We start from the raw sequence: 144,179 nt of genomic DNA on the forward strand, positions 1-144,179 counted from the left end.
ACAACCGGAACCGACGGCTTAACGTGCTCTTCGGGGCACGGTGGGGAGACCGACAAGGACTGCACAAACACCCAGACCACGGCAAACACCTGTATGGCCAATACAAATGTTTGTCATGAGCGGGGATCGAACCCGCAACCGCCGACGCAACAGGTACAGTCCATAGCTGTAAACGTTGTGCCAATGCGGCGTCTGTAGGACGTCGGTGTCAGCGTCGCGGATATAAGTTTAACGCTACACGTGAAAGAAGATTCAGTCAAGAAAATACATTTGTTTGTTCAAAGTATACTAATGAACAACAAACCGAAGCTTGACGTCACGCAAAATACTTTCAACAAGAGAGTATTTATTTACAAACTTTTTGAAGAGTTGAATTCTAACCCCGCAGGTGAGTTTGAAGCGATTTTCTTTTACCATAAAAATAGATAAAATTGGAGTGTCTGTTTGTAATATTAAAATAACCGCTTTTTACAAAATGCATATAGATGTATACACGGCACATATACCAAAATAACATTTTTTACAATTCTTGTCTGTATGCCTGTTTGTTCCAGCTAATCTTTGAAATGGCTGGACCGATTTTGACGGGACTTTCACTAGCAGATAGCTGATATATTAAGGGGTAACTTAGGCTACTTTTACATTTCAATTTTTTTTTTTTTTTTGTATAATTCTGCCAACTGAACAATACCTTTTTTGCTAAATTCCACGCGGACGAAGTCATAATTATAAATATTTCTGTTAAATCTCCCTAAGAAACAAAAACAAACATATATAACCAAGAAATTTATAATAATATAATAATAATAATAATAATTTTATTTCAGACAAAGTCCATACAATTAAACAGCAGAATACAAACATAATTAAGAAACAGAGAAAAAACCAAAATAAACATAGGAAAATAATAAAACATAGGATAATTATATCAAAATACACACAAATATACAATATTTAGTAATCGATTAAATAGAATTCATGTCAATAATTTATTAATGTCAATAATAAGCAAAGTCAACCTATTAAATTAAATAATTAATTAACAAACAAAAAATAATAATAATAATAATTCTTAATACATTCAGAAATTATTTAAAACACAATACAATGTCAAATACATAAAAGAACAAGAAGTCACCCTTTTCCTATTACTACGCACATCAACCTATGTTGGATCGGACAATCCGTGCGTGAAGCAATCATCTTGAGGATGCCATTGCTGCTGTCTCTCAACCGTCTTAATAATGACCCAACCTTTTTACGAATTAGAATATATAAAGAACTGTTAATATTATAAAGAACTGTTAACTAAAGATTTTCTTGGGGTGTGATAGAAAAAAAATCTATATGTTAATACGTATACTGATTCTAAAGATTTGAAATCTATTATACTAGCAAAATGGTTACCTTACAATAAAATCGTATAAATCTTAGCTAGAAAGTTATTGTTATTTCTACTTAACTTTCTACGTAACTGTAGAAAGAGTCACACCAACAGTTCTCGTTGTACTTGGCTAACTGTGCCCACCTTCAAGCCTTGTCAGGATCCTGGTACATTCTTCGGGGGTTAACGACATGGTAACATCAGAATAATAAAATGTATAAAACAGAGGCATCAAATTTATAACTTTTTTTATTGAAAAAGTAAAACAAACGCGAAACAGTTTATTTGAAATTTATTGTGCTAAATTCCAACGACCAACCAGTGTAGACGTATGGGATACAGTTCTGGGGAAGTGCCAGTAACTCAAATATTGCTATGATATAAATATCACAAAATATCATCTTGCGCACCATTTCCAATGTTTCTTGGTTCACCAGGAACGGTAAAATCCATGCAACCTTGCAAATGAACACAGTGAAGGAGGAAATTAGAGCTGCCTCAAAAATATACCAACAAAGACTTGCCCTACACCCTTATCAATTAGCAACCCAGCTGCAAAGCCAAAAACATCTTAGGCGCCTAAAGAGGCATGATGTACTACAGCTGCACGAGAGGGTGTAGCACCCTCATAATCCGAGAAGTGCTCTCAATGGAGGGCTCTCTCATTACGCCAGTTATCGCACCAGCCATCCGCTTATAATCCAAGGACTGATTGCAGATGAAAACACAACGAAAAAAAATCCAACGACTATTTTCTTACATTTTCAGTTTTTTTAAACGTTTATCAAAAACAAATAAAAATGTATTATATGTTATTTTATGTGACATTAAATATTCTTTAATTGAATATTAATTTCATGAAGCAAAGTCAGGTAGTTTTGAAGATATTAAAGATTTTGTAACCGACTCTTTTTCTTTGCAGTCCAGTTTGTATACCTACGCGAGAAAAGCCACTGTAAACAACTTCTAATGAAAATAATATAATCGTGTTTTCTTTTAAGTCATCGGTGTCACCTTTCAAAGTTTATTTATAAATTCCCCAACTCTTATCACATTTATTTATGAGATGATAAAAAAACTATGCAAATATTACAAAATATGTAGGAACAATTTTTGTTGGACTGAGAAAAATATTTACAGACAAGGATGCGTAATAAATAACATTCGTAAAGTCTTCGTTGTTTTGAAATGTTACTATAATATGTTTTTGTAATTATGATAAAAAAAATATACATAAAATAATGGGTCAAATTATGTAAATGCACGCAACAATTTGTCCAGGTAAACCTCTCTAAGATTTTCATGCCATTCTGTCTTGCTAATCGCTTATAAATTAAATCGATACAAATAAATAAATTGTTGTCGTAAGAGGCGACTAAGAGATAACACAGTTCCACTACCACCTTGGAACTTAAAAAGCTGACCGATGGCGGGATCACCATCCAACTGGCTTTGAAATATGCAGGTCGAAGACGGGCAGCAGCATCTTCGGTGCGACAAAGCCAGCCCTGCGCCACGCCTTACGCCACTTTTGGCGCGATATTGTGGAGGCCTGTGTCCAGCAGTGTGGACTGCGATAGGCTGAAGTGAAATAAAATTGGAGTGTCTGTTTGTAATATTAAAATAACCGCTTTTTACTAAATGTACATACACGGTACATATACTAAAATAACATTTTATACGATTTTTGTCTCTTTGTCTATCTGTCTGTCTGTTTGTTCCTGCTAATCTCTGAAACGGCTCGACTGATTTTGATGGGACTTTCACTGGCAGATAGCTGATGTAATAAGGGGTAACTTAGGCTAATTTAATTTTAGGTTTTTCTTTGTAACTGCGAACTAAACGATATTTTTTTTAATTCCACGCGGACGAAGTTGTGAGCACAGCTAGTAAAAAATAATAACAATAGTTAGGTACTAAGTATCTTAAATTGTTTTATTAATTATTAGTTTTCCTATCAAACATAACAATAAAAACTTTTACTCGTTAACGTTATCTAATATACAAATTTCCTGCGTGTCAATACTGATATCCGCTTAAAATAGCTCTTTCATAGTTCATTAGCAGACAACAATGAAAATTATTTTATTTACAGTAGCGCTTAAGTCTATGTTCAATATCACACAGATCTTATCACTAATGAATGCTTAAAAGATGAATTACAGAAATAGTTAAAATCTTATATTTTTCACCATAAGGTTCAATTTAATTATAAAATTACTACAGACAAACAAGAGAGTGGAAACAATAAATAGACAAAGATCAACATAACTATCTTATAAATCAATTTCCCCTTTTATATAAAGCCCGTGGAGATGCTAAGATCTTCAAAACCGTCTCGGATAGCTTAAAGATGGAGTGCAGTGCAAAAAATATTACAAATATTCAAGATATTTTAAATGAGAAACAATTGGAACATATTTTGAGTAAAGTAGCTAAACCGGGAGCTAAAATTGTTGGCTATGATCTGAAATCAGCTTCGGCGGGTCTTGTTGGATTCCTTGGGGACCATTTAAGACTTAAGCTTTACGTCAAGGAGGACTTAATTAAGGAGATACATTTGTTTATAAAAAGTTTACCAATGAATAACCAACCGAAGGCTGACTTTATTACACAAAATAGTTTTAACAAGAGAGAGGCTTTACTTTATAAGATCTTTGAAGAGATAGATGATGAGACATGTGGTAAGTTTGTGATGCTTCCTTTTTAAAAATTTACTGTTACAAAAGTGTTGCATTGTGATGTGAAGATATTTCTTAGGTTAATAAGAAATAATTTGGTTTAGGTTAATAAGAATGAATTGGGACGTGAGAACATGACCAGAAATTTTTAGAAATGCCACGTAATATCAATAATTTCTACTAGTTTTTTGTTAATGTACTGTATATTGTTCTGAGATTGTTATCTTATATATAAAAATGAATCGTAAAATATAAAAATGAATTGTAAAATGTGTTCGTAAGCGTATAACTCAACAACGCCTGGACCAATTTTAGCAATTCTTTTTTTAAAATGTTCGTTGAAGTCCAAGGGTGGTTTTTACGGCGAGAAAAATACGAATAATTTCCGTGAAAATCCTAAAAACAGCCCTTTTCTTTTTCCCATAGAAACGTTTTCTAACTAAAATGTAAATTCAATTGCTATTCAATCAATTTCATGTTAAATAATATATTAGGGCGCATTTTACGTAAGTTATTAATGATTAAATTGATTTTATTCGTAGACCGCATTTTAATTTAATTTACATACAGTAAAAATGGTATTAACTAGCTATTTCACATTACCTAGTATATTGTTGTGGGGCTTTAACAATGGAAAATTCCTGTTTTTAAACTATCGACTCAAAATTTGGTACGAATCTCTTGTATGTGATGTAGAAATGGTCGATGAGCGCATTTTAGGATAACTCATGACCAATAAGGATTGCGGGGGTGGGCGTTAACAATGACAATTTTAAATGTATGTAATTCCGAAATTACTGAACAAATTTTTATCAAATTTTTTAAGCATATGTAATTTGGTTTACCTTGGGAGATAGGGTAGTTTTTATCTCAATTGGACCCGACAGGTGGCGCTGCTATTGGTATCTAACTCCGAAACTACTGAACCAATTTTTATCAAATTTTGTTCGCATCTATAATTTGGTCCAACTTGGGAGATAGGGTAGTTTTTATCTCAATCGGACCTGGTAGGTGGCGCTGATATCGGTATGTAACTCTGAAACTACTGAACAAATTTTTATCAAATTTTATAAGCGTCTGTAATTTAGTTTAACTTGGGCGATAGGGTAGTTTTTATCTCAATTGGACCCGGTAGGTGACGCTGCTATCGGTATGTAAGCAATCAAATTTGGTAGCTGTTTTCCGGGCAGGACAACGTCTGCCGGGTCCGCTAGTTATAAATAAATGAGTGTTTTCAACTATGTTTATATAAAAATATAGATAGGTACTCTCGGTAGGAAAATTGTTAATGGCTAAAGTCTTCTAACAAACATAAAGATATAAACTGCTCTGTACAAAAGTTATTTGCACTTTACATATTAACATTCTAAATACATAATTTCTAATTTTCAGATTCAAACCCTTGGAGACCGAAAGCTTATATTTATACGGATAATATTTTGGTGATGCCTGACCTCGGCGCAGAAGGATACAAATCTTACCCTTCTTCGAAATATCTTGACAAAAATCATGTTATGGTTACTGCAACATCCATTGCTCGCTTCCACGCGGCCTTCGCCAACTATGAGACGAAGAAAACCGTTCTTGAAAATAAGCCTTATAATTTTTTCGACGAATATGGTCATGTCATGACTGAACCAGTATTTTACGATACGCCATGGTTAAGAGCCGCTGCTAAATTAACTAGCAATTTGCTAAAGGAATTTTCCACAAATTCTAAATGTTATCCAAGTGATTTAGAAGAGAGGTTAGTTGACTTGTATATCAGGGCCTGTGATGATATAAAATATTACGAAGGTACTTTAAATGTACTTATTCATAAGGATTTGTGGTTCAATAACATTTTGTTTCGTTATTCTGGAGACGTAGCCACTAACGCCGTGCTAATAGACTTTCAATGCATGCGGTTTGCTCCACCAGCCTTCGACATGATGCTGTTTCTGCATTTAACAACTACTAGAAGTTTTCGAGAGCGTCACGAAAGCGAAGTGCTCCGTCATTATTATACAGTTTTCTCAGAATCGTTGGATGATGATACGAAGCGAAGAATGGTTTCACTGAATTATGATCTTGAAAATTTTTTGGCCTGGTGTGAGAAAGCTCGGCTGTTTGGGATGCTATTAGCAGCGGCAATATTCCCGTACTCATTAATGGATCCAGTAACAGCTAAGAAGACGTTTGATGATCCGGAAACATTTACGTATCTTTTGGAAGTAGATCGATCCGTGCCAGTAATAGAACACGCCAAAGAAAGCAACGTGTATAGAATCAAACAGTTGGAACTATCCGAAGAAATAGTCGAAAAATATTTGTTAAGACGTTAAGGAGCAGCCAAGTTGCTGGCTAGTTGAATTTATTTTAGTTTTAAATTGCCATATATGTAGTAGCAAAAATTGAAGAGTCGTTTATTACAGTCGAATTGTATCTGTTATATAAAGTACTAAGGGATAACACAGTTCCACTACCATCTTGGAACTTATAAAATCGATCAACGGCGGGATAACCATCCAACAAAATTTGAAATACACAGGCCGAAGACGGGCAGCAGCGTCTTCGGTGCGACAAAGCCAGCCCTGCAGTCACCAACCCGCCTGCCCAGCGTGGTGACTATGGGCAAAACACATGAGTTCGCGCTATTTTTGGGTGAACTTGTGGAGGCCTGTGTCCAACAGTGGACTGGGATAGGCTAAAATGATGATGATGGTGATATAAAGTACATTTTCATTTTCTATTTCTGACAAAAATACTTTTTACTGAACGTTTTTTTAACTTTTTTATGACCTTTTTTTATGATTATAAATTCTGACACATAAGTGTCTAAGCTGTAAGTGTAACAATTGTAAAATAACAAGTACCTATGGATGTACATATTATATGTATATCCATAATATAATATCCAATTTTTCGTGTTTGATAGTAAGACTTTTTATTGCAAATTTTTTTGTAAATGTGTTGATGACCAAATAAATCAGACTCAGAAGTGTCTCGGTTTTCTTTAACTGTCACACGCAACGCACGCACGCAATGATGTTTTCTTGTTCCGACCGCTATTTGTTTGACAAACACGTGTGAACAAAAACGTGTGTGAAAATGTCAAACAAAGTGAATTTGAGCAATTTATTGAGTAAGCTTATAATAATTTTATTGATAAACCAAACTAATATGTTAATGTAGGAATTTAGTTCTATAATAGATAATCAAGATATTCATATACTTTAAGTAAATAATTGTATATATATTCATAATTATTTTATATTTTAAGCTTGTCTTTGTAGAGTAATTTAACTGAGGTAGGGCACAGCATGAAATTTCCTGCTTAAAATATGGAGACCCGACTGGGGCAGTACCTCGACTTACAGAAGATCACAGCTAAATAATACTGCTTTCAAGCGGTGTTGTTCCTGTGGTGAGTGAGGTGACCAGAGCTCCTGAAGGAAATTGGGGATAGGGTAGGCATCGCCGCTTGCGATGCTTCTGGTGTTGCAGACGTCTATAAGCTACGGTAATCGCTTACCATCAGGTGAGCCGTGCGCTTGTCTTTAAAGTGTAAAAATATTTGTTGTTTGTAGTTCTTAAATGAATAGAGACTTAGTTTTTTTGGATGAGTAAGTCTATTGTGTCGAACAAGGTTACTAAAATACAATGATATTAATTTTTGATTGTTGTAATTCCATATTCACGTTAAATATTATATTATTTTAGTAATAAAAAAGACAAGAATGACACCATAAAATTTAATTTTGTTGACATATAACTTGTTTTACTTGAAGTCGGCCGTGTAAGCTTAAAACCATTTTTGGTGCTACACCTTGCAATAATGTTAATGAATTACACGCAAAAAATGTATATAAATACCTAAAAAATATTTATAAGTCTATGTTTAAGAATAATTAGGTCAATGTTGTTAAAACAGTATTTACAAAGTTAGTAAATAAGTTTGATAAGTGTTGGATAGTTTTAATACGTAAACCCGATCGCAGAAAATGATTCATTCGGTTAAGATGAGAAAATAGGATACAAAATTAGTCATTAAAAACTATGCTAAAACCAAAAACATGATAAATAGTCCTTTTACTGTACAGAAGCTTCTTCTATGAAGGATAATGATGACACCGCTCTACAAAAAATATGAATATATAAGTGTTTATAAAATTACTAGCTTTTACCCGCGGCTTCGTTCGCATTATTTTTTTATTTTTATAAAAAGTAGCCTGTGTTACTTCTCATACCGCCAAGAATATGTGTACAAAGTTTCATAATGATCAGTTAAGTATTTTTCGCGTGAAAACGTAACAAACAAACTTACATTCACATTTATAATATTAGTAGGGATTAGCTGACCCCGCAAATATTGTTTTGTTATATATGTTATTAAACCCCTTGACCCCTCCCCCCTTTATAACTTAGGGGTATAAAAAATTGATGTTGGCTTATTCTCAGACCAACCCGATATGCACACAAAATTTCATACAAATCTGTCAAACCGTTTTGGAAGGAGTATGGTAACTAATATTGTGACACGAGAATTTTATATGAAAAAAATTACAGAAATGTCTAAGACATTACATAGACATAAACATTCGCTGAATAAGTGAATTCCTATACCTGCTCATTTTATCCGGTGTTTTCTTCAACACTATAATCTTAGCTTTTAAAATGAGAGGGTAGCCCGGACTTTTAAGTCATGCCCGTCTGTACTAGACCATCTTGAATCTCTATTAAGAGATAATCCATTTTATTGCGCAACAACTTTTTGACGTACTTATTTAACTCGGCGTTATACAAAAGCGATTACATATGTATATTGCATATGGCATGCTTTCAACTCATTTTGGTTTAATGAGTTTCAATTGTATTCTATTTCGCTTGTTGTGATTGATCGCTGCAGTCGATGGTACAGATGGTCGCTAAATTTATTTACAAAAGGGAGTATGTACAATTGTATATACCAATATAATAAACGTATTTCACATCAGCATATTACAGCCCACTGCTGGACTTAGGCTTCCAATAGAATAGAAGAAAGAAATAGGCGCCAAAAATGGTGTGAACTCATGTGTGTTGCCCAGAGTCACCACGCTGGGCAGGCGGGTTGGTGACCGCAGGGCTGGCTTTGTCGCACCGAAGACGCTGTTGCCCGTCTTAGACTTGTGTATTTCAAAGCTAGCAGTTAGATGGTTATCCCGCCATCGGTCGGCTTTTTAAGTTCCAAGGTGGTAGTGGAACTGTGTTATCCTTAAATCACCTCTTACGACACCCACGGGAAGAGAGGGGGTGGCTATATTCTCACTGCTGTAACCACACAGCGTAAGTTAGTAAGTATAGTCTCATTTATATAAAGGCTATGTGAAACCAAAATATAAGCGTGTGTTTGACCATCTGTTGCTCGGATCTGTGTCGCGGACAAGTCACGACGGGTACCATATCAGGCGGCATCTCGCCAATCTCGCGACATTTAACTTTATCTGATTTTTAGGGACCGACTAACCTTCGGAAATAGTTAATTTATTGGCTCATGTAACTGTTTATGACTCGGTATTGATGGATGTTTATCTTGTATATTTTTTATATATAAAATTAGGTCGGCACACAAGCGTACGGCTCACCTAATGGTAAGCGATTACCGTAGCTTATAAACGCCTGCAACACAAGAAGCATCGCCGGGGGTTGTTTACTCCAGCCACAATACACCCCAGAAGCTCTGGTCACCTTACCCACCAGAGAAATACAACTCTGCTTGAAAGACTACTTTTGACTAGGTATTGTATTTTGACAGTGTTGTAGATATATTGTAATTTCTACATATGATTTTCTTAACCAAATTATTGATATTTATTTCTTTTAATATCATCCACTGAGAGTAATTTATTTTTATTGACATCGTAAATTTTAATTATTGTATTTTGATAAGATTGTATATTTCTAATTCTACATTTATCATTATTTTCTTCGTTTGTCATACCTGTGTTTTTCCGGTTTTTTATTTTGATTGACTTACTTGTGTCTGGAGGAAAGCTTTGTAAGCTTGTATGTATGAAATAAATAAATAAATAAAGCAGTACTATTTAGCTGACATTTTCTGCAAGGCCGAGGTACTTCCCAAGTCGGGCTGTTCCAGATTTTCCTCTTTCAGTTAATGATGTCAATGATAAGTTGATGGATGTCCATCTTGAGAAATATTTTTAATTTACCGGTTGTTGGTAAAATTATTCTCGCTCATACTCACACTGATAGACTATTAGAGATCTTTATCAAAAGGCCATAAGGCGAATAGTTACCGTATACAGATGTAATGTAGCTTAATGACAAAAGAGAAAAAACAAATTTGAAACATTTAACTATTGGATAACTTTATATGTCATATATAATATACTTTTCTACTGCTTCAGAAATTTTCAGACATTGTAATCTTGAACATAGGTCCAAACAGCTAGAAGCCCAGAATTTACAGAAATGGTAGTGAATGTACAGAAATGTACGGTCTTTGGCGGGAGTTCAAAATAACCTTAGTCTTTTTGTTAATTTGATATATACATATACAAAATGGCGACCCATTCCCACATATACAACTTATTGAGGGACTGGTAAGGCCGTTAGAGACAGTGTTCATAGAACCTAAAATCATAAAAACTTATTCTTAAAAAGAAAACAATCGCAAACAAATTCGCAAGTAAAGCTACTGTACAATATTTACATAATGTTTATGTACCTTAACACATAAATAAAATTAAAACAACCAAAGTTGTTACGTTTCGAACTCTAAAACTGCGATGAACAAGCAATAAATAGTAGACTTTTCCAAAATATTTAGCATTTTCTTATAATTGTAACGCAAGCGCCAAGATGCGGTCAATGCAGTTAGGGAGCCAGCGATCCTTGAAGGCTGTCCACGGAACCTGTTAGCTGTTCACCTGCTGTGACGTCGCACGCTTGACACTTACTTGTTATTACATACGTTTGCGAGAACAACCTTATGATGATTTTTTTATGTAATTGTTATGTAATCTTTTATTGATATTGGAGGTTAGGGCAAATAAAATTGAGTATCTTGGAGAGTGACTTGGTATTCAGAATAGAATTTGATGCACCGAAAAATACTACGTATGAAATTTTAGTACAAAAAAAATCAATGTTTAGATTTAAACTAAAAACACAAAATGAAACAAAAACAGTCAACCACTTTAATAATAAATGTCTAATAATGTATTATTTACCAAAAGACGATGTCAATCTATTAAATCACAATTTTATTTATACAAAATATTATACATATTTACAATTCACAACTTAAGAACTAAATATTTACAGATAGTTTTGGTATAAATTATGTTCGCGCGGAATTGTGCCAAGAATGCTGGCAGCATTTCCCCGTTGAATCGCTATGCCGATTCTCTGGGCAAAAAATGCATCAGCCCTCTTGTCACCAGTGGAGGCAATAAGGCGAGGTGTTATTTCATTTAAAAAAGTTTTTAGCACTGCTACTCCAAGGTCCAAGTGTTTCGACTGCAAACGGCACAAAGATGTAATTTGGAATTAGTGACGAATATTTGTGCCGTTTTTTTTTTTTCGTTTTTTTTTTATTATTTTTTCTATTAAACCAGTTGACAATCCAACACTTGAAATTATTGTAACGTAATTTTTCGTGCCTAGTAAAAGTAAGTTATCTAAGTTATCTACAACATATGATTTTTGTTTGACGATTAATGTGAATTCTTTCAACGGAAGACTGCTATGTTATCACTGAGTGACATTAGGTTTGTTTTTTTGTGTAGTCCATTTAAACGAAGGCACGGTGGAAATCTAGTGACTAATGTGATATTACTAACTATTATTGATTTGTTAAATTTTTTTTGAGCCCTTTTAATTAAATTAAATTAAATAAATTTATTCAAATAAGCTTCAAATGCACTTTCGCATCGTCATTTTACAAATTACAATTTTAAAAGTGGTTATTATTTTAAAAAATGAAGCTACCATTCGGAATGTAGATTCTGCAGAGAAGAATTGGCAAGAAACTCCGCAGTTACTGTTTTAAAAATAATATATCAACTGTGTTTTAGTATAGCCACCCCTTCTCTTTCTGTGGGTGTCGTAAGAGGTGACTAAGGGATAACACTCCACTACCACCTTGGAACTTAAAAATCCGACCGATGGCGGGATAACCATCTAACTGCTGGCTTTGAAATACACAGGTCGAAGACACGCAGCAGCGTCTTCGGTGCGACAAAGCCAGCCTTGCGGTCACCAACCTACCTGCCCAGCGTGGTGACTATAGGCAACACACATGAGTTCATACCGTTTTTGGCATGAACTTGTGGAGGCCTATGTCCAGCCGTGGACTGCAATAAGCTGAAATGATAATGATGAATAATGCAAAATCAGCACAGGTGATTAAACCAGTGTCAATTAGAATGAAAATATACGATAAACGACTGTAATGATGCCTACAATCAATACAATCAAAATATTATGGTTAAAGGGCGCCTTACTGATTTTAAATGCAATATCATAATACAATACAATAATCACATAATACAATCACATCACCATTTCTCGTCAGCCTTTTGCAGTTCACTGTTGCTTAAATACCTCAAGTTAAAACCAAATATTCTGTTTTTCCGCAATCTCCATCCTTCCTCCATCGGCGATCTTGCGTAGATCGTTGGTCCAGCGAGCCGGAGGACGTCCCACAATGCGTTTGCCAACACTCGGTCTCCACTCCAGGACACGTTTGCTCCAGCGGCCTTCGGTTCTGCGATAGAGGTGACAAGCCATATTCTGTTATTGTTTAAACGGTTCAATAATTTATCAGTTTATCTATTACCAAGAAAGTAAAAAGTCAAATCTATTCTTATTAATAGTATAGATATATAAATAAAGAGATCTGCATTTATTTTTTAAGTAAAACTTCTTTACGGACGCTTGACTTGGGGAGTAAGCTGGTTAATGACGAGAGCGTTACGAAAAGTAAGATCAAGCGAGGCGAACGGAAGTTGAGAGGGAGATATAAGCCAGTGAAGATAGAAAGAGAGAGAGTTACGTTATATAGTTACTGTACTAATGTAAATAATCTGCGTAAGGCGACAGTAAAAAAATATGTAAAATCAAATCAGCAATGAAAGGCAACAAGCGCTCATCCGACCTTTACCGTGCCGTCTATAAGGAATAATTGTCATTTTAAAAATGCGGGAATGCGGTGCAGGGCTGTACGTGATATGTCAACATGCTTATATGAAGATAATTTTTTTTTATTTGTGTTATTTAACGATACAAAACATATAATTACCGTATTAAATAAAGAAAGAGATTTACAAATTTCACGAAGAATGAAGTAAACATGAAGAAGATTAGAGGATGCAGTCGAGATTTTAACCACAATAGAATTATGACGTCCGTTAGCGCAGTGGTCACAACGCTGGCTGTTGCGCTAACGGTCGCGGGTTCGATCCCCGTTCACGACAGCGATTTGTATTGGCCATATAGATGTTGCATTAGGCATATGTGTGTGCAAACTCAAGGAAAGATAAATGATATATATTCATATGTAATTTATTCGTAGTTCATATAATACATAAATAAAAAGAAATATCTTTCTAAAAATTGGGATCAGTCCCACTCTAGAAGTGCCTTAACCTTACAGAAGATCACAGCTGAATAATACTGCTTTCAAGCAGGTTGTGTTCCTGTGGTAAGGGAGCCATAACTCTGAGGGAGAATACAATACAATACAATCGCTACGCTACGGTATCCGCTCACTATCAGAGGAACTGTACGTTTGTTTGCCATCTTTGAAGTAAAAAAATAAAATAAATAATAGGTGAGTCTCATCTTGCTCAGCCCTACGCTCACCCCGCAGTGGGACAAGGGCGGCGAGTCTCGCACGAGGACACCGCACACATGTTCCTGACTCACAGCCCAAAATATTTAACATTGTACCGCGATCGTTATGGTTTAAGGAAAATAATTATATATAAGTACATTCTACCTTTACAGTATTTTGAAAAAAAATTCTATTTATCACATAACCGTCAACTAATACTGTTTTTGATCTATTGACTCGTTTTTTCTTTTTTTTTCTTTATTTTTTTTTAATTGTAAGCACAATTTAATGCGTACGCGTAAAAAGTTTGCGAATTTCAAGATAATTTTATGGCACTAGAATGAAAACAAGCGTTATTACGCATTATGGTAATACACACAGACATCTGCAGGTATTCTCAGGCTACAGGTAACAATCACCTTTTCGTGTAGTATAATCAACCTGTTGCGGACCTTACACCTCGCTGTCAACAACGTACTTCCCTATGAGCTTAGGCTACATTTACTCACCACGTAAATACAACTTGTTAACCGTTTCTATCTTATATAAATGATTAACCTAGTATTTTCAAGGGACAACTTAGATTTTTTTTAATACGTTGATCTAATACTAATATTATAAAGAGGAAAGATTTGTTTGTTTGCATTGAATAGACTCCGAAAAACTGAACAGATTTAAAAAAAAATTACACTGTTGCGAAGCTACGCTATCCGTGAGTGACATAGGCTATATTATAATTTCAAAAAAAAATTCTAGATGTAAATACTCGTCCTTGAAAAATAACAAGGTTTTTGTTAAGCCGTCGGTCCTTAACGGGCTGTTTCAGAACCGAAACATTATAAATTAAACATATAGTGAAAGATATGCAAGAAAGCGTTCTCGATATTTCTATAATAAATTTAACGTAAAGGTAGGTAATTAGCAGAAATTAAGAGATTCCAAATAAAAAAAAAATGGTTATTAAATAGCTACATTTCATAATTTACGAAACAAAACAGATTTTGGCAGAAAATAATTATATATACATTTGCTAAAGAAACAAAAATACCTAAATAACACAATTTTTTACAACGGTATCTAATTAACATTTAGTAAAAGGCTAATTAAAGAAACATGGCGTTAAACAGCAGTTTCCATGCTAATCGAGTGAACCAAAGTTTTCTTATCGACGTTGACATTTAAAATACCACAACACATATTACATGCAGCATAAAATCACTTGATACTAATACAGACTCCTAAATGAAGTTATCTTACATTGAAATTTCATAAATTCATTTGTATGAAAAGTGATTGCTTATTTGTTTGCAATGTATTAAACTTTTTCAATGTAATTAACAGGCGTGAATATCAAAACGATAAAACTAAAAACGTCGAAATTAACCCATTCCAAATTTGAACATCATTTCAATTCTCAAAGACAATGTTTTTTTTTTGTATGTAACTAGTAACTAGGTCGGCAAACAAGCGAACGGTTCAGTTGATGGTAAGCGATTATAAAAGGACAAAAACTTTTTTTTTTTATTTCGGTGTGACAAGACATAGGAGGATAAATCAGAACGACCTTAAAGCAAAAAAATCGTGTTTTTTTTTTATTTATAGATGTCGCATCAAAGAATTTTAGACTCATTTATAAAAATAGTCTGTCGTATAAGGTGAGGCGTGGGATCGGAATCGCGACGTTTAAGCATAGATTTTAGAGCTTTTAAGACAAATAGATAGATTTGATTTATATGAAATACTATATTTAAGTTTTGATGTATTAGTGGCATTAAAGTTGACACTACTACTAAAAAAACACTTGGAGGCAGTAAAAAATAACTTTATATTTAAGAATCAAAAATAATGTTCAAATTAACTGATTTAGGCTGTGCAGCAAGAGGTATCCTGCTCAAATCTTGGAGCAGCCCGACTGGGGAAGTACCTCGACCTTAGAGAAGATCACAGATAAATAATACTGCTCTCAAATAACGTTCCGTTTCTGTGGTTAGTAAGGTGACCAGAGCTCCTGAGAAGTGTCCGGGGTAGGGTAGCTTGTGATATTTTTGGTATTGTAGGCGTCCACGGCTACGGTTATCGCTTACCATCAGGTGTCACTTACACTTTAAACAAGTGTTTGGTACAAAAGATTTGAAAAGTTTAATTTTTTTTAAATAGTAAATATATGTTTATGTACCTATATTTGTTATACCATTTACTATTAACGTTTGTTTAGAAATTTTATAAAAATTTCAAATAATACGAGACTACCGACAGTGATTATTATTCTGAAATTCCCGATATTTCGGTAACCTTGCCATTGTTACAGGCGATAATATCATAAAATTAATGCATAAAGATGGGTAAAACTGCGAGTTCTAACCACTACTTAAATATAATTAATTTCGTACTCTTGTGTTGATGAGTAGAAGAATTGACACATAAACTACGTGTCAGCCGCGTCCCATATTTGGTTCTTCGTAGTAGGCTTCGAGGAAAACGTTTCTAAATAGTAAATAACATGATGTCAGACACCCTGACCTATATGTGATGTTATTTCATAATAAATCCCGAGCACTGTCTACAGTTACGTTTAGTTAGTACATTTTTTTTTATACATTATTGAATAATATTAATTTGTCTTTTTACAGACATGTAAAATATCCTTGTATATCTTTTTAACCGACTTCAAAAAAGGAGGAGGTTACTCAATTCGACTGTATATATAATTATATTTTTAATGTTTGTTCGCGGATAACTTCGTCGTTTATGAACTGATTTTAATGATTCTTTTTTTTTGGAAAGGAGATATGCCAAGGGTGGTACCATGATAAGGAAACCAGGATCTGATGATGGCATCCCAGAGAAATCGAGGCGAACATTCGAAAATTGGAGAGAACGGTGTGTTACTTGACGATGTATAATCGGAGTCAGTGTTAGTTGACGATTTAATCGAAGTCGGTTTTTTTCGTTTGCTAGCAAACACAATTATTAAATTAGTAAGTTATGGTCCTATTAGAACATATCTTGATAGTTCATTACCGATAGAATTTTAGTACATTTATGTAAAAGTAATTTTTGATTTTTAGTGGTTTACTTAATGACACATCAATTAAAGTACTTCAAAATATATTTTAAATGCTAAACCAGGCTTTACAGGCATAATCATGATAAATTTCTCTATAAATAAATAATTTTTAATTTACACGAACTGTTTCATACACCATACCGTATTTACTAGTGGTCATAATTAATTTAAATTATTATATTTGAACATTAAACAAAAGAGTACCTATATGTATATGCGTGTGTGGTTCAAATATATGGTAGTGTGTGTAATGTTTTTTTCTTGCATAATTAAAAAAAAATAAGCATTCTGCATTTCCTCTCTATATGGGTACAAAGTTTAAACTTCACGTATAAATATATAGATATATCAACAATACGCTGTAAAGTTTGTTGCAAAGAAAATAAAACATACTTTTAGTTTGAAAAAACCAGATCCTTTTAAAGAGATGACCATATCTGTAGATTTGTATAGGCCGAGATTGCGCAAGCGTCGTGCGGGTGTCGCAAGCAGTGTTGTGTTCCGATTGCAATCTGTAACGTTATACTGACCGCACTGCATCGATATCGAAATATGATTAGCTACAGCTGGCACCGAATATTCGTTTATTCGAGACTTTGTCAGTGATAGAAAAGTTTTTATTTATAGTAGCTGACCCCGCAAACGTTGTTTTGCCATATATGTTATAAAGCCCCTTAATCCCCCCCACCCCCCCCTTATAGCTTAGGGGTATGAAAAATAGATGTTGTTCGATTCTCAGACCTACCCAATATGCACACGAAATTTCACGAGAATCGGTCAAACCTTTTTTTTTTTTTTTTTGATATCTTAGGGTAACCCATTTACGGGTGATATCCAGGATGCCCGGGTAGGCATTCCCAGACCGTATGTCGGCTTAGCACTTGGGGGTGCACTACCGACAAAAACTGCGGGAGCCTTCAGCCGCTTTAATTGGAGGGTCCCGGAACTGCAGGCAACAGGATCCCTCCAGCGACAGGCTTTTTTTTTTTTTTTTTTAACAAGTCTTATACATCCACGGGCTTATGAACCCATGTCCTTTTTTACTCTAATACATGCAAATTTTTATTTTTATTTTTTTCTCTATTTCAAGGTAGGCGTTAGTCAACAACATCGCTGTTCAAGTCAGACTATGTTTGTTTTTAATGTCTCCAAAAGAGACGTGAGTCCACCGACCGGTTCTTAATCTAATCTATGGTACAACATTTTTTTTTTTTTTTTTTTTTTTTTTTTTTTTTTTTTTTTTTTTTTTTTTTTTTTTTTTTTTTTTTTTGTATTATTATTATTTCCTTATAATACTATACTTATATCTAGCTAAATCTTACATTATTTACATGCGTAATAATCGTTTTCTTAGAAATATATTTTTTAATATTGTCTATATTACTACCAAACTTACTCCTCCCAAGCAAAGCAACCTATTCGAATTTTATTTTGACATCTCGAGAATACTCTCAACGACGGCGGTGTCTCTATTATGAATCGCCATCTTGAGACTATGCTCGAGGATGTCTTTTTCCGTAGCCTCCGCCGCCCTCCCGACGAAACGACAGATCGCGTCATCTCTGTAGTCGGTGTAGTAGACACAGGCCTTGGTGTGTCTAGTCACCGCGACTATCGCGTGCGAAACGCTGTCATGTATTCGCAGCCTCCCACTCCTCGTCTGGATGACGATGACACTCTCACTCGTCTGGCCCTGCGCCTCGTGGATAGTCAAGACACGCGACCCCTCCCCTTTCCCGTATCCCCGGTCCACCAGCAACTTCTTCTCTTCCTGCGTGAAGACCAGGTATAGGGTCCAGTTCTGTTTTGCAGAGATTTGCGCGCCCGTGAAGCTTTCCACGCGCAGGGAACGGATTATTGGGCTTGAGCTATAAATATCTTTGTAGACCTCGCTGATGGCGAAGGCGACATCCTTGGGGTTTCGGTGCGTACAAGACAGCTCCCACGATATGCCTGTTATCAGGGTTGGTCTGCTGTACCGCATCTTGAACAGGTTTTCCCTGTCGATGTACGGCAGCTGGTTAATATCTCCGATGAGGACCACCTTCTTAGCCCCTGATAGTCGGGCTGCCATCACTATGGCCCCGAAGTGGTTCATGAGGGCTTCATCTACCGTAAGACGGCTGATTTTTGCGCCCCCTCGAAAACCATTGACCAGTACGGAGGCCATAGTGCGCACCTTAGATTTGGCTTTAACGCCATAGCGGCGTGCCAGCTTCTCCTTAAGTTCTTTGGCAGCCTCGACTGTGGTCGTAATGACGACTTCCTCGTCCTCATCGAATTCCCCGACTATGCGAGTTGTCTTGCCACATCCTGGAACCCCATTTATCCATTCCAGTGAAGGTAGCCCCCAGACCACGGAAGAATCATCGGCGTCACGGTCCCCCGTGATGGTTTGAGCCATCCGGAGTATCCGATCATCCAGCATTACTCTCGTGCATCTGGCCACTACCACCACCGGGTCCCCTGGTGGTGTATTGAACATCTGAGGCTCTTGTTCCTGCCCCTCAGACTCGACCGCGCTCACGAAGCCTGCTGTGATGTTATATGCAGCCATATACCTCCCCGACATATTTCCTTTGAGTATCTGTCGAGTGTCGTTGTTGTAAATGGCTGCTTCGGCTTCTTCGAGTTCCACCTCCAGTAACTTTAGGTTGTTGTACTGGTAGGTCTGCATGATCTTATTGCATGTGGCCAGGTTCACCTCTCGGTTTGCCTTTGTTATGGCCAGGAACTCGGTAAGGGCATTTTGCGCGTGTTCAGACGGTGTGGACGCTGGTCGAAGTTTTGGTGGTGTTACTTGCCCCATATCGGCTCTTGTTCGAACAGTTGGTGGCGCCTCCGGGTGCTTCGAACTTTCGTCCTCGGTGAACCTTTCCAACGCCTTAATTTGCCGCTCTCTTGTATCGACCTGATTGGGGGACAAGTGGGGCGGTTTTTTGCCTCGTTTTGGGGAGATCGTCGATTGGATAAACTTCGCCATCGACATCAGGCTCGGTTTCGGTGTGGCTTTTGTCCGATTGCTTAACTCAGCCTTTTGGGCCTCGACCTGTTTCTGTAGGCGCTCCGATCCGCTGGGTGTGGGCTCTTCAAGAGCCGGCGATGCGGGGGGTTTAGATGTCCTGATCTTGGGTTTTAGGTAGCCTAGATCCTCCCCCCTGTCTTCGTATATAATGACCTCGTTGTTCAGTGAGGCCTTTAGACACCCGTACCTGTCTGATACGTTGCCTTTGTCATATCCGACTCTCATTGAGTCCACACTGATCCTTCCGGGGGCCCCACCGGAGGCCTCGTCCAGCCACTGTAGCCACAAACTTGACTGCGCGAAGGCAGACCTTTCTCCTTCCTCGAAAAGCACGATTGTTTTATTTTTCAACCGCACCAGACGGTAAATTAAGTCGTCCTTCGGTTTTTGCGCAAGCGCCTCGATCTTAGAGCGCTTTATGCTTGTGTTTTGCGTGCTACCTGTCATCAGCAGGGCAAGCCCCGGCGAGACCACCAGACGATCCTGACCTTCGGAGCGACAAAAACTCATTCCGACTCTCTCCGCTTCGCTGTCCATAAACAGAGCCACGCATCTGGTCTTTATTCCCACTTCACCGCTTCCTTTCCATTCTTTGAACAAGGCCACTGGTGTTTTACTGTGAGTAGGTTGCGGAGGTACGTTTTTATTGGCTCTCTTCTGGAACAAACTCTGCAGAGAAGACGGTGTGGTCTGTGTTATTTGGCCACGCAGCGTTTGGGTATTCAGGGGCTGAGAAGCAGTTGCCCCAGGCTGGTAAACGGTATATGGGACACGGACCTGAACGTGTGTCGGTGTCTGTGTAATTGTGTTTGTGTTTGTGTTGGTAGTTGTTGTGACGGTACTGGCACTATGTGGTATGAGTGCAGCCTGTGGTAGAGCGGTCGTGCTATTTCTTTTTGCAGCCAAGGAAGCGGCTTTTCTCGCAAATGTCAGGAAAGACGTTCTGCCCGGTTCATTTTCCAAGATGGTGCGGAGCGAGGTCTGGTCTAGTTTTGTCTGGAGTTTGAGTTCCAGAGCCAGCCTTTCTCTGCCGAACCTCGGACATTCCAGCAGAATGTGCAGAACTGTCTCCTGACAGTTTGAGTCGCAGATACACGAAGGGCTGTCCCTAAGGTGGAATCTGTGTAGATACGCCGCAAATCCTCCGTGACCGGTCAGTACTTGTGTGTCGACAGGTGTTAGTGCCGATTTTCTTACCAGCTTGTAAGCGGTCTTTACGTCTGGTAGAAAGATTTTCGTGACCGAGCCAGTTACCGAAGAATTGTATCTTTCTTGCCACAACTCGACAGTCTCTTCACGTATCCGCCTTCTGACATACGACACTGGAACTTTGTCGTAGTCGGGTGCCGTCTTTTTCGTTAGGGCCGCCTTTTTAGCCAGTTCGTCCGCTCTTTCATTTCCCGGTGTACCTACGTGGGCCTTCAACCAAAAGAACCGCACCGTTCTATTGTCTTCTCGGATTTGCCTGATGCGACTCTTCATCTCAATGGCCAGAGGGTGGGTTACCGAAGGACTCCTTAGTAAATCAAGTGACGATCTAGAGTCGCTCAAGATGTTAATAGAGCTTTTTTTCGATTTCCTCGCCATGTCCACGGCTCGGAAGAGTGCGTACATCTCCGATTGGAAAACGGTGTTATGCGGTTCAAGCCGGAACGTGGAGTATCTTACTTCCTTGCCTTGATCCCACCACGTTAGGGCTGCTCCTACTTTGCCCTCTATTTTGCTACCGTCGGTGTAGATGTATGAGCCGACGATGTGGTGTTTTTCGAGGTCTTCAGGGTTCAGACTCTCCAAGCGCTCATACTCAGTTGGCATGAGTAGAGATGGATGGGGGTTTTGCATCGGACCCACCTTGCGCTCCAGCTCTCTGCCCGGTGGCAGAAGGTCCTCGCAGTGGCCTTTCTTAATTTTAAACAGCATGGCCGCTTCTCGGATCCGAAGGTCGAGTGGGAGCAGGCCTGAGAGGACGAGTGCCGATGTCAGAGACACCGTTCTGTACGCTTTGCATATTTTCTGTGCGAAGCCTCTTTGCAGTGAGTCTAGTTGCTTTCTTACAGACAACTTCTCTGCTGCTGAGGACCACGCGCTTGCCGCATACAGGACGATGGGCTCTATCACCGCCACGTATATGGTTCGGACTATTTCTCCGTTTAGACCCCAAGACACCTTCGCCGCGCGCGCTAAATGTTTATAAATGTTAGCCGCTTTCTTGCATACGGCGGCCACATGCACATTGAATGTGAACTTTGAGTCCAAAATGAGCCCCAGCAGTTTTATTTCTTCTACAAGCCTCAACTGAGTGCCGGACATGTGGACTATGGGGGTATCGTATTTTAGCTTCTTGGTCATTACCATCGCATTGGTTTTATGCGGTGCGAAGTTCAATTTATTACGTTTACCCCAGTCCTGTACGGCCGCTAAGGTGGTTTCAGCCGAAGCTTGCAGGTTGCTGGTTTTCTGGCTCGAGAAAACGAGGACCACATCGTCCGCAAAGGCTTGGCAGTACACTCCCATGCTTTGTACCTCTCTCAGAAGCGAATCCAGGATAAGGTTCCAGAAGGTCGGTCCACCTATGGATCCCTGGACACATCCCTTCGTGGTTTCCCTCTCACAGGATGCTCTGGCATAGTTTACTATGACTCTTCGGTCCTTCAGATATGAGTCGACCAAGGCGTATAGGTTCCTCGGGCAATGTTTTTCTACTAGCTGTTTCTTGAGAGCTGGCCACCATGCGTTGTCGAAGGCGCCCTCTATATCGAGCGATACCAGAAGTACTATCTTTTTTAATTTAATTTCCCTCCTGATATGCCCGACTAAGTCGTAGAGGGCGTCCTCCGTTCCCTTTTGTGGCATGAATCCATACTGGCTGCGGTGCAGCGTAGGGAATAGTCTCCACTGAAGTCTACCTATTAACATTTTCTCGACTGTCTTTCCGAGTATCGACAGGAGTCCAATAGGTCTGTAGGACTTCGGGTGGGTGTAGTCTTCCTTGGCTGGTTTGCGGAGAATGCATACGTGGGCGACTTTCCACTGCTTGGGGAAGTGAGACAGCGATAGACATTTATTTGCCAATGCTAAAAACAACCCCACATCGCAGTTTATTGCCACCCTGCATATGTCAGATGTTAGTCCATCCGGACCTGGAGCTTTCTTTGGATTTTGGTTCAAGAGAACTTGTTCCAGCTCGGCAGCTGTAAAAGGTGGATCATCATCTGAAAGGTCTTGTAGCTCCGCAGGAGTTCTGTATTCTACGGCCTCTCTGACCTGTTTGTGATAGGCAGTTTCGGTTGTCACAGAGTCCATCGGGTAGAACGTGTTTGCTAGGAGTTCAGCCGATTGATCCGGTGAAAGTGTTTCGCCGACCTCGCTCCTTAGCAATGTGTCTTCGTTTCTGCGAGATGTTTTCCTGATGACTCTGTAAATACCGTCCCATACGCTTTCACGGTCTTGTGCCGTACAGAACTCCTTCCAGCTTTGGGTGGCTGCTTCGCTTGCCGCTAGTTTGTATTTATCCCTAGCCAGTATGTATTCTTCTACAACGTAAGCCCTTCGGCTGGGTGCAGCATTTTTTATGCGACGTTTGTATTTTTTTGCTTCCCTTTTCAGGGAGTTAAGCTCAGCAGACCACCATGGTGGTCTGGGGTCGCCTTTCCACGGCTTTATCTTCGGGATAGTTTTCTCGCAAGTGCGATGGATCGCGGAGACATAGTTATTGATGATATCCTCCAGTTCTTCTTTGTCCAGGACCTTAGAGACGCAACTCTGAGTTATGTTTTCTTCTGCAAGCTCGGACTTCAAGTTTGTGGTGAAATCTGTCCATCTCGCCTTACTGGTGTTGTATCTGCGAGTCGAGATTGGTTCTAGCGGTTTTAGAGGTCCCTCGGTACGCAGGTTGAACGTGATGGCGTTGTGATCAGACGTAATCAGATCTCTTTCCACCCTCCAGTTCTCCATTGCTGCAAGAAGGGACTGACTGGTCAGAGTCACGTCCACACAGCTCGAGTAAAGCTTGCCGCCTCTATAGGTCTCGAATGTAGGGATATTGCCTACATTGTGAATATGGAGGTCCATCTCGGTTATAAATCCGTGGAATTGTGCTCCTCGATGATTTTCGGAGCTGCTGCCCCACCAGTGACTCCAGGCATTCACGTCACCTGCCACTATAAGATGGTGAGTGGAGATTTTTGTGGTTGCCGCTCTCAGCTGCTGTAGATAGGTTTCCATATCTTGGTCCCCTTCAAAGTACACGGACAGTAACCCGAGCTCGAGCTTGCCGGCCTTTACAAAGACCGCTACAAGGTTTTCGGTGACGATCTGGGGGTCGTGAATGACTTCCACATTGTCACCGAAGACGACGATTGCTGCCTTAACTGGTTTCTGGCGGCCCAGGGTGCACTGGATAATTTTCGCACCCGGGTATTGTCTCATTTCACCCGTTCTACCGATGTACGGTTCTTGGACTAAGGCGAAAGATATTCTCCTTTCTGCGGCCACCTGACGCAGCTCATCCGTAGCCAGTTTCGAGCGCTGCAGGTTTACCTGTATAAAGCGTAAGGCGCAGCCTGTTTTGTCCGCATCTTCGTTGGGAACCACCACTTTGGCCTCCAGGTCACCCTCAGCAATATTGGACCCTCGATCTAGCTATGTTGTCCCATTTTTGTCGTTCCTGGCACTCTGTGCTGTATGCAGTGTGAGCTAGGTCAGCGCCTGCCCTTTTGGCCCTGGAGCAGTTCACGCATCTAGGTTGTTCGTTCTTAGCCCTCGATGGACAGTTCCCCCCCGTATGCTCGCCGCCGCAGTAGCTGCAAACATCTTTTTCCTGCTTGCAGAGTGCCCTGGTATGACCGTAGCTTAGGCACTTCATGCATTGCACGAGAGGGGACTGGTCATCGACTTGGCATCGTCCGAATCCTACATAAATTTTTCCCTTCTCCGTGAATCTCCTCCAGACCTCGGGGGAGAGCTCCAGGACAGGATGGCACTCGTGCGGGTTTCGGGCACGTTTTCTGAAGCGCACCTTCATTTTCAGCGCTGCCTTGTCCACTCCGTCGAGGATATGGCCATTTTGGGCCTTAATGTGGTCAATTATCTCCTCGTCAGAGTAGCACGACAACACACCCCTTACGCAAACTAGAGGGTTCTGATTAGAGGGCTCCCGTACCGTCAGTTCTTTGTTGTTTTGAACCTGGCCCCTGATCTTGTTCATGTCTTCTTTTGACGCGCATCTCACTACAACCTTTTGGTCGCGCGCTTTCCTGACTCTTTCCACCCTTGCTCCGGACTTCTTTAAGTCCAGCGATGTTCTTATTTTATTTAGGACGTTTTCGCTGGTTTCCTTAGGATTCCGGGATGCAATTATTAGGGTGTGATTCGGTCTGTGCTCGATGGTGTCGCTCTTAGGTTTGGCGGCGGCCTGGGCGTAAGTGGTTGGCGTCAGTGGAGCTAACTTTGTGACCCCTTCTTTGATTGAGTCGAGGGTCATCTTGACCTCTTGGACCGCGAGCTCGGTCTCAAGAGACGGTTTCTTGGGGGACGCTGTGGTCTTGTTCGCGTCCCGCATAGTGCGTAGCTCGGAGGACAGGATCTCGATTTTCTCGTCTAACGTTTCCAAAGCAGGGGTCAGGTCCTTTTGTGTTTGTGTTTGTTCTTTATGTGTATACCATTGTAAGTTGTCTATTTTATCGATTATGGTGTGTAAGTGTGTTGTCAAGTCCGTGTCATCCTTGAGTTTGTCAGGTTGTTCATCTGAGACGAGTGGGATGTTTTCTAGTTTCTCAGCTAGGTAAGCTCTAGTCTCAACCAGCTCGCTGGACAACTGTTCCAGTCTACCGGAGAATGAGACCATTTTGCTCCCCACCATTTTTAATGACTCCTGGATTTTCCCTTCAGTCTGTGGAGTCACCTCGCTCGGTTCTCTGGATGTCAACATTTTCTGTATACTGCGTGTCCTCTCCTCTATCTCTATTTGAGCCTCCCGGAGGTCGCGGATCTGCTGGAAAGGCTCCACGGTTTCATACCCCAGCCAGGAGCGTACGGCCCGGGTCTCCCTCAGCGTCTCCGCTATGTCGGCATGCGCCGACTGCAGCCCAGAAAGGAGCGAATTTTTGATGTCTTGGAGCTCCTTGTTGTGGGCTCTTTCTACCTGCACGAGCTCTTTAGCGTGACGGGCTCGCTCCTTCTCCAGGCTGCATTTATGCCGGTTTCTCGAGTCCGAGAGTGACAGGACCGTCTCATATAAGCCCTGCAAACTCTCGTAGACGGTGTTTTTCGTGTCCTTCTTCATGTTTCCGGCACTCTCCAGGGCTTCTTTACCACGCTGCAGAAGGTCATTTGCCACTCCAGTAACCATATCCATCTCCACTCCTGTTCCTCTTCTCGGTGTAGTATACAGGAGGGAGGTTCTTCCGCTGTGTGCAGATGTTGCTGAACACACTGACGAGGACTCCACCTCCTCCAGTTCGGACATGGGGGGCTCCGATGCTGTGTCCGTGTGGACGATGGTAATCTCTGCGATGTTTTTCTTTTTTTGCAGCTGTAATTCTGGGCAGATCCGTGTCTCGCCGACAGATAACGGCGAAGTGGCGGATGTTGTTGCCGCGATGGTTGAGGTGATTTTTTTTAAAACTCTTTTTCTGAGTGACGCTGACGACTTCGATGCCACCGATGTAGTGTCGGTTGCCTTTCTTGGTTTTGATGACATTGTTGTAGTACTTTTTTAGGTTTTATTTATTACTCCAACTGTACAATACTTACAGCTTATACTATTTGACTATATATACACTTAAAGCTAGCTACAAATATATGTACACTTAGGGCTAATTACAATGTACACTTAGTCTATTGTTAGGTGTTAGATTTTATAACTAATTGGTCGGTTGGACTCACGCGGCGCTGGTGTCGTCGCGCTGATGTTGATGTTATTGAGTACGCCTAGCTTGTGTTGCGCGTCGGATCCCGCTTTTTAACGCAGGATCTCGCGTGTTGAAGTGGCAACGGTGTAGGCAAGCCTTGCCCGTACTTCTGTGCAGCGTTGGTTGATCTTGTATTTTTTTTTTCACAGCTTCCCGATATTGGTTTTGGAGAATCTGTTGGAGCCAAAGTATTCTTCTCCTCTTCCTGGTTCAAATGAGCTCAAGCACGGTAGGGCCAACGCCTGTGGTTTACGAGATATGGCTTGCGGGGGTGAGGTAACCCAGGCTCGGGCGGGGTTCAGTCTATTACTTCCCTCTTGATGTAGTCCTCTTTAGTGCTGGTCACTGAAAGGTGGGGCAGAATCCTCGGCGAAGTTGTTGCCGATATCGGAGCACTGTTTACGTCAGTCGGTAGGTAGTACGTGACGTGCCTGTCGTCGTCTCGATGCAACTCGGTTTCTAGGTCGCAACGGCGCCGGTCTGTCTCGCACTCGGTGTTATGTGGCGGCTCGCTATGATGTCGTGTCTTTATTACGTATTTTTGGGACTTAAAAATTCGGTTTCCACAAGTGTCCCGGAGACGTGCGAGGTGTCATACGACAGGTCTTACCAGTGCCTTTCTAGTGGTGTAATTTTTAACTCTCTCAGCACTTCACGGGTCCGCTGGCAGTTGTCCAAAGCTTGCGCGCTCCTGTTCGGGAGCCGGGACTTCTAAAGGCTTCACAAACACTTACACAGGCAGACTGCACTACTATGAATCACGTTTACCACTTTTTGTACGCGCACGGCTCAAAAAACCTATTTTTAGGATTTTTTATCGCGGAGCCGATGTATTCAGTGTGCGTATTAGGCTTGCTCTTCCAGCGACAGGCTGGCCTCGGCGAAAAGACCAGACTTCTCCTCCATGGGACTGTCCGGCTCACCTCTGAACAATCCCGACGACGCCATGTCTAGCAGGACCGGGTTCCCATCCCGGCCCGACATGGGCACAGGGGCGTTACTGGAGACGCATTAAGTAGCGCCTCCTACGCACCCCCGTTCGTCGCCTGCGGACGGAGGCCTCGTCGGCGGCCCCCTCTCTCATCCGCTCGTCGTTCTCCTTCTGGGACATTACTGTCTCGCAGAAGGAGATCATCGCCTTCCAGGACTCGTCGTCACCGAGCATCGCGGTGATAACGCTCGGCAGTGACAAGTCCCCTCCGAGGACTGTCGTCAGATCGCGACGTAGCGCCGCCCATCTCGGGCACACCTCGAGGGTGTGCTGGGCAGAGTCCACCGCCGCGCCATGAATCGGTCAAACCGTTTCGGAGAAGTTTAACAACAAACACCACGACACGAGAATTTTATATATTAGATAAAGATGGCAAGCGAGTGTGAGTACTGGCCGCTTGATGGTAATTGGAAAACGTAGCATATGGACGCCTGGAACATAAGGAACATTGCAAGAGCATTGTTGACTCTAACTCGTTACTCTTCCCTCGGAGCTTCGGCTGCATTATTCCACATAGGAAAAGAACACTACTTGGAAGGGGTATTGTTGAGGTGTGTGCCTTCTATAAGATAGACGTACTTGTACAGTCAGGCTGCTCAAAATTTTAAGCAAGGTATTGCTTGCTTTGCCCCACCTACCTCAATAAGCCTACCTAAATAAGTTGATTTTGTTAAGCAAATGAGTTTTGGAAGACATTCAGGTGCACAGATTAATATAAAATCCCTCAAAAAGTTGGAAACAGTTTTAGGTCATTTAAAGTCTGAACTATGAATATCCCTCTGTTGGTCCCATGACCAATGTCACTTGTGTCACAGTGTCCAATATCACAGTGACCCATGTCACTTTTTCGTAGGGAAATGGTTGGAACTTAATCCGATATTGCTAGCTTGTGGGATGGCGGATTTACCATTAGTGAAATTTCATCCCCAACTATACTAAAAGACATTTTCAATAAAATTCTATTAATAAAACTAGACCATCTATTTAGTTTTATTTTTAATGCTATAGCTCATTTAATACATACATTTTTAATGTTAATTTTAATAACCACTTATATATTTATTAGCCTACTTTATCAAACATATTGACGTATACGATATATCCTTAATTTTGTTTACATTGAACGAGTTAACTTCTTATCGGGGTTTATTTTGGGTCATGATCCATAATAAGGCTGTTTTTCTGTCAGCATAATATTAATAATATCTCCAAAGAAAGACACTGGATATTTGTTGAAAAGAATTTTAAATTGAATTTTCGTCTGCAAAACCAAAAACCAGAACTTGGTTAAGATAGGGAATAAAAGAAATATCCTGCTCAAAATCTAAAGCAGCCCAACTAGGGAAGTACCTCGACCTTACAGAAAGATCACACTTAAATTATTTTTATTTTTATTTTCTTAATGTTCTGTTTTTTGTCCACTAACACGATTTTTGAATTTTTTGAATATTTTGATTTTTGATTTTACTTTTACTTTACTCATTTTTATTTTTATTATTATTATTTTTAGTTATTGACTTTTTAATTTAATTTTGTTTTGTTGTACTATCCCAACTTTAAAATTTAGTCTGAAATAAAGTTTTATTATTATTATTATTATAAATAATACTGCCTTCAAATAGTGTTTTGCGTTTCTGTGCGAGTAAGGTGACCATAGCTCCTCTGGGGGATTGGGTTAGGGTTCGCAACGCTCTTGCGCTGCTTCTGGTGTTGCAGGCGTCTGTAAGTTACGATAATCGCTTACCATCAGATGAGATTAAAGTAGTTCTAGAATAGACCTTCTTAACGTTTTATATAGTGGAGATTTAAATGTGTTTATTGTATCGGTATGTACTATGTACATACATTTGGCTTAAAAGATAACACAAACAAGAGGAACGAGTCCAAAACAAGATATCACGACGTTTGTGACTAATTAGAATTTTATTTACAATTTTATTTATTGCTTTGGCGTCGATCACTTTGCTTTTATACTTGTTTATCTTAAAAATCATTAAATGAATACCAGAACACAATGATTGAAGATATACCAGCAGCACAATGGATGATTCTAACTGCATCCATCATCGGAGATCAATTAGTAGGAGTCGTAACATGCCTTCGCGAATATTATCTAAATGTTAGATTTATGAACGAGGTATGAGGTGCAAGTATGTTGTGCAACTTTCACAATAAAGAAACAAACGGATAAATGTATTGAAAAGTATGAGCTCTCTTTCAAGCAGTATTGTGTTCCTGTTGGTGAATAAGGTGACCAGAGCTCTTGAGGTAACTAATTGGTTTAGGGTCGGCAACACGCTTGCGATGCTTCTGGTGTTACAGACGTCTATAAGCTACGGTAATCGCTTACCATCAGGTGAGCGGTACGCTTTTTTACCGACCTAGTTATATAAAAACAAAGATGTATGTATTGCATGTTTGTTTTCGCTCACAATCCTTCTAACAATGGAAGCAATGCGCCATTTTTTTCAAACACAATGAGTGACGTCTGTGCGCATTTGTATTCTCTGTCATTACTAATAAACACAAATATTATATATATTTCATCGATTTATTTATTCATTAATATTTATTATTTTAATTTGTTTGCTTACCAACAAAAAAAAACTGACTTCAATTTTATGAACCAGTAATAAAACGCAAGTAGACTATAATTGTGTTTGCTGGCAAATGAAAAAAAAACCGACTTCAACTACATCGACATGTAATACAACGTAAGTAGACGAAAAAATAGTCAAGTAAATACGCATTATCAAAGATTACTCCAAAAGTTGTGATCAGATCTCGATGAAATTGAAATGTGATCACGTGATAAACATCGGCTTTCGATTAAATTAAGAATCGTCAAAATAATATACTATTAATATGGGGTATAATAACAGACGGAATGATTTCATAATTGTGTTTGCAGGCAAACGAAGAAAAACCGACTTCAATTATATCGTAATACAACGTAGATCGACGAAAAAATAGTCAAGTAACTACGCGTTATCAAAGATTACTCAAAAAGTAGTTATCAGATCTCAATAAAATTTATATGTGACTACATGACAAACATCAGCTTTCGATTAAATTAAAAATTATTAAAATCGGTACACCCAGTAAAAAGTTATTGCGGATTTTCGAGAGTTTCCCTCGATTTCTCTGGGATCCCATCATCAGATCCTGGTTTTCTTATCACGGTACCAAACTAGGGATATCTCCTTTCCAACAAAAAAAGAATTATCAAAATCGGTACATCCAGTACAAAGTTATGCGGTATAATACAACGTAGGTCGACGAAAAAAGCGTCAAGTAAAAACGCATTATTAGATATAACTCGAAAATTAGTTGTTAGATCTCAAATAAATTTAAATGGGACCAATAGGCACACACCACCTTTCGATTAAAAAAAAATTTGTCGAAATCGGTCCACACGGTCAAAAGTTCTGATGTAACATACATAAAAAAAAATACAGTCGAATTGAGAACCTCCTCCTTTTTTGGAAGTCGGTTAAAAAGTACTTTTGAAGCCTAACTGAAAAATAAAAATAAGAAATCCAGTAACGTATTCCAGTAACGTATTTGATTCTGATGATTTGCGACCTTGATTCCCGTTAAGCGAGATAAAATCTTCAGCTATATAAATTATATATAACACTGGTAGCTCAGGTATACCTACGCTTGATAATTTTACTGACGGACGATAATTACTGAGTGAGAGCCCTTATAAGGCGCGCGGTGGTCGCTGACGTCAGGCGCGCCCACGCACGCGACTCAGCTTAAGATTGCCTCAACTTGATATTGAACCTGAGCGCACGAAAGATATAACTAATAATGGGTGTATTGATAATGGATTATTAAGTCTATATAAATAAAAACTAATACACGAAATGTGTGTACACGCATATCTTCCAAACGGCTGTGTCGAATTGGACCTTCTTTATATTCTATGTACCTATATCTTTTGTGTTCGTTATTGGCAACATTGTAAAAAAAAAAAAAAATTAACTTCTGTTTCTGTTTCGTGTCTCCAAAGGTTGTCTTGAAGAGATCACTTTTTCAGCGATAAGACGCCTTTGTGCATCTTTCATTTTGTGTTATTATTTTGTTGTTACTTTTAATGGTGTACAATAAAGAGTGTTATTATTATTATTATTTACGTAAAAAATAGTAAAAACTCCGAATCGCAATCCCTACTAATATTATAAATGTGAATTTAAGTTTTTTTGTTACGCTTTCACGCGAAAAATACTTAACTGATCATTATGAAACTTTGTACACATATTCTTAGAGATATTACAAGTAACATAGGATACTTTTTAGTAAAAAAAAACTTCAATGCGAGCGAAGCCGCGGGTAAAAGCTCGTACATATAAAAAAATGTAACGGATCGCTGTCTGTACATGGAAGATATATGAGAAAAAATATTATTGGGACATTTATCAACGCAAATAGCACCCAAAACAATACCAGAAAAATGCTATGTAGCCTCTTGAGTCACATAGAAAATAACCGGAACCTGACCGAAACTACAGGCGTTAATATATTTTTTTAATTTAATTTTTGGAACGAAGTTCCTTACGGCAGGCTTGACTGGACTTAGCTGGGCGACCGAACTGAGAAAAATGTGAGACTAAAACCGTAAGAAAAATATATAACGGCAGTGACGTAATATCAGTCACACGACTGTACAATATGGCGTATGTAAAACCGAACTCATTTAACATTAACGCTATAAATGTTTGGCGTTTTTTGGCAAAATAATGAATTAAAATGGCTATCGTTGGGGTGTAGTGTCAATTTGTATATTCATTTTTTTTAGAAGTCTCCTAAATGGTAAACAAATATGGCGTAAGTACGGAAGTCGACCGCAGAAAATTAGATAGTGTTATTACACTAAAGTGAAGTGACACAAAGAGAAAATGAATGAACAATACTAATAAGCCATAGATGAGAGTAAGATTCATTTTATATTCAAATATTGTTGAAATTATTTCAAAACATGATAATATACTACTATAAAAAACCAAACAACAAAATTAAAAAAAAAAAAACAAGAACTAGAAAATATATGTAAAATCAAACAATTTTTTTTGTTGATAAAATAAGAAAAATATTATCATACAACCTGTATATAAATATTTGATACAATTAATCCCATTAAGTAAGGACCGTATTTCAATGTAACAAATTATTTGAGATAAAGAAATGAATAACTAATGCTTTCATCGCACACGAAATACGTGAATCGAATCAACACGATTTCCAATTCAGATTGGCGACATCAATTCTTTAAGTGCTTCTTGTGTTCATTTGTATTTGAATTTTTAATTTATTGGTGTGAAACATCTATAGGCGAGGGTAACCCTGATTATTGGCGTGACGATACAGGCCGTGGCAAGAATATGTGTACTATATTATACTATATAATAATAAAGTTGTCGCGATTTTAAAGAACTTTTTGATTTAAAAAAAATTGTATATAAGGAAAATAAATGTTATTAAATGTTTCACATCTGCTACCTATCACGTGACGGCTCACGTATTTTATGTTTAATATTAGTTATTTAATCGCAATAATAATAATAATAATAAATACTCTTTATTGTACACTACAAAGAAATGTTACAAAAAGGGATACATACGAAGAAAGATGTACAAAGGCGGTCTTATCGCTAAGAGCGATTTCTTCCAGACAACCTCTGGGTAATAGGACAGGGCATATAAAATGAGAAGCGGTAGGGAAGATGAGAAGCGGTAGGGAAGGTCTCGCTCTCGCAACGTCTATCGTTGTCACAAAGAGCTTTCAATAATCTTGATCACAAGCCCCGGAGGGCTAAAAATCTCTAATTCGGTCCTTGCCTTAAGTCATGGCGTGGGTTTACATGGTCTATTACCAAAAAAAAAAATATGCAGAGCTATTTGCAAGTCATCGTATCTAATTGACACTGCCTATTTTGATTGTATGTATCACTCACCATCATCACTTCAGACTACTGCAGTCCACTGCTGGACATAGGCCTCCACAAGTTCCCGCCAGACATTATGGCGCGAACTCATGGGTTTTGTCCATAATCACCACGCTGGGCAGGCGGGTTGGTGATCGCAGGGCTGGCTTTATCGCACCGAAGACGCTGCTGCCCGTCTTCGACCTGCGTATTTCAAAGCCAGCAGTTGGATGGTTATCCCGCTATCGTTCGGATTTATAATTTCCAAGGTGGTAGTGGAACTGTGTTATCCCTTAGTCGCCTTTTACGTCACCCACGGGAAGAGGAGGGGTGGCTATATTCTTTAATGTCGTAGCCACACAGCCTATTTTATATATCTAATATGTAAAATTCTCGTGTCATGGTGTTAGACATTGAACTCCTCCGAAACGGCTCGACCGATTTTAATAAAATTTTGTGGGCATATCAGTTAGGTCTGAGAATCGGCCAACATCTATTTTTCATACCCTTAAGTTATAAGGGGGGGGGAGATTAAGCGGGTTAATAACATATATGGCAAAGAAACGTTTGCGGGGTCAGCTAGTTGTATGTATATAAATATGTTTATGTACCAAGCAGAAACTCTAATAATATATATTTTTTTATTACTAGCAACTCATCTGCTTACCTTATTCATACTTGTTTTTCCTAAATCTCCTTCAAACCCAAGTCGTTAGGATTGAAACAAAAATATTTTACAAACCCTTCTGATATCTTTAAAAGTTTGTAGTTTCAAACTAACACACATTTCAGTTTATAATAACGTCATTAATAACAGAATTTCTCCGAGCAGTCCGGCACAAAGTGGAAAGGATACAACTTGTCTAAAGAAGTACTATATGTCGCGTAACATACAATAATATTCAGAATTTTAACATGCATATTTTATATTATCAATATATATTTTACAATTATACACGTATATTAATACTATTTTGATTATTTATGTATGGATATTTGTACTTGTATGTGTATGTGTATGAATTAAGGAATCTATTATACACTATTTTTTTTTTTCTATTCATCCTTATGGATATTGTACACTTCCTATCCGTCACTACTATATCATGTCCTGTGCCCAAAGGTTATCTGGAAGAAATCGCTCTTCAGCGATAAGATCGCCTTTGTACATCTTTTTGTTGTAATTACTACTGTTTGTTTATATTTTGGTGTACAATAAAGTATATTATTATTATTATTATTATTGTCCAAACTTACGTCTAACTCTAACATGAGTTATATCTGATCCGGCGATAAGCCTTCGTCCTCACGAGCTCGCTCAGGTTCCTGACTTCTAAGTGCATTTCTATGTTACCTAAGTTCGAAGGTCCAACAAACAGTTAGTTTTAATGGAATTGAAACTGTGTAAAGTTATATAGGTCTAAATATTTTTCTGAAAGGTTATAAAATAAGTTTTTCTAATATTCTCATTATGGTGCTTATACATTTAAAATAAAGATCATATTTCTGTAATAAACTCTATATTGTCTTTTAGAGATTTGAAGGATTTTGAGTCATTAAGTTATCTAATATAAGTATTTAAGATATATATACTTATATTAGGACACATATAAGTTCACGCCATTTTTGGCGCGAAGTTGTGGAGGCCTATGTCCAGCAGTGGACTGTAATAGGGTGTAGTGATGAAGTTATCTAAATTTACATTAATTATTATGTTATTTAATGACACTTTCAAGAGTACCTAATACCTGTACAGTCACACTATTTCAAAAATATATTATCTAGTTCAGAATTGTTATTAAACTTAGTTCTTGTTGTTTGTGAAAGAGTTCAAGTTTACAAACTTAATTTAATTTTTGGGTTTGTAGTAGTATTACGTATTTTGTTGTTAACATAATGTTTATATGGTTCCTTCAACCTATAAAAATGATATAACCTACGTCTGCAGTTATACCTTTAGTTATAGACACATATATCTATTCAAAATCAAAAATCAAGAATAACTATTTTAATAAATACAATATTTTATAAGATACTAGCGGACCCGGCAGACTTTATTCTGCCCGGAAAACAGCTACCAAATTTGATTGCTTACATACCGATAGCAGCGCCACCTATCGGATCCAACTGAGATAAAAACTACCCTATCTCCCAAGTTGGACCAAATTACAGATGCTTACAAAATTTGATAAAAATCGGTTCAATAGTCTCGGAGTCTATCGCTAACATACATCGTGACACGATTTTTTTATATGTATAAGATTTATATTTATATATTTATTTATAAAGGACTCAGCATCTGAATCTCGTTACTTACTGACAGACAGAGAAATCGAAAGGATCGTGTACATCAATGATTAAATGCCCTCGCTAAATTGTGTTAGCAATGGCCCGCGCCTGTTTCAACACTATATCTTCACATAATAATCATTACAACCTATACAGTCCACTGCTGGACATAGGCCTCCACAAGTTCGCGCCAAAAATAACGCGAACTCATGTGTTTTGCCCATAGTCACCACGCTGGGCAGGCGGGTTGGTGACCGCAGTACTGGCTTTGTCGCACCGAAGACGCTGCTGCCCGTCTTCGGCCTGTGTATTTCAAAGCCAGCAGTTGGATGGTTATCCCGCCATCGGTCGGCTTCTTAAGTTCCAAGGTGGTTGTGGAACCTTGTTATCCCTTAGTCGCCTCTTACGACACCCACGGGAAGAGAGGGGGTGGCTAAATTCTTTAGTGCCGTAGCCACACAGCACCCGTAGCCACACAGCACATAATAATCACGACTCGAAATATTTGAACTAATTCTATAAAACAGTAAAGGTTCATCTTAATTTACTTATTACTAGCGACCCGCCCCGGCTTTGCACGGGTGCAATGCTGATACTAAATATAAAATATAAAATAAATATTTGCAATGTAAGCGCAAAAACATGTCTTTATATACTACATCACATTAGAAACCTCTAAAACTATCAGTGTTTCCTCTAAAACTATCAGTGTATTATACATACAAACCTTTCTCTTGAATTACTAAAGAAAACCGCATCAAAATCCGTTACGTAGTTTTAAAGATCTAATCAGTAGTGATAAATAAGTAATAATTATTCCGCTAAAACATACACTAAACTATACAGCTAAATAACAAATGAAGAGAAATAAAAATTGGTACGTTAAGATCGAATATACGTATCCACAGTTACAAGGTTCCTTAAAAAGGAAAAAGACAAAAAAAATGTCCATGCATATTATTTCTCTCTCTAATCTCAAGCTCTACTAAGATACCTTTTAGAGACCTACATCTTAGAGATCACTAAAATCATAGAATTTCATTGAAAAAATGTTACTATATGTGGTTCAACAAAAATGCTTCACTTAAGGAATTTCGCAATAGCGCGCACACGAATGCATCTTAGTTGACAGGCGTGGTTTATCGTGACAACCATATACGTACATTAGATTTGATTCCCTGCCTTCATTGAAGTAATCTTTTTTCACACAAAAAAAATAAGTAAAGCCTCCTTCGTCTTCGAGTTGGTTTTGAATTGCTGACAGTGGCGTAAAACTTGGTACGAAACGTACAAGGACTAGATATACATACAGGTTAGGAACGTTATATTTCAGACAAGAGATAACTAATTTTGTACTATATTATTATTATTATTTTTTAATTAATCACGCAAAAGCACTCAATGGATATAAGTGAAACTAAGCATTAGGATTGATTGAGGTCAGGAAGACCATAATATCTTATTATAATACCAGGAAAATGTAGTGTTACCGTGGAATAATTTATTTTTGTTGCTTACAGAGCAAATGATTGACTTACATAGTGGTGGTTAAAGGAGTCAGAAAATGACATAGACGTTTATAGTATAACTTGAGAATAATATACCTACTATTAATATGGGGTATAATAACAGACGAAATGATATCATAATTGTGTTTGCAGGCAAACGAAGAAAAACTGACTTCAATTATATCGACAAGTAATACAACGTAGGTAGACGAAAAAATAGTCAAGTAAATACGCATTATCAAAGATTACTCCAAAAGTTGTAATCAGATCTCGATGAAATTTAAATGTGACCACATGATAAACACCAGCTTTCGATTAAATTAAAAATCATCAAAATCGGTACACCCAGTAAAAAGTTGTGTGGATTTTCGAGAGTTTCCCTCGATTGAAATCGATCCTTTTCGTCGAGTTCCTTAAATCCTGGCTTCCTTATCATGGTACCAAACTAGGGATATTTCCTTTCCAACAAAAAAAAATTATCAAAATCGGTTCATAAACGACGGAGCTATCCCCGAACATACATAAAAAAATATATACGATCGAATTGAGTAACGTCCCCCTTTTTTTGAAGTCGGTTAAAAAATTAGAATGTGAACGAAACCGCGAGGAACAGTCAGTTATGATACAGTTGCATCATCACAGTTAAACCCTTACAATAATGGGACAAGTTTTCCAAGTCGTTGTCAAGGTCTCCATTAAAATGAGGTCCTGCGCAACCACGGCAACTGGCAGTGACCTTCCCGCCTCCGCTTTGTGAAATTTATGTACATTTCAGATCAAGGTGGTTTGGAATACATTACAATAATTGGGTCCGAGTCGAGATATTCAGCGTATAAGGATATCTGATCGCACTTACGTCACTCCCATTCAATGTTTACCTTTCCCAAATCCAAAAATATTTGCACTGTAATAATTATTTTGGACACAACTGGTCAATATGCATATCTATATGGGTACCTACTCATAATGTGATAAAGAGTTTGTATTTATATGATTACTTATTTGACTAGACCGTTGACTCAGTTTGTATTGGCCCTGGTATTAGTTCCGCGGATTGCGGGTTCGATTTCCTCCTGAGTCTGGGTGTAATATTTATATTTATACATTTATATATGTATTATTTTTATATTTATAAAAAAAAAATAGCTAAAACAGTCGGTTACTACCTATGATAATAATAGCATTAAGTTGTTTACTTTAGGATCAGACGACCGTGTGTGTGTATAAAAATAAATAAAAAAAAAATTATTTTAGCCGATATAAATAAAACAAGTGTCATCTGAAATTAAAGGATTATTACTATACTATCTAACAATTTACTAGCATATGTTGCTTAAGTGTTCCAGTCCGCTACACTGATACACTGAGGTAGAGCAGAGCAGGAAATATTCTACTCAAAGTCTGGAGCAGCCCGACTTGGGAAGTGCCTCGATCTTACAAAAGATCACAGCTAAATAATACTGCTTTCAAGCAGCGTTGTGTTCTTGTGGTGAGTAAAGTGACCGGAGTTCCTCTGGGGGATTGTGGATAGGGTTCGCAACGCTCTTGCAATAATTCTGGTGTTGCAGGCGTCAGTAAGTTACGATAATCTCGCGATTAGGATTGGATTAGGGTCGGCAACACGCTTGCTTCTGGCGTCGCACGCTATAAGCTACGGTAATCATTTACCACCGGGTGGGGTAAGGAGGCTTGTTTGCCGGCATATATACCGTATAAAAAAAAGAAAATTGATAACCATTGTATTATAAAAGTATACACCTATATGCGTTTTTGACGCTTTGCTTCGCTTTAGAATATCGCAGTCTACTGCTGGACGTAGGAAGGTCGTGCCAAACTCCCTGGTCCTCCGCAGTTCTCATCCAGTCCCTACTGGCGATCTTACGTAGATGGCTTCTTGAGAATCTTGATCTTTTGACACATTAACATCAAATACGAGAGGCAAATAATAACTCAAATTAATTTTTTAAAATGTTTTTCATGGTTTCAAAAATATTGATTTTTGAGGGCAATGTTTTCAATTATTATTTTTTTAACCGACTTAAAAAAATGAGGAGGTGAGCCTATATTAGAGTAGGTGGCAAACAATTTGAACGTTTATTATAAAACTACATATTTGAAATTGTTGTTAACAATACCCTGACCACCCTAAAATACACCTTCACTGATTTTCGAAACAAAATTCTTATTTTACTATTTGTTTTGGTTATAAGAAAAATAGGGCTAGAGAAACACAGGTAGCAATAACTCGGTAATTTGACAGTAAAAAAAATTAAGAAACTTCATGTATTAGGTATGTTTTTTAAACTATAGGCCACCTAGGTTCCCCTACTTTTTTTTATACGACAGGTGCTCAAACTTTATCATAAAAAATTCGAATACACTATTTTTCATTTTTAAGTATTTAAAAAAAAGAAACAGTTGTGGCTAGAAATATTTTGTAATGCGCGTTAGCAATGCCGAATATCCACGGTTGTTTCCAGAGAAAATCAATTCGTTATTATTGAATTTGCAGCTGTAGTGCCCAAAAGTTTGAACAAAAGTATCGAAATTCGTACTTAATTTTTTTTAAATAAATCCTAGACCGTTGCAGATAGATTAATTTTCTATTCTGATTATTCTTATCTAATTATTTTCTGGGTTGGCCCTTCCATAAGCACCTGCGGGGCTATCCATTAATTACCAGACACCTTGTATATATATTTTTTTCTTAATGTTCGGGGATAGCTCCGTCGTTTATGAACCGATTTTGATAATACTTTTTTTGTTGAAAAGGAGATATCCCTAGTTTGGCACCATGATAAGGAAACTAGGATATGATGATGGGATCCCAGAGAAATCGAGGGAAACTCTCGAAAATCCGCATAACTCTTTACTGGGTGTACCGATTTTGACGATTTTTAATTTAATCGAAAGCCGATGTTTATCATGTGGTCACATTTAAATTTCATCGAGATCTGATTAAAACTTTTGGAGTAATCTTTGATAATGCGTATTCACTTGACAATTTTTTTGTCTACCTACGTTGTATTACTTGTCGATATAATTGAAGTCGGTTTTTCTTCGTTTGCCTGCAAACACAATTATTAATGTTTGCACCGAAATGGTTGTCCATTGACTCATTGCAACTCGCTTCGCTTTTTGTCTCAAGGATAAAGACTTTGAAATATAATCATATGGTATTGGGTAGGTTGTATTATATTTTAAAATTAACATCTGTCAATTATTCTTAGAATTGTCAAAAGTAGTTTAAAATAACAACTGATTGAGGGCAATGTCATTGTTTAAGATGATGTTATATATACGTAAGTATTACGCTTCAGCCTGTAATATTCCATTACTGGGCGTAGTCCTCTTTCCCCATGTAGGAGAAGGAGCAGAGCTTAATCCACCACGCTGCTCCAATGCGGGTTGGCAGATATATTCCCTACTATGAGTAACGATCGCTATCAGGTCGTATACGTAAGTATATAAGTACTTTTTTATTATTGTTACTTTGTTTCTTTCAACGGCCATCGATAGAGACCTTCAATAGAGAAGATTGTCAATTGGAATGTACATTTTCTTGTAAGTATTTAACTCGATCTTCGGTAATTCTTTGAACCGAAGTTGATAAATTAATATTATGTATGCATCACAATTTATAATTTGCTGCATGGTTAAGGCATTAAGAATCCTCCTCTCTTCCCGTGGGTGTCGTAAGAAGCGACTAAGGGTCAACACAGTTCCACTACTACCTTGGAACTTAAAATGCCGACAGCAGCGTCTTCGGTGCGACAAAGCCAGCCCTGCGGTCACCAACCACACACACGAGTTCACTCCATTTTGGCGAGAACTTGTGGAGGCCTATGTCCAGCAGTGGATTGTATTAGGCTGATATGATGTCACAATTTAATTAAGTGTATGATTGATAAATTTAGTATAATTTCTCTTTGGTTTTAATATATAATCTTATGATTTCAAAATTTTATCATTTCTAAACTTAGGTGTACCTCACATAGCACGATGATCTGATTTATCTGCGTTATGGGTACAACCATACATAATTAAAGATTTTTATAAGTATCTATTAATTTGCAACTATATAATAAAAAATAATGAACAAAACAGAAAAATTATTTTTACAAAATCAAGCCGCTCAATTGTGCCAGTCAGAGTACTTTGGCACCAGTAAAGCACTGTTGATTCCTTTTGCACTGTTGCATTGCACTATTAATGACACGTACAGTGGAGAGCACACCAAGGAAATTGGTCGGTGCAGCTTAACCTAAAACAAACATTTAATGTTCAAGTAAGACTAAAGCTATAAAAAACTAATTATACTAGAACAGACACTTATTGTTGTTTTCATGCAACTGACAATGTATAGAAATGTCATTGTATAGAATTATAGATGACAGATACTTGCGGTCGCCCGCAGCTCCACCGCGTAGTATGTCATTCATCACACATTTGACAACCGATGACAAACATTTGACAGTTATTATACGTGTCGAGTAACTTGTAAATAAATTTACCTATATAAATAAAAATTTCATGTCACGATGTATGTTCCAGATAAACTCCGGAACTACTGAACCGATTTTAATCAATTTTTGTAAGCATTTCTAATTTGGTCCAACTTGGGAGACAAGGTAGTTTTTATCCCAATTGGGCCCAGTAGGTGGGGCGTTATTATTGGTATGTAACTCCGAAACTACTGAACCAATTTTCATCAAATTTTATAAGCATTTCTAATTTGGTCCAACTTGGGAGATAGGGTAGTTCTCATCTCAATTGGACCCGGTAGGAGGCGCTGCTATCGGTATGTAAGCAGTTAAACTTGGTAGCTGTTTTCCGGGCAAAACAGTGTCTGCCGGTTCCGCTAGTAAAATATAAAACCACTATTGATATATATATTGATTGATCTTGCTCTAATTATACGCCTTATCCTTCTCCTACATGGGGAAAAAAACCTATGCCTAGCAGTAGGATATTACAACCTGAAGCGTTATACGCCATTTTGACATATTGTGACGCGTTCCAAATATATAAAACAAAAACGTCCCGCCACAACATATATTTGTATACCCTTTAAAAAATTTGTCCTAAGCGAGACTTGAATCCTTATCTAATCTTCGCAGTTTCTGTGACACTCAGACAAGTCGCACACAAAAATTATTTAATTTTTAAGGTTAAATATGTAATCTAACAAATCAAAGAGGTAAACATCGAAAGTCTTAAAGCATTCCCAGTGAATCCAGACTATAACCTAATTGTTTTTTTTTTTTAAGTTTTTAGGTTAGATTTTTTTATTCTTTATTTGGGTAAATAAATAGTATTTCAATAAGTATAAAACAGTGAGTATATAAATTAAAAGTAACACTACTATCCAGAGGTGGCTCGTGACATTTTTAATGGAGATTCAGAAAAAAAAATATACGAAAAATTAGAGCTTACCATTGATTTATTTGTATAGAAAATCTATTCCGTCCAAGCCATTTTTATTTTTATACATTCCCGTGAAGTTCGAACTTGTTGTTTATCAAATTTTTGGACTAGTAAGGTAGATTGTAATTTTATTGCAAGTACAGTACCATTGTGTGGGTGATGTGATTCACTCGGCCTCGCGTCCAGCCGATCAGCCAATACACCGCGATGGCTATTTTCACAGTATTTGTATAATATTTTCTTCACACCCACACATGTAAATAATCTTTTAATTACTTTGACTTGATGACCAGTCGTGCTCGTAAATATGTCTTAGTATGGTAAGATTTTATTATTTTTGGGTAATAAATTAATTTTAAGTATGAAGATTTTTTTGGAAATACAAAAATTTGTCCTCTCAAATATAATCCGCACGACTAAGTTAAGGCAAGGTCCTTAGACCTAAATGAACTGACACAGCCTTTTAGTGTCCCACTGTTGGATTAAGGCCGCTTCCCCCGTACGGGACTAGTGATTTTGCTGCATACTGCTGCCTCACTGAACTATCACGGTGCATAATGATGACAGTCGCTGGTGAGATTTCCGCTCTGAAGGGATATTTGTATTTGTTACAAATATATTTTTCTAGTCTCCGTGTACGTCCTTGTAGGATTCAACACCGTCTTTTGGATAGCATATAAAGCAACGAACCTTAGTTTTATTATCATATGTTTTTTCAAGGATTAAAGTTATTAGCCAACGTCCAACGCTCAGTTCAGCTCCAACCTTTCGCCAATAAAGAAACCTTTTGACCAAGTGCTTTTGAATGAGGCTTGCTATTTACGTCAGTTCAGTAAGATGCAACAAATTACTTCTGTTCGACGTTTTGTTGTTGTTATTACTAATAATGACTAATATGATTGCATCATTTCTTTCTGACAACAACTTATGGTTATAATTTAATGACATTATGAGGTAGCAAAGCGGTTTGACTAGTTTTCTGGTATTTTTCACTATTTACGGTATTTATATAAAAGTAGACATAAAAATAAGATTTAATTATACGTTTTCGAAGTGAAAACTTTTTTTGGCGCACCGCACACAAATTTGTCCGTAGGTAAGTTAGGCTGATACGTCACGCTCTGGAGTGAAAGCTTCGATCGGGTGAACTCGGGACCGCCGAGTGTACCCGAGCGAGAAAGATACAGACAGCTGCTCTTCGCTGCTGAATGGTGAAAGGCTCGATCGGGTGGACTCGGGACCGCCGAGTGTTCACACAATTAAGTTTTCATTTCTGCCGTACGGTCTTAAGCACATAGCAAATTATTTTTTAACTTATACTGCACCTAATTAACTGATTAGTATATTATTAATAATTGGATAATGATAACAATGAAATAAAATATACTTGTTTGTTATTAAAATCTGTTGTACATTTGTAATGTATGAAAATATTTTTCTTATAATTTTAATGATTTGTTGCAATATTTTATTCGTTGCAAACACAGAAATTCTCTTTAAAAGTACTCGAACTTATATAGAATAACTTTTTCAGGGGATTATTTCACACACAATTAACGACACGTGATGTTCTATCGCAGTCAATTGCTACATAGAAACGTAAATCAAGATCGGATAATACAAAAAAAAAATTGCAATGATAAATATTAAAATATACCCTGAAAGTGTTTTAAAATACTAAACGTCTTACAATTCCTTTCCATACAGTCAGTAAGTCAGTCAGTTCAGCCTATTGTAGTTCACTGCTGTACATAGGTCCCCCCAGTTCATGCCAGAGATCCCAGTTTTCTGCAATCCTCATCCAGCTTACATCGGCAATCTTACATAGATCGTTGGTCCAGCGGGCAGGAGGACGTCCCACACTGCGCTTGCCAAAACGCGGTCTTCACTCAAGGACACGTCTGATCTAACAGCCATCGTTCCTGCGACACAATTGACCATCCCATTGTCACTTCAACTTGCTAATTCTGTAGGCTATTTCTATTACAAATCCTTTTCGCTATCTTCTAATTCAAAATCGTAATTAACTCCATTTTTTATGCCGTTTGGGTGCTAAACGTTCGAGGTTTTCGTAGCCTATGGACTGCAGAAACATTATAAGCGCTTCACCGACTCTACCCCGCTGTTAACACAGCGTATCCCTAGAAGCTCTGGCCACCTTACTTACCATAGGAATACAACACTACCTACTTCAGAATAGTATAATTTGACTGTAGTCTTCTGTAAAGGCGAGGTTCTACCGCAGTCAACCTGTTCCAGATTTCGGGCTACATGTTTCCAGCTGTACCCTATTTCTATTATTGTTGCGAACAGTGTTGCAAAATAAGTTATTCTAGTCTAACAGATATAAAATAACGTATAACGAAAACCATGAAAAGTTTTAGGTCGATTATAAATAATAATGAGCAACAATATTACCTAGAAATTATTTGCATTAAGGCGTAAATTTAAATGTACAATTACAATGTACTCATTGAATGTAAACCTTGGCAGGCATTGTATCATACATATTGTTGGAGCTTAATAGCACCGCTTATGGCTTTTATGTGAAGCGAAATTTATAAAAACAACTAGTTGTACCGTGCGCGCGTTTCTACGCTCAGAACTTTCGTGGGCTCATGCACACTGCTGAAAATCATGACATGATCAAATGCATAGTTTGCGATTCTATAAAGGACATACAGACAAATACTCATTTTTATATATTATTATACACTCACCGGCACGGAAACTTGGCCAAGTATAAAATTTGTGATAACTGTAATTTTTTTCAATTTACACTGCAAATTTTAGCCAATTTTGATCGTTGTTCATCCAATTAACGTCTTTAATCATTTTTAAACATAAATAATGTTTTTTTTAAGTTTATAATGAAGTTTAAACGCAAAATCACATTTACACAAAATTAAACACTGCAGTTTTGAGCACTAGTAATTAAAAACTGTTTGAACTGTTTGATCTTTGGTGAGCTTTTTAATATCGAGTGTTTCCTCCTCTAGCCCTTATGACCGCCTGCATTCGGTCTGGCATGCTTTGGATGACATTTTTGATGTCCGCTTGCGACAAGTCGCGCCAGGCAATCAATGCAGCATCTTGAAGCTGGCTAAGAGTTTGTGGTGGGTTCAATGCTGTTTTAATTGTTTTTTTTAGCTTATCCCAAATATGCTCTATTGGGTTTAAGTCGGGACTGCGAGCTGGCCACTGCAATTTTTGAATACCAACCTCTTGAAGGTACTCATTTACGATATGAGCGACGTGGGGACGTGCATTATCATGCATTAAAATGAATTGGTCATATCCAATAAACCCTCCAAAGGGTAAAACATGTTCTTGGAGGATATCCTCGACGTATCGTGTTGCAGTTAGAGCGTTACTGACGATGACCAATTCTGTACGTGCATCAGAACTAACGCCACCCCATACCATTATAGAGCCTCCACCAAAACTCACTGTTGGAGTGGTAGTAATCGCCAGATATCGTTCACCTTTCCTTCTCCACACACGTTGTCGACCATCAGGTGCATTTAAAGCGATCCTGCACTCGTCCGTAAACAAAACCCTTGCCCATTGTTCATGAGACCAGTTAGCATGTTCGCGGGCAAATTGAATTCGAGCTGCTCTATGCTGTGGGAGAAGCTGTGGGCCACGGGCTGGTCTTCTTGCCCTTAAATTAACTTCCTCCATACGTCTTCTCACCGTACGCTCACTGACATTTACATTTCTGGAGATTTGAAGCCGCTGTTGGATCTCGACAGCAGTAAGGAAGCGATTTCTTAAAATCTCTAACACGATAAAGCGATCTTCATGAGCTGACGTGCAACGTACACCACCACTACCTGGTCTGCGTGTGCAGAGGCCAGTCTCTTGGTACCGTTTTAGTGCATATTGCATCGAAGAACGCGGTACGTTAAGGATAGTAGCCACTTCACGATGGGTCATCCCTTGTTCGACTAATGCCACTGCTTGTGCTATCTGACTTGGTGACAAAGGCATTTTTATGGATTCTTAGGCGCCTTTAGATGTTTATTTATCACAATAAAACCAAAGAACTTCGACAACTTAACACTTGCAAATTCCAGAACACAATTCAAAACGTAGAGTTCGTCGGATAAATGACACGATTCAACTAAACTTCGGAACCCAAACCAATATGCACTTCAATTCAGTTAATTACCCTCTTAGAAATAACGTAAACATTATTTCTACCCACTTATATAATAAGAACAAAGTTAGACACACTTAAAAATTTGTTATCGCATGTTATAAGTTTGGCCAAGATTCCGTGCCGCTGAGTGTATATATACAAGTAATACTTATGCAACAATTCATGTAAAGTTTTTATTTAGCTATTTTTTTATAATGGTTTTTACAAATACCCGATACATAAAAACACTTCACCTTGATACCAACCATTTTTATGTCCTATACAAATACTTGTCACATGAAAGTATCGAAGAATGTTTCTACCATAATTAATTTGACTAGCTTTTAGTTTAGTTAACCGTTGTGTGGTTACGACAGTAAGAAGTTAAGGCGTCCCGAGGATGTCGTAAGAGGTGACTAAGGGATAAAACAGTTTCACTACCACCTTAAAACTTAAAAAGTCAACCGATGGCGGGATAACCATCTAACTGCTGGTTTTGAAATACACAGGCCGAAGACGGGTTGCAGCGTCTTCGTTGCGACATAGCCAGCCCTGCGGTCACCAACTTGCTTGCCCGGCGTGGTGACTATAGGCAACACACATGAATTTACGCTATTTTTGGCGTGAACTTGTGGATGCCTATGTCCAGCAGTAGACTGCGATAGGCTGAAGTTATGTTGTGATGAATTAAGTTAAAGTATTATACTTATGCGGCGAAATGAAAACTTATTTCATAGACAAAGTCTTGCTAATGAAGGACCGACAGACTGTGAAATCGGAGGATTCCGTCGAAAAAATACGTGCCCAGAACAGCTAAAGAAGTGTATCATCATCATCATCATCATTACAGCCTATACCGTCCACTGCTGGACATAGGCCTCCACAAGTTTACGCCAAAAATAACGTGAACTCATGTGTTTTGCCCATAGTCACCACGCTGGGCAGGCGGGTTGGTGACCGCAGTACTGGCTTGTCGCACCGAAGACGCTGCTGCCCATCTTCGGCCTGTGTATTTCAAATCCAGCAGTTGGATGGTTATTCCGCCATCGGTCGGCTTTTTAAGTTCCAAGGTGGTAGCGGAACTGTGTTATCCCTTAGTCGCCTCTTACGACACCCACGGGAAGAGAGGGGGTGGCTAAATTCTTTAGTGCCGTAGCCACACAGCACAAAGAAGTGTATATGAATTGTTATATGTCAGTCAGTCAGTGTAGCAGATGTCACTCGCTTCACAGTCTCTTGCCAGAGAGAAAACGAAAACAGACAGTGCTTGATGCCGAATTCTTCAAGTAGATATGGAAGCATTTGCTCAGAATTCGGTCCACGATACTCCAAGCATTCTCCTCCAGCACCACACCTCTAGAGCATCAAAGGAAGATTCCTTTTCTTGATCTCACGCAAGGTTCATGTCTCAAAAGCATACAAAAATATGAAGAAGATATGGGGCCGTACGAGGCTTAACTTGGTGGCTTTCGTGACGTTTCAATTCCTCCAAATCTTTTTCAGCTTATCCCTAGCAGTACAGCAGCACGCTTTGAAATATTGTAAGTTAAAAACACTGTCTTGTGAAGATAAATCGTATCAATGTCCATAACTGAAGTAAATTCTTTAAATAACGAGGTCCGAAGCGGAACGCTTACAATAAATAACATACTTAAACTAATTATACGTGTATGATAGTATGGTATTATAGTGTATTGGGTGGCGTCGAGAATCGAGTTGCTTTCTTGGAACGCGGGCGATAAAATTTTATCTCACGAAAGCCTGTAGGAGAGGGTTGGAGGAGTGCGCGCGCGCTTCTTAGCCTCGACTCAACGCTCTTGCGCAGTAGTCAGTCAGTGATCGCTCGGACGCCACACGCGTTACACGTATTACCTGTTCGAAACAAAAAAAAAAAACACCCGACCCCGAGTGACCCCAAGTGCACGAACGAAACGACATCGCGATACCGCGAAATAACTTATTAATTTAAACAACTAACCGCTTCGCTATAACATACGTGAGCTTATTTAACTGTTTACAAACGCAAATTAACATAAGGTGATATATTAAGGACGGTGATATTAAGTTTTGACTTGATTAAATGTTAGCGATCGTCCCGTGTTGAGCAGAGGCAGGGCGCTAAGGTGAGTCATAAGATATATTTTTATTTGAATTATTTCGCGACGTCTCCTTATGGTATTCGTTTTATTGTTCGGCCTACATCGCCTTTAAAATTCGCGAATGTAATTAATTAGTATCTATAATTTTTTAAATGACAAGGAAATCCAGTAACTTGAATGGTATAATAATATGTTCATATAAATAAAATGTGCTTTATAATACACCTATAGATCCGATATGTAATAATTGATGGAATAAGATAAATCGATTCCAATTGTTTGGGGATTCAAAGCGAAGAAATTTTTTAAGTGTTAAATTGGTTTTACAATTTATTTTATGCCTGGAGTTGGTTTCGGAACCTGAAATGTGTATCTTTGCTAGCCCGTAACTCCCGTAAGTAGAGAACCTTTGCGAATTAAGCTGGATTAAGTGCCAACCTTCTCATTCTTTAGAGAAGAGTTATTTGCCCAATGGTGGGACATTATTACTTTGTTTTAATGTATAATTATATATTTTTGTAAATAAAAGTTCTTGTGGATATCTGCAACATCAGCTGTATATATACAAGTAGCTGTACACAAAAACTAAGTTGACGTAATAAAATATATTAAGAAACTAGTAGAGAATCTATTCAGGTAAGTATTAATAATTTTTATTAAGTAATAAAAATCATATAAATGATCAATTTATATTGAAAAAAAAATACCTAAATTAGACCATAATGATTTAGACTGGATTAAACGTTAAAAACAGGTTTTCAAAAGTCAAAGGGTCACTTCAACTTAAATGTTTATTTTATAACAGCAACTTTGGAATCTATAATAGGTCAATGTTTGGTTGATTGATTCAGGCTCTAACATGTCACTGCTGGGCATAGGCCTTCCTTCTTGTAAGAGAAGTATAAAAATTGTGTTTGCTCGCAAACGAAAAAAAAACCGACTTCAATTAGGTACATCGACGAGTAATACAACGTAGATCGACGAAAAAATAGTCTAAAGTATAAAGATTATTCAAAAGTAGTTATCAGATCTCAATAAAATTTATATGTGACCACATGACAAACATCAGCTTTCGATTAAATTAAAAATTATTAAAATCGGTACACCCAGTAAAAAGTTATTGCGGATTTTCAAGAGTTTCCTTCGATTTTTCTGGGATCCCATCATCAGATCCTGATTTCCTTATAATGGTACTAAACTAGGGATATCTCCTTTCTAACAAAAAAAGAATTATCAAAATCGGTACATCCAGTAGAAAGTTATGCGGTATAATACAACGTAGGTCGACGAAAAAAGCGTCAAGTAAAAACGCATTATTAGATATAACTCGAAAAGTAGTTGTTAGATCTCAAATCAATTTAAATGGGACCAATTGGCACACACCACCTTTCGATTAAAAAAAAAGAGTGGGAATGGAACCCTCAACCCTCGGAGCAGAAAGCAGGGTTACTACAAACTGCGCTAACGGGCTAGTCAATCAAATATTATATCATTCGATAATTATTATATATTTTTATCAATCATTATAAATAAAAGGGGTTCAGATAATTTTGTAAAGTAGTTTTACCCGAATAATCATTTTCTTTATACCTCGTATAGAACTTAAAATTAAAATTATATGTATAATAATGAACTTCGTTCCTATCTGGTGTCCCACGACACCACACGGTGATTTTTTAATTTCTTTATTAATGTAGTGAACTTTCAAAAACAGTAAGAATGTAAATGTGATATTGAGTATGCGCTTGTCGTGCACCTGGTATTGTGCATATTGTGGTAGGCGGACTGAACTCTGCCATGATAGTGGATAAAAAAAGGTTAACTTACTGTCGACATATTGTTTCTTTTATCTATGCTATTCAGACATTTTTTTTAAAGTAATTAATGGGTTAAGACTACGGCGTGGGCTGTACTTAGTTCTGTCTCAGGTTCAAGATTAAGTGTGACATTTTCTCGCAATTGTAATTGTTGTGTTGACAGTTTCAATTCGTTCTGTACCAATTCAGATTAGTTACGTTTGAATATAACAACAATGTTGAGGTTCAAGTATTCGTTATTCATTTCTTATTATAAGTTCTTCGTAGTATTTGTTATTAAATTAGTGTTGTTTATGACAAAATAAATTAGTGTCTGATGTTAACTTGACTATAAATATGACAGCGTTAGCAAAAAAGTAAGTTTAGGACTAAACGGTTTTTTTTTTTCTTTTTCTAAATTGCCTAACTATATTTTTTTAAATATATATAAGGTTTTTATAAGTGGTCAGTTATCAAAGGAGATGGATGCCTATATAGAGGAAGAAGCCTAAACGCATTAGTGAGATGTTACAGGCTGAATGTTATTAAAATACAGTCACATACAAATCAAATGTAATTAAAATCCACTGAAATTTAAAAAAAATTCTTTAAATGAAAATAAAGAACTTTTTTTTAATTTTTAATTTGACTACAGACGCCACCAAAAGAGAACAATATGCGTGTGTGTGTTAAATACATGGTAGTATGTGTAATGTTTTTTTCATCATTACAGCCTATACAGTCCACTGCTGGACATAGGCCTCCACAAGTTTACGCCAAAAATAACGTGAACTCATGTGTTTTGCCCATAGTCACCACGCTGGGCAGGCGGGTTGGTGACCGGCAGTAATGTTTTTTTAGTGATTAAACATATGCATAATTTTAAAATATATTAGCATTCTGCACTCCTTCTCTATATAAACTGTAAGTGTACGAAATTTCATACTCAATTTTCGTAAAAAGGGGTACAAAGTTTTGGTTTCACGTAGGTATATAGATAGATACTATCCTAACGTATGAAATCAAGTTAGCTCGAGTTAAAATTTTAAATATGGCTGTCTTTGTCAAACTATTCCTCTATGCTAATGATTAAGTCATAAAATGTTAATGTTAAACATTTCACGTTTACTACGAGTAGTTCTTAACAAAAAAATATATTTCGTGTGAATCTTTGATTAAATTGTATACAAGAAACGTTATATTTTTAAACAGTAGAATTATGATAAGTCTGTGAAAACATACTCGGACGCGTCGGACCGCGAATAATGTAATGTTATTATTATCGTAACGATGTGATCATTTTACCGATGCTTTATTAAATATTTTTTTTTTAATTATTAACAAAAAAAAAAAACGTTGTTACCTGTTATAATGAACAATGAAATTACTGTAAAACTTTAGGCTTTAAATGTTATTTCAATTAAATTTGTACTGAAGCACATGGTTGTCTAAAAAATGATAAAAATAAAAATGAAAAAAATTATCGAAAAGAAATGTTTCATTTGTAAAAAAAAAAGCCAACATATTTTCGTAATTTATTACGATTTAAAAAAATATAGATCTGTAAAAAAGATTTCATTTATAATAATATTTCTTATTTATTATCTTACGAATTAAAAAAAAAATATTTTGTGTAAAAATAAATATCTATTTGAAAAAAAATATACGTCAACATTATCCACAGAGGTTTTTCATGAAATTTCAATTAGTACAATTATATTTACGAAACTATATATTATTATCGACATATATTTTTAAACACATGTTAAACTACAAGCGAAAGTAACATACATACAACCTAACTACTTTTTCTTCGTAACAAAAGGTATATTTTTTATTATCAAAGAATAAACCTACTCATAGCGATTGTTCTCCCATCAATTAAAAATATGCAAATTTAATTAGTAAGCGCTGCAACTGCCTGTTTTAGTGAAAAATAACTTTCTTTAACGTTTTAATTAACATGTACAAAATATTTGATTCGCCACTAGCATGTGGATATTAATTTACTGTTACTTTGGCGAGTTTTTACTTTCCCGTATTTGTTATGTTAAATAGTCAAAGGAATGGAAACCTTTTTTTACAAATAATGAGACTTCGTTGCTTCATTCTATTTCGTCTAGCTATAATATTTATTAATATAACAATATACACCAACAACGCTGCCACCAACACAAATAAGAACTGATACAATAAAATAAGCTTTACAATACTTTACCCCATAAGCCCGTCTCTTATATATTATGTTAATAATAATTATACGTATTATTGTAAACCATAACAGAAATAATACATAGCAAAGAATGAAAAAATTTGACAATATATTCATTAGGTACAAAGGACGGCCTTACCGCTAAAAAGCTATATCTTCCAGACAACATTACGGCAAAGGAAATGGCCTAGCGTCAGCATAGGTGTACAAGTTACAACAAAATAGGTAATAAATATTCAAATAATTATGTAGATATGCATGTATATGACATGCATACCTACATACATACATACGTGCATACATACATACACTACTACTATAAGACATTAATTGTAGTAGGATAGCCCTAGAAGCGAGATACAGTAGACTAAAAAAAGGCATTGCACTCAACATGTCAAGTGCAGGTGCCATTAGTTACCATTAAGTTGGTTGTTTGAGCACAACCACAGATAATACGTGTAATTATGTCAATTAAACATATGACGTCACCTCGGTGTCACCCGAGACGCTGCGAATACAATGCGAACAATGCCGGGAGCCGCCGCTAGTGGAACAATGCTGGCCACCGAGCGTGACTATTACACGCTTATGTAGCTCAGGTTTAATATGAAAATGTCTTAGAAATATTCTTATTAGCATACTAAATATTACACGCTACTTTGTCTGCATTATATCGTGCCTTTTCAAAACAGGAACAGCTGAGTCTCTTGACCATTCCGAATCGGTGGTAGCTTCTCTCTAACTATAAAATATATATATTGTATTCTAAAAAAATTGTAAAAGAATTTTCAAGAGTGCTTATGAAGCCTATTTGAATAAACTAATACACTTTTTAGCTTTACACGGTTTGAATACGTGAATTACACTTATTCTTATGATCTTTTAATACGGGGATATATTATACTTTGGTAAAGGTCGAAGGAATGTAAAAGTCGGTTTGGAGAACCTATCAAGATTTATCATTTTAGATAATCATACATTAAATACTCACATTTCTACTACAATACAAATATTACTTATTGTAGACTATAATAATATAACTTGTTAGATAAAAAAACAAAGAAATAATTGTACCAAAAGGCAGTCTTACCGCTCAAAATTCAATATCTTTCAGACAACATTTGTAAAAAATATAATTACACGTAAGAAATCCACATATAAAACAAACCCTGCCAACTGTATAAAATAAAATATATGGTGTACTAACGGAATAAGTAAATACATAAACTGATAATTTTTATGTATTAATATAAAAATTTATCTAAATTATATTTTAAAAATAGTGAAATAAGTATTTATATAAATTAATCAACATTATAAATAAATACATCACAACGCAGATTATGTTTTCATATTATTTTACGCAAAAAGACCTTTTTTTACTATCTAATAATAAATACGCTTAATCTTACGCATATGATACTCTCAACCAACCATAGATTATAGCTTAATTAATCATAGACTATTTTTGGATTTTAAAAAACCTATTCCAACGTACATTCTCATGACGCTATAGAAGTCATTACCCCCGAAAACATTTAAAACAATTTACACTCCGATAAGCACGTAGTAATTACGTGTTTTATTGATTAATTAGAATATCCAAAAGATAGCGACACTGGAGTACTACGTCCTTGCGGATATCGTGATGATTAAAATGTCTCCAAAATGGCGCCTAAAATTCGTTTTAAAAATTTTTATTGTGTTGTTATCAAAACGAGGGCACTTATAAGAGGAAAAACTTGTATTACTTTTTAAATTCTCATGGTTAGTTATTTATTATTTGTTGTTAAGTAAAATGCTATGAATATTTGACGCGTTTTTTGTTTTGTTATGAGTTCCTGTTTTGGTTTTGCAACCACTATTAGCTACCAAAATGGTAAACATCTATTTAATGGTAAGTATTCACTCAGTAAGATTGTATTATTGGACGCATTGGCGCCACGGTCACTGCGCTGGCTCATGGCTGGCCAATATTTGTACTGGCCATACAGATGTTCCCGTGTTCTCGGTGTTTGTATTTCTGTATTGTGTTTCCCCGACACAAGTAAATACTACTGGGGGTCATTGAGTGCGAGGCGTTTTTTTATTAATTTATTGAATAATTACTAAGTAAATCGTTTACGTTTTTAAAAGAAAAATATAATAGGATTCTATTTTGAGAAGTTTAGTAACTGAACAAATAATATTTCAATTTAGAATATTGAATCCCGAAGCCCTTACTACAAAGTTTTCGAGGTAATTAAACCTTTGATATTTAACTAAATGTAAAGAAATAAACTTTGATAACAAACAAAACAGTAAGCTAATTATTTAAAAGTTATTGCCTTATAAATCATATCCACGTGGAATGGTGGTAAGAATGAAGTTGCTCATCATCATTACAGCCTATACAGTCCACTGCTGGACATAGGCCTCCATAAGTTTACGCCAAAAATAACGTGAACTCATGTGTTTTGCCCATAGTCACCACGCTGGGCAGGCGGGTTGGTGACCGCAGTACTGGCTTTGTCGCACCGAAGACGCTGCTGCCCGTCTTCGGCCTGTGTATTTCAAAGCCAGCAGTTGGATGGTTATCCCGCCACCGGTCGGCTTTTTAAGTTCCAAGGTGGTAGCGGAACCGTGTTATCCCTCAGTGGCCTCTTACGACACCCACGGGAAGAGAGGGGGTGGCTATATTCTTTAGTACCGTAGCCACACAGTACAGTAAGAATGAAGTTGCTATGTAACGTAAATATATTAATTAATAAAATTGTATTTTTTTTTAATTACTGTAGGTAACCTAACCTACATTTTTTTAAATATTTCTTCTTTTTAGGGTTCCGTACCTCAAAACGACAAGAAACGGAACTCTTATAGGATCACTTCGTCACTTTTCCGTCTGTCTGTCAAGACCCTTTTTCCGAGGTACCAACCTGAAATTCTTATCAAATAGTCAAGTCTACTGTCCCTTAGAGCTGTGAAAAAATCAAACTTCTAAGCCAACGCAATCAAAAGATACAGCCGTTTATGCTACAAATTTACGACACTCGCAAGGGAATCAAATCCTAAAGGGTATTTCTGGTGAACTCAGAATCTTGAAATTTGGTACGAAGCAACGTCTTATAGCACAGATAAAGGAAAAATTGCGAAAAGCATAAATTTTATACGGAACCCTCGGCACGCGAGCCCGGCTCGCACGTCGCCGGTTTTTTAAAGTAGTTTATAGCGACATCTATCACGAAATATATGAACTAAGAACTGACGTATCCTACATCGCGATATCAAAGTTATCCAAAGATTTAACATAATTATATACTAGAACCCGACAACAACCGTCGGGGCGTTAGCCCACCAGACACAACAGCCGTCTGGTTGGAGGATCCTCCCTTTGCGATGGCGGATGAGGAACTTCACAACCTATTCCTCGTACCGGCCCAAACCTTAAACATATAAAATACTTCACCTGGCTGCTTGAGTGAACTTGCTTTTAACTATTAAATAATTGTGGTTTTCATATCCGACAGTGTCCATTGGATATAGTTGACAGTACTTTATTTTCTAACCGGTAACATTCTAAGATATTACTAAATACTGATATTGTGTTGTTAATTTCAGAATATGTTTTAATTTATTACAAAACTAGATACAACAATACGTGACACGTTTGACTCAAAAATCTGTTTTTTATGTGTTAAATATTACTAAAATTAAATAAAAATAAATTTCAAATGGCGCCACATTGCACTACGCAACGTGTTTGCAGCCGTGCCTTATCATTTAATGTCTAATAACTATTGTATACAGAGGTATTTGTTAAAATTGACTGTCTTATTTGTAATACAGTATTATCATTCCTCATCTCACTTTATCTCGACTGTAAAAGGCAGCAGCACTTCCGTACATATTAATTTATTTATTCCTTAGTTTAGATTGTTTTGGAAATGATATCAATGGATAGGAATTATTTTAAGATTATTATTTGCGTAAGGTGTCGTAGAAAATTATAATGAAAATTTTGATGGAGTGTGTCAAAATTCAATCAAAATCAAAAATAACTTTATTTAAATATGCTTCAAAAGCACCTTCGAATCGTCATCTTACAAATTAAAATTTTAACTATCGTTTAACAATTTTAAGCGACCATCGGATGCAGATTCTGCAGACAAGAACCGGCAAAACCTCCGTAGTTGACCTTTAAAAAAGTAAACTGTGTTTAAATACAAAAAATATCTTGCATGAAATACAGCATCAATAAATCCACACATATTTATTACTTGTGTAATCCTACACCGGATAATATATATTAGCTATTAATTTCTTTTTAAATACGAACTTTAGTCGGTTTATATTGTCAGAGACATTCATTTAGTAAGTTTGAAGTGTTTATGAGATGTTGGGAAATGCAAAGTATAATATCAGAATCTTTATCAAAATCTTTTAGGATGATTTCTGATCTTTATAGAAATTAATAATTAAAGCAGGCCATCGTAGTAACGTCACTTCCTTCGTGTCTTTTGCACTGTGTCCTGTATAAAGGATATTATTTGCATGTATAAAAATAATAGTGCAGTTTGTTTAGATGTTTATAGCGATCTTGTTACGAGATGTTTTCTTGTGCATATGAATATCATGTATTTCTGAAAATTAAATAAATAAATAATATAAATAAATATCTACAGAATACACACACGGTCATCTGTTCCTAAAGTAAGCAACTTAATGCTTGTGTTATAGGTAACAGTCGACTGGTATAGCTACATTTTTTTTTTTTTCGATAAACGTACTTATAATAAATACATATATACATATATTATATAAAAAAAATATAAATATAAATATTTATATATATATTATATATAAATATATATAAATAAATATTTATATTACACCCAGACTCGGGGTGGGAATCGAACCCACAACCCCGGAGCAGAAAGCACTTCAAATTGCGCCAACGAGCTAATTATGTAATTACTATTTTTAATAACCGTTTTACAAATATAATTATATGTTTTTGAATATTTGGAAATGTTTCTGATCTTGTGATTCACAGGTTCCGTTGCTCGTTGTTGTTAAAGACACTTCAAAAAGTAAATGTAAAATTTCTTGACGATTCTTCTCAACAGAATTTCTGAGTAACATTGTGTCGTACTAACGTTGGCGCAACGGTCACAGCCATGGATTGTACCTGTTGCGCTGGCGGTTGCGGGTTCCCCGCACATGACAAACATTTGTATTGGCCATACAGGTGCTTTCCGTGATCTGGGTGTTTGTACAGTCCTTGTGGGTCTCCCCACCGTGCCTCGGAGAGCACGTTAAGCCGTCAGTCCCGGTTGTTATCACGTGAACCTGATAGCGATCGTTACTAATAGTAGGGAATATATCCGCCAATACGCATTGGAGCACCGTGGCGGATTAAGCTCTGATCATTCTCCTGCATGGGGAAAGAGGCCTATGCCCAGTAGTGGGATATTACAGGCTGAAGCGATTGTGTCATACAAAACAGAATCTTAGCAAATGTGTTTAGTGGTTTTTGTAGACAACATCTCCATCGTAAAAATACATTAAAAGATATAAATATATACTATCTAATAAATTACCATATCTGAACAATCCGACAGCTGAACAATTAGGTATCATTAACAAACTATTTTAAATACAAACAAGATCTCATGCAAACGCGAAACAAATAAAATCGTTACTTTATTCTTCAGTAACTTATCACGTAGGACTGAGTTAGCATTGAGACAAGTAGAAAATAAAATAATATGTATAGGAATAAAACTTATTTACGCACGCTTGATTTGGGTAGGAAGCTGGTGAATGCTTTACGAGAGCGTTACGAAAAGTGTGATCGGGCGAGAGGAACGGAAGTTGAGAGGGAGATATAAGTTAGTGAAAATAGAAAGAGAGTCAGTTACGTTTCGTAGATTTCTGTAGGGCAATTAAAGAAGTTTTACTTCAATCGTGTGGTCTAAAGCACACTCTTTTTTTTTACCTCAATACTAACTTAAGGCCTTTAATGTGCCTAAGGTCCAGTCACTGGTAGTGGATAAGGCTTATCCTGCAAATAAGTTACGAATAGACTTTAAAAGCGTAAGGTACAATTGGTTATTAGGACCTGTTTCTCGTTAATAAACTACAACTTGAAGATTAATATTTGGGAATAGAAGTATCTCATAAACGTGGTGGAAGTCGATTGCAAAAAAGAATAATATATTAAAAAACTTTTATGTTTTGGATGTTATCCATCCGTTTTTCTGCGCAGTATCTACATTCCGAATCGGTGGTGTTACTTTTAACGATTATTACATTATTAATTTGTAAGATGACGATTCGAAGGTGCTTTTGAAGCCTATCTGAATGAAGAAGTTTTGATTTTGATCACATAGACCAATAGAAACAATATCCGTAACCGGTGTAGCAGGCCTTAAGATCTTTGCATATATGATCACTAATGGACCTAAATGTCTGTCTAAGCCAGTTAGCAGTGCAAAGTAAATCATGATAAAATCATTAATTTCTGATTTTTTTCTGTTGATGTATTTAGAACCGACGATATTTAATCTAATATGGATACTAATGGGGACTCATGAAAATGTACCCAGTTAAGCTGAATAATTAATTTTCTTTTGTAATATTTATTTAAGCTATTTTTGTTTTTGTTAAAATAAATTACATATGATTAGAACTTATTGTTTACTCACTTAGTGTTTTACTCACGTATTGTATTCGTTGATTAGTTATTTCCAATGTATGTGTATTTTGTGGTGTCGGCCTTCGAAATCGTATAAATTAAATAACAGATCAGACAGAAGAGGCGTGTGTGGGAGTATTTGTTTTACCTTCCGTCTCACTTCGCGAACGAAATTGCGAATTATTTGTTACAATAGATGACTCACTTTTTCTTTTTTTTTTAAATAGATAATATAATAAAAAGATAGATATTATTAATATAATTAAAGGTAAAGAGTTTTTTAACACTTACTTGACACTTAATTGAGTTTGTTCTCAAAGAAAAAACGCCGCGTTGGCGCAACGGTCACAGACATGGATTGTACCTATTGCGCTGGCGGTTGCGGGTTCGATCCCCGCACATGACAAACATTTGTATTGGCCATACATGTGTTTGCCGTGGTCTGGATGTTTGTGCATTCCTTGTGGGTATCCCCACCGTGCCTCGGAGAGCACGTTAAGCCGTCGGTCCCGGTTGTTATCATGTACACCTGATAGCGATCGTTACTCCTAGTAGGGAATATTTCCGCCAACCCGCATTGGAGCAGCGTGGTGGATTAAGCTCTGATCGGGACCACATGACAAAAATTGGTTTTAGATTGGTTTTGAAAATTATTTTAGTTGAAACTTTAACTTAATTCATCACATCATCACTTCAGCCTATCGCAGTCTACTGCTGGACATAGGCATCCACAAGTTCACGCCAAAAACGGTGTAAAGTCATGTGTTTTGCCCATAGTCACCACGCTGAGCAGGCGGGTTGGTGACCGCAGGGCTGGCTTTGTCGTACCGAAGACGCTGCTGCCCGTCTTCGGCCTGTGTATTTCAAAGCCAGCAGTTGGATGGTTATTCCGCCATCGGTCAGTTTTATAAGTTCCAAGGTGGTAGTGGAACTGTGTTATCCCTTAGTCGCCTCTTACGGTACTCACGAGAAGAGAGGGGGTGGCTGTATTTTTACTGCCTTAGCCACACAGGGAATTATTTTAGTGTTTCTATTTCTACAAACATAAAATAATATTTTATTTTGTAATATTCGCATAAAAATATTTATATTTAACAAAGCAATAATCTGATTAGATATTTTACGAGCTCTTTTAAGTCATCACTGTAATATATTATACCAGTTCTATATAAAGATACCGGTTCAACTTCGATTTAGCTGAGTTTTAAGAAATTCCATATTAGCGTCTTAGCGTCTTCGCGGCTTCACTATAAAAATCTGACTTAATATTTCAAGCAATTAATTCTCGACTCAAATCGACTTATATTTAAAAATATTATTTTCACCAATGAACATTATACTTATTATTACTGCTCTCAAGCAGGATTGTGTTCCTGTTGGTGAGTCAGGTGACCAGAGCTCCTGAGGGGAATTGGGCAACACTTCTGGTGTTGCAGGCGTCTATAAGCTACGGTAATCGCTTATCATCATGTGAGCCGTACGCTTGCTTGCCGACCTTATATTCAAATTCATGCCATTTCCAACAACAAAAAAGAATCATTCAAATCGCTTCATAAATGACGAAGTTATCCCAGAACACATTATATATATACATAAATATACAGTCGAAATGAAAAACCTCTTTTCTGAAATCAATTTAAAAGTAAGTTACAGCCAATGCTTAACCAACTTTACGAAAGACACCATATGTGCAATAGTTATATCTAATTTAAAAAATAAAGATATTAATACAAATAACAACAAACATCGCTGCACCAGCACATTACAGCGTACATGATTGAAGCAGAGGCGTATATTAATAAAGAAACAAGGCAATCACTGTCGCTGTGTAAAGTAAACGTTTTACGACGTCTTGCGAACATAATTACTTTGTAACGACGTACGTCGATTTTGTTATTGGCTGTTTACTAGCCGCTTTATGTATTCTTTATATATACTATTATTGTTATATATTCGTCTTTAGACTGTGTCAACAATTTTTTTTTCTACCTGTGTTGGGAGCTTGCGCTCAAAAACTTATGGCTTTTATAAAATGATGAAGATCTGGCCCGATCTGCTCTTAGGCTATAACGATTAACTCAAACAGCTAAGAGGGCGTTCATAAAATACGTGAGATGTTTAAGGGGGAGGGGGTCGAGTAAAATCTCATCTAATCTTACGTTGGAGAGAGGGCAAATATCACGCATTTTTTTTTGATTGAAACAAAAAAATTATACTATTTTGGTCCATTTAATTCAGATTGTACATGCTTAAGATATAATCTTAAGCGTGATCGTAATACGATTAAGATCATTCACTAATTCGTTCAAAAGAAAATAATTTCATTAATACTTCGACGTTATACGTATAAGTCTATAATGTTATACTATAAAGTCTTAAGTAGTCGTAGGTAAATAAAAGTCCGAAGCATTTTTTTTTCTTTTTACAATAACAATCCAAAGCGCTTACGTAAGAAACCCACATTTTGAAAAATCTCACGTGAGATTGGAGGATGGGGGAGGGGGTTGAATAAAATCTCACGACATCACACCAGGGGGGACAGAAAATTAAAAAAAACACCTCACGTAATTTATGGAGCCCCCTAACTTAACCGTCATATTTTTTATTTCGTGAATACATCGACTTTTTTTTTCAATTTCCTTTTAAGCGAACTTTGTCCTGACAATATAACAATCACATTAAAAAATTATTTCATTTAATGCAGTCTTTCGGTTCGGTGGGTAAGTTGCGCGTTCATATATTGACATTTGACAGTTCACAAAACAGGATAACATGTGTTGGGTCAGCCAGTTAATAAGAAAAATTATTATTAGAGACTATCCATAATTTACCTCGCGAATATCACGATTTTTAGACCCATGTTCTAGACATCCCGTCCTTGTCACAGCTGGTCACACAATATGCTGTTTTACACATCAGTATGACATTATTTTTATTTCCATTTAAATTATTTTACAATTAAATCATATCAAATAAAACATAGGTACGAAAATTGATGAAAACAATTTAACCTTTTACATTTTAAATTAATCATTAATAGATATGTAATGCAAATATCAAGATTAAATACTTACATTACACAAAATTTTGACCCCCTCCCCACCCATTATCACTTAATGTCACACTTCAGTCTATACACCCCCTCCCCCTTAACGTGTGACAATTGATGTGTCATTTAAATATGGCCCCTTATGAGTTGTTCGACTGTGCGTTACTTTACTCTGAAATCAATGATTAATTGGTTTCGAACTAATGACGACTAAGATTTTAAGGAAATAATACAATATTAATAATGTTATCCTTATTAGCATATTATGTGTTTTATTTTTTAATTTTTTCACTATAAATAACTTATTTATGATTGAATTTATTTTTATAGTAGCCGTAGATTGATTTAAATTGTAAATTATCTGTATTTCTAATCTGATTTAAAAAAATATTTTTAGAACATAAATATTAATAAATGTAATTAATAATTGATTACATTAAGATTGTTTTTTGACGAATTCGTCTCGTTCTAACTCTGAAACCGGTTCTATGTCCTTTTATTTTTTATTACTAAAAATATTTGAAATATTATGGTGCCTTCTGTTGCTCTCAATAATTATGCAAAATTTATTCCTAAACGAAATCATCACTTCAGCCTATCGCAGTCCACTGCTCGTCTGCCTTCACAAGTTCACGCCAAAAATGGCGTGAACTTATGTGTTTTGCCCATAGTCACCACACTGAGCAGGCGAGTTGTTGACAGCAGTTGGATGGTTATCCCGCTATCGGTCGGCTTTTTAAGTTCCGAGGTGGTAGTATAGTGGAACTGTGTTATCCCTTAGTCGTCTCTTACGACACCCACGTGAAAAGAGGGGGTGTCTATATTCTTTACTCCCGTAACCACACAGTAAACATCCTTATCTAACTTCAATTATATCCACAAAGTACTCGTACATATAGCGATACATATAAAGTAGGCAACTTAACATCTGTATTATAAGATTTACCAACTGATACAATATTTTGTTTAATTCACACATACAGCAAGTACCTACTCACAGCCCTGGAACAGAAGGCGCTGTAACCTCTGCTAACGAATTAATCATAACATGCGCTATTTACTACAATATCTATACCTTCAAAGTTGGTATAAATCATGAAAGCAAACACTTCTACGCAGTAGTCGAGCGCGTCACCGCTATGTTTACCAGAAATATTCACGTAGGAGTGATCTCTATCAGTATAGCACGATGCAGTTTATACCTATAATTTACTGCTAAAATGTGAAGGTCGTATTTGTTCAATATAAATAAAAATAAGCCGCAGAAATGTATGTTCGCCAATAACTTTTTTTGTCTTCTCTCTTGGGCAAGGTTTGTATGACGATGAGACGATTCAGCCTGTAACATCTCATTGCTGGGCATAGGCCTCTTTCTCCATGATTGGGAAGGATCAGAGCTTAACCCACTACGCTCATTCACTGTGGATTATCCCCTGCTATGTCACGCTACAGACTATTTATGATAACAACCGGGGCAAGCAGCTTAATGTGCTCTCCGAGGCACGGTGGGTTGACCCACAAGGACAGGCAAAATGCCGGCGAAATGTATGTACGCCCATCATTGCCTAACCACTGCATAAAATCGGATAATTCTTTCTTTGTTCGTTTTCGTGAGGACGTGGTAAAAATCAAAACTAATAACAATATCAATATAGTATAGAAAGAAAATATGGCGTTATGAAGTTCGGTGGGTTTTTAGCATTAAAGATTGAGAGATATGTTGATTGAACTGAGCCTGTTTATGCTGCACCATTGGCAGCACACTACTGGGCAAAACTTATTTCTTATTGAGGACGATGTTCCACTGCAAATTAGCTGATAACAACACCATGGAGTGAAAACCATCATCAGCTATCTATGATTACACACAAATAAATAAATAACGCCTAAAACCCAACGACCGCCATTAGGATTAACTCCTGTGTTAGAGTCCGGAAACATACACAATACACAAGCTCAAACGCCCAGATCACGGCAAGTATCTGTATGGTCAATACGAATGTATGCCATGTGCTGCGGGAACCTAACCTGCAACCGCTAGCGCAACAGCTTGTACTGCAACCGCTGCGCCAACGCATCGTCAACGTGTCTCTATTTACTTATCGCAAATAAACTAACAGTAGATACGATGGGGGGGGGGGAATTATGGATAGGGTTGGCAACGCGCTTGCGATGCTTCTAATATTACAGGCGTCTACAAGGTACGGTAATCGCTTGCCATCAGGTGAGCTGTATGCTTGTTTGCCGCCCTAATTATATATTAAAAAAAAAAGATATTTGACACAATTTTATATATTAAAAATGTATCTCTAAGAATCAAAACTTATAAACAGAGTTAGGTTGTTTAAAGCAGGCTGTGAATTGTTGTCTTATCTCGTCAATCCCCGCGTCTAACTGCACCGGAATATTAAGATTGTCATCGTTTACAATTGACTCAAAGCCGTTTCACTCATGTTATGTCACCATCGAATTTAGTCAATGTCAATGATTTGACACCCACGTGAGTTTGTTTAGTCTTTAAAAAGATGGGGATATTTATCAGAATATTAACGACTAGCTGTGCCGCGGTTTCAACCGCATTAATTTAAGGGAAAGACCTACTACAATTGCGTTTGCTTAAAAAAATTGACTTCAATTACATCGACAAGTACAACGTAGGTAAACGAAAAAATAGTCAATACGCGTTATTAGAAAAAACTCAAAATATGCTCATCAGATCTCAATCAAATTTAAACGGGACCATCTGATAAGTACTAGCTTTCGATTAAATCATCAAGAATCATCAAAATCGGTATATCCAGTAAAAAGTAATGAGGTATAATACAATGGCGGTCGACGAAAAAATAGTCAAGTAAATTCGCGTTATTAGATATATCTCAAAAAGTGCAAGTGTCGAATCTGTACCAAATGACATGCATCACCTTTCGATTACAAAAAGAATCATCGAAATCAGTCCACCAAGTAAAAAGTTCTACGGTACATCAGTCGAATTGAGAACCTTCAGCTGTTTCGAAGTCGGTTAAAAATACTATATAGTCCATAGGCCATTATGGCATTCAACAAACAAACAAACAAACTCTTCAGCTTTATTATATTAGTCTAGATATGACTGTAATTGACAAACATATGGCGGTGTAGTTCTTGTGTGTAATGTCCGTAACGCCAGCGGTCATGTGTTCGATGCGAAGGGTAAATATTTTTTTGTATTTGTATGAATACGTTTCTGATGTTGATGTCTTAGTCTCATCTTTGTGCCTCTTCAGAGTCGTCATTATATTCATAAAGTAAGATATAGAAAGAGAAAGATTATTATTTATTGACAATAATTTGAGTGTGTGCGCTTTTTATTTCAAAAATACTAAGTAGGTGTGATCTTTGGTTCAAATCTGTGTTTGACGAGCGTCATTGGTTCAATCGGTTCAATTAATAAAAAGTTTTCGCTTTAATTATTCCACATAGGATTATTATGATTGATCGATCAATTAATGTTGCCTCAGACTATTATTATTATGTGTATCTATTTTATGTATGCATGTACATGTTTATGTAAGTGTGTATGTAGTTAAGTACATGTTTTTTAATTTTAATAATTCTGAATAAGTTTATTATAGATTTATAATCATTATTATTAATCACTCTTGCACTTCTGTGCCCCGCGATAACAGCAATTCTCACCACCATGGGTAGACTGGTAGAGATCTCTTCTAGAGATGAGTTCGCCCTTGCCAACTTTATTTGTAAATATGATTTTTACTTGTTTCTTTTTTTTAAGTGCAATAAAGAATATACTAATTATTGCTACTTCAGTAAATAAACTTTACACATTAAGTTTCATGTGTTGTGTATACAGATCATTTTTAACTGTCATGAATAGCTTTGATAACAATTTTCGTATCAAGTTTATGTAAACGGTATCTCCTCTTCTACTTCATGAGGGAGCGAATTCAGTAAAATATGTTTGTACGTAAGTATCTTTCTTACGAAAAAAATTACCCCCCTCCCCACCTACCCAGGGAAAAAATTCTCCCTCAACGTAAGGTCTTTTCTAAAATCCTGAGCTGACGTTTCGTATTTTTAATCTACAATCCTTGCCAAATTTCATCTTCGTAATCCTGTGGTTTTAATATGTAGTTTGAGACATATCTATAGAGTAGTCATGAACCATCGCACAAAGTACAGAATTATTTAAGGATATATTTGTCAAAGAAATAGCCGAAATTTACTGCCGTTACCACACGGCTTATATATTATATATTTATATATTTATTTATTTATTTGTGGTTAAGTAATGCCGTGCTGTGTGGCTACGGCACTAAAGAATTTAGCCACCCTCTCTCTTCCCGTGGGTGTCGTAAGAGGCGACTAAGGGATAACAAGGTTCCACAACCATCTTGGAACTTAAGAAGCCGACCGATGGCGGGATAACCATCCAACTGCTGGCTTTGAAATACACAGGCCGAAGATGGGCAGCAGCGTCTTCGGTGCGACAAAGCCAGTACTGCGGTCACCAACCCGCCTGCCCAGCGTGGTGACTATGGGCAAAACACATGAGTTCACGTTATTTTTGGCGTGAACTTGTGGAGGCCTATGTCCAGCAGTGGACTGTATAGGCTGTAATAATAATAATAAAAAAAAGTAATGTCACACTGCTACCCAACGATCGATGATTCGTTATTGTACTACAATACAAAATTATAAAACTCTATTAAATTTATAGCAATTTGTAACTATAATAAAACTGACCTTTGATACTTCTTAATAAATACTAATACCTTACTATAAATTATGTAGTAGACAAATCTAAGTATAGACTTGCTACAAGTCCTAGACCGGTAGCCGTGACAGTTTGACAAACGAGCGGGAGATTTCAATCTATTGCCGTCATTTGAAATTTACTGACATTAATTGGTAGCTTTGTAAGTGCTATCATTACCACTAAGGGCCTGTGTACAGGTTTCTATTAAAGGTTATCATACATATAACTTACAGATAGGCTTTGTCTGTTTCAGTTAAAAAAATATCTGGTAGATGATGTAAAGTTTGATGGCAAAGAAGAAAAATAAACAAACATGTATCTTTTGATTACCGTTATACGTCATATAACTTTGCACCAACCGCTGGAAATGTAATGTAAATAAATGTATGGAGGTCTTGTATTCAACGGCCCCATTGGGATAAAAATCCTCTATCTAGAAACAGACGCAAGAAAACACATAAATCCAGATTACAAACATCTGCATAACTCATACAAACATTTGCAAAACAGGACTAAATTTGTATAATGAATTTCAGTTTTTTTTTAAAAGAGTAACTCGGAGAGCACGTTAAGCCGTCGGTCCCGGTTGTTATCACGTACACCTGATAGCGATCGTTACTCATAGTAGGGAATATATCCGCCAACCCGAATTGGAGCAGCGTGGTGGATTAAGCTCTGATTCTTCTCCTACATGGGGAAAGAGGCCTATGCCCAGTAGTGGGATATTACAGGCTGAAGCGTAACGAGTCACTGCGGATTCTCTTGCCGTTTTTTCTCTGCAGAATTTATATTCGTAATCAGTGGCAGATACACATTAACAATAATTAATTTTCTAATGTTACGCGAATTTCATTCATTATGATGAAACAACTTTTTCGGATTTTATCGCGGTTTATTTAGTTTTTGAGATGCCCGTCGTTTCGAATACATTACAGCAACCATGTCGACGGAAGTACTGACAGTCCTACAAAAATTAATTCAATTAGCACTTAATGACATATTGCAAAGTTCCACTGATTCCACCGTATCCCATAACATAGTAAATAAATAATTCATCACTAAGATGATAACGATTCGTACCGTTATAAACCGATATTGTTTTCGTGTCAGGTGCGTCTTAGATCAAAACAGCCGCCATCTTATTTGTTTAGGTTCGATACCTGCTAATAAGTCCGGTCGATGTTGATACATTTAGTTATTTACGGCTTTGGTTAAAAATGTAAGACTATTTAAAGCCGTAAATAGTTAATAACTTCTAAAAAATGTTAAAAAACAAGTTATTTATTCAATGACGCAACATTTTTATTTTATCTTTTTGACTGTCTAAGATTGTCCGGTTACTACGAATGTATTTTCTCATATAATACACTTGGTTCTTGGGAGTTTTCCTACTGGATATATACTCATTATTTTCAATTGTTAAATTTTAATATTGGTCAATGTTACTTCTAATAATTGTTTGCTCGCAAACGAAAAAAAAAAACTGACTACAATTACATCGCTAAGTAATACATCATAAGTAGACGAAAAGTTAGTCAAGTACTCGTAAAATCATCAAAATCAGTCCATCCAGTCAAAAGTTCTGATGTAACATACATTAATTTTAAAAAATACAATCGAATTTAGAGCCGTCGATTGAAGAAAAGTCCTCAAAATAAGCTGTTTAACAGACAACTTTCAAACTTCTTACATGAGAGAAGGACCTTGCCCAACAGCGGGACACTACAGTTTCAGTCCGATTCAGTTTAGAACCGACAAACATGGTAGCGCCCAGTATCAAATATTCTGCTCGAAATTTGGAGCAGCCCGACTGGGATTTTTTTTTACGTGGGGAAAATCCAGTGTTCCTAGTTTTGCTGGCGTCCATAAGCTACGGCATCCGCTTATCATCAGGCAAATTGTACCCTTGTTTACCACCTTCAAAGTATAAATAAATAGCTAAATATTCAATGATCTAATTGAACGAATAATAACGCGAGTCGAGACCGCGTGGGCGTCTGATCCTCAGCATCCTCGCAGTTCTGCCTCTCGCGCTGACGAGAGCCGTTCGCAACTCAATCGCAACTTCTAAGACCATCTTATAGTACTACAGTTACTGCCCTAGTGTTACGTTTTCGTTACTTCGGTGAGTGACACATTTATATGACTATATTTTTTTCTAATACAATTATTTGGTGCTTGTTCTGTTTATTTAAAACTTTAATAAAAGATAATATTGAATATTGATATGATGTAACTTATGTTTTTCCTTGAAACGATGTCGTAAAATAAAATGATAATAGTTATAAACCAGATATAAAGTATAGTTTTTGTATTAATATGACAATGTTTTTATTAAAAATATTGATTAAAAGCAATTTGAAATTAAATTATTTCTGATTTAAAGCTCGATTAATTTTAAAGTATTTTTTTATATATTGTATAAATCCGTAGTTTATCTATTTATTATATTGCAAAACAAGCAACCAAACTTTTTGCACTTAAATTATTTTTATAACAATGCTTATAGCATTCGTCAGTCCAAATACCGTGTTTAATAATTATAATTTATCAACTGTGGTTTTTAAAGTTTATTTAATCTGTGATACTTGTGTCCGTCTGCGTTGCGTATTATGAAATAAATTACTTCGTTATAATTTTTATACACTAGAATTATTTATATGTATGTTCTATGCTAACTCCATTACATAACTCCATTTCTGATGTAGTAAAATGAACATAGGTGAAAATTCACACAATCGAAAAGAATTAGTGGTTGTTTTTACCACTTACCGATAAAAGCTGTCATTTTTTACCCAAATAATGATTTTTTATTACCCAACCGATAACATTTTATTTCGGTTTTAACATCGAAGTTTCCTTTGTATTAACATATGGATAGTTAGAACTTTCCTAGTAAATTTTACAGATCCACAACAGCGCGTTACTTCGCTTTGATAAAAACAAATTAAGGATTTTTTTTATGCTTATTAAATCTAACATGGTTCGTTTGCTAATATGATTTCAAAGGCTTTCAATGGTTCAAAACAACACTAAAAAGTTGTATTTTCTAATCCTAATAACAGTATGTATCACCACGAAGCTATTGATTGATTAATTAATAGGTTTTATTGCTTTCCGTTGTGCCAGTTAAGCACGGTTGATTCCGCCAATGTCACGTAGAGTCAACACGAAGGAGATTGATAGCTGCGGTTGAGATAACAGTCTCAATTTAATTTTGAAAACATGCAAAATAGTCAAACTTTTAAAACAACACAAACAATTAATGTTAAAGTAAGACTACAGCTGTTACTAACTAAACTATTACAAACTAATTACACTAAGACAGACACATGATTTATTTACAATTTTATTTTATTGATTTCAAAATATTTATACAAAAATGAACCGTAAGACCACTAACTAGTCTATGATAAACCCTTAACAAACTTGCAGTGACGTTGCGAGCTTAACTCGCACCCGGGGCACAATGCCTTTTTAGCCCCCCCCATTCAAAAGCCATATAATATGTCCAGCAATTTGTAGTTCTTTATGAGTAGCGCCCGGGGCATGATACCCCCCTTGCCCTAGAGGGGCTACCCAAACTAACCAAATTGGGAAAAAATCCTGACCCATATTACGTAAAGTACAATTGAAAAATAGAGAAAAACTGTAACAAACAGAAAAAAAGACAGACAGACAGACGCCAAATGAAAATAAATAGACATAAGTGACAAACGCTTGTTCAATACAATTACACTGGACACAAATTTATTTCAATTGTAAGCACTAAATTTAAGGTGGAAGACAAAACAATCGACAGACAGACAGCGGTATTATTGTTAATTATTTTATAAATAAGAACTGACGCAACGCGCGGACACCTACAGTTTCTTCGAACCAATAATTGGTCCTTTCTAGACGATTGTTTTGTGATGTCATTCGCAAATATATTCTTTGCTAGAGAGAGCTCGCGATTTCACTTAGCTCCTATATGCTCATATGGTGATATTGTATAGCCTATAGCCTTCTTAATAAATAGGCTACCTAACGTTAAGAAAGTTTTGTTTGGCTGTTTATTAAAAATCCTTTGATCGTCTCGTGTTGATAGATAATTCAATTATTACAGAATATGATTAACTGTGTTAGCTATGAGACTAAAAAAATTTAAAAAATTAAAAAAAAAAACTTTAATTTATAAGTAGATCTTAATAAATATGCATTTATAATGAAGACGGATAAATTTACTAAGGTCTGATAACGATTAAATAATTGACAATGTATGTGGAATAGGTCTCTCAAGTTTGGACAATGTTTATCGGAATCTTCTTTAAGGTACGAGTATCTTTACTTATATACAGAAGAGATGAGACCAGAAAGATTAATCAAGTCTCAAATAAACTAATTTGTAACACGCCATTTTTTAATTAATAAAAAAAACATATATATACATATAATATATCGATTATATATCGATCCATAAACCGCCTTGACACGAATTATAGTAATTTATTAATGTGCATTGTAACCATGTTATTTGAGGACATGCAAATTTAAGTTTATTTAAACTGTATGCGTCACAGCCTTCGTGAGACGCGTATGACCTCGCGTTTATCGGAAGTTTATTTATTTAACTAAGAAGACTCATAATTTCAACCTATTACAGTCCACTGCTGGACATAGACCTCCACAAGTTCGCGCCAAAATGGCGTGAAGTCATGCGTTTTGCCCATAGTCACCACGCTGGGCAGGCGGGTTGGTGACCGCAGGGCTGGCTTTGTCGCGCCGAAGACGCTGTTGCCCGTCTTCGACCTGTGTATTTCAAAGTCAGCAGTTGGATGGTTATCCCGCCATCGATCGGCTTTTTAACTTCCAAGGTCGTAGTGGAACTGTGTTAGTCGCCTCTTACGACACCCACGGGAAGTGAGGGGGTGGCTATATTCTTTGATGCCGTAACCACATAGCGTAAATACTGTCCGTTATACACTATGAATACTGTTTTGGACATTACTTTATTATTTTATTTATTAAACTTAAAGAGTAACATTAGGGTTTCGTGTCGGTTCTCAGCAGAATTTAATTTCAAATCAGAATATTCAAATTAAAATCAAAATATATTGTTATTCAATGAATTTTGAGCGTTTGAATATATTTTTTTTACAATTTTAAGGGTAGTCCACACCTAATTTTTTTTTTAATTTTTAGATAAATTATTTATTCTTTATTTTATTATTATTTGGTTGATAAATACATACAACCCTAAATTTTCACCCAGTGACCCTGCTTTCTACTCCGGGGGTAGTGGGTTCGATTCCCACCCCGAGTCTGGGTGTAATATATATTTATTTATATATGTAAGTTTATAAAATATATATATATATATATATATATGTAGCTACACCAGTCGGCTGTTACCTATAACACAAGCATTAAGTTGCTTACTTTAGGAACAGACGACCGTGTGTGTATTGTGTAGATATTTATTTATTTATTTTATTAACGGTGTGCGTATATATCGTGAATGCAAGTTACTCTGTTTTTTTCTCTAACGCATGAAAAGATGTATAACTTCAAAAACAATAATAATCTTAAATGATTAGTTAGATTTAGAATAAGTGATGTAAATATTGTATAAGATATTAAAAAAAAAAACCTTTTTGAATCATTATCTAGCTTAAAAACAAACTTAATGTACATAGGGATAATAGCCAAGTTTTGTACATATGTAATATATAAATAAATATAATATAAATATGCACATTCCACAAGTCATTGCTAACTACGCCAGCGGGCTGGTACAGCAATATAGAATGTTTTCACAACTACCCGCAAAATTGGTTTTAATTAAGGTAATTTGAATTTGTTAAGCAAAGCTTGAGTTCATAATTAAATGACAAAGTGCCTGCATTTTTAACTGACTTCAAAAAAAGGAGGAGGTTACTCAATTAGGAGGGATAACTCTGTCGTTTATGAACCGATTTTGATAATTCTTTTCTTGTTGGAAAGGAGATATCCCTTGTTTGGTACCATGATAAGGAAACCAGGATCTGATGATGGCATCTTAGAGAAATCGAGGGAAACTCTCGAAAAATCCGCATAACTTTTTACTGGTTTTACCGATTTTAAAGATTTTTAATTTAATCGAAAGTCGATGTTTATCATGTTACATGGTCACATTTAAATTTCATCGAGATCTGATTACAACTTTTGGAGTAATCTTTGATAATGCGTATTTACTTGACTATTTTTCGTCTACCTACGTTGTATTACTTGTCGATATAATTGAAGTCGGTTTTTTTTCGTTTGCCTGCAAACACAATTATTCAGCAAATACGTACCATATTATAAAACATAAACAAAATTTTGATGTCAATCGTTACTTAGGTCAACATACGAATATGAATTACTATTAATATCAAGTGTCTTCCACTAACAGTTAATGAAAAACGTTCTTGAACTTGAGTGGATGAATAAAAATCAATTTAGGAACAACTAGCTGTATCCCGCGGTTTCACCCGCGATGATATATAGCCTTTTTTTTATTTCGAAGTAGTAGTTACTGAAATAAACGCGTTTAAACAAACAAACAAACAAACTCTTCAGCTTTATGACATTAGTATAGATTGAAAATTTTAACTAAACGTATAAATAAATAAAGAAAAAGTTAGAATTTACAGTTTGAAATGAATCAAATTGATATAAGCAGCCATATTAAATACATTACATGAAATAACGTTTTCAAAATCTCTATTAAGCGACAAGATCGATCGATCGATCGATCGACATGAACATGTGCATGTAGTTTACATGTTTGTCTAACCGAACAATGATGGTGACGAGGCTATTGTTAACTGTGTTGATGGAACAGTTCGACAAGAATAAGGCTTTGTAAATATATTCCTAAGTTTTAATATCAATACTATAGTCAGTATCAAGGACATATGTTTGCAACTTGTATAAAATTAGGTGTGGACTACCCTTAAAATTTAGGCGGAAGAAAAATAGATGTGGTTCGATTCTCAGACCTACCCAATATGCACACAAAATTTCATGAGAATCGGTCAAGCCGTTTCGGAGGAGTTTAACTACAAACACCGCGACACGATAATTTTATATATTATAATAAACTCGGCATATAATAGGGGTCAAATCCCTTTTAAAACAGAATACGATCTTATTAACAGCGTGCTTGAAGCGAATAAGTATAAAAACATAAGACTCGCATACAAATTACAATGATTCTCAGGCATCAATGCGTCCCTACAATTACTGATTACACCGGATACAAAGGACGCGCTTAACTAGGTTCGTCTGTGGTATCAGTTGACAGTGCTTTGAAAATTTTATAGTCTAAGTAATTTTGTATTACATCGTCAGAGAAAAACACGACGATGGTTTATTTATGCATTTATCCTTATTACAAATTAAATTACTACTAGACTAGCCCGTTGGCGCAGTTTATAGTGACCCTGGTTTCTGCTCCGAGGGTTGTGGGTTCGAATCTTAAGTATGTTTATCAAAAAAAAATTTAGCTATAGACCAGTCGGCTGTTACCTATAACACAAGCATTAAGATGCTTACTTTAGGAACAGACGACCGTGTGTGTATTGTGTAGATATTTATTCATTTATTTTTTATTTTTTTTCTAATAGAACGGTTTAAACTTTAATGAGTTTTACTTGCTGTTAATATATAACTAAAATGTATATATTATGTATGAAAACGATAAATAAATAATTAATAATATAAACTAATTAATCTATAGATGTAATAAGTTTTTATTGTACTGTGGATTTATTTAAGTTATCAAGATTATAAAACATTTAAAGAATACATCTTCAGTCTTTATCTAAGAATATAATCGTAGCTGTGCAAAGTTCGCGAATTGTTAATATACGTATGTATATTAAGACATTACATTGCACAATGACTCGCAAACCTGTATCAGCTTCGAGAAGCGAAACTGTGAAGGTTTTATATCTCCTTATACATAAAGGTACATCGCAATATTACCCTTAACCCACTTATTATATGGTCTACATTACAATAAACGAGATTAGTATTGAATATCAAGTTGTCTTATGGATAAAGGAACGTTATATATTATTGTAGAACAATTCGTTACAATTAAATTATATAATACATTGTACTTAAAATATATCTATGACAGAATTTACATGTAAAGTTACGTTTTTTTTTTTATGTCACTAGGTCGGCAAACAAGCGTACGGCTCACCTGATGGTAAGCGATTACCGTAGCTTATAGACGCCTGCAACACCAGAAGCATCGCAAGCGCGTTGCCGACCCAATCCCCAATCCCCCAGGAGCTCTGGTCACCTTACTCACCAACAGGAACACAATACTGCTTGAAAACAGTATTATTTAGCTGTGGTCTTCTGTAAGGTCGAGGTACTACCCCAGTCGGGCTGCACCATATTTTGAGCATGAAATTCCTGCTGTGCCCTACCTCAGTTAAAGATTTTGATTCAAGCTTTAGTTCTAGAATTCAATTAAATTACTTTCCTTAAAGTTATTCAAAATGTAACACCATTTAGGTGTCCGTTACAAGATTAGACTACATTATTACTTTGTAGTAATTATGCTCACCCCAGGCTCTGTAACATTGTTACCTTATTTTACACAAAACTCCATAAAACTATCGCACGATTTTAATCTTTATGCTTCAACAATAAGAGCGTAAATAGAATGTAGATAATGGTTCAATAGTTGCAATAATTTAAGTACAATTGCGTGGAGAAAATGCTTTTACGCTATTAATAGATTCTCGATAGTAATTTAAGCTTATAGAGATAGTGCAACAAGCTTACAATACGTAGGTAATTTTAGATTGCTTACAGCTTACAAGTAATAACTAAGATTAGAGGTCGTTGGAAATGTTAACACTTTATCGAATCACAATATATTTAGTAATTTCTTAGAATCGAGAGCTTAGAATGATAGTAAAGTTTTCATCTATATTAGTTTAAGTGAGGTAGGGTACAGCAGGAGATTTCGTGCTCAATATATGGAACAGCTCGACTGGGGAAGTACCTTGACCTTACAGATCACAGCTAAATAATACTGTTTTAAAGCAGTGTTGTGTTCCTGTTGGATAAGGTCGGAAACGTGCTTGCGATGCGTCTGGTGTTGCAGACGTCTATAAGCTACGGTAATCGCTTACCATCAGGTGAGCATAGTCGCTACTATGATTTTCGAAGGCTCCCCTCAATTTCGATGCCATCATCAGATCCTGGTTTCCTTGTCATGGTACCACCCTTGAGATATCTCCTTTATAACAAAAAAATAATCAGCAAAATTTGTTCATAAACGACAAAGTTATCCGCGAGCGATAGGTAATATATTTACGGTCGAATTGACAAACCTTTTTTGATGTCGTTAAAAATACAATTGCTAAAATTATTCACAACATTTATGCGTACATAAAATAGTGTTTTCTATGCAAAACTAAATTATTCTGTATAGTATCGTCCCACCTGTGTACAATTTTCTTAGAATTTTGCTATATTTTATCGGTTAATGCTATCGTTTTATTGACACACATTATCAAAAATAACACTTTTTACTTTAAAAAAAACGAAATTATTTAAATGTTTTTGACATTTTTAATGCTTTATCTAATAGTATTATATTAAGTTACATAATATACAATAAACGAGTGTGTCTTAGACCACACGACTGAAGTAAAACTTCTTTAGCAATAGGCTTGCACTGTGTCTTAGATATACGAAACATAACTGACTATAAGAGAAAGAAAATGTGTGCTCGCAGCTCTCTCTCTTGCTCCGTTCGCCTCACCCGATCACACTTTTCGTAACGCTCTCGTCACGCATTCACAAGCTTACTCCTCCAAGTAAAACGTATGATTTAAATGTAAATAATATATAAATGAAATAGTGTTTCTGTTACGATTATTACGTGAACGCAGCGGAGCGGGACCGGTCCAGGGCTGTGATCTCCATGTTTACCTTTCTGATAATTGGTCAGTAGTGGATTTCTGATGACAAAATATCGAAATATGTATTCAAATCTGGGATGTTATATAATATTTTAATTTAGTAAAGCAGTGTTACAGTATTGATTGACAATGACTTTCAAGTTGACATCAATGCAGTAAGATTTAAATATATTCAAAGGATAAACCATGAAATGTAATTTTGTTTTTCATTTCAAGCTAAGATGTATGAAAAATACAAAAAAAAAAATATTATTATGATACCTTATTGAGTTAAACTGAGTAAAGGATTTATTCATATAAATTTAAATTACGAAACCATTAAAAAAATTGTCAATTATGTCACAAATAAACGGCTTTTTACAGATTTCAAAAAAAAATCTCAATTCGATTGTTTTTTATGTGTGTTACGTCATAACTTTTTACGGGGGGTACGGATTTTGATTGAATTATTTTTTAAATCGAAAGCTAATACCTGTCATGTAGTCCCATTTAAATTTAATCGAAATGTGGCAAATACTTTTTGAGTTATCTTTAATAACGCGTATTTATTTGACTATTTTTTCGTCTACCTACGTTGTATTACTTGTCAATGTAATTGAAGTCGATTTTTTTTTACGATTGTGAGCAAACACAATTTTATCATGTTTATATATAACGTATAAAATAGATAATATACATGTGGGATGTGTAACCTTAAAGACGAAATGCATGAAAGGGAATGTAAGAGTGAGAATGAATGATGTAAAGAATGATTGACATTGACAGACGAACGAGTGACAGAGACTGTGGGTGTGGTGTAAAGACAGTAAAGACGTGTATAATTCTATTTCTGTATAATTATTCGATTAAAGGAGTATTTTAACAATGGTGGATTTTTTTATTTCAATCCCACATATATCAATGCAACCAACACATTTATAATAATTATATAAGTAGGCATAGAATGGGTCATCAGAAAAATACAAATATTAATAATTATCAATATTGCCGTAAGCGGTAACCCTAACGTGATTCGCAGTGTGGAACCAGTTTGGGATATACTTGTATGTATGTCTGTCTGCGCTGCGGGGCTGGAGTTATACCCATGTCTCGAGAGCTATAAATACTCGGAGTGCATCATAAATCTTTGAATAAAAATTATTTTTAACGCTTCTAAAGAAACGATCGCGTTTTTAACAAGTCTCAACAAGATCGTGACTGCGGAGAAACGATATAACTATAATAAGTAATGTCAGTGAGACAGTCTAAAGAGATTTTGATAAAGCCAAAAAGACGACTAAAAAAATCTCTTCGATAAAACATACTTTTGTGCTTCTTACAATCAAAAATACTAAGACAACATAACGACACTTAGAGTATCATTGCAAAAAAATAAAATAAAAATGATTCCATCACTAGCCTACATTGAACAAGCTAGTAAAAAAAAAAACAAATCAAATGTCTGCCTACCCTACATTTAGAAAGAGTCCTATGCTCACTTATATTACAGGTATGTGATGGGCTGAAAAAATCCATCGTAAATAATAAAACAATAACAAACAAAAAAACTAGACCATATGTTTTTTATAGTTTCATAGTATGTAAACGTCCCTCAGCTGTGCAATGACCTCTTCTATAAACTGAGTGTTACTCCACTCCAGGTTGCCGGATATTTTAGCAATTCGCAATTTAAAATATTAATAATGCTATGAGTAACGTACACTATTTCAGGAATTAGACTTAATTAGACCTAATTGTTATGGCTAAAAATTGTATTTTGTATTTTATATTTAAATATAAATAAATAGGGAACTAGACTACGCTGTCCGTCGTTTTGTCTGCAATTTAGCTCTCGCTATTTTGCTCTACCGTTACAAGTTGTATCTTGTTCTGAATAAAAGTATGATATTAATAGATATGATATTGTAGATTTTGATAAAGAAAGAACTGTTAAAATAGATTTAGTTCTTTGAAAGTTTATCGACTACTTGTTAATGATAAAGGAGCTTAGTGAAAATATTGAAATTGCTATGTCGTGAAATTAAAAAGAAGAATAGAAGAAAATTACTTTATCAGAAATGGTTTATTTATTAATAACTAGCGACCCGCCGCGTTACAAAACTATCAGTGTTCCTCTACTATATTATGCATGTATTATACATATAAATCTTCCTCTGGAATCACTCTATTTACTAAAGAAATCCGTATCAAAATCCGTTGTGTATTTTTAAAGATCTAAGCAATACAGACAGCGGGAAGCGACTTTGTATTATACTATCTAATGATAATAATAATCGACCAAAATCTTGCTTATAGTTGTATGTCTAAGGTTTTGATTGAATGCAGTAAATCAAATTTCGTTTGCTACTTCCAGCAGCAAACCTTGGTTCTGTGCCCACTAAACCGGCTCTTTTGGGACGATCATAATTAATGGTCAAATTGTTGGTGGACAGTTTTTACTGACAGCTTACAGTTTATGTTTACAAGTTGAAATGTAAGATACAATTGAGTGTTCTTGTTTATCGAGCTATTTATTGTCCATTTACGTTTTTATGAAACATTGCTTGTGTTTGTGATAACATCCGTTTCTTGGGTTTATTGATATTTTATATTTATTTCATGCTGGACTAAAGCAGAGATTCGACAACTGTAACGAAGCGGTTACAACCACTGACTCTTACATTTCAGAACTTTGTTTTAAAATAATTACCGTAATCAAAATCAAAATCAAAAATAACTATTCTCAAATAGGCTTCAAAAGCACTTTCGAATCGTCGTTTTACAAATTAAAATTTTTAATTGATTATTATTTTTGTAAAAGTAAAGCTACCACCGATTCGGAATTTAGATTATGCAGAAAAGAATCGGCAAGAAACTCCGCAGTTACACTTTGGAAAATAATAAATAAACTGTGTTTTAGCACAAAGTTAGTCCACCGACGCCGCGTTGGCGCAACGATTTTTTTTTTTTTTTTATTTTTTTTTTTTTAAACCCCCGATATAGTGGTCGGAGCCTGTGTCTACAATATTCTCTTTCATACCAGTTCTATCAGTCATGCTGGCGCAACGGTTACAGCCATGGATTGTACCTGTTGCGCTGGCGGTTGTGGGTTCGATCCCCGCACATAATAAGCATTTGTATTGGCTATACAAACATCTGTATGTTTGCCGTGGTCTGGGTGTTTGTGCAGTCCTTGTGGGTCTCCCCACCGTGCCTCGGAGAGCTCGTTAAGCCGTCGGTCCCGGTTGTTATCATGTACAACTGATAGCGATCGTTACTCATAGTAGGGAATATATCCGCCAACCCGCGTTGGATCAGCGTGGTGGATTAAGCTCTGATCCTTCTCCTACATGGGGAAAGAGGCCTATGCCCAGTTGTGGGATATTACAGGCTGAAGCGTCTAGTCCATCAATCCACAAATCTACAATAACAGCTATATATAAATAATATATATTACGTTAACAGCTATACAAAAATCACAATCGTCTCAAACGCGCCGGTATAATAAATCCATAACGCCATCCATGGTTCTCAGTATTTTAACTCCTCAAATATGCTAATCTTTTCTCATAAGTCTTGACGTGCACAGTGATAAGCTTCTGCGCGTTTTAAATACGCATAAACAACAAAGACCAACTAATATAATCCATATCGCGCTAAGTGGCTGTTTCACTGCCCGTAGATAACGCTATTTGACGGATGACGCTATCCAACAGATACAAATTTATGGTATCCAACTGATAAAATTTTATGACATTTTATTCTTTTTAACATCGAATTCTACTATATTTATGACATATTTTGATTCGCGAATATGAATTTAAATATTTTAGTTTATTGATTAAATAGGAACAGGGCCCAATTAACAGGCCTATTCTACCTCCTGCTGTTAAAGTCTATTCGTAACTTACGTGCTCGATTATCCACGAACGGTGAAACCGGCACTAAGTTGACTAAGTCTATAGAATATTTATCATTTTATATTAGAAGGTCTTATAACATGAACATTGAACATTTTCAATTCAACTATATCCATATATTTTGTTATTTCTTTTAAATGAAGAAATTTTTAATAAATCAATTTATGAGAAACTAAATTTGTCTAAGGACACAGAATATCTGTAAAAGAATTTAAAAATCTTTGAAAGCCAGTATTGCAGTTTATTTCAACTGTAGAATAATTTTCCTATGGTAAGTAGAAACCGCGCTGCAAAATCACCGCACCACAGTGCGAACTAGCACCAAGCAAGGACAAACCTTTAAGTTTTAAAACACCGATTTTTCTAGAACAACACATCCGCTTTGAGATAATTCTTTAAGTTTATTTTTGTCTTTTAAATAAGATACGGTATACGGCTATTCATACAAGTCCATAATTGTATTTGCTCGATAACGAAAAAAAAACCGACTTCATTTACCTACATCGATAAGTAATACAACGTAGGTAGACGAAAAATAGTCAAGTAAATACGCGTTATCAAAAGATTACTCAAAAAGTAGTCATCATATCTCGGTTAAATTTAAATGGGACCACAAGACAAGTATCAGATTTCGATTGAATTAAGCTTCATCAATATTGGTACCGCCAGTGAACAGTTATGCGGTATAACACAACTACTACGATAAAAATAGCCATAGTAAAATAGATAGAAATAAATACGCATTGTCAGATATAACTCGAAAAGTACTTGTCAGAAAAAATACAGTCGAATCGAGAACATATTTTTTTAAAGTTAGTTGAACACTAAGTAAAACAATAATCTTTAAAAAGAAATTAACGAGTAGAAGGTAAAAAGTTAGACTGTTGTAGTTCCATGACAATGTACTTCTGACTATTTTTTGATGCTTTAATATTATTGATTAAATTTAAAACGAAACCCGTATAAATAATCCGGCTGTTATTAATTAACTCATCACTTCGACAATATAAAATATTCTAATGCTGGAAAATCGTATCTAGAATAATTTAAAAAAAATGGGAGCATGGAACAAATGCCAGCCATAACTCATAAAATCATAACTACTCGTATTATTGAAATTTGTTTAACTCTTCTAAAGATAACAAACAAAACAATCATAATAATAATTAATATATATTTAAGTGATGTACTTAGGTATACGCAAAAAAACCTAAACGGCAAATACATTTTTAACCGACTTCCAAAAAAGGAGGAGGTTCTCAATTCGACTGTTTTTTTTTTTTTTTTTTATTTATTTATGTTACATCAGAACTTTTGACCGGGTAGACCGATTTCGACAAATTTTATTTTAATCGAAAGGTGGTGTGTGCCAATTGGTCCCATTCAAATTTATTTGAGATCTAACAACTACTTTTCGAGTTATATCTAATAATGCGTTTTTACTTGACGCTTTTTTCGTCGACCTACGTTGTATTATACCGCATAACTTTTTACTGGATGTACCGATTTTGATAATTCTTTTTTTGTTGCAAAGGGGATATCCCTAGTTTGGTACCATGATAAGGAAACCAGGATCTGATGATGGAATCCCAGAGAAATCGAGGGAAACTCTCGAAAATCTGCAATAACTTTTTACTGGGTGTACTGATTTTGATAATTTTTAATTTAATCAAAAGCTGATGTTTATCATGTGGTTACATATAAATTTTATCGAGATCTGATAACTACTTTTTGAGTAATCTTTGATAACGCGTAGTTACTTCACTATTTTTTCGTCGATCTACGTCTCTCTTATTTTCGTTGTATTACCCTTCGATGTAATTGAAGTCGGTTTTTTTTTCGTTTGCGAGCAAACACAATTATTTATTTATATACCTACTACTACGCCGGCAAACTAGCCTAGGGCTCATGTAATTGTAAGCGAGTCGCCGACCCAATCCCCAACCCCCCCCAGGAGCTCTGGTCACCTTACTCACCAACAGGAACACAATACTGCTTGAGAGTTGAGAGTATTATTTAGCAGTGATCTTCTGTAAGGTCGAGGTACTACCCCAGTCGAGCTGCTCCAGATTTTGTGCTGGATGTGGGTATCAGCTGTGCCCTACTTCAGTCGCTACTCGGACACATTTTATTATATCCTCTACCGTCTGTACTCATCGTTTGGAATACATGCACAAATTATTTATAATATAATTTCTACTTGATAACAATACCGTCAGTGGCCAGATATGTGCAAATATTTACACTTACATGCTTACAAACAGATACAACAATGAGGTGACGGGATAAAATACTCGACCAGTTAAAACACACATACACACACACACACAGACATATAACAAAACGAAACGTAAAACTGTTTTATCTACAAACCTATATGAGTACAAAACTTATTAGAAGTCCTCAATCAATATGGTTATTTTAGACATGTTTAGTGTACTTACTAGCTAATACTAATACTAATAGTGTTATCGTGGAGTCATAATAACTTTCCAATAGCATACTATTGAAACTAAACATTGCTGATTTTTTTTTTTTTTTTAAATATAGCTTCACAATTATTTATCTATTACACTCGTGTCTACTTCGTTGGGCGTTATTTCTTTTTGTGATGCAAATATACATATAGTAAAGTTTTCATCTCGCTTACTTAATTTAAAATATTATTAGACTTAATTTAATATACTATTATTTTTCACTGATTTTTTTTGTTCAATAACAATAAAATATAGCTTATATCACTCCTGAATAGTGTAGCTTTCTGTTAGTGAAAGAATTTTCACGATCGGATCAGTATTTGCGAAGATTACCCCCTACATACAAACAAAACAAAGTTAGAAACTTTACCTCTTTATAATATTCATATATACTCACTCGTACATACATTTTACTAACATTATAGGTATGTACAATGTCAATCCTGAAATGATTTTGAAACCCATTTGACAAATAAAGTAAATTTTGATATTATTTTTTAATTCGAATATGTCGTCGAAGGTTTTAGTCAAGTTGGAGACTGCACTTTCCTTACATTTGTCTGCACTGTGTCTTAGATATACGAAACGTAACTATGATGGCTATGAGAGAAAGAGAGAAAAAAAATTGTATGCTCGCAACTCTCTCTTGCTCCGTTCGCCTCGCCCCATCGCACTTTACGTAACGCTCTCGTCACGCATTCACAAGCTTACTCCCCAAGTCAAACGTGCGTATAAAAGTTTTACTTTAAAAAAGATTAATACGATCGTTGAAAATCAATAAATCTTCCGTAATTTTTATCATACTGTGTTACTTCCACACTGTCAGACATTGACAAATTGACGTCCATTACCGCCATGCAAAGCGAAATAGAATAACATAACAGAATGTATAATAGAAATGATACTAGCTGTGACCTGCCGGTTTCACACGCGTCAGTTTGTGAAGAAAAATAGCCTTCAAATAGTGTTCCTCGGTATATGGGCTACCGAACACAAAAATAATTTTTCAATTCGAACCAATAACAAACCCATCAGCTTTATATTATTAGTATAGATATATTGCTGTCCTATTTGTTGCATTTAATGTAAAATACCTTTAAGTGTGATTGTGTGTGTGTTTTTAACTAATATCAAAAAAGGAGGAGGTACTCAATTAGACTTTTATGTGTTAACTCCTAATTTTTTACTAAGTGTACCGATTTTGATTATATTTGCTGTCGCGAGCCGGTGCTTGTAGTGTGGTAACATTAAAATTTGAACAAGATCTGACGAATAAAACTTTTCGAGTTATACTTAATAACGCATAATATAACTGACGACGAATTGGCGCAACGGTCACAGCACTGGTTTGTGACTGTTGCGCTGGCGTTTGCAGGTTTGATCCCCGCACATGACAAACATTTGTATTGGGCATACAGATGTTTGCCGTAGTCTGGGTGATTGTGCAGTCCTTATGGGTCACCCAGCCGTGCCTCGGAGAGCATGTTAAGCTGTCGGTCCAGGTTATTATCATATGCACCTGATAGCGATCGTTACTTAGAAAACTTAGAGAATATATCCGTTAACCCACCGTGGAGAAGCGAGGTGGATAATCCTTCTCCTACATGAGGAAAGAGGCGTGTACCCATTAGTGGGACATACCCATTAGGGTTACAAGCTGAATCGTTGCAAAACCGTAAATTTTCTAACATTTAGCTATTTCTCACTGGTACAAAACATAGTCACCAAAATTGAATGTTTCGGGAAAATAATTTTGTAATAAATTCAATTGTTAATTCAGTAAATATGGAGTAGTAAGTTTAATAACATCCTCCTTTCTTTAACCTGTTTTGAGAACAGACATTTTACCCACTTATGAAACACTATCAGTATGGTACTCGGCCTTTTCTAATTTTAGCAAACCGGGAAGTCACGAGTAAAACAGAATTACATATGGAGATAATAATCTCCATGTCAACACTAATGTAGCCGTGATATCACTGCATACTTAAAGGATGTGTCTGACGTAAGTCGCGGATTCGTAACGTCCAACTGAATAAATTGCCATCTACGTTGTAGGTGTTTAAAAACCTTAATATCATTACTTTTTATGTTCAACTCCTGCGCATCGTAAATTTGAAGCATGATTTATAGACGTGTTTTGGTATTCACGTAGGTGATCTAGAAAATATAATAGTTCTAGAACAAGCAGGATTAGTAAATTGTATGAAGTTGGGTAGTTTGATATTTTTATTGCTTCAAGGTCAAAATTTAATGTATAAATTGTTGATCTTGTCCCTAGTAAATCAACAAATAGATTGTGTTAAGACAATTTAGTAGTTTAAATATATAGAATTAAAAAGTACATAAATAAAATTAAAAAACTTTTTAAAAAACAAGCTTTATTTTTAAATGCGTTCAAAAGGAAGAAAAAACTTTAAAACATCCAAAGTCCATATTTGATTAGACAGTTGTGTCCATAATGGATTTAGAGTTACGTCACTTTAGTTTTTTAAATCTCAGCAACCCTTTTCATTTAATACCCAGACTATAGATAAGCATAAAAAAGTTAATTCGCCATCTTTACAAGTCCGCCATATTGGATTTAGAGTCACTGTTTTTCGATACTCCGCTATCTTGGATGTGGACACCATATAGGATTTAGAATGACGTCACATAGCTAAACATGCATTGTTATCCAAACTAAACCTGTATACAAAATTTCAGCTCAATGGGTTAAACAGTGTTGCGCTGGCTACGCGGTTTCGATTCATTTGACATTTGTATCGACCATATAGATGTTAGTCGTGGTCTGGGCGTTGTGTTTGTGTATTGTATGTTTCCGGACCCCCAACGCAGGATAAAATCCTACTGGGGGATCCGTTGAGTGTAAAGCGTTTATTTACTCTTTATTATTAATTAATTTTAAGACCCTAACACTGTAATCGTTTTGCGTAATATTTTTTTTAAACTATATTTTTTGATAATTTATATCGATAAAATTAGATTCCCTTTAAGATTTCCGTAACTTGATTTTATTTTTTACGTTCAATCAATTACTATGAAAGGAAAGCGTGGAGTAAAGAAAGTTACATACTTTTCTGTACGTTTTATATGTTTTCCATGGTTCGTTCTGAATTCCCATATCCGGAGGGTTCCGAGCGTTAGTTGAACCGTGTACGGAATTCGGAATTACAAATAATTTGCGTTCGGAATCCTAATGGCAGAATTGGCAATAACGTCGTGTTCTCCGGTCAGTGAAAGCGATTGCGTTTCTTATAAACGCCATAGATGAATTTAGAACAGATGTGTTTTGAAGTATTTTTAAGTGTTAAGTTTCATCACTTTAGCCTATCACAGTCCACTGCTGGACATAGGCTTCTACAAGCTCATGCCAAAAATGGCGTAAACTCGTGTGTTTTGCCCATAGTCACCACGCTGAGCAGGCGGGTTGGTGACCGCAGAGCTGGCTTTGTCTGTCTTCGGCCTGTGTATTTCAAAGCAAGCAGTTGGATTGTTATTCCGCCATCAGTCGGCTTTTTAAGTTCCAACATGGTAGTGGAACTGTGGTATCCCTTAGTCGTCTCTTACGGCACCCACGGGAAGAGAGAGGGTGGCTTTGTTCTTTACTGCCGTAACCACACAGCTTAAGGTTACTTATTAAATTTTATATTGTCATTAATATTGTAGTTACTGTTTATAAATAAAACATTTGGAAGTTAAATAAAAGATTTATCCTGTTGTCCTTTTTAATATTATAAATGACTAAATGTATGATACTATTTCAAATAAAAACTGAATTCTAAACGTTTTTTTTTTTTTTTTTTTTGAATATCATATCAAAAATTGACCGCTCCAGCGGGGTTCGAACCCGCGTCTCCGACGTACCGTGTCGGTAAAAAAAAAATGTTTAGAATTCCTAATGTGGGTAACACAAAAATAAAAAATCTTAGATATTAAAAACTGAATTATTCTTTAATCGATTGCTATGAAACATGATACGTATTTTTTTATTTTGACACCTTCACGAGATTGGGAGCTTTGCAACTAAAAGCACAAGTCTTAGATAGTAATTTTATGAAAAACCATTCCCTGGAAATAATTATTTTAAGCGATTATTTAATAACTTAAAATTTACTACATAATATCATATTGATATATAAAATTGTTTAATAATAATATTAACTTTAGTAACAGGTTAGTAACAGGGTTTCGTATTGTATCAATGAAGTAAATGTTGACATTAGTTAAAGTATAAGGCCAACGACATATGCATACTAACAGATCATGAGGAATAATTAGAACCTCGCAATGTAGGTAATTTGAGGTCATTGTCAGGAAAATAATTTGAAGGTTTACACACTAACCAACAAACACACAGACATACAGACACAAATTTAACTTGCTCTTTTAAAGATGACCGTTTTTCCAAATAAACTGTTTTATACGAATATTGGAGAATGTTATAGTATTTTGACAATACCAGAATTTATTTCGGCAAAGAAATTGTATAAATATTGGTCGATGAAGTTCAATCAATCATGTAAACATAAATGTATAATAACAGAGCGACATAGTCGCAGAAGCGGCAAAGCTCTTTAATAAAGAAAAAGAAAAAAGATGACCGTGACTTATTATTTAGTTTATCGTGTTAACACCTTATACTTTTATTTTAAAAGTATATCGGAAATAAATACAGTATGCTTAGAAAATTACTTTAATTCACTGTCGCATTTTGAAGTAAAACTTCTTTACGCTCGCTTGACTTACGAAGTTAGCTGTTAAATGCGTAAGGAGAGCGTTACGAAAAGTGTGATCGTGCGTGGCGAACGGCGGTTTAGAGGGATATATGAGTTAGTGAAGATAGAAAGAGAGAGAGTTACGTTTCGTAAGTTTTACTTCAGTCGTGTGGTCTAAAGCACACTCGTTTTTTTATACTTAAATATAAATGGCATGTTCTCTTAAAATAAAATAAAAACGCAGTAAATCTGTCTGTAATCTTGTAACTACTTTTTGTTTAATTTTATTTCTGTACTGTTGTTATTTTTTCTTTTTTTTTTTACTACGTAAAAGTGTTTGATTATATGTATGCAAGAAGTAATAAATAAATAAAAAATAAATAAATAAATCTGTATCTATAATTTAAATTTAGGTTTGTCATAAGATAGTGTTAAGCATTATTTATTGATTCAGCCTTATACTATCAAACTGCTTAGGCATAGAGTTATTTTTCAATGTAGGAGGATTATTAATTTAAAAAAAAATATCAGTAAGTAGTAATAATTTATTGTTAAATTTTTAAATATTTATACAAATAGAGAAATGTACTAAATACACTTTTCTAGTTAACAAAGATCATTTAGAACTCAGACGTGACAATTAAAATTTTTGTAATGTATGTAGAAATATTAATTTCAAGGTTTTGTACATAAAACAGTTATATAAGCCTAGAGCCTTTTCTTTCTTGTTATGTTTAGTTTTTAGAAACTATTAATACTTTATATGAAGTTTTGTTCGAATATTTTCTTACCATCTATCCCTGTGTGGTCGTGTTTTATCACACCACATCTTTTGAAAAAAATAGATTATTCAAAATTTAAAATGTTTTTTTTACTTATATAGCTGCCGTTATAAATATTACTTCAATATAAAAATTTGGTATCAATAAAATAATACATTATTGCAAATAAAATGTATATTTGATACAGAGTAACGTGAAGATATGTGTTTGTCTCATAGAGACATTCTCCTCGTAGGTATTGACGTTACAATTACAGTTGTCACATTCACCGCTAATTCATTGACACGCGGTCAGCACTCGTCTGTTGCTGAGTCATATCACAGTTCAAGGCTAACGAAGAAAGTTGCGTTTACTATGGTACTTACGTTTTTTTGTACGCAGTACACTGTGTATTACTATTTACTACGACTACTATCTCGACTTTACAGATAATCGCAGCTAAATAATACTACTTTCAAGCAGTGTTGTATTTCTGTGGTGAGTAAAATGGTGAGTAAGGTGACGAGAACTCCTGAGGGATTGGGGGTGGGATCGGCAAAGCGCTTGCGATGCTTCTGTTGTTGCAGGCGTTTATAAGCTACGGTAATCGCTTAGCATCAGGTGAGCCGTACGCTTGTTTGCTGATCTCATTGCATAAAAAAGTAACACTTGAAAATTGTGTCATTGACGGCGGACTAGCTGCTTTTGCTGGATTATCGATTATTATTATAATTTGTAATTGTGTTACAATAATTTTTTATTATCTATAATATATATAGAAATAAAAAATTTAGTTGTATACATATCACAATTAATATATTAGGTAATTCATATTTTACTAAAATTGAAATAATATATCATTATAAAACTGTTTTTATCTTTTGAGTTGCTTACAAAAACCGAATTACTTTTATTTGTTGAATATACTCTTATATTATTAAATGAAATGCAGTTTTAAGAAAGTTTTTGTAAACATTCGTAATATTATACATCGACAGTAACTTACTTTAGATTGAATTCCTTTCATATAAATTGTGACATCACTGCGCAAGTGTTTCGCTTTACACTACTGACTCATATCAGGGGTATGCAGTTAAACACACTGAGTTGTTTGTGAAGTACTCCCAAACAAGTCACTCTTTTGAAAGAAGTAGAACACTGCCGACAGGGGCTTTTGTGGACGAAACATAATCACAGCACATAGGCTTCGATCTGAACACATGGTTTCCTGGTGAAGAGGGTTGCCTCGCCACTCGCCATTCTGCACAGAAAGCAAACGAATAGAGATAGATAAACTCATCTGAGTTTATTATGTTTTTTATCGATTTTAAAGGTACTTAACTGTCGAATTTTTGTAGGTAATTGTCTTAAGAATCTCTATTTCAAATCGATCATAGTTTCACTATAACTAATTCGTTCATTAAAATTTATTATATTACATTCAAAAATGGCGATTAAAAAGCGTTTATGAAATGTTGGATTTTGATTAGGGTAGCTATTATTAAATACCCCCTCTCTTCCCGTGGGTGTCGTAAGAGGCGATTAAGGGATAACAAGGTTCCACTACCTTGGTACTTAAGAAGCCGACCGATGGCGGGATAACCATCCAATTGCTGGCTTTCAAACACAGGTCGAAGACGGGCAGTAGCGTCTTCGGTGCGAGAAAGCCAGCCTGCGGTTACCAACCCGCCTGCCCACCGTGGTGACTATGGGCAAAACACATGGGTTCGCGCATTTTTGGCGCGAACTTGTGGAGGCCTATGTCCAGCAGTGGAATGATGATGATGATGATGATGGTGATGATGATGATGATTATTATTATTAAATAATTAGACGATAAATCTCAGAACAAAAAGAGTGTGCTTTAGACCACACGACTGAAGTAAAACTTACGAAACGTAACCCTCTCTCTTTCTATCTTTCACTCTTATATCTCCCCCACAATTTCCGTTCGCCTCGCCCTATCTCACTTTTCATAACGCTCTCAGAGCGAGCGTAAAGAAGTTTTACTTCAAAAACTTAAGTTATTAGAGAAAACACGCAAAGATATGGCACACAGTTACCACAAAGACAGTGCAGTGAATTTCTCTTGCGGTGTGTTAGATAAAGTACTTATTACATACTTTTAGCAACATGGCAGGACATTCTACAACACATTTTACTATCGAACATCGATGTATCTTAAGATATATTCACTCACAGTAACATATATGTTACTTGGTCAGGGCCAGATTGAGAGGTCTGGAGGTCTCGGGGCAACAAACAAGTGGAGGCCTCTTTGCCCTAAATTATTTTCCAAATAAAATAGACAATTTTTTTAAAAGGTAAAACGCGAAAAAAAATATTTATTTATTTATTTATTCAGAAAACCAACAGCTTCTTATATACTATTCTTATCTATGAAATGAAAAGGAAAAGTTGTTTCCTTGTGTTTACTAGTCTGAATTTCAATTTTTTTCCGAATTCTCTGTTGTTGAGGCCCCTCTGTTGTGGAGACCATGGGGCTGTGGCGACCTAATGAACTCCCCTAATTCCGACCCAGTACTTGGTTTCTCTTTTTTTTATACAACGAGATCGGCAAAAAAAGTGTACTCTGTCATGTGATGGTAAGTAATCACCGTAACTTATAGACGTCTGCAATACCAGAAGCATCGCAAGCGCATTGCCGACCCTACCCTTAATCTCCCCCAGCTCTGGTCACCTTACTCTCCACAGGAACACAACACCGCTTGAAAGCATTATTATTTAGCTGTGATCTTCTGTAAGGTCGAGGCACTTCCCCAGTCGGGCTACTCCAGATTTTGAACAGGATTTTTCTTGCTGGGCGCTAAATGACGCTTAAGTACGCTTGTTTGCCGACCTAGTAGCTTAAAAAAAATAACTATATACTTATATGTTTCCATATCTCATTGCGTCAATGTATAAATTAGGCAATTATGTCTCAATACATAGACATACCTAATGTACACATACAAATTATCTCCAAGTGAAATACTGAACAGTAATTACGCGCGTGGCAGATTTACACACAAACATGACTCAACGTGTCTCGACCACCCATGTTACGACAAACTAATCTACTCGCCATACATCACATGATATAGCTCTTACGGTATGTGTCGTAAGGATTTCTATGGCGTTTAGTGTTGGGTCAAAATGCCATCAGTCGGGCGTGGTCACCGCGCTCGAACCTTTTAAGTCCGTTAATCTAAGTTACTTGTTTAAGTGTAACGAAAGTTATCTAGTTTTGAAGCGATTTAAAAAAAAAGTGTTGCGCGTAACCGCTTTGGTGCAGTGGTGCGAGTAGACACCTAAAACACCGACGGCTAGCGGGTTCGATTCCCGCACGCGATGGATATTTGTATTTGTACAAATATTTCTTTCCGGTTTGAATGCACGTTAAGCCTCGGTCCCTGTTGTTATCATAAAAACCTGATAGCGATCGTTACTCATAGTAGGGAACATATCTGCCAACCAGAATTGGAGCAGCGTGGTGGATTAAGCTCTGATCCTTCTCCTGCATGAGGAAAGAGGCCTATGCCCAGTAGTGGGATATTACAGGCTCAAGCGATTGTGTCACACTAAACAGAATCTTAGCAAACGTGTTTTGTGTTTTTCTAGACAACATCTCCATCGTCTGCTCCATCTGCACCGCTCTGATCCTTCTCCTACACGTGGAAAGAGGTCTATGCCTAGATAGTGGGATACTATAGGCTGAATGCGATATATAATATTTTTTTGTTTAAAATATATATAAATCATTATATATGTAGGTATCCCTAATACGAAATATTGTCCCGTCTTTCCGTGTTAAAATGATAATACGATGATGGGATCGCAAAGAAATTTAGAGAACTTGTCAAAAATAACTCATATAACGTGATTTTTTACAAAATTACGCAACAATATTGACACCAAAAATTATGTATTAAAAATAGTTAAAAACAATCCGATAATTGCCTTTATAAGCAACATAATTGCCAGATTTGGGTTCATGCGTGTTCTATTTTAAATGCGGGCCGGGTGTTACAACTATGCGTAAAATTCACATAACTATGTATAAGTACATCTAAGTACATAATGTACTTAGATGGTGAACTTTTAAAGTAATTTATATTTAGTGTAAAAAGATATTATGTTCTTAGTAGAGTTCTATTTATTTTTTTATTCAGCGTATTTATAGCTCTTGGTTTTATTGTATCAAAATATTATGTGCTTGGGGTATATATATTTAATTTTGGCTCTATTTAAAATGACCACAACACAAACAATACTATGGTAAACGCCCAGATAATATACTGAATACTGAATACTGAATACTGAATACAGATAATATATGCTGTGTGATTACGGCATTAAAGAATATAGCCACCCCCTCTCTTCCCGTGGGAGTCGTAAGAGGCGACTAAGGGATAATACAGTTCCACTACTACCTTGGAACTTAAAAAGCCGACCGATGGTGGGACAACCATCCAACTGCTGGCTGTGCGACAAAGCCAGCCCTGCGGTCACCAACCCGCCTGCCCAGCGTGGTGACTATGGGCAAAACACATGAGTTCACGCCGTTTTTGGCGTGACCTTATGGAGGCCTATGTCCAGTAGTGGACTGCGAAAGGCTGCTGTAATAATGATGATGAAATAATATACGGATAATAAACTGAACTACAAATTGTTTGTTTACCTATTGTTAACACAAACCAACTTGTCTAATTTGTCAATTGTCGCAATCATTAGAAGCGGCCGAGTCGTTACTCTGTCTGACACTCATTTCTCTAAGTAAATATGTCTATATTATGGCTCGAAATAATTTCTACTTATACTCGAACAGTAAAGCTGAACGGTTGGTTTCTTTGAATGGAGATATACATATATGTATATAGAGTATCGTAGTAATTTGTCTTGGTAGGTATATAATGTACTGCCCAACCCGTAGTGATCAGCGTGGGAATGAGCTCGACCCTATTACAAGAAACCTTCGACCAGTAGGACGTTACAGACTGAAACAATGAAAAAATTCAATCACAAAACATTATACTAAATAAAATCGTAAGATAAACAAGACTCTTATAAAAACTTAATAAATATAATTAAATAACACTCTTCACATACACAGTTCGCTTAAACCGCAAATAAAATTATCATATCAAAAATTTCGATCTAGCGGGTACATCGTTCCATAGCTTAATTGGCTAGAGCACCGACACGGTCAGTCGGAGACGCGGGTTCGATCCCCGCTGGAACGGTCGATTTTTGATATGACATTCAAAAATGTTTAAATTTCACTCGACTACTTTTCATGTAGGTATTTACGAAAAAATCAAAGGAGTAATACAGTCACTAGAAACATTTTGTATTTACAGGACAGTAGATTTGTGAGGAAGATAATTTTTCAAATTTCACCTTTTAATTTTTATTTTATTTTCGTTTGCAAAAAGAATAAACAAATTATTCCTAAACAGGTTTTGATACGTGTGACATATTATGATTGGTCACTCAAGGCGTTCAACCCACAACTTATCGTTAATAAAGATATTTCTAGCAAACTGGAAGTGAACCAGCAATTCCTGAGGCTCATGATTATAGACAACATCAGCCACAATTCATTTCAAGTGAAACATATGACCAACCTTGAATGATATCACAATTACGACGGTTCGCGTTTTGCTATTATTTTTACGTAGGCGCTAATTTTAACTTATTTTGCGGGGTTTTACTGGCTTACAATTTATTAATATAACTAGCGACTCGCCGCGTTGCAAAAACTATCAGTGTTCCTCTACTATATTATGCATGTTTTACACATATAAACCTTCCTATGGAATCACTCTATTTAAGAAAACCGCATCAAAATCCGTCATCATAAGGACAGCGGGTAGCAAATTGGTTTTATACTATGTAATGATTAAATTTAGCAATTAAAATTATGTATTAATTTAGTAACCCTGCTGTCACCAACCCACCCGCTCACATGCACACACATGAGTTCACGCCATTTTTGGCGCGAACTTGTTGAGGCCAATGTCCAGCTGTGGACTGCAATAGGCTGAAATGATTAATTTAGTAATAGTGTGCTTGTTTTAAAGTAATGTTATTAACAATTTCTCTGATTTTCAACTTTTTCTGCATTAAGTTATTTATTGAGGATTCATTATTACATTATGCCATAACTAACAACAATTGAATTGTTAAAATAAATATCATTCGATGTTAAATAAAAGCAAATTAATTTCTAAATCATATTGGCCACGTTATTTTAAAGATATAGTCAATGTCTCGAGTCCTCTTATTATCCGCCACACCACATAAAGCACTTATTTAAATAATTTATAACACTTTATCGCCTACAAAAAAGTACAATTTAAAACCATTACAAAGATATGCCAGAATACAAAGACGGCCTTATCGCTTATAGCGATCTGTTCCAGGCAACCTTTATTGTTAGTAGTTTAGGAAAAAGTAGATGTAACGCCAACCGGGGTTTTACGTGCTGTCAGAGGCATTTTGGGAAAAACCACATGAACATTATGAAGATCACAGCAAAATAATACTGTTTTCAAGCAGTATTGTGTTCCTGTTGGTGAGTAAGGTGACCAGATCTCCTGGGGGGATTGGGATTGGGTCGGTAACGCGCTTGCGATGCTTCTGGTGTTGCAGGCGTCTATAAGCTACGGTAATCGCTTACCATCAGGTGAGCCGTACGCTTGTTTGCCGACCTAGTGACATAAAAAAAAATACGAAAATCAGGGACAAATCTGAAGAAACTTAAACCATTACCTATGGCATTAATCGAATTTTAAAATTAGCATATTTTCAATGTATCACAATAATTGTAAAAAGTCGTATGAACTAGATACACGTAGACATATCGGAGTGAAATAACTAGTTAACATTAAGAATTAAATTCACAATAACATACGTGATTGTAAGAGACAGCTGTTAAAAATCCTTACTTACAAGTCCGTGCTGAAATGCAAGACCTATTCCATATAAAGCTTAGCGGGGCAAGGGCGGGTTGTTCCGTACATGGCGCGCCATATGGCCGCCGGGTCAGCCTCTAGGCTAATAGATGGGAACGTTGAGTGATTTATCAATAAAAAGAATTTTGTATATTCAATTGGTATAAAAATCAATTGAATACACGTTTATTTAAAAACGACTAGCGGCATCTTGCGGTTTCACCCGTTTTATTTTCGATTTAGTGGGTATGTCGGGATAGAAAGTATGCTATGTATTAGTCTGGTCATCCAGCTATTAATGAGCGTAATTTGATTGCAATCGTTTCTGTAATTTTTACATGTAACAGTAACAAGCATCCACCCATCATTACAACTTTCCGTATTCATAAAATCAGTAGGATAGGGTGAGACATAGTATACTTTATTTAACTGTGTCTGGTTCTATATTAACCGTTCAATTTCGTACACGACATGTTTGAATCCGTCCATCCTCGCAAACTTTTTTAGTAGAGTCAATAATTGTGTTTGCTCGCAAACGAAAAAAAAACCGACTTCAATTACATCGACAAGTAATACAACGTAGAACGACGAAAAAATAGTCAAGTAACTACGCGTTATCAAAGATTACTCAAAAAGTAGTTATCAGATCTCGATAAAATTTATATGTGACCACATGATAAACACCAGCTTTCGATTAAATTAAAAATTATCAAAATCGGTCCACCCAGTAAAAAGTTATTGCGGATTTTCGAGAGATTCCCTCGATTCCTCTGGGAACCCATCATCAGATCCTGGTTTCCTTATCACGGTACCAAACTAGGGATATCCCCTTTCCAACAAAAAAAGAATTATCAAAATCGGTACATCCAGTAGCAAGTTATGCGCTATAATACAAAGTAGGTCGACGAAAAAAGCGTCAAGTAAAAACGCATTATTAGATATAACTCGAAAAGTAGTTGTTAGATCTCAAATAAATTTAAATGGGACCAATTGGCAAACACCATCATTCGATTAAAACAAAATTTGTCGAAATCGGTCTACCCGGTCAAAAGTTCTGATGTAACATACAAAAAAAAAAAAAAAAAAAAAAAATACAGTCGAATTGAGAACCTCCTCCTTTTTTGGAAGTCGGTTAAAAAACTTGAATGAATTCAAAGCTGTAACAAAAGCTATCGAGACATTTTAATATGATATTTATATTCACATGAAATACGCTTCAGCCTGTAATTTCCCATTGCTGGGCATAGGCCTCTTTCCCCATGTAGGAGAAGGATAAGAGCTTAATCCATCACGCTGCTCCAATGCGGGTTAGCGGATATATTTCCTAATATAAGTAACGATCGCTTTCAGGTGTACATACATACAACCGGGACCTTCGGCGTAACGTGCTCTCCGAGGCACGGTCACACGAAATAAGTCTGTGTAAATATTTAACAGTAAAACATGAATACATCAGAATAATTTTTGAGATTGTATTAAATTGACTTAATAATCGAACGAATCAGTCTGAGTCCTTGCATCAACTCGCTTTAATTAACAACAATCGTAAACACGTCAAGTAAAGTACGCTTGTAATTGACTTTCAAGAAATTGAATAAAAACAAAAGCTTTTCAAGGCTTAAATTTTTATTATGATGTTCTTTTACATATCTGTCTTGTATTGAAAGGCGGTGTAGTTGTAAAAGCTCACCCGGCGAACTCCGTACTCCCATTTTTCAGTTTTTTTGTTTGATCTTTTTTTGTTAATATACATACTTTTTGCTTAATTTTATTCCATTTCGCGAATGTGTAATTTGAGGTAGAGTACATCAGGAAATATTCTGCCCAAAGTCTGCTGTAGCCGGGGAAGTACCTCGATCTTACAAAAGATCGCAGCTAAATAATACTGCTTTCAAGCAGTTTCCTGCGAAAACTACTTAATCGATCATCATGAAACTTTGTACAAATATTTTTGGAGAGGTATTAAAAGTAACATATGATACTTTTTACTGTAAATCATGTGAGCGAAGCCGCGGGTAAAAGCTAGTATTTCATAATTTCGAAGATAATTTTCAAACGTCAATTTAAAAAATACAATTTCTTGAGCAAAAGCTCAGACGATGCTTGTAAACGCTTCTACTGAGTTTTGAAGCAAATTCGTTTCAACAAAATAAGTCTTATCTATACTAATATTATAAAGAATATATAATAAAGAATAAATAATATTGTAAAGTTTCTAACTTTGTTTGTTTGTAGGGGATAATCTTCGCAAATACTGATCCGATCATGAAAATTGATTATTCAAGAGTGATATAGGCTATATTTTAACTTTATTGAACAAAAAATTCCGTTAATAATAATAGTATATGTAAATCAAGTCGGAGAAATGCGAGCGAGATTAAAACTTTACTATATATTTGCATCACAATAATTGTGTTTGCAGACAAACGAAAAAAAAACCGACTTCAATTACATCGACAAGTAATACAACGTAGATCGACGAAAAAATAGTCAAGTAACTACGCGTTATCAAAGATTACTCAAAAAGTAGTTATCAGATCTCGATAAAATTTAAATGTGACCACATAATGAACATCAGCTTTTCATTAAATTAAAAATTATCAAAATCGAAACACCTAGTAAAAAGTTATTGCGGATTTTCGAGAGTTTCCCTCGATTTCTCTGGGATCCCATCATCAGATCCTGGTTTCCTTATCATGGTACTAAACTAGAGATATCCCCTTTCTAACAAAAAAAGAATTATCCAAATCGGTATATCCAGTAGAAAGTTATACGGTATAATACAACATAGGTCGACGAAAAAAGCGTCAAGTAAAAACGCATTATTAAATATAACTCGAAAAGTAGTTGTTAGATCTCAAATAAATTTAAATGGGACCAATTGGCACACACCACCTTTCGATTAAAACAAAATTTGTCGAAATCGGTCTACCCGGTCAAAAGTTCTGATGTAACATACATAAAAAAAAAAAAAAAATACAGTCGAATTGAGAACCTCCTCCTTTTTTGGAAGTCGGTTAAAAATAATAATTAACGCCCAACGAAGTGACTAGTCGGCTAGTCTTCTTATATACGAGTATAAACTTCTCGTGTCACAATGTTAGTTACCACACTCCTAGGTGCATATAGAGTAGGTCTGAGAATCTGCCAAAATCTATTTTTCATACCACTAAGTTTTAATGGGGGGGGAGGGGGCTATAGGGGGTTAATAACATATATGGCAAAACAACGTTTGCGGGATCAGCTAGTATGAGTAGTATATAATTCCTTAAACCTTTTAATATACTACTTTATGAAAAGGAAAATAAAAATAATTTAATAAAGTAATTTTGTATTATTGTAGGTTGTTTAATGTTTTTAAAAAAATGTTTTACGGTTCTAATATTAAAGTTACATAATGTTTCTTTAACCATCGTTCAATGTGTTTAAGCGTAACTAATATTGTGATTTCTTTTCTTTGCAGTATGTCGGAGGGAGACGTGTCCTTGATTCGTGACGAAGACGTGCTACGTCGGATGGTGAGGATATATTATTATAGCATTATTTAGAGGGCAATAAAATAGCTCAAATAGCTACCATAATGGATTATATTTAACTTCTCCTAGTGATTGACTTATGGTTCTCCTTCCGCAAGCCTTCGGGCAGTAATCAATAAGACCAGGATTACCCAGAGTAGGGGAAGTGTTGGGGTAACAACTGGATAAGAAAAATACGAAGAACCAAATTTACGTAAATTCTGGCCCCGAGCGGTAATGGAACACGCAATTGTCTGATGTTTGCATATAAACTATACACTTAGCTTTAAAAGTAGCTGTTAGCAGAAAACTATTACTTGTATAGTTGCAGATATTTTTGAAACATTGACGTAAATGAGTAATAAGATACTTAAAATTATCTAACAGCATTTACAGCAATATCTAATAGCATAAATTAATTTTTATAACGAAAATTGTCAATAACCTTAACGGCATGTTGCATTTCTTCAATATTTTATTAATATAATTACAAAATGACATGAAAAGAAATAAAATAAAAAATCTCTGGAAAATTTTTTTTTCTTAATCTGGTAACGATGACGTGTATATAAAATACATATACTATATGCTTAGAGATAGTAATGGGTAAAAAAAAATTATTATTCAAATGTTTATAAATATTATTTTCAGTGGCAGCAGACTGAAGATTTCTCCCGGAAGAAAGAAATTCGAACTCACATGTATAAACTTCGAGAGGAACGCCTCCGCAACCTTTACTCGCCCGAACCCGGCGCGGAAGTTAAAGGTCCTTGTTTATTTCAAATATTTCCCTTTAATACGTATATTTGGACATAAAATTGTGTAAGTAAGGCAGAAGTTTGTCTACCAGCCTCATGAAGATGTCAAAATACTGACTCATCTCTGTCACTTAGCTTGTTACTAAAGCCTATACAGTCCACTGCTGGACATAGGCCTCCACAAGTTCACGCCAAAAACAACGTGAACTCATGTGTTTTGCCCATAGTCACCACGCTGGGCAGGCGGGTTGGTGACCACAGGGCTGGCTTTGTCACACCGAAGACGCTGCTGCCCGTCTTCGGCCTGTGTATTTCAAAGCTGGCAGTTGGATGGTTATCCCGCCACCGGTCGGCTTTTTAAGTTCCAAGCCAAGGTGGTAGCGGAACTGTGTTATCCCTTAGTCGCCTCTTACGACACCCACGGGAAGAAAGGGAGTGACTATTTTCTTTAGCACCGTAGCCACACAGTACAGTTAGCTTGACCCTCAACCAATTAAGTCGTTGTACATTATCTCCTACACGGAGAAAGAGGTATATGCCTAGCAGTGGAAAATATATGTATTAATTAAATTGACCTTTCAAAGTAAGCATTTCAGACAGGGTTTAGAGATATATTTCTGATTTTATTTTAAATACAGTACATAAATTAGTGTATTATTAATTATCTATTGTGTTTAATATTCTTTTATTATGTTCGGAGGAAGCTCAAACTGGAACACAATAAATACAAAAACTATTAAAAAGACAAGGTAAAGTTGTATTGACCCCTTTCGACAGGTTGTGAGTTTTCATCAACCCAAGGCCACGTGAAATCATTCGCTGACCAGAGCTTCCAATCCATGAAGAGCAAGGAGGTGCGGGATGCGGGCTCCCCACCCAAGGAATTTACATACCGCGGCCAAGGTGCCTACCGACCTCTGCCACCGACATTATTCTAACCGAACTAACTACTATTAACCAGTAACAAAAACTATATTTTAAATTTCAAATATTTATCGACAATTATCGTTTTCAGATCTCAAGGAGCTATCCAATGCTGGTTGGAACGTGGAATCTGAGAACAGAACAACAGACGATGGCCGTACGCACGTGAAATCAATCCACGCCAACATCGAGGGTCAGTACGACGTCGATGGAGGCCGTGGGCAGTTTGCCGCAGTCGATCATAATAAGCAAGCGATCACTGAATATGACGACGGAAACACAAGCCTCAAGCGCAATGAAAATGTCTCCAACACTGCAGCTCATGAACAAGTCGTTCGCAAAACTGACGATGGGACTCAATTCTCATCAACGACAAGTTCATCGACGTCTACGTCTAAATTTGAACAAATATCCTCGAAACACGAATCTGTGCCATATACTAATGATAATTATGACCTTTCCTCTGAGAAATGCTACGATACTAACCGAAACGAAAACTTGACTTCGAATAGATTGACTAAAACAACTGAGTACGAACAAAATTTAAGGAACGATTTTGATAATGGTGACGTGATATCAAGAAAAGTAGAGTACCCCGATGAAAACACTAAAGTAATAGTGGAGACCCGACGTCTTCCCGACGGAACTAGGGTGACAAGCACTCGTAGAGAGTTCCGTGCCCCAGCAGTGCAGACTAGTCGCTCAGAACAGCATTCACATCAAATTAAGACTGAAAGTAAATCTTCATCTTATGCTGCAACTCAGCAACGGTCACATATTAATGAATCCTCCTCGAAAACCATTCGGGAAACTATCGATAATTCTAAGCAAGATATTGTCGATTCACAGAAGACTATTGATGATTTCGAATTCAAAAGACATCATGATTTTGATCATTCCCATAACAAAGTTCTTGAACATGATACAAGGAACAAAATAAACGACAGCAAACGCGATACAACGATATATGATACCCATGTGGATGATAATACGCGCCGTGAAGTTTTTACTACACATGACGATGAAAATACTAAACGCAGTGATATAAATGAAGTTCAGTCTACGAAGAACGTCGAAGAACGTGTTCACAATATTACTCGTGAAAATGTTATTGTGGAAAGGAAAACTAGCTCTGATCAATATCAATCAACATATCAGTCTGATTACAGTCAGAGAAAAATAAGCAATGAGTGGAGTCCAGCTCATCAAGCATGGGCAAGCACACTTCGGTCTGATACACCAACAAGACCATCCACTAGAGCTTCTTCTCCGGGAAGTAAAACGTTTAAATCTAGCACGTCTTCTTTAAGAAGCAGCGTAAGTCCTGATAAATCACAAAGGAAACCTTCTAGTCGAGGTGGAAGCCCAAGTAAAATAGATAGACATTCTCCATCCACTACTGTTACAGAAAAATATTCCAGTAATTACTCAACTAATACAGTTACAGAAAAGACAAATAGATATGTAAGTCCAGACGAGAAAATGCAAGATAACTATCGTCCACGATCTAGTGCGAGTCCCGAAAAACGACACTATCCTACACGAGGACCTAGTTCAAGCCCAGACAGGAAGTTTAGAGATTACAAACCTGACCATTCAAGACCAAAATCTCCGATCAAACGTAATGAAAATACATTTCCGACAACTAATATAAGTCCAGACAGAAAGACACAAGATAATTACCGTCCACGATCAAGCGCAAGCCCAGAAAAACCGCATTATCCTGCACGAGGACCTAGTTCAAGCCCAGACAGAAAATTCAGAGATTTTGAACCTAATGATTTCAGATCAAAGTCTCCAGTCAAACCTAATGATTATACATCTCAAAGGTCCAATTTAAGTCCCGACAGAAAAATAAAGACAAGTCGAACTTCTCCTTCTCCATCGGATGATATGTATCCTCGCAGTCCATCACCGAAAAGACAATTTCCAGATGCGAAAGAAAGAAAACCATATCATGACACAGACGTATTAGTGAAAGATAATAAAGTGGACATGTTCCCTTCGTCACCAACTAAATCTAAACCAAGTGAACCTTTTGAGTCAAAAAGAAATCTAAGCCCAAGTCCAGACCGCAAAATTAAGCAAAAACCGTCTTCTCCAACAAAGAGTGTATCTGAGCCAATTCAAAAGTTACCCAAAGAATCATCACCATCAACAAAGATATCAAAAGAGACAAGAAATGAAAATGATAATATGCCAGGTTATATGCGGCCAACTGCTGCTAGTAAATCAACACCCACTGATGATTCTTACCATCTACCAAACAAATCGGAGCCTAGTAGTAAAATATCTAAATATCGTACACCCGAGAGTCCTGAACGTAAAATCTATGAAACGTCAATAAATACAGTTAAAGAAGACCATTACAAGTTTATTGATGAAGAAACGAAGATGTACACGAAAAAAACAAGTGAAGTGCAAATTAAAACAGATTCAAAAGACATAAATGAGTCTAAACAATCACTGAAGGAACGTTCGCCAAGTCCTACTAAATATTTACAAAAAAGCCCCCATTCTACGCCTAGAAGCAGTCCAGCTAAAGACGTTCCAAATGACGCACTTCTTTCGAACGACAAACCCCATAGACCCAGCTATTCACCGACTAGGAACAAATCTTCGAAAAATGATTTCGTGTCTACAAGTACAGTTGAAACAAATAAAACTACAATAGTTTCAACTGGTAATGAAACTCTGCCACAAAACCTTAAATCTCCTAGTCCTAATAAGTCGGTATCACCGACGAGACATGTAACGAACAAAGATGAACCAATATCTGATAATCCTAAGAAGTTAGCTGAAACTCCTACCCAAGATACGCCTAACCGAAAATCACCTGATCGTGTCCATAGTACTCCTAGACAAAAGAGTCCTGAGAAAAAAGATAAATCTTTTCCTCATGGACGTAGTCCGTCACCGACAAAAGATACTAAATTAACTATTAATAATCAAGAAATAGCGACTAGCTATGAAGAAACTGTTGATACTGAAGAAAATTCTAGATACACCAAAACAACAAAAATTGACAACTATAGAGAGGATACAAGAAAAGAAAGTAATGATACAGTCGTTATTGATAAAGATTTTAAAAATCCAAACAATCAACAGAGGGAACATTCACCATCCAAAAATTACAACAACAAACCTGTTAAAAACGATAAACCCGAAGTTACACAAGACTCAAGCCCCAATGCTCCAAAATCAAATCGTGCTCCATCACATACATCCATTGAAAAATCTCCTAGAAACAGTGCTTCTCCCACTAAATCACCAGTTAGAGATAATAAGTACAAGCTAGCTTCTGATTTTATTAATATAGAAAAGACAACTGAAGAAACTAATAAGAACACTCTGACTCGGCCTAGGCAGCTTATCACGCCTTCAACAAGTCCAACTAGAAAACCAAAACTTGCTGAATATGCACCGTCTTCGGGACAAAGTTCACCAACAACGTCCGTGAGTGGCTTTGAATACTTTTCACACCGTCCAGATAAACATATCGTCACAGATTTAGACGAACAATGTTACACTGAGAATACAACAGATTTTATCAATTATGAAAAAACGACGGATATTAAAAGTCCACTCTCTTCAAAAATTCCCCGTAGATCACCATCACCAGAAAGACGCCCTATAAAAGAAAGTCTTCCAAGAAAAAGTTCTTTGAAAAAACCAAGTAACCAGATATCACCGACAGAAAAACCTCCATCAAATTTCGTCGTTTCACCTAATTTAGAAAATAAAGAATTCATTGACCATAAAGTTACAATTAAAGATTGCCCGAATAAAGAAAAGGATAAACCAGTCAAACCCAAACCACCATTTGAAAGGCGTGAAACATATGAAGAGAGATGTCGAAAGATTTTAGGCATGATTGAAACAGACTCAAACGAAACTGAAACAGTTTCAAAAGAAACAACAAAATTTGTTCAGAATCCAGACTCTGATTTTAGATCACCAAGTGTATCGCCCTGTCACAGTCCTGACCCAGATGATCACTTAGTTCCTAAAGACACTGTAGAGAAAACCTCAAAAATAACTAAAGAGGATGCACGCTTGGTAAGTGAATCTATATTCGATACAAAAACTACTGTTTCTCTTGATAATATTTCAGTGATACGCAAAACAAATAAAAATCCATCTCGCGAAACATCTCCAACCAAACTACAAGATATCACAAAGTATCCCTCAAAAGTTGATAAGTTTGAAAATGAAACTGAGTCCAATTTAAAAACGCAAACTCCAGATAAGCCGTGCTACGATGTTAAACCCAATCGTTCACACGTTAGTCCTGTAAAGGATGTTCCGGAAAAAGTTCTACAAAGTACGGACCGTAAACCAGAGAAACTAGTTGGCAACGAAAAATTAGATAAATTTCCTAAAACCAAAAAAGATGATAGGATTAGGCCTACTAGTCCTGAAAAAAGACCAATGAAATCATCGGTAGCATCAACTGAGTATGAACAAAAAGATTCGGTCGAAAATTTTAGACAAGAAATTATAAAAACAGTTGAAGTTGCAGATGTAACAGACAATGTCAAGCCAAGATCCTCAGTATCTCCATCACGGCAAGTACCTAAAAAATCTACTTCACCTACAAGAAGTACTAAAGATAATGAGACACCTACAATTTCCTCGAAAAAAATAAATGACTACAGCACCGAATTTATTACTTCTGAAAAAGAAAAAGAAGTATTAGACAGAGTTCAAAAATCTTTAAGGAAACTTTCCCCAGATCGTAAAGAAAAATCTCCAATTCAAGAAGGCAACGTACCAAAAGCCACAACTACTACCTTAAGAGATCTAGAAATAATATCTCAAACCGATGACACTGAAGACTATTTAACGGAAACTGTTGCACAGATAACAAATAAAAAAGTTTTCGATGAAGAAATAACTTTATCTGAAAAACAAAAGGTTGAAAAAAGCAAGGACCAAAAAATATCAAGCAAACCTCCCTCAAGAAATGTTTCTCCAACGAAAAAAGTTACAAATACATCTCCTGTGCCACCTAGAAGCATATCTCCTAAGAAACCACTGTCGCCGACCGAAAGACCTCTGTCGCCACAGGTACCCAAAGCAAGTGGAATTAAACCAAGAGAACAAATATCTTCTCACCTCAGAAAACCTTCACCAACGTCATCGCCAACGAAACCCGATAAGAGTATTACGTCAGACGTAAAAAAGATAACATCAACGAATAAACAGATTAATACTATAAAAATATCTGGTAACAAGTTCCCAAATAATAAGGTATCTCCGACAACTGTACACAAAATAGAACAGGAACCTAAAAGAACACCAATAAATAAAGGTATTAAAGATAATGTGAAAAAAGAGTTAGACTCCAAAATAACACGAACAGCTAGTGACACAACTTTGAAATCGAAAAAGACATTAGCACAGAAAATTAGATCGAAACCTGAAATACAAGTTAATGACGTAACAACTGGTAAAATTAATAAACAAACGACTACCACCACAAAATTGCTGAAGACTTCACTAAAAGATCATCAAACAAAACTACCAACAAGCAAACCTAAATCAGCAACAGCTTTAAATACATCAACTGATGACGATGATGTAATTATTGATGTACAACAAGCTAAGTCCTCTCGTGAAAATTCTCCCGACCGTATATGCCCAACTCCTGTCGGGAACTCAGAAGACATAGGAACTCCTAGATTCCCTGATGAAGTAAAAGAACCGGATGATGAATATCGTAAACGTAATTATCAAGCTATTCATGAAACTGAATCAATAGTGGATGATATTGTAGAAATAAGTGAAGATGACGAATTATTTGTTAAAAGAACGAATGTAGAGTATTTAAATGAAGAAGATGATAGCCTTCTTAGCGTCAACAGTAAAGTATCAAAATTTATGACAAAAATAGAAGACGTTTCTAAACCTAAAGACACAACGGCGAAATTTAAAGAAACCGAAAGAAAAGTGCATTCTGACTTTATCGACGAGAATTTAAAATCGGACGACTGCTTACTGTCTGTGTCTGAAAAGGTTAACAAGTTTGCTACACGTCCTATAAATAGAAAAGATAACAGAAGTCCTACTCGTAATATCGTTGAAGAATTTGATAAGCATACTACATATCAGGACGACTACACAAAATTAAGTGTAAATGACAAAGCTCATTTATTTATTGAAACAGCAGAAAATGTTAAAACAGCAAAAACTAAACCTGCACAAAAAATTGACCGCCCCGATTTTTATGATATTGATGATGAGCTGAAAACCGATGATTGTTTGCTGAGCGTTTCCGACAAAGTAAATAAATTCGTGAAAACGGCTGAGCAATTTTTGAGTGATACACAAGAAATAGAAGAAAAAGAAAAGAAGATTAAAGAACAGCATGATAAGATTATGAGAAAAATTGTTGAAAATGTTGACGTTACTCTTTCAAGCACAAAAACTGATAACCGGACAGACGATGCTGAAAGAGTTTCAAAAACAAAACCAAATTTCGATGAAAGTGTTCGCCGAAACTCTTTTGCTAAAGAAACAGTATCATCCAACGCAAAAGTAAAGGATTTCGTTAGTCCTAACGTAGAAATCAATGAAAAGCCTTCTACTGTAAAGATAACAATCCTACGAAGTAATGAAGCCGTAAAAAAGGCTAAGGCATTATTTGAAAACATTGCCACTACTACTCCTAAAAAGACTAATGAGATTCCTCATTCAAAAACGTCAAAATTAACCGATAAAACTTTAACCAACAAGTCACCCAAGATAGATTCAACCAAAGTTCAACCTCATTCTTTGGATAACCACAATAAAGTTGTAGATGATGATGAGAAGAAAGAAAAATGTCTCCTAACCAATATTAAACGCGAACCTTCGGATAAAATGGTAACGAATAAGTCAGTCATTAGTCATGAAAAGAGCCCTCGGAGTAGTCCAACACCTTTAAGACCTCGTTCACCTGAAAATGTTAAAGCAAAGTCTCCATCTCGTAAAACAATAGAAATCAACACCGATATACCGAAGAAAGATCATCATGAATCAGAAAAACATGAAAAACCCCAAGACAAAATACCTGGTTATCAAAGACCAACAAAAACCAGCCAAAACAAAGAAGAAATAAAAACAACAGAAGACACCGAAGTAGTAAGCAGCAGACGCGGAAGCGGAAAATTTGGTGTTGAACTTCGACGAACAAGTACTGAGAGATCGACTGTCAGTACCGAACGTCGCCGCAGTAGCGTTGAGCACCATCAGCCCTGCATAGAAGATATCTTTGATTTGGACCTCCTAGAACAAATGGTTGGTAAAAATATCTTTTTATTTACAATTTCTTATTTAAATATTTTCATTTTTACTTAACGTCATTTTAATTTTCAGTTGGAAAAGGTCGTGGGCTATGAGCAGAGACGTAGAATAAGGGCACAAATACGAGTAGCAAAAAAGAAAGTAGAGAAAAGTCAAGTCGATTCAAATACTTTCACAAAAACAAAGCACATTGTTAGTAAAATTACGAAAACAAGGTCACCTGAGCGCCCACATAAGTCGCCAGAACGTCAAAATAAAACTACTACTACGGCTACAATAACTACCAATATTACTACTACTCAAAAAGCTACATCTCCAGAACGTCATCCTAAGTCTATGCCACAAAAATGCTTATCTCCTGAACGCGATGTTAAGTCACGTTTACATAGAACTTTGTCTTCAGAGCATGATGAGCTTAAAGAAGATAAACCTTTATTTAATGGACATGTAAAAGACAATATTAAAGTACCTGAAAAACAAGTCAGATCGCGTACTCCTGAAAAATTAACACCAAAAGCACCAACTAAAACTAAGAGTCCAGTTCGTCCACACAGTCCAGATAAAAAATCGAGACCTCTTTCACCAAATAAAACACCCTCTACTAAACCAAAATCGAATCGTTTCAATGAATATGCTTCAGCTTATATGAAAAAAGTTGGACTCAAAGAATCTGATAAGACTGTAGACATCAAATCGAAAAAAATTCCTGTTGATGATGTGAAAACAAAGAAAATTGAAACACACCACACAATTGAAACTAAACTTTCGTCGTCTACTAAAAATACTGAACGTATATCTTCAAAGGACGCTATTGAAATTACTCAACAAAACGGAAAAAGGTCACCATCGCCATCAAAAGTTGACAGAGGTCATACTGTACATAGGAAGATTTCTACAGAACGTAACGTTCACACTCCTGAACGCACACATGTTAGTCCTGAACGCTCTAATCGAAACAATGAGCGACTTCAACACAGTCCTGAACGTGCTGTGTACAGTACTGAACCTACAAAGCACATACCTGAACGTACTAAGCAAAGTCCTGAACGTACTAAGCAAAGTCCTGAACGCGGTCAACGTAGTCCTGAGCGTACTAAACATGATTATGAACGACCGCAACACAGCCCTTCCCGCAAACATGAAAGTCCCGAAAGAGTGCCTCATCTGGACTCAAGCAACCCAAAAACCAATAACTTAAAAACCCGATCGAGTAAGGAAACTATTATCAAAACAGTATACGATATAGAAAAGAAAATTCCCGCAAAACAAAAGCAAGAGGAAAAACCGTCTTGGGTGACTAACAGGAACTTAAAGAAAATTACAACAGAGTCTCGTACGTTCAGTTCTAAAAAAATAGAACCTGAAAAACCAAAATACCGTCAAGTGAGTCCATCGAAAGTAATATCAAAACCAATCGATGTTATAACATCCAGTTACGGTCCAGGCCCTCTGGATACTGACGGTAAACCTCTGTTTGGTATAAAGGCTTTAAGAAAAGGGGCTTCAAATATCCAAGGTATGTACATTAATAATTGCTTGTATTATTAACATTATACGTTTTAATCACTCTACAAATATTTATACAGCTGTATAGCGACCTATTTAGATGTACATACATTACTCGTCTTTTGAAACTAATCCTGCCATCTTTACTAACATATTTTATCACAAATTACTTGTTAAAGAACTATTACTATCGAGTAATAAAGTTTATTAAAAATATGTAGACATTAATAATAATTGCAAAGGATTTGTAACAAACTTAAAAGGTAGCACTTTAGTACGACACTTTTGTTACCGCGCAGCATAGATAACAATAATGGTTTATGTAAACGGATGACTAACTATTATGTTGCTTCGACAGTGAAAGGTACTGTCATTCGTCAAGAGTTCCACTCGCGGAACGGTGGCGAGCCGGAGGGCACAGTCTCCGTCACGGCGTATTCTACTGAACCTGAGGATTTGGAGAAGTTACTGCAGGCTCAAGGTGAAAAACCCTCAAGACTCCATGGTTTGGCCGCTATTACTACCACGAAAAAGTTCGGCGGTGATACCGGAACAACATTATATGAAGTTCACAACGTAAGCGCCTGTTTAAATTTAATAGTTATGACTTGAACTACAAATTTACGGTTTATATCTTGTCAGGTATTGTTATTAGCTAATTCTCAAAACTGTCAAAATCATACCCATCATAATAATATGCAATCAATATTTTGTTTTGTATGTTTATAAATAGATTTTTTGCAGTATAGCTGTAGATATTTGTATATTAATAAATCTCATATATAATATAAAAACATATTATATTCTTGTCGCTTTATTTTATTTCCACAGAAAGAAGAACGCGCAGCCCTCGATCAGTTCACGCATAGTGATCGTAGAGTCATTGAAAGTAGAATAACCAGTGGTAACAGCAGTTTGGACAGAAGGGAACAGAAGTTCACACAGGAGAACAAGGTCATTGAAATCGACAATGAAGATAGGTTCGGTCAAGAGGAAAGGTCGGAACGAATTGTAGATGTTCAATCGGAAACCACAGAAAGTGTAAATAAACATAGTAATAAAATGCAGAAGGAGAAGTTTGAGAGAAATGTAGAAATAGAGAAAAGAGGAAAGGAGAAGTTGGAGAGGAAAATGGAAGAACGGAAAACAGTCAGACAGAGTTCCGTAAAATCTCTAACTGAGAAATTCATTAAAAATGCAAGTAAGTATTTTGAACTATTTTTTAATCTTGTAAATAATTATAGAAAAAATAATAGTGTAAAAAATATGAAAATAAGTTCAAAAGTACCTAATATGAAGTCGGTCAAAAATCTTAGAAATAAAAATATAGAATAACGGCAACAATAATGCGCAAAAGACCGTTAAAATTGTAATTTACAAAATGAATAATAGATGACTTATGAGTCGTATTTGTTTTGTGACAATAAAACTGAATATTAATATTCATGGAAAGTAAAAGTGATAGTTCCGTATTCGAACTCGTGACAAGACTGAATTTATTAATATTAGTAGCTGCCCGTACAAACTTCGTTCTGTCAAAAGTTAATAGAAATATAGTTTAAAAAAAATAGTATGAAAACCTTCCGCGGGCCTTATGGAACATACAAAAAAATTAATTAGCCGAATGGTCAGGCCATTCTCGAGTTATGCGCTTAGCAACATTCATTTTTATTATTTATATAGATTCATTCATTCATTCAGCTTAATGGCTTCCAATTTTATATAGATTTACGTGATTTTATGATCTGTCACGATTGTCACTTTCATCATTTAATGTAGGTAGAACATAGAATTGTTATTGGTAATTTATTTTTATTGACTACTTTTGTTAATTTTCTTTTCAAAATAGTCTGTTTTGCCTGTATCCGTAAATATATTTATATAATTTCATCTTAAACCTTTACTATTCTTATTAATATAAAAAAAAATTGAAACCTTTATTTATGAGTGTTTTAAGATTACAAAAAAAAAAACAAATCGATACATAATTCTAATGATCGGTGAAGTCGCTAACACAACAAAATTATCGAAGTCGAAGTTTGTTCGTATTAAAATACTTTTCAGTCTGTTCTAAATAGATCTTCTTCTATCTTAACGCTAAAATATATATAAAAAAATCATTCATTGATACAATTCAAAGGCGAGACTTCTAAATCGGAGCGCCACGTGTACCCGAAGGCCGGGCTCATCCTACGCACGACCACCATAAAGGATAGCGTCTCCAGTGATCCGTCAGCTCACGCTGGTGAGTTCACTATAGAACAAAACTTTTATTGAACACTCGCTTTCTGAGCACACGATTTTAGCAGTTTTCTTTTATACTGTTAAAATATATCCTATAAAACATAGAAGAAAGTAGAATAATAGTATTTTCGTACCACTTGCTCAAAAAAGTTACATTCTATGCCACAAAAAGCGAACATAACAATAGTCATTTTTAATCTGTTAAAAACAGGGAAAGAAAATTGTACTGAATTTCATTCATCCTCTAGGGAGAGAATGTGATTTAAATTTGGAATACTTGCCGAAATTTATACTGAACTACATCTGTGTTTACACCATAGAGTTTGTATATAAAGCATTATACATCTTTTTGAAAAAGGAATACGTATTTATTATGCAGTTATGATTAATAAATAAAATTACGAAAACCGACGAGCCCGTATAAGCTTGATGCCTAGGAATTTGCCGCGTTTTTGTTTTCTTCAAATACATAAACGTTAAGTTTATTTTAATTTATTTTTATAAATAAGTTAATGTTCTAAAAATACGTTACGATGTTAAATCAAAGCGACAGTGACAGTGAATTGTCGGATTCCATCAGTGCAAATGCTGCCGCAATTATAAATAATTTGCTTCCAACAAAACCCAAGGAAAATTATTTAAAAACTTATGAAGAATTTTCAACGTGGAGAAGTGTGAAAGGCCTATCAATTTCAGAATCAGTACTTCTTGTCTATTTTGATTATTTGGTGTTAATTTTTTCGCAAATGGTACGAAAAGTAGAGTATTTTCCTCGGTGATAAAGCTATCTTAGTCTTGGGTGAACTTAAATCCCTCGCTACACTCAGGACTTGTCTTAAATCCCTCGCTTCGCTCGTGATTTTAGTTTTTAACACCCTCGCTACGTTCGTGAGTAAACCTCGAGTCATGCGTTACGCTCGCGATTTAAATCGTCACCCGCGACAGAAGACACTGCTTTATCCCCTTGGTTAATAATCTACTATTATGAGTTAGTTGTTACGTCTGGAACTTAAAGTAGATATTCCAATATATGTATGCCTAATTACCCACCTATAGATTTGGTTCGAACAAGACACAAGATTAGCAAATAATATATGACGGATCATAGTTTGTAAATGAGATTTTCGAAGCGCAATGCGTAAAATATAAAAAAATTACATTAAAAACGTACAAAACAGAAAAGTTATCATTTTGATTCACATTTAGTACTAATGTTTTAATGGCTGATTGTTTCATACATTGATGACAAATTTATGTGATTTATTTTGTCATTTGTGTGATTTCTGGGGTATTAATCTTTCTGGGGTAGGGCACAGCAGGAAACATCCTGCTCAAAATCTGGAGCAGACCGACTGGGGTAGTATTCGACCTTACAGAATATTGCAGCTAAATAATTCTGCTTTTAAACAATGTTGAGTTCCTGTGGTAAGTTAGGTGGTCAGAGCTCCTGAAGGAGATTAAGGGTAGGGTCGGCAATGCGCTTGTGCTGCTTCTGGTGTTACAGGCGTCTAAGATAAGGCGTAATAAACTACGGTAATCGCTTATTATTTGCCGCCTTTTTCGTATAACAAAAATCTTATTATTATTATGTGATCAGGTGTAATGCGCGCAGACAGCGAACACAGCCTGGGATCTGACGAGGAAGTGACAACCACGACGACCACAGAGCAGGTCGGTGACGGTATGCGAACGACCACGACCACGACCACGAGATCTGGTCACACGCGCGGTCAGGAGCGCTCCTTCCTCGACAGCACCACGAAGGTCACCGGGGTTCAGGACATTCTCACGAGGATGAAAAATGCTGATATTGGTAAATACACACGACTGAAGTAAAACTTCTTTAGCAATAGGCCTGCACTGTATCTTAGATATACGAAACGGCTGTAAAAGAAAGAGAGAAAGAAAATGTGTGCTCATAGTTCTCTCTTGGTCCATTCGCCTCGCCCGATCACGCTTTTCATAACGCTCTCAATACGCATTTACCATCTTACTCCCCAATCAAGCGTGAGTAAAGAAGTGTTACTTCAAAATTTAGAGAGTGAAGTGTGTAAAAGTAACGCTAAGCGACTGCTAACTTGTGTCACTTGGCGAACTGCATAGCAATGACGTTTTACCGCGAAACGTCCCTTGTCAGAAAGAGATAGATTTATTTTTCCACACACAATTTTACGACCTATTGTATATATGTCACATTTTGCTTTCTTCAAAAAGTGGGAGGTTAGTAAGAGATTTTGGTTATTTAAAATCTTTAATATGATTTACAATCAAATAATTCTCTTGTTTTAAGTAAACTTATGATTTCAGACTGAATTTGTAAAATATTTTCACTTTGGACTTAATACGTATACAAGTTAACGCATATATAATTGTATTGTCTCTTCCTTCCGAAGGGTAATGATCGAGTAATAAACACAAAAGACAAATTTAAATCCATAAAATCTCAGTAATACCAAGCTGGAGTCCGAACCCTATGTAGGTATGTACATTGCCGGCAAGAAATTTATGGGATTTGTGGGATGGGATGGGGGGAAAGGTGGGGGGTGGGGGGGTAGTAAGTGTGTGTTTTTCTCCCCCCGGACAACTATTTTCGTGTAAACCCCGTTGTTACAGAGATATCGTGGTTGAAGTTTTAAGGTTCAATTTTTAAATCGGAAAAAATTAACCTACCACCTTTGAGGTTAGAGTAACGCTTGGCTCCGGCTTAAAAAAAACACTCTAGGGGTAGGGTAGACCAAGACCACGTGGACAGTGGGGTGCTCCGATTCGGTTATGGGTATTTTTCGAATTTCTAAACGTGTTGACGCGACGCGTTATTTTGTTTAAAAGTGTCCATTTGTCAGTCGTTAGAGATCAGTTCGTATCGTATTTTAATCTTGCATTAAAGATCGTTTTTACGTAAATTTGTTCAAAAATAACGCGTGATAGTCGCAGAACGGAGCATGAGTACACTTACCGCAGCACCGGAATTAAGGTAGAGTCAGAAATAACAAAAATTTAACCTCCCATAAAAAAAATCTGCCTGCAATGTACATAATAGCCCCGCATCCGTTGTAGTCTCTAGTCCTCTAACCTCTGAATCTCGTGTCAGTAATCGAGGAGGGTGACAGCAACGCAGACACAGAAGCCCGCGCGCTGCTCAACAAGTTCCTCGGCGCCACCGTGCTCATGGCCGGCATGCAGAGCTACGTCGCCGAGAAGCCTTCGGGAAAGGTCGTGATCAAGGTCAGTAAATATTTCACATGACTTCACCCAGTGGAAGTAAAAACTTACGTAGCAACTCTGGAATAGTATATTTCATTACAAGTGTGGAAAGGCTGTCATTGCAAAGAGTTCCGACAAATGCACAAAGAAGAACAAGTTGCAATGACGGTTCCGCACGTGTACTGAACGACTATTTTTAATACAGTTGCGAAAAAATTAAGCAATTTAATAAAATAATAAAAACACAATAAACTCAACTAACTTAACCGAAATTTCTGAAAATGGCGCCAACCGTAGAATATAAGCAGAGTTTTTTTTCTTCACCCATTCTGGTAGGCAAAGGGAACTATGCCCATACAGCCAAGTCTTCAGTAGAAGTTTTTTATTGATATGAAATGAAAATGAAATTTAATAAGATGAAATGAAATGAAACCTAACCAAACTCATTCAATCAAATCATTAAATCTGATATTGAAACAAATTAGTAGCAGTAAAAACTTCATGGTTTTTATTTTTAATAGACATTATTTTGACAGTTAGGAAAGAGAACGCACGAGTTCGGGAAAGGTAAAAAAAAGCACGAGTATGTAATAGCCCACATCCCGAACGCTATACGTCCCTGCAATACGCCACTTTTTGAGCAACTGTATTAAAAATACACATACGTCTTTACAAACTTTGTTATAAAATCAAACCGTCTTCAATTATATTAGACAGTAACATTCTATACTTACACTGTCAAACATAATAATAAAATATCTGTATAAGGTCACCTTAATTCTAGCGGCTAGCACCTAGTACTTGAGCTTGAAATATACTCTACAATCTTATCTCATACCTACCAAATATATAATGATACCAAATATATTGATATAATTATTTATCGTTGTGTCCATTTGTTATAAGTATTCTTTGACGGTTCGCAGGAAAGCGGACATAAGGTGCCAATCAAACCACCAATTGCAAATTCATGCGATGTTTCGATCCTTTATTGGACCATCATCAGGCATCTAAAGTCTTCTTCTTCAATATTTGTACGTATTTTAGATGCCTGATGATGGTCCAATAAAGGATCGAAACGTCGCATGAATTTGCAATTAGTGGTTTGATTGGCACCTTATGTCCACTTTCCTGCGAACCGTCAAAGAATATAGATATAATGTATAAAACTTGATACGATTAGTCATTTCAAATCCTCACACAGACACGATAATATATTTACATACATATGTATGTGATTAACCACACCCATATGCTTACCATAAACATGTGTTTGATTGATTTACCACGATTTTAATATCTTTCAAATAATATGTCTTGAAAAACTAAATTAAAAACTTAAAATTTCATTTGTATCTTTTAGGCTGTAAAAATAGTTACACTATTGCACTGATGAAAAAGATAGAAATTGTTACAGTCAAAGAAAGATGCACAAAGACGTTCTTAGTGCTAGAAGACTGATCCCTTTCAGAAAACCTTTGATTGACACAATCATTTTTTAATTTACTTATTAAATAGATAAAAGTCAAAACTGTTCGTAAAGTTAATTCTTGTGAAAATTTTTGTAATTATACAAAGATTTATTCAAAAAAAAGTATGGGTAATTGTAGTATAAAAAATACAACAAAAAAAGCAATAAAACAACAAAAAATACAATCATGCAATTTATAAAGATTAACGTTAACTCATAAAATTAAAAAAATATTGAAAGGGAAGTATTGGTGCAAATGTTCACGTTACAGTCTGGGTCGTCACAGAAGTCAATGTCCATACTAAAATTACATCTCGCTGTAACCAAAACTTGGCTCTATTCCCGAATCACAATTTCACTATATAAATTAGCGCGATCGGAATATTCCAGTCGCTGTAAATTTTGTATCCGTCTGAATATTTATAACTTGCAAATGTTATAACATATGTAGGAAAACTCATCATTATATCCAAAGATACAAGCTACCATCCATAAATAATGTCACACGAAATTCACGATTTTAGGACCCCTCCCCTGTCCTTGTCACAGATGGTCACATTTATGACACCCTCCCTTACTAAAATAACGTGACCATATTTTGCAATTTTACACATATAAATTCTTATTCTTTCAAATAAAACATCAGTGTTGACATTTTTTTATTGCCATTTAACTACGAGTAGATTTATTATATTTTGAAATGTGATGTCTTGTAACTTGTAACACTCCCCACCTTCTTACCAGTTTACACACAGATTAAAAAACCCATTCAATTACAATCTGATTGATCACAAATCAAATGTCATCGTTTGATGACCCTTTGATCAGAAATGCACTTAATATTGGCTGACACCCAAAAATTGTATTTCTGATCATTTACATACACGCGGTTTTCCGTAAACATAAGCGATGCCAAGTTTTCTGTCAAGTCATCCTCTCCGTCAGATTGGGTATCAGGAACAACTTGTAAGTTCTTAGTATCAAATAACTTTTATACAAGCATTTCAGTAATATACTTAAATTTAAATAAAGAGTAACTTCTGACTTTTATAGCCGTTCTTCAAAATGAACTAACTTGTGTATGATTGTGCGTGTTTTAAACATATTTATTTATTTATTTCTTGAAATTGACCCCAAATAGTTATTTATTACAACGATACATGATTGAAAGTGAAAATGGTTATCAAAAGGATTTTGTATTGATCAATATTTGAAACAAATTTAACGTTATTTTAGATAAATTTATAATAAATATAACGTACAAATAACACGATACCATTTTAATTTATAAAAAAATAAACATATACTTTACACTTAAACAATAATTCTTCAGAAGCGAGCGTCCACTAAAGAAATTAAGACAGACGTAATATTAGGTTGTAATATATTTTCTTGGGATAAAACTGTAATATCTTATGAAGTCTTCAACATAGCTTTCTAACAATTAGCATTAAGACCCGCCTCGCTTCAAGTTCACTCCAAAAATAAGATCACACCACTTCCTAGTTGCGAATATATCGCAAGGTTGTAAGTTGATTTCTTTCACACCTTTATAAAAAAAATCACTTAACGAAAAGATACTTTGATTTTGTAATTATTTGCGTTTCGAATTCAGTGTCATCTTCATCTGTTAAAAAATTATGACAAGGTGACAGGGTACAAAGTTTTCGTTTCAAAATAAACGATAGTATAACACTAACTAATACTTAATTATTATTATTTTTTTTTAGGATTTTATGACCTGGTACCTATTTACAACCTTTAGGTCAAACTAATACTTAATCTGTGATATAACAGACTGATGTAACTTTGGATCATTACAATGTCTGTAATTTGACAATATAATCTCATCAGTCTTTTTTCACTTTCTTTAAAAATATTTGTGCCACTTAGCGTAAAGTAGTAAAAAAATATTGGTTTACATGTCATTCTGTGAAAAAGTTTGAAATTCCTTAGTCGTCAAAATTAGTTTAGCGGTGTGTGTCAGTAAGCCTTACGTCGATTTAGGACATACAAACGATTCGAAATAAACTTTTCCTAATATTTAATAATATATATTCTCTCTATGAATACCAATATTCCCAAACGCGCGTTACCGACCCTATCCCCAATCCCCTGTGTTCTTCTGTAAGGTTCAGGTACTTCCCCAATCGGGCTGCTCCGAATTTTGAGCAAGATATTTCCTGCTGTACCCTACCTTAGTTACTATTTTATATTTAGATTAGCCTTATTCTGAGTTGGTAAAAATTTATTCCCAATATTTTAAAATCAGTTGAAACAAAAAGAAATCATTTCTTATGAAAACGACACGAAATGTAGGTTTCAAGCCATATTCGTAGTACCGATCATGTGGCCAGCGGCGTGTGATCGTAAAAACGTGACACAAATATGGCGCAATTTATGATTAGAAACACTCGCTACTACACTCGTGGCTAGTAAACAAAAGCTCCCGGTAGATGCGCCCGCGCACCGCCTTGCCGTTTTAAGACACGCTCGTGAAACGAGAAAACCGCCGGCAAAAATAACACCGCATCTCCTTTTCGCCGACCGACTCGATACAAGACGGATAATATGACACGCAAATTTTAACCGTATTGATAGTAAAAAGCTTAATGTTTAGGGGAAAATTCGTATGCAACTCTCTTGTCGCTATATTTGGTGTGGTGACGTCAGGAAACGCCGCACGCGCAGTCCGATCCCAGCGCCCGCTCTGGACGGTGCCACCTATATGTGACAATTAATCAAACTTTTAAATAAACATAACCATAATAATTGGTTATTAATAATAAATTTGACAGTGCTGACGCGTCACAGATATTATAAACCGTTATTTTTGACGCGAAGTGTCAAACGTAATTTTCGGGATTGCGTTTTTAATCACTCTTCAATTAGGTAAGTTTTTACAATCATAAATAAATGCCAATCCAAAAAAAAAGTTAAATTTAAAAAATATTTATTTCTAAAAAATAAATTAAAATTATTGTAATAATTTTGAATTTTATGTTCCTACTTTTTGTTTTAAGATTTTAATTTAATAATTAAATTGTTTTAATTATTAAGTGATAATTAATTTTATTGTTGTCATGATTAGATAGATAGATAGATACTCTTTATTGTACACAACAACAATCAACACAATAACATATCACAAATAAAAATAAAATAAAAATAAAACAGTGTACAAAGGCGGTCTTATCGCTAGAGTAGCGATCTCTTCCAGACAACCTTTGGGCATATAGGACACAGCGTAGTGAAAAAGCGGTAGGGGAAGTGTATACAGAGAAGTGACAATTAGTGTCACCCAGAACAATATCAAACTATCGAGTATAAATACACATACATATACAGCACAATACATACATACATACATAGATACATACATACAAACATATATATATATATATACACAGACATACATACACATATATATACATACGCATAAAAATACTATACCTACATATAAACGAAATACATATAATATGAATAATAGCATAGAATACAAAATACAAGTGAAGCGATACTCCTACTCATATGTTATGCAGAGATAAAAACAATTATGACGTACTAAGTGACAAATAGTGCGCCTTGAGGTATTTTTTAAAGCAAGACAGGGATTGGGCTTGTTTTATAGGAAGAGGTGTATAGAGAGTGATTATATGTTGTCATTATTAATTTTCTAACGAAAAAAAATAATAACCGTTATATTCAAACAGTTTAAAAACACATATTTCTAACTGTCATTATCATTTGTTACTAACAGGGTAATATTTTATACAACAATGGGAGAATTGCGACAAAGTTTTCAGAGCGGAAAGTGTTTGAAATCTATTCAACTTTGGATACAATATTTTTTTCTTGTAATCCGTCTTGTTTTCGATGTCGCAAGCAAGCTCGCGCTACGACCGCGCTGACAGATACAATGTCAAATTTAATATTAGAAAAAACAGTTCTTTCTTAAAAAAAATTGTTCGTGTTTTCGGTTATCATCTACGCTCTCTTGGCGTAACAGAAAGTTGTTTTAACTTTAATGTTGGATTATTTATTATATTTGTCTTAAATTTTAATTATTGTGGTGTATCTAATTGTTTATTATTTTACTAGTTTTAAGCATCTAATACTCGGGTAAGTTTTCTAATCCAGAGATCTTATTAGAATAGGGTTGGAATTCTGCTATGCTAATGTGATTGCTACGAATTTCTTTCAAATCGTGCAACTTTTTTCATTACTTTTCCTTCAACCGATACTTGGGGTCACAAAATTAATTTATAAAATAGAGAAACAGCAATGTTACAATATTTCCATGTGAAAACCAATAAAGATACATGACTACAACAGATGTCCAAGAAAACTGAATAATTTCTCTTCGCTAGTTATACAAAGTGAGGTTCAATCATGTTATATACGATAAGTATAATAACAATTTTTTTTATGTATTTTCTACACCTGAGTTTAAGCATCACAATGGACTTGCCTAAGCAGAAATGTCTAGATTAGAGTATACAAGCGCCAAAACGATGCCTATTTAGTAGGTCTTACTCTGATATCGATCTGATATTCATATTTAAAAACACTGTAGTTAATCTCTCATTACCATTAAAAAACAATCGCTTAACTTGAATGAACTTGTACATATAATTTACAAGATAACCTTGCATAATCCAGTCGAGCGTTTACAATGTCGTAGCTAATGGAATATACTCCATACATAATGATAAGCTCAATATAATATAACCAATGATTTAATGGAATGGAAGAAACCGATCAGTGTCATTAATATCTTCTAAATAAAACTGAAATAGCCCTCAAATCATGTTATTGTTTTTAAAATATTAGTATTAGTAATAAAAAAATATCTTTAAAAAAAACGGTATCCAGTTTATGACGATACTTCTGCAATAATGATCACGCATGCTTTAAACTTTGTCAATTAATTCAGCCTATTGCAGTCCACTGCTGGACATAGACCTTCCCAAGTTTGTTGGTAGTTAAAATATATAATACCCAAATAGGATTGTAAGTCAGTAAAGTTTTAATGGCGTTAATCTTGTTTGAAAGCGATATTTTACTATTGTACTTCTACGTATCCTATTCCACCAAGCCATTATAATATTTAATTACCGAATTTACCTTTTGGCTTTTGCTCGAATTAACTTCGGCCATGATATTCCGAATACCTTATGAGACTTCGTCTTCCATACACTAAATGATTGCAAGTGTTTGATAAACCAGTCTCCTGATTTTTGTAGAAATCTCAAGTGAATAAGGCCATAACTTTATCTTTTGTCTAGCCATATTGCCTCTACTCTAATAGGATCATTCATTAAAATGGGGAATGAATAAATGGAGTTGTTGAGATCATTGCTCTCAGCTACTAATAATTAATCGTAAGACGTAGACTAATGGATTCAATTCAAGATGTCTATTATTTCCCAGAATTCCAAAAAAAAAGTTATTGCATACTTGACTATCAGCTTAGACATATATTTCTTGGAGAAAATTACTTACTGTTCTTTACTACGTCCTACTACTAACATTGGTCATGGTGAAATTAGTATTTTTTTCGGTAAGGCTTTAGATTAAGAACCATCGAATTATCTAAGCTCAAAATTTAACCGTTTATCAGCATAATTTCGTTACAAAAAAATAACCCTAACCTATAACTTCAAAATGACGGTTCTTAGCCTAGCCTTTTTTTGCACGTGTTTTAAAGTAGTATCTACTTCTGTACTGTATAAGTAAATGTTGACAAGTTAATCATATTGATACACAGCATGAACAATGGCACAAATATTTAGGAATGATACTGCGATGTTGGATGCTTGTTGCAAATCATCTCCTGCCTTATTATCTCGTGTTGTAAATAAGTTTTGTTTGCTCATATCTCAAATAAAGTGTAAGCAAGATGTAAGTTACGTACACGTGTCGTTGACGTCAAGAATTATTTATACTCCCTGCGACGCTCGTACTTTGTTTATCCGACAAATAAACATTTCGTGTTTATGGCTAGACTAATTGGCGCCGACGACTTTATCCATGCTACATCCGATTTCACCATATTTTATTTTAGTCTCACTGTATTCGTGGATAAATGATTCTACTATGTCTATTCATGATTTTTAAAAATTCGTAATTTGAGAAGTTTTTAACTGCAGATAGAATATTCTTGGAAATATAGAATCACAGTTCACTATTTCGTTTCATCCGTCACATTCGTTTCTCTATTTATGGACTCTCGTAAGTATCCCCAAACATAATTTATGACATTTTTAATCGCTGTTATCTAGATTTAACCCAACTTATTCTCCAATATTCATTCAAATATTCCTACCCAAAGTATAGACGCGTTAGCGCAATGGTCATAGCACTGGGTATGTAGCTGTTGCGCTGGGGGTTGCGGGTTCGATCCCCGCACATGTCAAACATTTGTATTGGCCATACAGATGCTTGCCGTGGTCTGGGTGTTTGTGCAGTCCTTATGGGTCTCCCCACCGTACCTCGGAGAGCACGTTAATCCGTCGATCCCGGCTGTTATCATGTACACCTGATAGCGATCATTATTCATAGTAGGGAATGTATCGGCCAACCCGCATTGGAGCAGCATGGTGGATTAAGCTCTGATCCTTCTCCTACATGTGGAAAGAGGCCTATGCCAAGCCGTGAGATATTACAGGCTGAAGCGATAGCTAACGAAAGTATAGTAAACATTATATGGTTTTCAATGTGCTATCGTTTACACGAAGGTTATATTCACAATCATATAGTGGCCTTAGAGTGTAACGAAAGGAGCAATTACATTCGTTCAAAATACAATTTTTTTCTTGAACTTAGTTCGCTTCAAATATACTTTTGATTAATCATTTTACAAAGCATATGTGCTGTGTGGCTACGGCACTAAAGAATTTAGCCACCCCCTCTCTTCCCGTGGGTGTCGTAAGAGGCGACTAAGGGATAACAAGGTTCCACAACCACCTTGGAACTTAAGAAGCCGACTGATGGCGGGATAACCATCCAACTGCTGGCTTTGAAATACACAGGCCCAAGACGGGCAGCAGCGTCTTCGGTGCGACAAAGCCAGTAAGTACTGCGGTCACCAACCCGCCTGCCCAGCGTGGTGACTATGGGCAAAACACATGAGTTCACGTTATTTTTGGCGTAAACTTGTGGAGGCCTATGTCCAGCAGTGGACTGTATAGGCTGTAATGAAAGCATATGATATTTTAAAATAATCTATAATATATATAAAAGCGAAAGGTCATTCATCACGAAATCTCCGAAACTATAACACCTAGAAACTTGAAATTTGGCAGGTAGGTTTCTTATAGAGCGTAGACATCCGCTAAGAACGGATTTTACGAAATTCAACCCCTAAGAGGATAAAACGGGGTTGGAAGTTTGTATGAAAGTGCTATGTTTTTGAAGTAAGAGACTTGAAATTTAAAATGTATGCTCTATAGATAGTTAGAAGGTGTCCAAATAATGTATTTTTAGAAATCAACTCCCATTTGGGGTTACAACGGAGGATGGTAGGTTGACTCACTCATCACGAAATCTCCTAAACTATAACAGCCACAAACTTGAAATTTGGCAGGTAGGCTTCTTATAAGGCGTAGATATCCGCTAAGAACGGATTTTACGAAACTCGACTTTTAAGGGGGTAAAACGGGGGTTGCAAGTTTGTACAAAATTCCTATGTTTTTGAAGTAAAAGACTTGAAATTTAAAATGTATGCTCTATAGAAAATGAGAAGGTGTCCAAATAATGTACCCTTAAAAATCAAATCCCTTTCGGGGTTAAAACGGGGGATGGTAGGTTGACCTACTCATCACGAAATCTCCAAAACTATAACACCTAAAAACTTGAAATTTGGCAGATAAGCTCCTTATAGATCGTAGACATCCGCTAAGAACGGATTTTACGAAATTCAACCCCTAAAGGGATAAAACGGGGTTTGGAAGTTTGTATGAAAGTGCTATGTTTTTGAAGTAAGAGACTTGAAATTTAAAATGTGTGCTCTATAGATAGTTAGAAGGTGTCCAAATAATGTATTTTTAGAAATCAACTCCCTTTTGGGGTTACAACGGAGGATGGTAGGTTGAGTCACTCATCACAAAATCTCCGAAACTATAACAGCTACAAACTTGAAATTTGGCAGGTGGGTTTCTTATAGGGCGTAGATATCCGCTAAGAACGAATTTTATGAAACTCGACCCCTAAGGGAATAAAACGGGGGTTGGGAGTTTGTATGAAAATCCTTTGTTTTTGAAGTAAGAGACTTAAAATTTAAAATGTATGCTCTATAGATGGTGAAAAGATGTCCAAATAATGCATCGTAATCTATATTTATATATAAAAGAGAAAGGTCACTGACTCACTCATTTACGAGAACTCAAAAACCGCTGGATGGTCCATCCATCCAGGATGGACAAAGATGAAATTTAGCAGGGAGGTAGATTATAGTTAGTAGACGTCCGCTAAGAACGGGTTTTGCGAAATTCCACCGCTAAGGGAGTTTAATTGGGGTTGATAGTTTGTATGAAACATATAGCAGCTATAAGTTCGCCTGATAGGTTATTTATACTGCAGCCTGAAAATAAAACTAAAAATGTGGTGTATAAAGAGGTTTTATAAAAATAACTATTAAATTATACTAAATTGTGCCTTTTAAAAAATTACTCAGTGTGATAAGCATTTCAAGTGACTGAAATAAAAAAATAATTTGCGTTAAACATCTTGATAGAAATGCATTTCTTCATAACCACGCGGACGTAGTCACGGGCGACAGTTAGTGTATTATAAAACAAAGTCCCCAAAATGTATGTGATCGATTCCCTCAAAATCTACTGAACGGATTTTCGTGCGGTTCCACCAATGAAGAGAGGGTTTCAAGAGGAAGGCTTACGGAACGGTTAAGCCGATTTTGATGAGAGTTTCACTGGAAGTTTGCTGGGAAAACTTTGTGACACACTGATTTCAACGCGGGCGAAGCCGCGGGCATAGCTAGTTAATTATAATTATTGTGAATCGTCTGCTGATTCTGAATGTAGATTCTACCGGGAAGAATCGACAAAAAACAATAGTAACCCCTTTTAAAATCGTGACCCCAATGAGTCGCGGTCTTTGTAACTCATAATATGTATTTATCCAGTATTATAAATCAAGTCAAGAGCACCCATCGTGTCAAGTATTCTGCGTTCCGCTATCGAAGCGAGTAATCCACGTAAACAGTGCGTTCACTCGCCTTATTATACGCCAATATTGTTCTAAATTTAACCAGAAGTGGGTCAAACACTTTGATACCTGTACGTTTAAGTTATGAAACTGTTAGTTTGTTCAACGCGAGTTAATGAAACGTGGCTTTTTACTGAAAAACTCAAGATAAAGCAATGTTAGATTCTGTTTTGATTCATTTCAATAAGATATTTTTAAATATAGAACTAGTTCATCTGCACTTCCGTCTAGTAACTATCATTAACCATTAACAATTCCTAATTTTCATTTCTATGCACATCTCCTTGCTATAATCTTATCTACAAACTATTTTTTTAATCATCATTCGTTTTTTAAATATAAAACTTTATAAAATGGAATAATAAAACCTTTTTTTGTTTTATCACTTAAATGAAAAACGAATACTGTCTAATTATACATATATCCTATATAAAGATTAGTATAATTTAGTCTAAGCTGACCAAAACTTTTACTATCCGATGTTTGAAATTGTGACGCAATATGAAACAGCAAATTATGTTCTGCTTTTGTTCCTCCGGGAGCCAAATATACGCTCGTGACGTCAAGAAGTGAACGCTGTGGTCTCAGCAGCGCGAGGTACTCCACATATCTGGATTTAACCGGACATTTACATCTCTATCTACTGTGATCTAGTTCTCTTACTAGATAGATAAAGATATTTCTCCTCAAATATAGATAGATAAATAAATAGATAAGATAAGCTTAATATCAAACTTCTGCTAGCATTCAATGTTATAAACGGTTTTGTTTTGACAAAATATTTAACACACACAGTCGTGTATTCCTAAAGCAGACAACTTAATATTTCAGCCTACTGATATACCAATACCGATTAGTTTTCTTATCAAAACTTAGCGTTTTTGAATATATGGACTGGGTTTCAAAACAATTAGTATTTTCTATCCGTTAATGGGATATATCGTGCTATCTCTATCCGCCAGTGCGAAGCGCTTGGTCGTGTGCCAGGCGACGCGTGCGCAGCGAGCGAACGACCTCTGCGCCTTCCTCTCCCGTTAAGGAGATCCCGACTTTCCTCGAAAAGGCCAAGGTTGGCTCACTTCTTTGCTTTGTGCTAATCATAACAAAGGCATTATTATTTATGTCTTTGTGTCTTTAGTAAATGAGTTTATACTCAAAATTTTAACTGCTCCGAAATTATTTTTGGAAGTAATCATATTTTTTAATAATTATCTGTACTTGCCAGATCTTAATGTGTTTTTGCATTTTAATAAAATAATGTATTTTATATGCAAAGTTAAATTAAGATATCAAAACAAAAGAAATTTTCAAATGTTTTTTTTTTTTTTTTTATATATATATAAACAGCCACAAACAAAAAACAAAATTGAATTTAATTAATAAATTATAACTTTTTTGTACGGTTGAATTAAGGTAACCTCCTCCTTTTTTGAAGTTGGTTAAAAAAATTTACTTTAAAAGAAAATTTTAAAAAATGGTAGATAGATTATTACGTAAAAATAATTGTGTTTGCTCGCAAACGAAAAAAAAACGAGTTCAATTACATCGACAAGTAATACAACGTAGATCGACGAAAAAATAGTCAAGTAACTACGCGTTATCAAAGATTACTCAAAAAGTAGTTATCAGATTTCGATAAAATTTATATGTGACCATATGATAAACATCAGCTTTTGATTAAATTAAAAATTATCAAAATCAGTACACCCAGTAAAAAGTTATTACGGATTTTCGAGAGTTTCCCTCGATTTCTCTGGGATCCCATCATCAGATCCTAGTTTCCTTATCACGGTGCCAAACTAGGGATATCGCCTTTCTAACAAAAAAAGAATTATCAAAATCGGTACATCCAGTAGAAAGTTATGCGGTATAATACAACGTAGGTCGACGAAAAAAGCGTCAAGTAAAAACGCATTATTAGATATAACTCGAAAAGTAGTTGTTAGATCTCAAATAAATTTAAATGGGACCAATTGGCAAACACCACCTTTCGATTAAAACAAAATTTGTCGAAATCGGTCTACCCGGTCAAAAGTTCTGATGTAACATACATAAAAAAAAAATACAGTCGAATTGAGAACCTCCTCCTTTTTTGGAAGTCGGTTAACAATGCGCCGATTTGAAGTTTATGGTTGAGTTAGTACTTTAATAGTTTGAAGAATGTTATTTTCCCAGTCAGCTCGATGTATTAGATGCTGTAACGAAGACAATGTTGACTCATCAATTAACCGAACTTTCTCGGCTACAAAGGCCCTTCGAAGTGAAAACTGCTTGAACAAAGATATTGATTGTATTTGCTGATATTCCCTTTGATTATGTTTTCCTTTACTGTCCAATTTATGTATTTTATTCATAAGACTAGAAAATGCTTTAATTTTCTTTTTGTTTTTGTCCATTTGCTTATTGACAATTTATGATATCAAATTCTGATTTCTTTTCGAGACGCTGTTGCCGATCTTAGGCCTATGTATTTCAAAGCCAGCAGTTGGATGGTTATCCCGCCATCGGTCGGCTTTTTAAGTTCCAAGGTGGTAGTGGAACTGTGTTATCCCTCAGTCGCCTTTTATGACACCCACGGGAAGAGAAGGGGTGGCTATAATCTTTACTGCCGTAGCCACACAAAAGAAAAAAAAAAGTTATTTTCATTAATAAAGAGAAAATGATCTGCATTTAACGCATACTCATTTATCTGGAAAATCAGTAATCTGTGCTTTATATCAATCATCATTGGCCTCAGTCCGTCTATTGCAGACGATTTAGACAGTGTCAAACAGACAGTGTGTCGCCTAGGACACTCTTCAGGAAAACGCACAGTTGCTTAAGCTCTGCGCCACCCTCTCGACCTCACTGGCTAGGCCCACAGGAGCCAGTTCGGCTGCAGGAGTCTTTAGCATTTTTGAGCTATGCCACGAATGCTTGACGGAGACCCCATTCCGGGTTTTAAATGTAGTTTTCCAAGACTCTGATGACTTTGAGCCAGGTTTATCCCTCGGTTGCCTTTTACGACCCCCACGGGAAGAAGGTGGTGCTATTCTACTCGGCCGGCGCCAAACGGCATATCATTTATATCAATACTTACATTGTAAACAAAAGAGATTTGTCCGTCTGTAATCAATAAATTTTGTTGCAAAGCTACTTCATACGGGAGTAATATAAGCTGTAAAGATCAACCTTAAAACGGATGATATTACATGCAAATTAAAACCAACAATTACTATATTTAGGCTTTAAAAGCACTTCTGAATCGCCTTTAATAAAATTAAAAGTATATTTGTTTCATGACTTAATAATGAATCGACAAGTAACTCCGCAGTTAACTCTTTAAAAATAGTAGTGGTCGTCCAGTGGTCGAAATTCGACAAAAATTTATTTCAATTATAAGTTTGAACATTAAACAAAAGAGTATGTATGCGTGTGTGTGTGTCAAATACATGGTAGTGTGTGTAATGCTTTTTTTAATTTAATGTATTTTTATGCATAATTTAAAAAAATATTACTATTCTGCACTCCTTCTCTATATAAACTATAAGTGTACGAAATTTTATACTCCTCCGTCCGCGCAATTTTCCTAAAAAAGGCTACAAAGTTTTTGCTTCACGTATTAATATATAAATATATTTTATGCTATTACTCTTAATAGCAGAGATATTCGTCAGCGAAAAGTACACTTAGAAGAAACGTTTCTCGTTAAAAAGTTCACGCTTGACCGTTTTTAAGAAAAAGAAACTGCAACAATACCGTTAAAATGCGTGTTATGATCACCGCGTGCTCGTGTCGCGTGAGTCGACAGCCGTTACCGACCATTTACCGCGTATTGTGATTAACTCCGGGAAACGATAACCATAAATTACACATATCATTACAGTGTAGATGTAGTGCTGGACCCGTTACCGCGTAAGATGACTTTCCTTTGACTGATATAGATTAGGTGATTTTTTTTTTCGATAAATCTACTTTGGTCTGAATAAACTGATCGTTGACTTGACTGTCTGATTTAGTATTTCCTGAACTTGTAAGACCTGGCAACATTTTATTTGAACCTATATAGCCTAGACTATATTTCGCTAAAGTGATGTAGGATAATAAATAAATTGATAGTAAGTAAAATCAATCAAAAAAGTGCTGTGTGGCTGCGGCACTAAAGAATTTAGCCACCCCCTCTCTTCCCGTGGGTGTCGTAAGAGGCGACTAAGGGATAACACAATTCCACTACCACCGTGGAACTTAAGAAGCCGACCGATTGCGGGATAACCATCCAACAGCTGGCTTTGAAATACACAGGCCGAAGACGGGCAGCAGCGTCTTCGGTGCGACAAAGCCAGTACTGCGGTCACCAACCCGCCTGCCCAGCGTGGTGACTATGAGCAAAACACATGAGTTCACGTTATTTTTGGCGTAAACTTGTGGAGGCCTATGTCCAGCAGTGGACTGTATAGGCTGTAATGATGAAAATCAGTGAATAATCTACAACTTAAAATAATGTTAGTGTATTGTCACATTATATCTGACATTTCTTTATTTAGCACTAGCCGACCCGTACCCACTTCGTTGGGCGTTAATTATTATTTTCGTGATACAAATATAGTATAGAAAAGTTTTAATCTCGCTTGCATTCTGACTTGATTTATATATACTGTTATTTTTCACTGAATTTTTTGTTCAATAGCAATAAAATATAGCCTATATCACTGCTCAATAGTGTAGCTTTCTGTTAGCGAAAGAATTTTTATGATCGGATCAGTATTTGCGAAGATTACTCCTACAAACAAACAAAGTTAGAAACTTTACCTATTTATAATATTAGTATAGATTTACTTATTTGTTTTTTAATACATAAGAAGAACAGACATAAGACACAAAATACAGTTTATATCTTGCTGAAAATAATAAAAATATATATATATTATTAACATCTTTGAAAAATATTAATTTATCTCAGTCATTTTCAGCAATACTCTTTAATTAGCGTATTGTCAGTAACGTTGGATAAAGATGTCTGTCTATCTGTATTAAAATCAGAAAAAGTTGACATGATTGTAATATTAACATGTCTGTCATACAATCTTAGTTCATCATTCAATCCATAAATTACACATTAATCAAGATTTAACGATATTCATTATATGATTTAGAACCTTATTAAATGTTACCATATTACCGTACTACTAATTAAAAGCGATGCGTAGTAATGAGTATATACTATTAATTCGGGCAACCCACCTGGCCGGAAGCCAAGCATATAGTGCCCTTTGTTTCTGGTCCACCTTTTGTCACCTAAGTGATGCTCTAGCCATCCAACGAGAACTATACAATCATTATTATATGTACGACCTGTATCCTACCGTTTAATCTGTAGTTTATTGTCAACTAACTCCTGTTTGCGTCTTCACCTGCGTGGACTACACGATTTTGGCTGTTTGTTCTCAAAGAAAAGAAAATAGTTCGAAAACGAATTGTTATTAATAATTCAACAACTGCTCGTCAGGTCTCGCTCATATTTAAATAGGACCACATGACACGTACCAGCTTACGAATACAAGGAGAATCATCAAAATCGATACACCTACTAAAAAGTTATGTTTTTTTTATATATGACTTAGTCAGAATCAAGCGTACGGCTCACCTGGTGGCACGATTACCGTAGCTTATAGACGTCTGCAACACCAGAAGTTTCGCAAACGCCTTGCCGACCCTATCCCCAATCCCCCAGGTCTGAGAATAAATTGAAAGTTTACATTAAAAGGAAATTAATAACTTTAGCTTTATTATTCGGTGCAAAATTATATTAATGATAAAGATGGGTCGATTTAGTGAGGTGTATTTCATGCAAGATATTATCAATTTGTGTATTAAAATATAGCTTTTTCTCGCCTCTCGAATACACATTACAAATGTATGGTGGTAGTTTCATTTTCAACCATAGTTAATAATTTTAATTTATAAAACGGCGATTCTAAGATGCTTTTGAAGCCTGTTTGAATAAAGTTATTTTTGATTTGATTTTGTTATGTTATATAATTTTATTTTTAAATGAAACTAATACATCGACAACTTATAGGTTAGTATATTTTATTTTGTATACTTTTTCTTTTTAAAATATGTTTTTAGCGAAGTCGGCAACATTACCGCCATTAATTAATTACTGATTTCGTCTTCCCTGCTTCGCGGTTTTAAGTAAAGTTTTATTTGTATCCAAATTCATCGTGTCTAATAAAAGTTAACTTCTTCAAACTAAAATTACTAAATTGCTGAACATATTTATATAAAGAAGTAATTAATATTCTATAGTAACTTTAGATATGAACTTTATAAAGCTTTAGACTTGTCCGGTACAAAGTTTTGACTAAAAAACGTATTTATCAAGAAAGTTATAGGCTATATTAAATTACGCTATAATTCATAGCAGCGAACAGTAACTATAAACCAACAGCCACACGACTATAAACAAAACTTCTTCGGATGTAACTCTTGCTCTAAGCACAAATCAGTTATTAAATTCGTGTTGTGATGCTGTCTTTTTTAATTTATTAAATGGTTTTCTTTAAAACATTCATAATTATTTAAATATATAATACATATTTTCTTAATATTTTGCTTTAAGTTGGTCAATTGACCGTAATACTAATAAAAGCGTACTAAATAACGCTTCAGCCTGTAATATCCCACTACTGGGCATAGGCCTCTTTCCCCATGTAGGAGAAGGATCAGAACTTAATCCACCACGCTGCTCCAATGCGGGTTGGTAGATATATTCCCTACTATGACTAACGATCGCTATCAGGTGTACATGATAACAACCGGGACCGACGGCTTAACGTGCTCTCCGAGGCACGATGGGGAAACCCTCAAGGGCTGCACAAACACCCAGACCACAGCAAATACCTGTATGGCCAATACAAATGCTTATCATGTGCGGGAATCGAACCCGCAACCGGCACAATCCATGGCTGTGACCGTTGCGACATCCCGGCGTCGTAGTAAGTAAACGTGCGATAAAACCGTGGAAGAACGTGAGTGCCTGTGGTTTACGAGCCATTTCTTTAAGTGCTGTGTTATAGCGAGTTGGTTTAGTTTTGATTTCTCTCTCATTTAAAAATAAATATCTACTTGATTTTCAAATATTCCAAATTGAGCATCCGTTAAATACTCGACGATCACGATTGTCTGTACCGCCCCACAGATGGACATAGGCCTCTTTTTCCATGGAGAATGATTGGAGCTTAATAAGCTTCAAAAGTTCAAGGACAAGAGCTTATAATTAAAATTAACTGTATAAAAAAATAACGTTAAAAGAGAATCGAACCCGAACCGTCTCCTTATAAGTGTAAAAAGCTTCCGGATAGCTTTGACTAATGACTCGTTGTAAATTAAACGGATCATAAGAGTTTATTGAATGTAAGAATCGAGCTTAAATCTAGAATCTAAACATAGTTCTACATCGCTATGATCTAACATCTAATGTTAGTTTTCGGGCGCATTGTACGGGGTTATTTTAGCTCGCGCTGGTGGACGGCGCGCACGGTGACCTGCCAAAAATGTGGCCGACTGATCTTCTACGAAGAATCAACATGTCATATATATTTTTCTATTTCCGCCTGCTAGTACCTGTCAGGTGTTTTCCATTACTTATACAAGTCTGGCCATAGATATATAGCTTTCTTACTTTGTGACATCTTGTGCAAGATTCCTATAATATATTTATAGATCCAGTATTCTGTCACTAAATTTGCAAAATAATGCTTTATTTCTAAAGTATTTTGAATCATATAGATGTAATCAGAATTATATATCATCGTTCTCAAGCGACATGGTAACAAGACAAAAACTGAGCCGAAACTACACTCAAACTCGCTTAATAATTATTTTGACCTCAAAGATTACCATCAGGCCCGCAGTTACTGTTAATTTTATTGCCACTATAAAGTACATATAACGATAATAACATGCCATATGTATACATAACACAGTATTGAAACATTTTAATGCTAAACAATATAAATATATAAATACGCTTAATATGTTTTTTTTTTTTTTTTTTTTGTCAAAATGGCTTCAGACATAAAAAGACACGTTTCTGACGTACCAAAAGTCGAGACAGGATGTGAATCTTGTTCTTGTTGTAAGACTAAGGAATAAACACAGTAAATGCAACACGACATATGTTGTCGGGTAAATGATACAATGAACAACCATTGCAAATCATTGTAAAAGATCTGACAGCCTTCTGTGTGTGATGTACCTTAAAAGTGTCGTCGTACAGAATTGGAAGATCGCCCTTCGTAAACTCGTGAACGAGGAGTGCAATGAGTCACTTGTATATTTGAGAATGCAAAAAAACATTGATCGAAATTGGAACGAAATGTCAGATAACTGTTTGTTTAATTTAATGGGTATGCTGTTTTAATTGCGATTTTGTTGTGATTGAGCTGAATATTGTATATCAATTCGTGGAAATGTTAAAATTCTTAAATTAAATTTGGTTTTTCTTTATTATTTATTTACAAAGTAATTTAAAACATTTGAAATGAAATAACCTAATAATAGTTAACAAAAAAAAAACAGAATTATTACTTTTATTTTTTAACATTTTAAAATAAACAATCTGATATTGGTTTCAAATAATGAAAGAGCATTTTCCTCATTTAATTCATAAAGTACGAAGATTTATCGAAACGTAAAACCATTTCTAAACCATCCAAACTGTATTAAAAAGTATTGACCAAAATAACCTTCAAGCTTAATAGATAAAAAAAAATTAAATCGATAACTGATCTCACCATAAAACCGACGGAAGCCGTAGCCGTATTAAAATCATTTTTATTTCGCAATGAATTAAATCTGTGAGCTGTAAAAGTTTACAAATACGATAGTAGAGTATTAAAGATTCAAGGTCTGGACGAGAGTTGAGACATATTTATGGCTTGTTATTAAGATGAACTCCCACACGATCGCTAAAAAGTGTTTAGTGGAACACATGAAGCGCCGGCATACACCGACCACAAACATTTTCTCGTATAATATTCTCTCATCGTTTACGTAATTATTGTGTAATAATTTATAATCTGTTTTATATATTTTTTCTTTCATTAATATTTTTCAAGATCACTCAGTTGAATAACAAGAGTGTTGGTCTATTTTGTAGTCGATCTCGTGATGTTGCAATTGTTAGGTATTATTAATTTTAGGAACGAAGTTCCTTATGGGGCGTTGCGAAGGGGTATCCTAGCCGACATAAAATGTCCGCAACGTCAAAAAAGCGTAAGGTTTTCATGAATAGTCTGGACAAGATGTCGTCTATCTTTATAATTTTTTTCACTGTGCCTAGAATAGCACGCAAAGATTACTTACATAGAAAAAAGAAGCTTATTTAGATAGAGAAAAAGTCCTACGCTCAACCCAAACCAATCCACGGTTCTAAACCACTGGGCTTAGAATAGGCTAGCACAGCCTTTACTGTTGACTCTCGCTTGGCAACTCCCATTTAAAGTAAGAGGTCTGACACGAAGTCCTTTTTTCGAAGGGACAGCCTGTCTCCCTGAAGGCTTCATAGCATCAATGTTGCTGTGGACGGAGTGTGATCTGAAACATTAAGGCTGGAGTTCCTCAAGGCTCAGTGCCCTCACCAGAACTATTTATTCTGCTTATTAACGATATGTTGCAAACCAGCAATCTTATTCACTAGCCAGTTAATATAACTCTGGTAGAAGTGAGGAACAGATTACAATTTACGTCTGATATCGAGACCTTGGAGCAGGTCTCCGAATAAAGCAGACGTAGTTTTGTCCAATTTAAACCCTTGTAGACGCTTTATACGCCGCGTTGACGCAACGGTTACAGCCATGGATTGTACCTGTTGCTCTGGCGGTTGCGGGTTCGATCTCCACACATGACAAACCTTTGTATTGGCCATACAGGTGTTTGCCGTGGTCTGGGTGTTTGTGCAGTCCTTGTGGGTCTCCCCACCGTGCCTCGGAGAGCACGTTAAGCCCTCGGTCCCGGTTGTTATCATGTACACCTGATAGCGATCGATACGTTACATATTAGGGAATATATCCGCCAACCCGCATTGGAGCAGCGTGGTGGATTAAGCTCTAATCCTTCTCCTATATAGAGAAAGAGGTCATGCCCAGTAGTGGGATATTACAGGCTGAAGCGTAGACGCTTTATACGCGTTTCTCCTGAAGAAGACCCCTTGTATTGTAGTGCAAAGTTTTTAAAAAGTTTTATTGAACGTTGAAAAAAGCATAAGGATCCTTGGGGCTGATAACAAACGAAGTACAATACTGGGATCACTTGAAGAGCGGAGCTAGTGGCTGTGACAGCTCCTTTAATGGGATGAATAAATGTTAAATTACCTCTCAAAAACAATATGTCATATATGTATAAATGAGAATTTACTCAAAAAAAATTTAACTATATTTCTATGCTTCCAGTAATTGAAGATTAAACATACAAAATTCGAATATAATATAAAATTTGCAGTACTATTAACTTCATGTAAACTTAAAACTCTTGACTTTGAAGATCAGAACCGGATCTGTCAACTTGTTAAAAGCTCATTAATTATCTCTGACTCAAAAGAAATAGTCACATATTTATAGAGTTGTCACTCCCAAGGGCGACCTGACGTGACAAGGTCTCCACTTTAAAGTTTTTCAACTCTAAGCTAATATTATACCGCATCAGATGTATCACATCTATTACAGAACTAATGTAGCACTTTTAAAATTATATTTTTAAACGTTTAATAAGTATTGTCAGAGAAAAAGTTTCTTCTTCTTCTTCTTCTTCTTTTTTTTGCCTCTGATATAGATTTGGTGTGTAATAATAATACTGATGAATATTATCATAATTTACTTTGTTCAACATTGTAACTAAATGGGAATTGTTTGTATTATATTCTAGCTTAAAGTGTTATATTTAATAACCTTTGATATTGGACCTAATCAAAGGTGAATTCAAAAAAGCCTTACTACTTCTTTTTTCATTCACTCATTCATTTTTATTGGGATCCTTTCACATTATCTAATAAAGCATTGAACGTACGTTAAAGAAGCCCAATCAAATGTATTTTATATACCTACTATTGACTAGGTGATACACTCGATTTTACCTGTATTTTCTCCGCTTTCGTAACTCAATAATTTATAAAACTTGTGATTTTCTCTACAAAGCAAAGTTTCTGACTTAATTTTTTTTCCAGTTTAGGTATCTCAATTAACATTTTTTTTTTTTTTTGAATATCATATCAAAAATTGACCGCTCCAGCGGGGTTCGAACCCGCGTCTCCGACGTACCGTGTCGGCGCTCTAGCCAATTAACGTCGGAGACGCGGGTTCGAACCCCGCTGGAGCGGTCAATTTTTGATATGATATTCAAAAAAATGTTTAGAATTCCTAATGTGGGTAACACAAAAATAAAATCTTAGATATTTTTTTTTTTTGTTTTTCTCGCCTCTGCCTTCACTTTTTTCATGTATCTGTATTTCTCGCAGGAGACGGTTCAAAGCAGCGGCGGTAAGCTAAACAGCCGCCACATTGAGGAGTTCGACATCGACCAGTGCTGGGACGAGCGCGTCTTGCGCAAACTCGTGAGTTATTTAGAACCTTTTAACTCTGTGATCAGAGCCCATTTCATCCGCTGCTGCTAGAGTATCCAATAGATAATAGTTTATGGTACTTTTTTACACCATAAAATCATACTTTATCTGGCAGATACTTCTATGCCCAATCTGTGATACTAAAAATTGTATGATAGTTTATTAGTTAAGATGAAAGAAACCTGTATCACCTTCTTCTGATAGAACCTGAGAGGTAGAGTATCAGTAACTGCTAAAAAGACCATTAGGGTCGTCTATTTTCTATCACTGTACTGTGTGGCTACGGTACTAAAGAATACAGCCACCCCCTCTCTTCCCGTGGGTGTCGTAAGAGGCGACTAAGGGATAACACAGTTCCGCTACCACCTTGGAACTTAAAAAGCCGACCGATGGCGGGATAACCATCCAACTGCTGGCTTTGAAATACACAGGCCGAAGACGGGCAGCAGCGTCTTCGGTGCGACAAAGCCAGTACTGCGGTCACCAACCCACCTGCCCAGCGTGGTGACTATGGGCAAAACACATTTTTGGCGTAAACTTGTGGAGGCCTATGTCCAGCAGTGGACTGTATAGGCTGTAATGATGATTTTCTATCAAGGATTATATATTTGAAAGTTGTCTCGTCATGTCATGTCAAAGGTAAGTGTAATGTCACCGTGTGATATGTGACATATCTTTTTTATAAGCCTTAAATACGATGTACTTTCAAAGCATTACAAATTTAATACTTATTGTTTTCTAATGTTTACGCGAATTTTACTCATTTAATAAAACACTTTTTTCGGATTTTATCGCGGTTTATTGTTAACTTTTGATTCCCGACGTTTCGGATACTTTACAGCAACCATGGTCACGGGAGGACAGTTCTCAGTCACAGAAAAAAGTGTTTTATTAAAATTTAATACTTTCGTGATTAAAGTATACAACATTATATAAGAACTTTTTAAACGTAACAAAAGCGCTCATGCGCGTATTGACAATTAATTTCATTTAACCGTTAGTCACAGAAGCTTAATAGACATGTCAACAGGCAACACCGTGACTTAACCGCAGATATCCGTCCAATCATATGAAATTACTTCTTGCAAATACGACGTTCTTGAATTACAAATTTATAGTGACCGACTTTTTTAATTACTGTACTTATATATTGATTTATAATTAAAGTTATGTAGAGTGCATTAATAAGATATTATAAATAGGTCATATAATAAGTATAAGTACTTTTAGGCGGGAACGAAACAAGAGACAACGAATTTTCGAACGAATGAAAATCCCCTGTACAGGAAACATTTTTTTTTATGTCACTAACGCCGAGTTGCACGAAAAGAAATTAAAATTTAAGTAGTGATTAAACTAATTTAATCGCAAGAATTGTATGAAATTCTTGTGATTAAATTAGTTTAATCTCTACTTAAATTTTAATTTTGTTTCGTGCAACTCAGCATTAGTCGGCAAATAAGCGTACGGCTCACCTGATGGTAAACGATTACCGTAGCTTATAGACGCCTGCAACACCAGAAGCATCGCAAGCGCGTTACCGACCCAATCCCCAATCCCTCCAGGAGCTCTGGTCACCTTACTCACCAACAGGAACACAATACTGCGTGAAAACAGTATTATTTAACTGTGGTCTTGTGTAAGGTCGAGGTACTACCCCAGTCGGGCTGCTCCTCAGTTCATTTTACATTTCAAATTATAGTAGTCATAAGAACTGTTTTCAAAACGAGCAGAAAAATATATCGTTTATATATTATAATTTATGTGCGGTTCATCTAAGTAGATTCAATGGCGTATTGTTATGTCAATAAAACTGTAATACGCATTTAAATGATTTACTCAAAAGAACGATACAATGGCAGACCTTCTCGTATTAGAAATTTGGTTTTCAATTTTACTAACTATTAAATAATCATTCAATATTCGTCATTGAGTAAGTGCAAAGATACCCAAACTCACTTTCATTATCGATCGCCGAATCACAAGCAGTGAAAACTCGGCCCGATCCACAAGTCATCGTGACAGACAAATCAGTTATGTATCATATGACACGTCAAGATTTATTTATTTGTTATGACATGTTTAACTTATTTGCGAACCTTTTAATTGTTTCGCTTATCTCTAAGAGAGAAGCTCTCACTTTGAAACTTACGCAGTAACTTAATATGTAATAGTGTTTTCTCGCTAACGAAAAAAACCAACTTGAATTTACATCGACGAGTAATACGAGGTAGTCGAAAAAATAATCAATTAAATGCGCATTATTAGGGATAGCTCAAAAGTACTTGTCAGATCTCAATTAAATTTCAATGGGCCCACATAACACGCACACTTTCGATTAAAAATTTTTTTATCGAAATCGGTCTACTCAGTCAAAAGTTCTGAGGTACATACATAATAAATACATTTGCATTGAGAACCTCCTTTTTTTGAAGTCGGTTACAAAGACACAAAGTAGATTGACCGGTACGATAGATTTGTAATTTGTATGTATGTCGTAAACTGTTTATAATTATCATATCATATTTATTAATACGCTAAGGTATAGATGTTCGCCTCCCTTTTTAGAAAAATTCTCAAAAATACTCCACATAAATTATATATCATTTTATAGGTAATTGTTTGCTCTACCGGCATCAACAACTAAAAAAAAAAATATTATTGCTTTTGTTTTTGTAAATAAATTAATTATTAAAATTATATATATGGCGGCTTTAATTTTGAAACAACGTCAACATGATTGACAATTATTATACTTATTTAGTGCGAATTATTCGCGCGGGTATAGCTAGTTGAAAATAATTCCCGTAGAAAGTAAATTATCACAAATCATTTCTGTTTAGTACTAACTGTGTAATAAATGATTTCAATATCGTTTTCAATTAGAAATTTAATGAAACATGACTGAGTTACCGTTTAAGTACTTTGTCGATTTATGATTTAATTGAATCCTTGTTAAACCAGCTCGACGAGAGATATAAGTCGGTATTAGCATGGACGTGAAATTAATTGACGCTTGATCGGTGTAAATCTTTTAAATTGATAATTTACGTCTTAAAATAAAACCAAGAGGCTCACGTATCGTTTTTAATTATTTCACGTTATCAAAATCAGAAATTACTCTATTCAAATGAATTTCAAAAATCATTTTTGGATCTTCATTTAAAAAATTGGAATTATATTTGTTTTCAATAAATTAATTAGATTTAAAATATTCAATTATACTTAACCACAGAAGAGAAGAATTGGCAAGAAACTCCGCTGTTACTCTTTATAAAAAAAAGTATATACATAAAGTATTGAATCCTGTCTCGAGATGATTGTAGTAGTTTTTTTCTAATATTTAACATAGATAATACACAGAGACAAAATACAGATTAAATAATGTAGGTATATACTTTTTTTATAAATAGAAAGTCAAAATAAACTAGTTCCGTTTCGGTATGTAGTAAATATAAGTTATTGTATAAAGAAAATCAAAGATTAAATTTATAGATGTGTGTAGTATAATACGCTAAATATTCTGTAATTATTTTAAGTGTATATAATTTTAAAACATAATTGTATTGAATAGAGAGGAAGTAATTAAGTTGTGTTGCTCTAGTTTTAAATACATTTCACAAATTATGTGGATCCGCGTACGCAACTTATGTATTTATTGAGTAAAAACCTTTTTTTACTATTTTTTTAAATGAGGAACGTTAAAAAAAAGTTTTAGTCTTTGATCAGCGTCCATTTAAACAGATGTGTGTTCTGTTAAAAATGCAAATTATTCTTAAATAGATAATTTACATTAAAAACGTTTTATTATTTTAATTTTTTAATTGTTTTATCACTTTTTTTTTAAAGATCTGTCCAATTATCCCTAACATATTTTTGTTCACATTTAAACGATAATAATAAAAGAAATCATTACGTATACATTAAACCAAGTAAAACTACCGTAAATAGTGCATTACAAATGATCACAACGACAATAGATTCAGGCCATTGTTGATTCCGGTTTCCGGGGCTGACCACTTCCGCCTGACGGGGAGTGATTGCGAGAACCGCACAAATTACTGCACAAGTTAATCTCATAGAAAATTTTCTAAAAACATTGTATTATTAGCTACTGACAGTTTTCATCTCAATCTTGGTTTTATTAATAAAAAAATAAATAAAAATAAAAACTCAAAAAGTGATAAGCAATACACTTCAATTAGATCTCCTTAAACTCGATTATATAACCAAAAAAAAAAAACGAAAAATTAATTTATCAATACTAAACATCAATTTTTAAAGCCCAATCTAATCCAAAATTAAATAAAGATTAATAAAAAGTACACGCAAAGTTTTAAAAATCCCGTGTAAAGCCGCAGGATTTATTAGCTTTAAGAGAAACTGTCTGCAAATACAAAAAGAAATCACCTCTCATTACCATAGAGCCTCTACCGCTAGACGCAGTACAACAAACTGTTCACTTCATATTTCATTGTGGACCGATGAGTGGACGTACCGACAACATTTATTGCGCGTTGTTTTGATATAAAAAAAAAATTACTTAATTGTAATTTTAAAAATTGTTACTGTCTTTAGTGATAAATTTCAAATTATTTTTAAATAAGTAAAACTAAATTTGATTTTGTATTGTGCGAACTTAATTATTGTTTTGTAAAATGTTAACCACAGCACGGGTGAGTTTTTTCTTTTTTTTTATAACTTACTAATATGCTTGTAATAATTTAAGTTATAAAAAATATTCCACCACCCCTCCGGTGTAGCGTGTGCCGTATGTTGATACTTAACGTTAAAAATGTCCTACAAAATTCATCTTAACATAAGGTACATTACTAATTTAGGTAAACTCGATGTTATCCAGTAACTTAACTTAGTCAAAATTGAACAAAATTATGAAATATCCAAAACACAAATATTTATAAAATATATGCTTCTAAAAAAATCTCGCCCTGACCCAATTGTTATACTCATGTTTTAAAAAAGTTATCGAGATTAAAAAAAAATAACCAGCAAATCACTTCGTGACGTGACGCCAAAAATATATGTTGTATTTTTATCTCCAAAAATAAAAGACCATACCATACCATATTTCATACACTTACGGGATAGAACTTTCGATTAGGAATCAATCAGAAAAACGTATGAGTCATTTATCTTTTTAGCGGACGTCCAAAAAGGAGGAGGTTCTCAATTCGATTTTACCTTTTTTTGTTTAACATACACCACAGAACTTTTTACTGGGTGAACCGATTTAGATGATTTTTTTAAATCGAAAAGTAGTGCATGCCATGTGATCCCGTTTAAATTTAATTGAGATCTAAGAAGTACTTTTCGAGCTATACTAATGCGTATTTACATGACTATTTTTTCGTCGACCTACGTTGTATCGTATAACTTTTCATTGGGTATTCCGATTTTGATGATTCTTGTTTTAACCAAAGGATGTACCTTGTTTTTTAGTCTCATTTAAATTTGATTTAGAACTAATAACTACTTTTTAAGTAATCTTTGATAACGCGAATTCACTTGACTATATTTTCGTCTACCTAAGTTGTATTACTTATCGATGTTATTGATGTCAGTTTTTTTTTTCGTTTGCGAGCAAAAACAATTATTTTGTACCAATCTAAATGATTTTCCTTTCACTGCTTTACCTACTCGTTATATTATGTTAAAGCTATTGTAAAAAAGTATATTAAATAGTATTTATATATGACGTATTAAACCTTTTTTACTTAGCGGTAGAAAAGAAATGATATTTTTTCGATAGCAAAAGTAATGGACCATTTGAAATAGTTTTTATCTAGACCTAAGCGTACTTCAAATCTTGCACATAAGTCTAATATTTGCCTAGGTAGTTTAGATTTTAATCTAACTTCAATCGAAGTATTAGAACGTAATAAAAATTTAC

General features: G+C 35.7%; 3 protein-coding genes across 3 annotated transcripts in view; all 3 read left to right on the forward strand.

Moving 5' to 3' along the window:
• The first annotated feature begins 3,737 nt into the window (after positions 1-3,737).
• LOC123656532 lies at positions 3,738-6,389 on the forward strand. Its single transcript, XM_045592200.1, has 2 exons — positions 3,738-4,068; positions 5,458-6,389. Exons 1-2 carry the CDS (start codon positions 3,738-3,740, stop codon positions 6,387-6,389), a joined length of 1,263 nt encoding a protein of 420 aa, XP_045448156.1.
• A 42,542-nt stretch (positions 6,390-48,931) lies between these two features.
• LOC123656663 lies at positions 48,932-116,027 on the forward strand. The gene is made up of 11 exons (XM_045592326.1): positions 48,932-49,300; positions 99,996-100,050; positions 100,699-100,813; positions 101,583-101,708; positions 101,821-109,010; positions 109,089-110,532; positions 110,881-111,098; positions 111,354-111,723; positions 112,663-112,767; positions 114,364-114,579; positions 115,858-116,027. The coding sequence occupies exons 2-11, from the start codon at positions 99,997-99,999 to the stop codon at positions 116,010-116,012; spliced, it is 9,993 nt and encodes a 3,330-aa protein (XP_045448282.1). The 5' UTR covers positions 48,932-49,300; position 99,996; the 3' UTR covers positions 116,013-116,027.
• Positions 116,028-138,108: 22,081 nt separating this feature from the next.
• Positions 138,109-144,179, forward strand: part of LOC123656664 (serine/arginine repetitive matrix protein 1-like) — a 10,722-nt gene continuing 4,651 nt past the window's right edge. The window contains exon 1 of the mRNA XM_045592327.1: positions 138,109-138,259. Coding sequence (XP_045448283.1) covers positions 138,143-138,259 — 117 coding nt within the window. The 5' untranslated portion in view covers positions 138,109-138,142. The remainder of the gene's footprint in view (positions 138,260-144,179) is intronic.

This window comes from Melitaea cinxia, chromosome 9 (genome assembly GCF_905220565.1).
Source record: "Melitaea cinxia chromosome 9, ilMelCinx1.1, whole genome shotgun sequence".
NCBI classification, from domain to species: domain Eukaryota; kingdom Metazoa; phylum Arthropoda; class Insecta; order Lepidoptera; family Nymphalidae; genus Melitaea; species Melitaea cinxia.

Excerpts from the sequence above, each read along its gene's own strand:
- LOC123656532 (XM_045592200.1), top strand. The coding sequence starts at position 3,738 with ATGGAGTGCAGTGCAAAAAATATTACAAATATTCAAGATATTTTAAAT. Across the intron at positions 4,069-5,457 it reads GATAGATGATGAGACATGTG|ATTCAAACCCTTGGAGACCG; the intron begins GTAAGTTTGTGA and ends TCTAATTTTCAG.
- LOC123656663 (XM_045592326.1), top strand. The coding sequence starts at position 99,997 with ATGTCGGAGGGAGACGTGTCCTTGATTCGTGACGAAGACGTGCTACGT. Across the intron at positions 111,099-111,353 it reads CATTATATGAAGTTCACAAC|AAAGAAGAACGCGCAGCCCT; the intron begins GTAAGCGCCTGT and ends TTATTTCCACAG. Across the intron at positions 111,724-112,662 it reads GAAATTCATTAAAAATGCAA|GCGAGACTTCTAAATCGGAG; the intron begins GTAAGTATTTTG and ends TACAATTCAAAG.